The sequence below is a fragment of the Hoplias malabaricus genome, chromosome 7 (genome assembly GCF_029633855.1).
Source record: "Hoplias malabaricus isolate fHopMal1 chromosome 7, fHopMal1.hap1, whole genome shotgun sequence".
NCBI classification, from domain to species: Eukaryota; Metazoa; Chordata; class Actinopteri; order Characiformes; family Erythrinidae; genus Hoplias; species Hoplias malabaricus.
Genome location: NC_089806.1, coordinates 26967395 through 27077416, shown reverse-complemented (window position 1 = coordinate 27077416; position 110022 = coordinate 26967395). Strand labels below are relative to the sequence as shown.

At 39.0% G+C, this 110022-nt stretch overlaps 2 protein-coding genes across 2 annotated transcripts; both read left to right on the top strand.

Moving 5' to 3' along the window:
- The first annotated feature begins 15178 nt into the window (after positions 1–15178).
- Positions 15179–22134, top strand: LOC136702431 (uncharacterized). Its single transcript, XM_066677486.1, has 11 exons — positions 15179–15394; positions 16693–16781; positions 17092–17237; positions 17402–17547; positions 17693–17784; positions 17879–17970; positions 18056–18167; positions 18265–18488; positions 18585–18756; positions 19015–19142; positions 19261–22134. Exons 8-11 carry the CDS (start codon positions 18387–18389, stop codon positions 19576–19578), a joined length of 720 nt encoding a protein of 239 aa, XP_066533583.1. The 5' UTR covers positions 15179–15394; positions 16693–16781; positions 17092–17237; positions 17402–17547; positions 17693–17784; positions 17879–17970; positions 18056–18167; positions 18265–18386; the 3' UTR covers positions 19579–22134.
- Positions 22135–33864: 11730 nt separating this feature from the next.
- Positions 33865–89706, top strand: LOC136702713 (adhesion G protein-coupled receptor F5-like). The gene is made up of 23 exons (XM_066677862.1): positions 33865–33936; positions 34622–34725; positions 35669–35714; positions 40680–40832; positions 41047–41208; positions 41295–41438; positions 42287–42460; positions 43550–43570; positions 45411–45452; positions 50913–50954; positions 54982–55088; positions 55179–55246; positions 55368–55498; positions 55614–55805; positions 79037–79225; positions 81633–81785; positions 83915–84105; positions 84208–84378; positions 84552–85904; positions 86610–86651; positions 86773–86835; positions 87783–87846; positions 88361–89706. The coding sequence occupies exons 1-23, from the start codon at positions 33924–33926 to the stop codon at positions 88429–88431; spliced, it is 3696 nt and encodes a 1231-aa protein (XP_066533959.1). The 5' UTR covers positions 33865–33923; the 3' UTR covers positions 88432–89706.
- Positions 89707–110022: the final 20316 nt, after the last annotated feature.

Genomic DNA, 110022 nt, shown 5'->3' with positions numbered 1-110022 from the left:
GCTTTGTTTATCTCATTGCTCAGATCATTGTTTGAACCTACGAGGTCAAATTAGAGTAGTTGCCATAGGCTCAATTATAGATAAATAAGCACCATTATATGATAACTGATTCTGGACACTGGTGTGAACTTATAGAATAGTTAATGTTGTAGTGAAAACAGTCATTCCACTTACCTTACATGACCTAGAAGTTATAACATGAATGGTATGTGAGAATTTAGATTTTAAAAAAGATAAGCTTATTTATCTCTGATTCTCAGAAACATACCATATGTTTCTTGTAAATTCATCTTTGCATTAATCTTAGAACACATAACATTGTAATAGATGAACCATCTAAATAAAAATTAGCCAACATTTTGACCACCAACATGCATAGAATCTGCTGGACCTTTTTAGGTAGTCTTGCTAATTTTCTATAAATGCTTTAAAAACTGTAGCAACCATCCTGTGACTTATCCACTTATCTCAGAACAACACACATAAACACACCACCACCATATAAATGTTACTACTGCACTGAGGATGATTTATCACCACTGTAGGAGCATTTAGACACACAGGATATACCATGGCCATACCTGACAAAAAAAATGTACATTCAATCTTGAATACAAAGAACTTGAGTCATTTCAGGTGTTGGTAAATAATTTAAAAGTACATGATTATTTCTTGTTTCATACAAGAGACCCCCACAATCTACTCTAAAAATGAAACATCAGCTTTGTTGTTTGTAGCTAGTGGTAGTAAATGACTAAGCTGAAACTAGTGTCCATGTAAGAATGTATCAAATTTATAAAGTGAACAGATATGGTCTGAGGGACTCCTTGTAACCAAGGAAAGTTTAAAAATGTATTCCATGTTTCTAGATGTATGTGTATGATGTGTGTGATTTGTTTCTATACATTTTAACTAATACCGCTGAACAGGAAGTAATGCTTATCTGTTTTGTCAAAATCTCCATTGCAGTAAACTCTTAACTGTAAAGATAAAGAGAAGAGGGTAGAATGTCATGCTACAATGCTGTAAGCTACATTTCACATTCTTATGTATTTTAAACCCTTCGCCCTTAATATGTATGGGAAAGTGGAAACTTTTATGTATATTTAAAGCAGCCTTTCTTTTAATGGGACAATTTCCAGCAAGAATAATGTAGAAAGATTACCTCTTCTTAAGAAAACGATTCTCTGCATTTAACACATCTGTGGTAGTATTCCGTTCTGGGGGGCTAAGTGAACTGAGGACGTTATTTTAAGAATGTTCTGAAATTCCATTCCTTAAGCCACACTCCATCGGAGAATCAATGGAGCAACTACCAATTACAAGCAGAACTGATGAGTATGTTCCTGGTTTAATTAATTGTGGCACTATGGAATAGTTAAATACATGAAAATAGTAGCCCCCCATTTTATTTTTATGTCTAAGGTCACTTTCATTGGATAAACTACTGTTAATGTCTCTTATTATTTAAATGTGTAATATATAGTTTCGCCAGTGCCCCAGTGGCTCTGAGCGGCAAATGAAATCGGTCAGTACTTGGTGTAGCAGTTAGCTGATAACACACAGAGTAGTTCCTATAACCTGCTATTTTCTGTGTTTTGTAGTTAAGCTGGATGATAAATCATATATAAGTGAGAGTCCACAGAAGTAGTGACTCATAAGTACATTGTCTGGTGAAAATTGTGGACTCGTGTCCGAGGGGTTGTGGTATTGGGCTGCAGAACTGTTTCAGGGCTTTAAGTTTAGAGATAGACGCTCAAGCTTAATGTGAAGTCAGACTGAGCCTCATGCTAGGCTATGGAGCACACGTGGTCTTATACCTGTACTAGTCCAGTTAGTCAGCTGGTCAAAAGTCTGTATTAGCTATACAACAATTTTTGGTTTAAAGCTGCACTATATATATATATTCTTATATATGTATGTATATATACAATTCATAAGAGTACTGGGTTGAAAGGGATTAAAAACAAATGAAAATGGTTGTTAAAAACCCTATAAAACTCTAATCAGAGTTCACAATGATACTGGTCTATACCGTAAAATGCATTCTGGTGATTTAGTGATTTCATGTGATGCGTGTAGAAAAAAAACTGTAGAAGTGTAGAGACAGTAATGTAATTGGTTATAATAAGGATTGTTCAAAGAGTACTTTAATATTATTTGGGTTTACAATAAAAGTGTATTGTGTCACGGCTGTTGTAAGGCAATAGACGTTGGCCAGTACTTGGTGTTGCAGTTAGTGGATAACACACAGAGTAGCTCCTGTAACCTGCTATTTTCTGTGTTTTGCAGTGCATAAACAAAATTAATATGTTGCACCGGAGATGAGCTGGCCCATCATTTTCAGGAGTGTAACAATATTTAACCAAAATTAGTAATATTACTCAAGTATAGACATATTGTTGCTCATCATTATATACTTCTACTTTTACTCCTCCAATTGGTGTTGTCCCACTAGCCACCATTACCTCACTTTTCTTTTATAAACAGCAATGTAATTATTGGAAATGTGTTTCAAATGATCTGTATAGGGGGCATGTAAAATCAGGACCTGGTATATTATAGGGGTTGTGGGCTCCTTTTTAAAGCCAAATAAAACATAAAAAAACCATTCTACTCAGAAGTAAGACTCAAATGGTCCTAATGCCTATGGTGGCTATGAAGGTGTTGGTAGGCTGCAGCCAATGTGGCTACTAGAGTGTTTATAGGCAGCTGTTTGTAAAAAAAGTGTTAAAGGTGTCATATATTTTGTAGATTATAGCCCCAGATCCTTTCAAATGAAAGTCATGCTGTTAATCAGGGCACAACTATTTGTTTATCTTGTTCTCTGTTACAACTAATATTTTATACAGAACAAAGACAAAAGACACCGAAGAGACACTTGCAGAGTAGAGTTTCCATTGATAATTGTATTTTACTGTAAGGCAAGCGAGTCACATTCCCACTGACAGGCTTATAAGGAGGCCTATTCAATTTTCACTCAATCAGATTACACTTGATTGTTGAATTATGTTGAATTTTTGATGACAAGTTTTGGATTCACACAGACAGAGATACTGAAGTATGGCAACAAGATCCTAATTACATGGACAAAAGGTAATGTCATGGTCACAGCTTGTGAATGTAATAGACAATATTTGCCTTTTGAAAAGTTTTAATACAATGTTGGATCATTGACGTTACTAATTCCACAATGCAAGTTGAATGATAAATTCTCAATTACATATGCCAATGTTAACTCATGCTGACCCTCAAATTAACATAGAAACCTAGATGCAGTGCTCTTTGTTCAAAGCTGGCAAGCTTTGTACCTATTAAGCAAATGTTTGACATGAGTATTATGAATATAAAGCTGTGCTATAGAAGTTATACAAGAGGTGTTTTCACAGTTGAGCACCTTTGTCAAAAGACATTAGCTTTATCGGGAATTCAAATTGAGTAAAAACTTTAACCATGAACAAGCTGAACAAGCTACATCTGCTTTTTCTCAAACATATTGTTCCACTTTAAAATAAAAATAATAAAAATCCAATATCAAACATGAGCTTAGCCAAGCCTTGCATGGCTTTTCTTTGGCTTATAACAGAGATTTTCAAACTGTGGGGTACCATGGAATTTTTTACCTTTTAATGTATCCACAGTTTAATTCAGTGAGAGAGTGTGACAGTGAGAGAGAGACAGACAGTTTTCTGTTTTCACTGGTTTGTGCACATACAGTAGCTCTGCCTCTTTTAAGATGGAATGGTATGTTTAAGGGGGAAAAAAAACAAAACAAACAAAACTTGTCTGTAAGGTTTACCGTTTGAATTAAAACAGAAACTCATATGTAACACAAATTGTTTAGTTTTGTAGCACTTGGCAGTAATGCTTTTAGCTCAACATTCCACATCAAGTAATATGAAACATCATGAGGTATATTAAATCAGAAGGAATGTTCAGTGTGTTTTTATGTTCAGCCATATGCTCTATGTCTGTGCGCTACAGAGAGGGATGTTTAGGATGAGCTGTCATAGAGCAGGAAACTATCAATTTTACACCCTCCCTTAAGAACATGCAAATGTAAACTATCCTCTATGTTTGCCTTATTTGGAAAGGAGAGAACTATATAGACGAAAGGGTCCGAGCCAGCGGGGAGAGATTTTAGACATGGGAGAGAGAATTGGAGCGCTCAATTGAACACTATCTCTCACGGGATCCTTAAGAACCCGTAAGACACTGTTTTGGTAAATAAAGATGTATTTACACTTTTAACCGTGTCTGCGGAGATTCTTTTCCATCACCTGTCTTCACAACACAGCAAAAGCTAACAGCAATCAAAACGTTTACCCTTATGTATGGAGCAGGAATAGAGCTGTATCCTCATCTTGGTTCATACTTTTCAAAGTTTGGAATTCTCTCCATTAAACTCCTTCTAAAACTCCAGAAAGCACTGTCATGAGCAGAGGGAGAGAGAGAGAAATTTTACAGACTTATTTTTGAGATTGCCAAAAAAATTCTCAGGGGGAATCTAGTTGGCATTTGCTTGGAGCTCACTCAGGCACTCAGGGTGAGCCTAGCAATCACAAATGCCTGAAAAATTATATATATGTAGGAACTGTAGGAACATTGTTTTCCTCCACTGTGTACTAGTACATTGTTACTCCGTTATCACAGGATATGATGTAATATTAACACTCGTGTCAGTTTGCATGTGTTTAATATAACCTTCAGCTATTTTTACTGGTCATTTAGGTAAAAAGGTAGGTAAAAGGATTCAGAATCTTTAGTGAAGAGGGAGTAATTGAAATTGTTTATTTGGACAGGACTAAAATCACTGAGATACTTTAGTAACACATACAATACCATATTTTCACAGGTAAAACGAATCCTGTCCGAATAGGGATTTAGTAGGAAGTGGTGTAATGTTTTTAGTTAGTGGGCTGTTCTCAGAACAGTACTGAATCTAAAACATGTGTCCTCAAATATACATTCAGACAACAGTGCAAAAGCAAGGGCCAGTGTATATTTACATGCTGTTTCATAATTAGGTGGACTGTAGTAGTAGTTATTTTCATCATCATCATTTTCTTTTCCGCTTCTCTATTTCAGGGTTGCGGTAGTAGTTATTTTGGTTATTATTATTCATATCCTTAAGTAAATATGCCAGAGCCACCTTCATAATTTTAGTAATTCAATGAGAAAAGTGACAGCCACGACATGACACAAGGGAAGGGAAGATGGAGTAGAGCTTTGTTGGGCAATGCAAAGACATTCATCCAGGTCTGCACTGGAGAGTCTGACTTTTCAGGCTTTCGATATTCACTGAAGTATATAATGATAAAATGGGGTAGCCTTGGCCTAATGGTTAGAGGACTTGGCATTGTACCAGAAGGCTGCTGGTTCAACCCCCAGGACTGCCCGGAACATCCATGGCCTCTAGTGTGTGTGTGTGTATGTGTGTGTGTGTTCACTGCCATAGATGGGTTAAAGAGCGAAGACGTATTTCTTTGTATTTTGTACAATGACAAATAATTGCACATTATTATGTTATAGAAACAGCCTTTTGGCCTCAGTAGACCATTGGCCATCTGCAGAAATGGAGCATGAGGATTTCACTTCAGAGGTTGAAGCGCTCACATCTTTCTTTCAGATTTTTCAGTCAATCTAACTAAGAAAGCTTGCATCACAGGATCTTGCATTTTGTGTTTCTCACAGTGTTACAGCTTAGGAATGTAGTGTTCTCCATTGTCTCTTTCAGACAAGGTCAGCTTTAAACAGAAAGGTTCAACTGCTTAATACATGTCTATGGTTCTTTTCTTGCAATTGCAGATTAAGCTGATTTAGGTGAGATGCATAAAAATAATTTAGGTAATGTTGCATAAAAATGCACACATGCCATTTCTTTTAAGTTATTTAGGAATTTCAGAAAAGAGAGACCTTTCATTTTTCAACTTCCCCCAAAAAAGTACAGAGTTCATCTTGTAATACTGGGCCTTTACTCATCCAGTACACATTGTTATGCAGCAACAGATCATGATGTACTGCTGACATTCCTCTAGCAGAGGTCTGAGGAGGTGATGCTGCAAACTGGAACTCTTCCAAATAAAATTTACAGGCTTCATCACTGTATCCATGGTGGCTTACATTTTTCTAGTTTGGCACACAGCAAGGATTTGTGAATGATACAATGAAATATTAAACCATTGTTTCAAAGAACTGCTTTAGTTCATAAATTGCTTTGCCAATTGTGTGCCCCTGTAGGGGCAGCAAACAAAGCAGCTCAGCACAGATAAACACAGATAACTGTTCTATGACCGTTGTATCACAAGACATACCAATTACAAGTGACATGATATTAGTTTTCTTCAGATGTGAGAGCAGGGCACAAAAGCAGTCCTCTGTCGATACTTCCACTCTTCTCACTGCAGTATTGCTGAAAACTTTTTTCCACCATATCAGTCATATCAGTCACCCATATCTTATGGGTTCCACGAAACAGAAATAGTTTGTTATTGGGTTTTTCTAGTGTCTTTTTCTCTCTGACTTTGATGGGGAGTTGTCATTAAAATGGCTGACCCATGTTTCAAAGTGCAAAATGTTTGCGACCTTGTAGATGGCTACAGTTTGAGAGAACAAACAAGTTGGCTTAGCATTGAAATGGTCTGGAAAAAAAATTAAATTTGTCCAGGCAAACTGAATTGAACTGTTTATTTTCTTTATTTTCGTTTTTTGGCACTGGCCATGTTTTTGTGCGAGCAGAACACACATATGCTGCGTTCCAAAGGGTTAGCTCGTCAGCCATTGGCTATGCTATTCTGTTTTCTGATGTTGGGTGGCCGGTAACATACGTGCACATGCAAAGATGTTGGCAGTGGGCCAACAGCTTGACATTTTCTGTGAGTAAAGGACATTTCCCCAGCACCTCATGTAAAACTAATCTTATTTGAACAGAACTAATTCTGCTTTGTTACACAACTGCCAAATCTGTCAGCAAGAATACAATGAAGATGACAGAAACATATGAAGAAAATAGATACACAGAACAATGGCAAACAAAAGATTGGAAATAAAGGAAATGGAACACATTTGTGATGTTGCTGAAATTACTTTAAGCAATAGAACCCAAGAGGGAGTGTGTCATCACAAAATTACAGCATGGCTGTGATGCGGCACAAGCAGGCAAAGGCGAGTGCTGTAGTCAATCTCAGCTGTGCTGTTATTTTGCAATAACACACAACCTTGGGTGCTCTATTACTTTTATACAGCACTTTGAGTAATAAATTGTGAAATATAAATGGAGCTCAAAGTAGTGTCAAATATGTTTATGAAATTAGTTATTATAAATTATAGTTCCTCACCAAGTAGCTTGTTGCTATGTCACAGTAATGAACTTCACTGCACTGCACTCACCTCCCAGACTGGATCAGCCACAGCTCATCACTACAAATTTTAGTTTAGTAAGCTTTATGGGCATGAATGTGGTCAGATAAAATATTGCCAAAGCATTTATACAATAAATAAATAAATAAATAAAAATTATTTTAAAATGTTGATAAAATGGCTATCTAAAAGAACACCAGTAAGAATCAATGAATATGTTAAACATTAAATGTAATAAATGTACAGGTGCTGGTCATAAAATTAGAATATCATGAAAAAGCTGATTTATTTCAGTAATTCCATTCAAAAAGTGTATATTTATATTAAAGTGTATAATATACTTTCATATTATACTCATTCATTACACACAGACTTATATATTTCAAGTGTTTATTTCTTTTAATTTGATGATAATAACTAACAACTAATAAAAAACACCAATTCAGTGTCTCAGAAAAGTAGAATATTGTGAAAAGATTCAATATGGAAGACACTTGGTGCCACACTTTAATCAGCTAATTAACTCAAAACACCTGCAAAGGCCTTTAAAAGGTCTCTCAGTCTAGTTCTGTAGGCTACACAATCATGGAGAAGACTTGACTTGACAGTTGTCCAAAGACGACAATTGACACCTTACACAAGCAGGACAAGACAGAAAAGGTCATTGCTAAAGAGGCTGGCTGTTCACAGAGCTCTGTGTCCAGGGACATTAATAGAGAGGTGAAGGGAAGGAAAAGTGTACAAGCAATAGGGAGAACCACACCCTGGAGAGGATTGTGAAACAAAACCTATTCAAAAATGTGGTGGAGATTCACAAAGACTGGACTGCAGTTGGAGTCCATGCTTCAAGAACCACCATGCACAGACATATGCAAAACATTTATTTCAGGTGTTGCATTCCTTGTGTCAAGCCACTCTTGAACAAGTGACAGTTTCAGAAGCGTCTTGCCTGGGCTAAAGACGGAATTGCTGCTGAGTGGTCCAATGTTATGTTCTCTGATAAAAGTAAATTTTGCATTTCCTTTGGAGATCCCAGAGAACCTTGAGGTCCAGTGTAAAGTTTCCACAGTCAGTGATGGTTTGGGGTGACATGTCATCTGCTTTTGTTGGTCCACTGTGGTTTCTGAGGTCCAAGGTCAATGCAGCCATCTACCAGGCATTTTAGAGCACTTCATTCTTCCTGCTGCTGACCAACTTTATGGAGATGCAGATTGCATTTTCCAACAGGACTTGGCACCTACCTGCATACAGTGTCAAAACTACCAGTACCTGGTTTAAGAACCGTGATATCTCTGTTCGTAATTGGCCAGCAAACTCACCTGATCTTAACCCCATAGAAAATCTATTGGATATTGTGAAGAGGAAGATGCAATATGCCACACCTAACAATGCAAAAAGAGCTGAAGGCCACTATCAGAGCAACCTGGGCACTCAAAAAACCTGAGCAGTGCCACAGACTGATCAACTGCTTGCCAAATCGCATTGCTGCAGTAATTCAGCCAAAGAAGCCCCAACTAAGTATTGTGTACTGTACATGCTCATAATTTTCATGTTCATACATTTCATACTTTTTTTTTATTGGTCTTAAGTAATATTCTAATATTCTGAGATACTGAATTTGGGGGTTTTATTAGTTGTCAATTATAATCATCAAATTAAAAGAAATAAACATTTGAAATATATCAGTCTGTGTGTAATGAATGAGTATAATATACAATTTTCACTTTACGAATGGAACTACTGAAGTAAATCAGCTTTTTCTTGATATTCTAATTTTAGGACCAGCACCTGTATGCCATATTGGACTCTTTTGGCCTTTCACAGCATGTTAAAGGGAGTACACATTGTAATGGTGTTATGGATGGGATTGCGCCAGTTAAAGTGAAGGCTATGTCTTGCCAACAAAAAAACAACATGGAGAAATGCTTCTGTTGTTCAAATCCAAAATAGGGAGTGTCACAAGGCAGAATGCAGATGGTGTAAAATGGGTTTTCATATTTACAAAGAAATCTACAAAGATAGGCTACATGAATACAACACGACAATTTGCAAAAAACAACAATCCTATTTCTCGAGCATCATCAACAATAACATTAACAACAGCAAAATTGTCTTTGCCATGGTCGACAGACTTACAAACTCACCCACACCAATGGCCCCTGAATTAGTATCAACTGAGAGATTTAATGAGTTTGTATTCTTTTTTTAACACTAAAATCCAGAATATCAGATGAGCGATTAGTACATCCATATCCAACAATGAATCTTTACCCTCTCCATCACCTCATAAAAACACCTTAGTTAAAATTTCAGTTCTGTTAATAATGAAATTTTATTTGACACAGTCATCTCAAACCATCCACTTGCAGTCTTGACACACTACCAACCAAATTTTTAAAGAGTGTGTATCACACTATAGCACCAGACATACTCCACATTGTAAACACCTCACTCATGTAGGGGGTCTTTCCGAGTTCACTAAAACTGCAGTTGTAAAGTCTCTTCTAAAAAAGAAAAATTTAGAATAATCTCACAGAAGTAACTACAGACCAATTTCTAATTTACCGTTCATTGGCAAAATCATTGAGAAAATAGTTTTCAGGTAAATCACTTGCTTCTTGTCCTTGAATAGCAGTCTAGACAAATTCTAGTCCGGGTTCCGGTCTAATCAAAGCACTGAAAACTGCTCTAATTATGGTAATTAATGACATTCACATAAATACGGAGGCTGGATGGGACACAAATTTCTGCAGTTGAATAAAGCTAAAACAGGGATTATTCTATTTGGGAACAGCAATGAGAGAGACAGATTGGCTGCGTGTCTGGACTTGAGAGCCTTCAAATCTAAAGGACTGGCTCGCAACCTTGGTGTATAACTGGACTCATCTCCGTTTTAGTAGTCATGTTTAAGTTACTAGATCAACATTTTACCACCTTAAGAACATCAGTAAGATTTTCTGACTAAACCAGACCTGGAGAAATGTATCCATGCTTTTATTTCTAGCAGGATTGATTACTGTAATGGACTCTTCACTGGACTTCCAAAAACGACAATTAAACAGCTTCAGCTGATTCAAAATGCAGTTGCCAGAGTTCTCACTAGGAGCAAAAGAACATATCACATCACCCCCATTCTCATGTCCATACACTGGACACCAGTCTGTTAACCAGAATAGATTTTAAGGTGTTATTACTGATATATAAATGTCTTAATGGTGCAGGAACAGCATATTTATCAGATCTGCTACAGAGATATGAGCCGAGCAGAGCTCTGAGATCTTTAGGAACTAGTCAGTTAGTTCTGCCTCAGATAAAAACTAAACAGGGAGAAGCAGCGTTTAGCTACTATGCCGCTTTTAAATGGAACCAGCTAATTATTGCCAGCTGATTATTAGAAGAGCCCCGAATTTATCTATCATTTTTGTCATGCTTTCTTCATTCATTCATTCATTCATCCATTATCTGTAACCGCTTATCCAATTCAGGGTTGTGGTGGGTCCAGAGCCTACCTGGAATCCTCTTTTTATGTATTTCTTTTTATTGCATTATTTTAATCGTTTTATTTGATTCTTTTACTTTTATTCCTGCTTTTTAACAGTTTTTTTTTCTTTTAAGCACTTTGAATTGCTCTTGTATGAAAGGTGCTCTATACATAAACTTGCCTTCTCCATGACTTGGTAGCTAACCCTAGGTGGCCAATTAAGAACAGAGATATCACGGTTCTTAAACCAGGTACTGGTAGCTTTGACACTGTGTGCAGGTGTCCTGTTGGAAAATGAATTATGCATCTCCATAAAGTTGGTCAGCAGCAGGAAGCATGAAGTGCTCTAAAACTTCCTGGTAGACAGCTGCATTGACCTTATACTTCAGAAAACACAATGGACCAACACCAGCAGATGACACTGCACCCCAAACCATCACTAACTGTGGAAACTTTACACTTGACCGCAAACTATGTGGATTCTGTTCCTCTCCTCTTTTCGTCCACACTCTGGGACCTTGATTTCCAAAGGAAACACAAAATTTACTTTCATCAGAGAACATAACTTTGAACCAATCAGCAGCAGTCCAGTCCTTTTTTTCTTTAGCCCAGGCGAAACGCTTCTGACGTTCAAGAATGGCTTGACACAAGGAATGCGACAGCTGAAACCCATATCTTGAATACATCTGTGCGTGGTGGTTCTTGAAGCACTGACTCCAGCTGCCGTCCAGTCTTTGTGAATCTCCCTCACATTTTTGAATGGTGAGGTGCAAATTAAAGCTCTACCATGCAGGGCGAAAGCCTTATATCAACAACACCCAGAAACACCACTGGCTTCTCTGTGATGTAAACACAGTGGTAAACATGCCCCTGTTTCAAACTTTTTGAAACGTGTTGCAGGCCTCAAATTCAAAATGAGTGATAATGGATAACAACATAAAGTTTATCTGTTTGAACATTAAATATATTGTCCTTGTAGTTTATTCAAATGAATATAGGTTGAAAAGGATTTGCAAATCATTGTATTATGTTTTTATTTCTTTTACACAATGTCCCAACTTCATTAGAATTGGGGTTGCTCTAAAGATATACTTGCTCTCTGAATGCCACAACACTGCTTAACAGCATTTGAAAAATGCAGCTGATTTTGATTACATGTTGCTCTTTTAGTGCAAGGGTAATAAATTCAAATTAATTATGGTCCAGTTAGAGAGAATTTTCTCTAGCCAAGGTCCGGAACATAATGTATAAGCTGCACTATTATCTGTGCCATATCCTGTATATTGAAGTAGCCTTGTAATTATAGCATCATTTTATGTAGTTAATAATGGAATTTCAAATCAAATGACCCTTTCAATTACATTTCAATATATTTCAACAAGATTTATAAATATTATAAGTAACATACAGGGCGGCAAGGTGGTGCAGCGGGTTGTGGGTTCCCGTTCCGGGTGACTTTCTGTGAGATGTGTTCTCCCTGTGTCTGTGTGGGTTTCCTCCAGGGGCTCTGGTTTCCTCCCACGGTCCAAAAACACACATTGGCAGGTGGATTTGCTACTCAAAAGTGTCTATTGGTGTGAATGTGTGTCACCCTGTGAAGGACTGGAACCCTCTCCTGGGTGTGTTCCTGCCTTGCACACAGTAATTCCAGGTAGGCTCCAGACCCACTGCGACCCTGAACTGCATAAGCGGTTACAGGCAATGAATGAATGAATAAATAACAAATACTCTGAATAAAATGTCCTTTTCTCCTTTCAAATAAAACAACGATTTTGAAAAAAGAAGAGCAAAGAGAAACTAGACAAGCCTACTTTTACCAAACCGCCATTACAAAAACAGGAAAGCCCAAAATACATACCATTGTCACTGGAAGGTCTGGAGAACTTTTGGTGCTTCATATCAGTGTCTCTGTTAAGTGTCATTTTTATTATGTGATTGTGTTGTACAGAAAATATGGAGGTCAGGACTAACCCAGTAAACAAGGAATGTCCCTGGACGTTCAAAAAAGGTCTAAAAGTAGTCGGTCCGTCAAGGACATATTTTAAACATCAGTGGAAGTCCAAAATTAATTCAAAACAAGCCAGTTGTTTCAGGACCAATTGTCAACGTCAATGGACGTCCGAAATGCGTTGAAAACAAGTCCGTCATTTCGGGACCAATTAATAACATCAATGGACGTCCGAAATGCGTTGAAAACAAGTCCGTTATTTTGGGACTAATTGACAACGTCAATGGACGTCCCAAATGCGTTGAAAACAGGTCAAAGGTTGAAGACAAGTGAAGGAGTAGAGGAGGATTATAGTTAATCCATTCTGTATTAATTCAAGTAATATTACATTATTAACAGTAATGTTTTTGACATTTATTTCAGCAGGTCTGGGTTGCAGTTGCATGCAAGCCACCTTGCTAACAATGCGAATGTTAACCAAATATCAAAAGAAGTGCTGGGCTGGAAAGTAAAATCATACAATACCATTTGCACAGGCCACATTTGTGCTTTTCCAAATATGTGAAAATCATCAGATGAACGGTACTTTTATTTGAAGTTGTGTGTAAAATTTTTATGTATTGTATTACTTTTACTTAGAAAATCAACAATACATATAATTTTATCAGGTGCACCAAAACATTTATATACGACACAATATTTTGTTAGACTGACAATGTTTTTCCCACTCAGGTATCCAACTAACTTGGAGTATGTTCATGTTCCCAAAGGTTTAACTGTGAAATATAAATGTTGTGGGGAACACTTATGCAAGTATGTATTTTATTATATTGTAGAATTAGTAATAATATTTTAAAACTTATAAGCTGTGATCTGATTACTAATGAAAGCATACATGTTTTGAGTCAATACTGTCCATCCTCCAGCACACCTTGCATATGTTACTCAAGCAAAAGCTAGAAAATGTGCCATTTTTCAATGTTGCAGAGATCTGAAGGTTTCGGGAATTTTATCAGGCGAGGAAGTCAACCGATGCATCAACAGCATTGTCACAAAATGCCCAGTGCTGGTAGCAAGTGAACCAACATCATATAAGTATTATTGTATCTCTTATAATTCTGAAAATATTATATATAATATGTATAATATTATTATAATATTTATAATACTATAATATAATACTAGATTTATATTAGTTTTTTACTGTAAGACCAGTATTAATATTCTATCATATTAATATTTAAACTATTATAAAAATATTTAAATATTTTATAACATTTTTCTTCATGATGTATAGGCATTGACTTCAAGAATAAACTTGTTTTTCTATTTGTTTTTCTGTAGGGTGAACCTACAACATTATATCTGATAATTCACCTGAAAGATCAGGACTGGGAAACTGGTGTTTCCAGAGGAAGCCAGAGTGTGGTGAAAGCTGAGTTGAGGTTTGCTGTCATAGTGCAGTAGATGAGGCCTTCTTCACAAACACCTGTATGTATCACAACTTCAAAATTGAATACCCTGCACACCTGAAAACATCATGACATTTCTCCAGAGATGGAGTTGCAGAGTGTGACTCAGGTGATCAACCTCAACCTTTCATGCCTCCAATGAACCAATGCACACAATTTCTGCATAGAAAGTTTACCTTTGCCAAACTCAAAAACACATTGGCCTGTGCATGGACATGTACAGTATAACCTGGTATATGACTGCCAGTACACTATTTTCAAGTTTCATTCTAACAGACGATTTGTACTGAAAACACAAGCAATAATTTTCCTTCCACTGTCATATTTTTATTAATTAAATTTATTGGGTTAAACAGATTTAAAAAAAGGTAAAATTTAATGTATATATTAAAATGTCAGTTTTGCTTATTTCCTCTTCAGGTGGATTTTTATTAATTTAAAAATTGCTATATTTTTGATTTTGCCTTTTTACATAAGTAATTGTTTCGTACACTGTTGATTATGGAAGGTCGCCAATCCACCTACCAATTTTTGGACTGTGGGAGGAAACGCACGTGGACACAGCAACTCCTCACAGACAGTCACCTGGAGCAGGAATCGAACCCATAACCTCAAGGTCCCTGGAGCTGTGTGACTGCGACACTAAGTGCTGTGCCACCGTGCTGCCCATTATAAATATTTGTGTTAATAATTCTGGTACACTTTAGTCACCACAGGGTACAAAATGGTTTGTCACTGGGGTGGTATATATAAAGCTAATGTTAATGATACATTTTAGCCCCATATGGTTCCAAGAAAAAACATGACTACATAAAAGAACACTGAAAAGTACTGTATTGTACCTAAAAGACAGCCCCAGTGACAAGCTTTTGTACTTTGTTCAAATCTGTACACAGTAAAAAATACGGTGTTAAAATTTCAGAGTTAACTTATTTAAACCTAGAGTGAGTATATGTAACACCATGGAGAGTATAGGTGCTCCAATGCTGGAGTTAAAACACAGTGTTAAAAATCTTAAGAAGTGCAGTGAAAATTCTACTCCACAGAGTGATAAATTCGCGCCACATTTCTGTGCGGTCCTGCTTGCTGGCTGACGGATCATTTTGTCCAACATCTTCAAAGTGCTACTGTTTGGTAAGTAACTCATGTTCTAAACCGTAAATAGCGTTTTTTTTCCCAACTTGAGATGATTTTAGAGTTGTATTTATGCTAATTGGGATCATATTTAAGTCTTATGTTGTGGTAGTGTCGCGGTAAATTTTACCGTTAGCCGTTTAGCAGCACAGTTGTTGGACATTTTCTGTAAAAAATGCTTCTGCTTCTATTTTAAACAAAAAAAAGTGTCATACAAATGACATATTATATCTGGTTAGATGCTTCCCATTTTAAATTACTTAAACTGCAGCTATGTACAGTTTAGCGTGTGGTTACACCTTAAACTATGCAACAGATTTCATGTTTGCGCTCTGCTCCACCTTAAATAATGCAGCAATTTAGCTAGATTTTAGCGCTAATCTCCACTTAAATGTAACCCTAGTAGTTGTATTCGAATGCCCTCTCGTACTTTAAAATGCGTGGAAGTTACATCCTGAGTCTCGTTCCACCTTAAATGGTGTAATAGTTTACATTTTATCATTATGTTCCTCCTTAAACGGTGCAGTAAACATATTCGAGTGGCCCCTCACACATTACAACATGGGGACGTTAGATTCTGAACCGCGTTCCACATTAAATGGCACGGCAGTTTACATTTTAGAGTTCAGTTCCACCTTAAATGGTGCCGCAATTAGCTATATTAGCTATCTAGCGTGCTCAAAGTTCCTGTCTGAGCCTCGGTCCACCTTAACGCCATGGGTACATTCTGCTGAATTTATGGTGCACCGTTTACATTTAGACGCATTTTTTCACGTTTATGTGTTGGCCTTTATGCTCATGTTCTCTCCGAGCTATTTGACATAAACAGGCCTCTGAAAACGGTCTATGTAGCAAATGTATTTCCACAAAATTGTGTTTAACGATGTTATTTTATTACGTTTATAACGTTAGATTACTGATTTACAGTTAAACATAAAACCTAACACAAATATGTGTTACTGTGTAAATCTCATATTAAAACGTACACAGCTTTATATAAGGCAGACAGGTTAATTTAATAGGTCTTTTTTTCCCCGCCTTGCGCCCAGTAAATCTGGGTAGACCCCGGACCCACAGCGACCCTGAGCTGGATAAGCGCCTACAGACAATGAATGAATGAATTAATGAAAACACCACCTTAAAGTTCCTTATATGAACATTCATTCATTCATTCATTTATTTATTTATTTATTTATTTATTTTCTAGCATTGTATTAGGCCTATACAGCAATGTCTTTTTTTCAATTGTTTTGACTGTGTTATTGATTTTAAAATTTATATTTTAATTTATTTTACAGAAACAGTATGTTGCTGCGAGTTCAGTTTGAGGGAGAGCAAAAGTATGTTAAGCTCTCTGAGCTAACATTCAGTGCATTCTTGAAAGAAGGTATGTACATTAGCTTGACGTTCCAACTCAAGAAATCATTTAGTTCACAAATGTTTTTTTTTTGTGCCTTATATTTTAAATAATAGGAATATATAGTCAAATTAGGATGGACTGCACCTTCCTTATATTTCATCAGTAATTTGTAAAAGACAATATTTGTGGATCCTAGATTCAGTGATTCAAACTTAACTATAAGTGGGTGGTGTTTAATGATGCCTCAGGCTGGTGAAGTTGTGGCTCTAAATATAAACAATAGAAATGCCAAACTAATTGACCAGACACAATTTCTGCAACTTTGTTTTTTTACCAGTGCTCCTAAAATTCAACATACCAGAAAGAAGACAGCTGGACATGAAGGTATATGACCAATCTAACACAGAAGTTGACTCTGAGGTTTTTGAAGAAATTGCAAAGGAATCACCTGGAACCGTGTCACTCTGTACAGTGAAGAACTTGGTAATCATTCAGACTCTTAGGAGATTAATGCATTATTAAGATGAAAGGTATAGGTTAATAAATCAATACTTAAAATATAGATGGAAAGTATGGTTAGAAATTGTTAAAAATATAGAAAGGTGTGATGTAATATTTCTATTTTTGTATGCTTTCATAACACACAGGCACCTCTCAATCATCATCATCCTCTGTAAGATCTGATGACACAGTCACTCTGAACTTAACAGTGTGTGATCCTCATGAAGAGGCAGTCACTTTTGAAGAAGGCCAGCCTAAAAGGCCTTGCCGAATAAACTGTAAGGCAAAAGCGGTAGGTAGAAGCCTAATCTCAATTACGTTTTATCTGGTGGGTTGTGTTCTTCAGCTAATTATTTTCCAATTTACTTTTTACATTTTTATTTGATTTTAACTTTGATTTTACTATTACTAAAAACACAATATTATTCCAATTACAGCTGATTGAAAAGGTCCTGTCTTCAAAACCTGGTGGTGAACGGATTATTCAAGAGTACGGGAAAAACAAAACTTTGACAGATAAAGATATATTGTTAGTATTTTACAATTAGTAATTATTTTTAGAGCATTGTTTGATGCCAAATTTGTATGATTGTATATTTACTTAATTAATAAACCTTTACTAGGACTTCCCCCCCGAAAAGTGTCAGAGTGATGTATGTAAGGAATAGTTGCACTGTTTCCCAACCTGGAAGACCCATATTCACAACATGGATATGTAAGTAAAAGTTTCATTATGCACATTTTCACTACTTGGAATATTTATATTGAGTATTCATGTATGCTTATGTGTAATTATATAGGAACATTACTACGATCCAGAGAGTGGGTCAGGATATCTGGCATGGCGATTAAAGACCATACAAAGAAAAACTGTAGAGGAAAGAGGTGCCTCAGGAGTCAGATCCCCCAAAGGTAAGTTTACATCTGTTACACTTTACTAATAAAACTGTGATATTATGAGCTGTGAGTTGTGCAGGCTATAGTCTATGAAATTTTCCTCTGTCCTAAGTTGGTGGGCCAGTCCATAGTCGACAACCATTTACCAGTGAGGAATCGCCAAGTGGTGAGGATGTAGATGCAGCCATTGCTGTTTTGAGATACTCTGCCGATGAAGACACTATTCGGGCAAAGATGAAAACTACCTTCATTTATCGCCAAGCATTGGTCAATGATGCAGAAAAATCAACAGATGTCTTTTCGGTCTTCCCACGATTTCTAGACACCCCAGGACTGGTATATAATTTTACAACACTACACCACAAAAATACCCAGTATTGTCTCAATCAGAAAGTATAACTCATTTACATGTCTATGTTTGTTGCACTGAAGATAGAACAAGATTTCAGACTTATGTTTGTTGAGGTTACAGCCAACAAGTTTCTGGAGAGATGGCCAACAACATTTAAAACAAAAGTTATTGAGGGAGCCCATGGCCTTGCACCAACCACAGAGCTCCTGGATTTGATGCGAAATTCTGAGTCAAATGTTGATTTTCAGAATGGTACGAATAGTGAATTATCTTCTTCTACACTTTCAGAAAAAGGTTCAGTGTGGTGGTAATCTCAAATATACATATTCAGTACCTTTGGTTAGGCAAGGTACACTTACACTGCATACCTTTTAATGACCAATAATGTACCGTACGTTTTTTTTTCCTGAAAGTGTATGTGCAAAATATGCATTTGTGTAATTGTGCAAGTTCTCAATTAAAGGTATTGGTGGTATTATGTCAAATTGACATTGGTTTATTGATCTGTAGGCTGGGACAGTGATATGTCTGCTCTCTTGCTGCTGCTACATCTGCTACCACCATCAGCACAAGGCAGAAAGAGGCCGGGAAAAATGTCTGCCTCTCAAGCAGGACATCAGCTCATCAGATTCCAAAAGGTAAGTTTTAAAAGTTGTTTGAAATTTATGTTCCATCAGCTCAACCTCATGAACAGTGGTGATGTGATGCATCATCAGAGATTAGTCACTAAATATTTTTATTAAAAATCTCTTGTAGGTTGGAACCAGTGTGCAGCAGCATCTAGATAGAATCACCCAAAGCAGACAGCCTTATCTTCTTGCCATGGGATCCACAAAGTGCAGCATCCATTCCTACTTCATTGTGATCGACAATCATGCACTTCCATGCAAGGCGACAGGTTCAGTGGGAGCTTTTGACGAACTCTTTAAGGCACATTTTGTCTTTGGTACATCGTACAATTCATGCCTAAACAATGTTTTCACTTTTGTGCAAACAACCATCTACAACATTGACATAGGGGAAACAAAGGAGACTCCTAGGGTTGCAGAATTAAGAGCTAAAATGATGTGTTAGAGAAGAATTGTTGAGGAGAAACCATGAGATGTTTTCAATGTAAAAGTGACCATGAAAGTCCAAACAGCCTCATCAAACACCTTAAGGTAATTCATGGACTCTGTACAGGAAGGACACTATATCTTAAATGTGGTCAAGTGGGATGTTCCCGTTCTTTTGGTAGCTTTTCTGGTTTCAGAAAACATCTTAACAAATGCCATGTAAGCAGTTTATTAGATTGTGTAGAAGATGGTTATTTTTCAAATCCCCAGAGTACCCTCAATACATGTAATGACACACATGTTGAAGTGTCATTTGAAAATGTAGAGTCAGAGCTTTGTTTGCCAGACATTGTAAATAGTTGTGCATCCGTAATTACTGATCTAAAAGCAGCAGGTGTAAGTCAAAGTTTAGTAAATTCAGTTGTGGATTCCATGGAGAATATTGTCCAAGATATCCATCAGCATGCTAAAGAAACTGTCATGAAGCATGTGTTTTGTGATGAAAGACAAACCGAAATGTGCAAGAAGGTTGAGGCATGTTTTGAGGAGTTGGAGAATCCATTCACTATTTTAAGTTCTGAATACAAACGATCAAAATTTTTAGCAGGCAAGTGGGATATTGTAGAACCCGTTGAATGTGTAATTGGTTCAAGATTTGACACAAGACGAAACAAAAAGACTGGATCTTATGATCAGGTAGTAGTTCAAGACAAATTCATGTATGTTCCACTTTTGTCTACTTTGCAGTCAATATTTAAAAGTCAGCATGTTGCGGAAATGTTGCAAAGTACAGGTACCAACAACTCAGGGCTCAGAGATATTTGTGATGGATCTTTTATTAAGAGTCACCCTCTGTTTTCAGTTGAAAAACACACTGTGCAGATTCAGATGTTCTATGATGATTTCGAGGTTGCAAACCCACTGGGATCCAAGCGAGGTATTCACAAATTGGGTGCTATATATTTTACTTTAAGGAATTTTTCTCCAAAATGGAATTCTTGTTTGGCTAATATACACCTGTGTGCCTTATTTCATGTTCAAGATATTAAAAGGTATGGTTTTAGTGGAATTCTTGCTCCTGTTGTTCGAGATATTAAAGTTTTGGAAAGTGAAGGTATTGAGATTCCTTTATATGGTGGTTGTGTTCGTGGCAGTGTATTACAGGTTACGGGCGATAATCTGGGTTTACACAGTTTATTTGGTCTGGTGGAGTCTTTTAGTGCAAGGTACTGCTGTAGGTTTTGTTTAGCAGAAAAAGATGACTTTCAGACAGAATTTTCTGAAGATTCTTCCAAGATAGTGTTGCGCACAAGAGAAATTCACACTTCTCACTGTCAAGAAATGACAAGGAAACCAACTCTTCCTTATGTTTTTGGTGTGAAAAGTTCATGCTTATTAAACTCATTGCAGTATTTTCACACAACTGAGAACTTCTCAGTTGATGTGATGCATGATGTTTTAGAAGGTGTGGCCCAGTTCGAATTGAAGTTACTGTTTGAATATTTGATGGAAAAACATGTAACATCAGGAGAATTACAATTAAGAATACAGAGTTTTAATTACGGATTTATGGAGAGAAACAATAGACCAGCATTTGTGAATGTATCTGTGGGATCTAATGATCTGGGACTGAATGCAGTTCAGTCATGGTGTCTACTGAGAAATGTTCCTCTTATCTTTGGAGATTTGGTAAATTCTGCTGACCAGCACTGGGAACTACTTCTTTTATTACTTCAGATAGTTAACATCATATTCTCTCCCGTTTTATCTCAGGGTCTGTGTGATTTTTTAAAGCATTTGATTGTGGATCACCATAAACTGTTCAAGAAGTTGTTTCCTCAGAAAAAACTTTTACCTAAGCACCATTTTCTTATCCATTATCCCAGCTGCATCCAGAAAATTGGACCTGTACTCCATAGTTGGTGCATGCGGTATGAAGGTAAACATAATTTTTTCAAAAAACAACTCATCTTTTAAAAATATTACCAAACATTGGCAAGAAAGCGTCAGTATCATATGGCATACAGTTGGCAATCTTCAGCAACTTTTAGTTGCTTAGACATTGGTCCAGGTAAAATGGTGTCTTTGAACATGGTAAAAGGAGGTTCTGGAATTGCCATGGCAATGCAGGTGTCCATTAGCTCTCAGGTTATGAAAGTGCGTTGGGCTAAATATCATGGATATGTTTATCGCCCACACTTGGTTATCTGTGGCAAAGTTGAATCTGATATGCCTCTGTTTTATCAGATTGATTCTGTTCTGATTTTACACAGAAGACTGTTGCTGATTACCATGCCTTTAGTTACTGTAGCTTTGCAAGAACATTTCCATGCATATGAAGTGACCAGGCAAAAAAATGATTTAGTTTTCTTTCATGTCGATAATCTGCATTATCATAGGCCTTTTGACATACAAATGTCATATGGACTGAATGACACAGCTCTGTTTGTTGTCCCGTATTGCTTTCTCTGGTGAGCATGTGATTTGTCATTTTGATACTGATCTCAACATTATAGGCAAGGTGAGCATGGGCAGCAGGATTTGTCATGTTTGTTTAATGTTATGACCATTACAATAAATGATGGTACTGTTATCTTGTGTTATTGGTTTTGTTTGATTTTGATATTAATTACATTACATGTAATTTAAGTTATTCATTCATTCATTATCTGTAACCCTTATCCAATTCAGGGTCGCGGGGGTCCAGAGCCTACCTGGAATCATTGGGCGCAAGGCGGGAATACACCCTGGAGGGGGCGCCAGTCCTTCACAGGGCAACACAGACACACACAGTCACTCACACACTCATACCTACGGACACTTTTGAGTCGCCGATCCACCTACCAACGTGTGTTTTTGAACTGGGAGGAATTAAGTTATACAGTATAATGCAATTAATATTTAAGAATTATACTTTAGAGAGGAAGAAATACACTAAATGCAACCACTTTAGTGTTAAATATAATTACATATTTAAGTGACAATATATAACACTTTCAATTTAAATTAACTCCGAACTGTGTAATTATTTTACTCTATGCAGTGTGATTAATTAACAGTGTTAAATATATTTACACATTTGGGTGTTAAAGTTAACTCAATTTTTAGTTGGATTTACTCTTAAAATATGACACTATCCATAGAGTAAATTTAACACTATTTTTGAGTGGGACCAAATGTTATCTGAAATGGAGTTAAATTCAACTCTATAGGTGTTAAATTAACACTTTTACTGTGTACTTCATTTTCTTAGTATGCAATTCTTGTTTCATTTACATGTGTAATTGAATACAGAATATTATTTTTTAAAATATTTTCATTGTGTATATATATATTACATTATATATATATATATATATATATATATATATATATATATATATATATATATATATATATATATATATATTATACATTTATACATGTATGCCATGCCATGTATGAGTCACATATTTTGGGCTAATTACAAAAATTTGCCCATATGTTTATAAATATGGGTGTAATGTTTTTTCCAACCGGGATTGTGAACTGACAGGTACAATTAAATACTAATTGAAGTGTTATATAATGGAAACTATTAAAATAAATAATGGATAAACTATTAGGAACCATTAAGTGCCTGCCGTGTGAACGTAGCCTTAGATTCAATTACAAATTTAACCATCGTTTCACACCACGGTAAAGTTATTTTTCTTTTCGATATTCGGTTTTCCGGCGTCACCTTTTCAAAATAAGGTTATATCTGACACAGGGTTACATATTCTGAATGGTACGGACACAGAGAACAATGCACACTCTTTTTATGGACGCTCCGGTGCATTTGATATATGCTCCTTTTCCTTTCAATAGCTAAACCGTTTTTTAGCTAAACCACAGTTAGAACTTTAACATGCTCTTTATTGAAAATTCAATTTTAAAAAATTCAATAAAAAATAATAATTTAATTTTACAGACAAACCAAAGGGTGTGCATGGTTAGTGTGATTAATGTCTACAATGCACAGCTGTATTTATAGTCATATATAACTTGGTTGAAAAGTTATTAAAAAATAAATTTAAAAATTCTATAAAAAAAAGTTTTCCATCCATCAATCATTTTATTGATAAAATAAATCATGTGCATGATATCAAACACAATGTACACTTTATATATATATATACATATATATATATATATATATATATATATATATATATATATATATATATATATATATATATAAAGGCTTAACATTTAAAAGAACAGATTCCAAAAACAGAATTACACATTTAGAACTTTAACATGCTCTTTATTCTCTTTAAATAAAGCTTTCTGCTTCACTACTTCTCACAGTCTCTGGTATTCTTCACTGTGTCCACAGTCCACACTACCTGACCCCTCCTGGGTGAATCAGATCAGACAGACAGAGTGAGAGACAGACAGAGTGAGACAGACAGACTGACTCGGTGTGTGTGTGTGTGTGTGTGAGAGAGAGAGAGAGAGAGAGAGAGAGAAACCTAAATTCTGAATTTAACGGTTAATGAGAGGTCAGTATGAAAACACACTTGGTGTGCATTGTTCCCCATCACTCCAAGTATCTAACACGGCCAATCTGATGTTTATAAACACAGTGAAAACGAAGCTATTTAAGATTGTCACCTGTTGTTAGCGGCGAAAGGAAAGTACGTATGTAGACAGTCTAGAAACGAATGCATTGCGATGTCAAAAACGGTCTGTTTTTTAGCTATTGAAAGGAAAATGAGCATATATCAAATGCACCGGAGCGTCCATAAAAAGAGTGTGCATTGTTCTCTGTGTCCGTACCATTCAGAATATGTAACCCTGTGTCAGATATAACCTTATTTTGTCAAGGTATTGACGCCGGAAAACCGAATATCGAAAAGAAAACTAACTTTACCATGGTTCATTTCACCTCCTCCACTCACAACCCTACAGTCACACAATTACGTTTTACAAATACTTCCCTCAGACAATCATCACAATAGAATAATTTCTCTATTTTCTCAATGGAATAACTCATAAAATTACATTATAAGGGGGTATTTCCAGGCTGTTCGTTGCTTATACTTTACTCAAAGTCGTATAGCCTATTTAAATGTTAATGTTTCCCAAATCTACTACATGCTTTAACTCGCTTGTTAATTGGATATAGATGTGCTGATAATATAAAATCTCGTTCTTTAAATGTCTTAAACTTTAAACGTGCCTCGCACTCACGTCTAATCTGATGTAACTCTACAACGCGGCTGATGTCTGCCGCTAACTTCTGGGAACTATTGAGAGGCTCCATGACCCGGCATTGCTGTAAAAAACTGTTCCATTTGCGGCTCTGCAGTAAGTCAACTGCAACTACGAGTCATTAGGGACTTTTCGCTTATTGATTTACTGACTGACTCCTAATGTTGAAAAGCACATGCATGCAGGAGGGTGTAATTGCAGCACCAACTGAAGGCGTTTTCTGTGATGCGAGAACGTCCCTTGTGTGACGTCAGTAACTTTGCTGAATAAACGAAGAAATGTTGGGGGTTTCAGTGCCTATCTTACGGATATTAATGCCTGTAAGATTATCAGGGATTAGTTAATAATAATAACAATAAATAAATAAATAAAAATACAGACTTGAATTCATTGATTATTGTGCAAAATATGTATTCTGCATGTAATTCAACTGTGGCAGTTAACACACGTTAATACACTAGTGGCAGTGAGCAGTGCTTGATTTGTAAACATGAGGTAAGGGCACACGGAGACTGGGCTGATCCAGCAAGTGCACATGGAGTGTAAAGGATCCGGTCTGAACTGGGAGAAGAACCACTGTTTGGAGAAGTCCCGCCCCGACCTGAAAAGAAGATTCTGATTGGTTCTGCTGAGGAATTTGACTCTCCTGTTCACATGGTTTTAGGAGAGTGGATTTATTTTAATTAGAGCCTGCTTTTAATAAGTGGCTGAACTCAACTACAACTGCTGTTGAGAACAGTGCCGGATTCAGGTATATAGGTTCCGGAACACATGCACTACAAATCTGAAAGGTGCTGGATCTTGATCCAGCTCAAATCAAGCACTGACGGTGAGCGCGCACACACACACACAACTGGAGTTATAATCATATACATCATTTACAATCAACGTGAAATGACCATTGGGTAACAAGTATAGAAACATAGCTAATTTAGAAAGAGTAATGTCTGCATTTTGTAGTCACTGGCCTGACGTAGTTTCACCTGTTGTCTCCGGCAATGAGAAGTCATTTTCCAACATATCTGCCAAAAAAAGATACGTGGGCGCTCCTGTTATGGGGTTCTTAATTAAGAGAAACTCCTTTCCTTGCCGATGGACTCTATTGGTGGGTGTGGCATGCATGAGTAGGAACTGTTAGTTCAGCCATATTTCACAGAGACAACTTAATGTCGCACTACTACACCATCTGTGTTTTTTTCAGCCATATTTCACATTCCAGTACGTGAACAACATTTGGAACTGTTGAGCAGGTTTCCCCTGACATAAACAGGTTTGTGAACCAGAACAATTTGATCCCAGCTGAAACCAAAGAACAGTAGGTTCTTCAGTGCGAACTGTGGCTGAATAACAGGAAATAAGAAAGGAACTGTTTGTCAGTTTCTGTGTGTTTCTGGGGCTTATTTGGCACAACACCATGCAAGTTGGCCAGAGCCATGCCTCGATGCTGGTTAGTTCACAAACTCAGCAGGACGGCTTGGAACTCGGCAACATTTACACACATTATATCTCAAAGAAAGAGGAGGATTGCTGAATTTGTCTTACTTTGCGTGAGTGTGTGTCTTTGTAGTGGGGAGACATTGTTAGTGTGTTGATAAAACTCCATATAGCTATGCATAGCTATGTTAAGCTTCACGTGTTTTACTCTAACCAGTTAGTTACATTAGATAAGTAAGTAACTGTAATTCCAAGAAACGACAAAATGCTCTTGGTCTTCCTGTTCTTTGGTGGTAGATCATCTAGTCTATTTTTAAATAAAATGAACAAGAAAAGGTCTGAAGCCAGTGTTACATATTATGGACAAAACTTTGTGCTCCTTTTTTCATTTCTGCATTTATTCCCAGTAAACATTTAGCCGTTGATTCAACTTTGAAATAACGTACTTGACTGTCGTCTAATCAACGTTTTCTTAAGGTTGAAAATTAAAGTTGAAAAGACGACTAAAAAAGTCACATTAAAGACGTCCTTTTAAAGCCATTATTTCAAAGCTGAAATCACGTACCTAAATGTCGTTCAATCAGGGTTTTTTTTAAGGTTAAAAATGAAAGTTGAAAAGACGACTAACAAAGTCACATTAAAGACGTCCTTTTAAAGTCGTTATTTCAACATTGAAATCACGTACCTAAATGTCATTCAATAAACACTGAATTAAAGTTGAAAAGACATCCAAACATAAACTTTGAAAAGACGAGTAACAGAGTCACATTACAAATGTACTTTCAAAGTACAGTAGGTTCCATTAAGAATTTAATGGTTCAGACTGGATTTTAATGGTGTCTACATCTAATAGTTTTCATCATGTAACCCATTAAGGCGCCCAAATCTGATTTTTTTTTGTTCTGCTGTTCACACAGTCTTTATGTGACCTATATCTGACATTACGCTCTGAACACATTACGCTCCTGAACTGACCCGCGTGCACAAAGGATGCGGCAGGCACTGACAAGAAAACGGCTGCCTGTTGGCTCCAAACAAAGCACTTTTATTTTTTAAATGAAGGAATGGGGCTGGACAGTTCAGCGCTGTATCACCTCCCTTTTCTTTGTGAGTTCTATGTTAAACACTGAGTATTAGTTAAAGACTGTAAAGAATATTAAAAAGTGAATGGATGTTTCTTTCACTCTAAGCGAAGATTGCCGTGTCTCTCACGAACATGTCGTCTCCAAAGAGAACTAGAGCGCCGACGTTAGTTTAATATTTCCATTATCCATAATTATACAGCTAAATACCGACATGAACAATATAAAACTGATATAGAAACAACTTAAAAAGAAGCTTTTCTCTTGTTTATTTTATTAAAAAAAACCTTTATACAAATGACTATGTGTTTTATCTTCTCATAAATGGTGAGACAGGAACCGGATTAAGGAATTTCACACGTTTGTCATTTGCCAATATATTTCACAAAACGAAAATCCTTTAATCAGTCCGTTTCCCTGTCCTAAACACCTCAAATTAAGACCAAAGTCCTTTGGACCATAGTCCAGAGGTCATTCTCAAAGGCCAGAGTTTCTATTTTAAATAGTCAGATTCAATGTGTTCACACAGCCACAAAAAAGATATCAGTGTCACATGACGAAACAGATCGGATTTGGTCACTTTTACCTGCTGTGTGAACATAGCCTAAAGTTACACAACAGCAAGGAACAGAATTGATTTTGTTATGATGTAGAATAGAATGTAATGCATATTTGAGACTTTTAAAGAGTAAAGAACTCTTTCATTCTGCACCTATAGTCTCAGCACCCTGCATTTTGAATTGTTCCTTTTTAATATATCAAATAATCTTCCCAGGTGTGTTCTTTGCATGAAATGTGCAGGTGTTTGAACATTACTTCACATTTGTTTTGTAATCCTTAGAAATTGGATAGAGCTTCTCTCTACATAATTTGACTTTTTATTATTATTGCTATTTTTTTTTTAGAGAATTATTATTTGTTGTAAAATACATTTATGTGCAAACATATGTGATTTAATGTCCTGGCTGGATGTGATATTTTACTGTACCATATTTAATAGCATATTTCTACACAAAGGCTCCTCCTTCTGCCTAATCCAGTCTCTATATAGGAGTACTGAAACCACCATGATGCTCTAGAAAACTAATTTTACCTGATTTATGAACACCTCTTCACCTCCCTCTAACTTACCAGAAACCATAAGGTATGTTTCATACTGACTACTGTATGAGTTTAAAAAGGAATAATTATAATTTAAAACATTTTTAATGCTATCAACAACAGGAATATGCCTGTAAGTTAGACAATAATATCTAAGATATACCTATGAGGCAAATAACATAATATTTTCATACTAATCCTGAAATAGTGGCAATTTTTAAAGCCTATATGTAACCACATACTCAAGTCAATGTGCTGTAAAAATATTGTATGTCAATGCATAAAGACTAATGACCAAAAATGTGCAATTTCTCTCTCTGACTCTATGCATTTAAATTGGCTGTCTAGAGTTTCCTGCAACTATTTAGAGCCAGCATGAGGCATCTGACCACCAAGTATTTTGGACTTCTCTGCTTTACATAAACAGCAATCTGATTGGTTCTTATTGCTGGATGGTGGGACTTTATCCGTTAACAACAAGCTGATTGGCTCTTTATGCTGAAGGACAGGAATCCATGTTCAGCATTATGAGTAATCCTTTACTGACCCCAGGACAGCAGTGTCTGGAGCCCTGCTCTGTGTGTGTCCCTTATTTGAGTCACAGCGCTCATTATAATGGACAGATCAGATTGGCCAGTAATGCATGCTATTAGTCTTGCAATTTCCTGGAGTGCTAAACCTGAACAGCAATGAAGAGTCACACCATTTAAAACAAACACTCTGTTAAACTATTAAGAGCTGTTTAATTTTTATTTTATCAGTTAAAAGTCCAGATAGGACAGTGTCTGGGTCCGGACATGGACCGTGAGCCGCCTATTCTTGTTCCTGCCAGCTCTGCACTCTTCTTAACTCATCAACAGTGAAGTTGGGGTAAATCTGGCTGAGACCTCTTGCTGCTAGATGTACTGTACTGTAAATTCTATTAAAAAGAGTTGTTTTTTTCAGTATTGTGAGAAGATGCTGAAAAAGGCAGACACCATTCTTTCATTGCAAAATAATCAGGTTTATTACAATGAAAAGAACAGCATTTTAACAAGCCCCAATGGACTGCTTGTTGAGAAAATTACCCAAAGCCTTCTGATATTTAATCCCCCATGCTCCACTTATATAGGTTGGTTAGTGTCAACATATGGTGAACATTATGGCTTTTGTTTACATGATTTCCTGTCCTGGTAAGGAGAGATAACTTGTAAGGACATCCTGTCTTGCTGCTTCCAGGAAAGCTTACCCAGCATTCCATTTTCACAGAGACAAAACTCCTATATAGGTAAATTCAGAACAGTGGGTCATTCCATGTACTGCACACACTTATTTTAACGTCATTTGAATTATACCAAATTATATGCCATTTGAAAATATGTAAGATATAATACGTGTCTACAATCTGGTATATTGTATTTTATTTGGTAATCTAAACTTGCAGCTGGCAGTAATGTGGTACATGAAGACTAGTAGAGTTGCCTAGTTGTTTTTTTAAGTTTTTACATTCTTTGTAACCAAACGTTTGTAGACAGCATAATTCTCTGAGTCTTTAACGTTTGCCACATGAGCACAGTGTGAACATGCTCTCTTTTGTGGAGAAAATAGGAACAAGTGGCAGACCTGCCAAATCTGGTGTTCTCTACTGCATACCAGTTGAGCTCTGCCGTGCTATCCCACTAGTGGACATTGGGCTCATGGAGTGTGTTTCTAATTTTTTTCAAGAAGCCTGCTTACCACTAGACTACCATAGCTCATTTTGTAGGGCTCTGACATTGTTCCTCCTTTTCCTCCTCACACAAAGGGGCAGATACAAGTTCAGATGAGATTTTACCACACTGTCCTGCTCTTTTTGTGTAATGGCCTGCATCCCGGTATCTTCTCCATGCACCTGAGTTTTTTGGGAGACATATAAAATCTTGCTACATCAGGTATGGATGCTGACACAGTGGAGGAGCTGGATTTTCTTTGTGCATCCTGAATCTGTGGCAGATACTGCCTCATGTTACTAGAACTGACAGGGAGTCTAGCAAAATGCAAAAATAGACCTAAATGTAAAACAGTTACTGGTTTCACGGTAAACCATTGTAAAATTCCTGATGGTTAGTGATACTGGTTTTGATTACTGCTGTTTGAAAAACTCACATATGTTATGGTGCCAACCATAGAAACAGGAGAAACATGGCACAATGACAGCAATGGTGAGGTTCACAAACTCACCTACCTATTCTCATTTCACTCCTCAAGGGCCTTTGGCTACCATTCATTCATTCATTATCTGTAACCGCTTATCCAAGTCAGGGTCGTGGTGGGTCCAGAGCCTACCTGGAATCATTGGGCGCAAGGTGGGAATACACCCTGGAGGGGGCGCCAGTCCTTCACAGGGCAACACAGACACACACACACACATTCACACCTACAGACACTTTCAAGTTGCCAATCCACCTGCAACGTGTGTTTTTGGACTGTGGGAGGAAACCGGAGCACCCGGAGGAAACCCACGCGGACACAGGGAGAACACACCAACTCCTCACAGCCTTTGGCTACCAGGGGAGATTAATTCAGGATGGGGAGGTGAGATTGGTCACCACACCAGAGTTTGTGAAGACTCAAAATAAGATATAGTCTCACTAACGCACATTCTCTTCTACAGCCATATATTTGTTTAGAAATGTGCTGGTTCATTTACAGTTTAGTAACAGGTTTAGTCATTTTTTACCCCCCCCCCCCCCCGCAGTAATTGTCTGCGGCCACCACCTGAAAAACCAATCTGTTTTTTGAGTGTTGTCTTACTGTTGGCTCTCTAGTGTGCCTGCAGTCTTAAAACTACAAGTGATACTAAAGTTTCTTAGGGAGATGCCGTAGAAAAAACACTTCTGGTTCCATAAAAAAAACATGTTTACTACTACATTGATATGGGTAAAGTACCTTAAAGTTACGTCATGGATTTTTCAACCCTTTAAAGGGTCTTCACACATCACACATAGTTCATTATTGAACCATGATGAGTACAATGAGTAGTTTGATATCCCTGAAATTTAATTGACTTTGGGTAATACTGTGGTGATTACGTTTTCTCTTTTTTGTGTAGTTGCAATTGTGTTTAACAATTGTGTATTTGTTGAATAGCTGTTGTTTCTATGCATTAGCTTTATGACTGAAACAGGTTGTAAGACTGAAATAAGATTCATTCATTATCTGTAACCGCTTATCCAATTCAGGGTCACGGTGGGTCCAGTGCCCACCCGGAATCATTGGGCGCAAGGCGAGAACACACCCCGGAGGGGGCGCCAGTCCTTCACAGGGCAACACAGACACACACACACACATTCACTCACACAGACACACACACACACACACACACACACACCCCTACGGACACTTTTGAGTCGCCAATCCACCTATCAGCGTGTGTTTTTGGACTGTGGGAGGAAACTGAAGCACATGGAGGAAACCCACGTGGACATGGGGAGAACACACCAACTCCTCACAGACAGTCACCTGGAGCGGGAATCAAACCCACAACCTCCAGGCCCCTGCAGCTGTGTGACTGCGACACTACCTGCTGCGCCACCGTGCCACCCCTAAAATAAGATTTTAGATGTAATTAATGATAACACCAAAGATGCATTTACTCCTAAAGCTTTTGTAAGTCGCTTTGGATAAAAGCGTCTGCCAAATGCATAAATGTATATGTAAATGTAAAGCATACATGGCTACATTAAACTGAACCTTGACATTATTGCACGTCATGTCTTAACTTTAATCATAAGTTGTAAATCATACAGAAAACTGACAATTCACTGTTCAATTATGACAAAGCAACAAATAGCGAGTTAGGATCTAAGATTTTCACTTCTGAGTGCCCAGAGCCTGTCTAATTTTTACTGACATACAATAACTTTTGATCTTACATAACCATTCACATAATGGTGTTACAGATATTTAGCCCCTTAAATCCTCCAAGCCTCATAATTCGAAATGCAGTTTAGTTGTCTTTTATTTGTACTTAGTAATGACAATAAAGTTCTATCTATCTGTAGTATATATACTACATTTCTTTCAGAATTGTGACTATGTAGTTTACTGGCTTTTATGTTCATAAAGAAACCTTAGCCCCATTAATTACAGAGAAAACTTCTTGTATTATTATTACATTACAAAAATATGAAATGAAAGCTAAGACCTGGCAGTGAGTCCTGGTCACATAAACAGTTAATACCACATGGCTGCCACTATGTCATAGAGATTACTGGAAAAGGCATATGTCATTCATAATGGGGAATGCGGAAAAAAAACCTCTTAGCAGCTGAGGAAGATATTCCAGTTAAGTGAGTTTGTCACAATGCACGAATCCAAGTGCCCTGGATCACTGTCAGTGTGGAACTGCGAAGAGAAAGGTGTCCTGGTTTGAGAGTAGGTGAGTAAAAAGGGGTTAGTGAGTCCACAAATGAACTGCCTTTAATAAACTGGCACATAACTCAGCGCCTTATAAGACTGTAGAAGAATAGCATTAGGCTGAGTATATTGAACATTGTTTATTAGTTATGATGATGACAGACATTCTATAGTGAAGGGGGATGCGTGGCTGAGAATTCGAGTCCTCAAAGTGCTGCAGTGATAAACAGGTAGTAGTTGCAGAAAGTGATAGTCATCTTAAGTAGGCTAAGATCATTGGGACAACAGGAAGTGGATTAGTAGCTGACATAGCAGTAAGTGAGGACATAGCTAGGGGTGTAAAAGCAGAGGTTGGGAGATAGATTCGGCCGAAGGTCTCTAGTAAGAGAAAGAGTGAGCTAGGGCTGGGAGCAGCCTAGCTGCAAAGCAGAGAGGCAGGAACAAAAATTCACAGCCGGAAAGAGTGCGAGCCATACAGTAGACACACAGGGTGCTGCTTTTTTGTGAAAGGGAGGGCGTAAGGATGAAGATCCACAGAAGATTCTGAGGAGAGAGAACAAAAATGTATTTGTAGACAGACCGGTGCGGCCGCAAATTGAGGGGTAGGGACGAAGGTCCGCAGCCCGAGAGAGGATCGGCTGTAATGGAAGGGACAGGGTGTAGTGAGACCATAAAGGGGATGGGGTTAGGACAAAGGTTCACATCAAAACAGAGGATGAACTGTAAAGGAATAGACAGAGTGTGGGACAGCTGCAAAGAGAAGAGGATTAGGATGAATTTCCAGGGCAGTACCTGAAAAGAGGATGACTTGGAAAGTCAGAGACTGGGAATAGCACAGCAAGAAAAAGGGGTGGGTGGGATGAAGTTCCAGAGCACCACCTGAAAATAAAGATTTGTGCTATGCTGTGTATCAAAGCAGTATTCTGAGAGGAGAAGGTGCAGAGTCATGTCAGAATGAATGCTTAAATGTGCTGGCTGCTTTCTGTTCCAATATTTTCACATTTTCAATATTTTCAACTAACCTGCTGCTTTCACAGACATGACCTTGGAATGAGAAACTGGGTAACAACTTTTGTATACTCGTGGAAACACAAAAGCAGTGACGACCGAATTCCAAAACTGTATAAGCAGCATGGACAATGAAAGTAAGTACTAAATTACTCCTGCACTGGCAATTTACATATGAGTCTTTTAAATTAAGTGTACCAGGTCACAGCTGGCAAGGATAATAATAATGCTCATGCTAAAAATGAGCCTTTTCCCAAATGCTTGGGACAATTAAACTAGATTTAACTCAAAGCTCAACAGACCATAGTTCCATAGTGTATGCATGAACAAAGTGAACATGAAGTAATGAAATATATAATTACTTATTCATTTCCGTACTCTCTCTCTCTCTCTCTCTCTCTACACCCCTCCCCGCGCCACCCATCCCCCTTGTTCACTCTGCCATATAATATCCGTAACAGGAATATCAAGCTTGTAGCTAGAGGCAACCAACCACCTGTGAGCTATACGTTAAGCATTACCCATTTCTCACAAAAGTCCTCCGCCCGTGATTTAAAAGTTGCTTAGTGCATTAAATCAACAGAGGACACAGCATAGCCTCAGTAGAAGCTGTATTCTTTCTATTACAGCTCTGTGGAATGCTACAATCATTTAGAACCTGGAATTTTAAGGTAGAATACTACATAGTTTTCCTTAAAAAAAATAAAAAATCCACAATTTTAATAATGGCAGAGCACAGTATCTTAACAGGTAAAGTCAGTTAAATATGTAATTAATGTGTGTGTGTGTGTGTGTGTTATGTTTTCTGTATTTTTTTTAAAGGTTCAGAATCAAAATGTTTGCTGATATATGCTTGTGTCATGCTTATGTTCATGCATGAGGTGCACATGCATGAAATCATTAAAACATCAGACTACATATTAGAGGTAAGAGGAAAAGTTAATTTTTACATCTATTCATTCATTCATTCATTCATTCATTATCTATAACCGCTTATCCAATTCAGGGTCGCGGTGGGTCCAGAGCCTACCTGGAATCATTGGGCGCAAGGCAGGAATACACCCTGGAGGGGGCGCCAGTCCTTTACAAGGCATTTTTACATCTAGTGAAAAGTTAAACCACACAGAATTAGAAATAATCATAATGCATTACAAAATTTTAGTAAATTAGAAAAGAGTACTTAAAAAAAGATTAAAATTGCAAATCAAAAAGACATCACATCCTTCTCTTCTATTGCCTGCATTTAAACAGCAGGGAAAATCATTTTAGATGATAGCACCTCATGGAACTGGCTTATAACTCACTCAGTCCATCATTCACTCACTAAAATGCATGCTCATGTACATACTTACTCATACACATTTAGAAGCTGTTCCACATGGAAGTTATATTTAGTGCTTAAAATTAAAGACACTGTGTTTTTCATTTGTTACACAGGTTTTAATTGTGTGATTACATAAACAGCAAAAAAAAAAGAAACCTTGAATGTATAAAGTTCATTACCAAAAGATACATGTTTTTTTATACCCCTTTATGAAAAAGCCACATGATTCATTGTTTTTTATTTTATTTATTTATTTAGTTATTTATTTTTATTTTATTGTTGTTTTTTTTGGGGGGGTGGGGGGTGTCACATCATGACTGTGATTTACTTTGGTACAATGACGTAAAAAATATATCACATTTTCTGTCAGCAACTCCTTTTGCTGTCTCTGTATTAGTCATGCAAAATCTTGTCCTTTAGAATCTTAAACTGTGTTTATTTTGACCAAATAAAATGAGAAATACCTAATCCCAACTCTGGATGTTAGTACACAAAACGGATGGTTATCGAAGTTTTTTTTTTTTTCCTGAATTGTGCTTTTACAGAATAGACATATGGATGGGCATTTTCACCCAAGACACAAGCGAGATGGTAAGAATATAATGTTTTAAAATGACTATTCCTTTTCATATAATATATATAAATATTGGCAAGAATAAAAATTGACAATGCTTTGCTTTTAAGTTTAATCAGTAATCAGATATAGGGATATTATATCATCAGAAGCAAATCTTATAGAGAATGTGAACATGACATCAACCACTGTGAGCAACACAATGCATTTTGGGAAAACAGGACAAGTGGCGGCAAGTGAATAGATAAACATTGCAGTGTTGTGTATGTTATCTATACAGCCTAAAATGCAGTGACACTCTGTGTATTGGTGAAAGGTTGTTGTATTAACTGCCTTAATCTGTCTCACGTCTAGAGTGGAAAATGTATTACAAATGGATTGTATATTTTTTTGTTTTTGTTTCTTTTTTACCCCAGTTCCAGCTTGGAAACAAAACTGTTAATTACTTTTTTTTTCTAAATAACACTCAATTTTGTTATTGTTCAGCTTATCCCAATAGTACAGTGGTTTTCAAACTTTTTGACCAAGTACCACCTATTATGAAATCAAAGACCCCAAGTACCACCTATGATTGTCTTGCCTGAATTTTTTGTATTTTGCATGTTTTACACAAAATTATACTAAAATAATTACTGAAAATTATAGAGTGCATGCAGATAATTAGGTCTAAGCTGTATGTTTTAAATGCAAATATACATTTATGAGAACAAATTTTGGGGAAATAAGCATTTTGAAAGAAATGCAAACATTAAGAGCGATCAAATTTAATATGCACTTTAATAGATTATAAATAAAAACTTGGAGCATCTTAATCATGAAAACAATGAAACATTAAGTAGTTTACACCTGAACATTTTTCAGTTTCTGATTTTCAGTTATTAATTAATTCTTTACTTAAGTAGTATTTTTTCTGTCCATCTGGCGTACCACCACTTGCTGCTTTATGTACCACCAGTGGTACGCAGACCACAGTTTGAGAACCACTGCTATAAGGAATCGTCCTGCGCTTGCTCTTTGCCTGGTACATTGCTTTGTTCTGATACTATGGAGTTTGATCTCTAAATTGGCGTCCACTACCCACAATGCAGTGCTTTATTACATTCTCAATTAAAAGAGTAACAATCATTCCAATTAGTTCCTCAGCATGTAGCTTGCTGCTTTGTCACAGCAACAAACTCTACATTGCACTCACCACCCAGACTGGATCAGCCTCAAGTCACCACCACAGTATCACTAACCTACCAAGTAAACAACCCAGACAGCTAATCAGCTGAAAAAAATACTCCAATGAAACTTCCTTCAGCCCAAGTGAAGTCTTATCTAGCCCAGTGCTCATTTTTCAAGTTTCTGCATTTCCCTTTGTAGTGTACCGTAAGTACTGAGGTAACATGGATTTAACCAGCCATACAATGCATTATACTTACAATATAACATTTATCCATATTGAACCAAGGCTGCATCCCAGTGGGCACGGGTCAGTTGAAAAGACAATGAGACAATGATCAGCTGATGGTTGAAATATGGTGGAATTTGAGTTTATCATGAGTTTTTAGACATCATTTTCCTGCCATCCATGTGACATCTGCACAGTACTTGCCAAGTTAAAGTTCCCAAGTTATTTTTAGGTCATTTTAACCTATTATTTATGTAATTTTAATAACATTTTTAATAACATTTTTTAAAAATAAAACCATACTTTAGTCATGGGGGGCACATTGGCGCAGCAGGTAGTGTCGCAGTCACACAGCTCCATGGACCTGGAGGTTGTGGGTTCGATTCCCGCTCCGGGTGACTGTCTGTGAGGAGTTGGTGTGTTCTCCCCGTGTCCGCATGGGTTTCCTCCGGGTGCTCCGGTTTCCTCCCACAGTCCAAAAACACACGTTGGTAGGTGGATTGACGACTCAAAGTGACCATAGGTGTGAGTGTGTGAGTGAATGTGTGAGTGTGTGTGTTGCCCTGTGAAGGACTGGCACCCCCTCCAGGGTGTGTTCCCGCCTTGCGCCCAATGATTCCAGGTAGGCTCTGGACCCACTGTGAACCTGAATTGGATAAGCGGTTACAGATAATGGATGGATGGATACTTTAGTCATAATTTGTGTTGTGAATTTTATGTTTCACACCAGAAGTCAAGTTTTCATAAGATCATATGTAAACATAAAAAATTTCAAATATAAAGTGGGGCAAAAATTTATTTAGTCAGCCACGGATTGTGCCAGTTCTCCTATGTTGAAAAATGAGAGAGCTCTGTAATTTTCATTATAGGTACACTTAAACTTTAAATTAATTTGTAAAGTAGGGTGGAAAATAAGCATTTGGTCACCCACAAAGAAGCAAGATTTCTGGCTCTCACAGAACTGTAACTACTTCTTTAACTAGCTCTACTGTCCTCCACTCGTTACCTGTGTTAATGCTACCTGTTTGATATTGTTGTCTGTATAAAAGACACCTGTCTATAGCCTCAAACAGTCAGACTCAAGACTCAACTATGGCCAAGACCATATAGCTGTCGAAGAACACCAGGAAGAAAATTGTAGACCTGCACCTGGCTGGGAAGAGTAAATCTACAATAGTCAAGGAGGTTGGTGTGAATAAATCAACTGTGGGAGCAATTGTAAGAAAATGGAAGACATACAAAACCATTGATAATCTCCCTCGAGGTGGGGCCCCATGCAAGATCTCATCCCTTGGGGTCAAAATGATCACGAGAATGGTGAGCAAAAATCCCAGAACTACACAGAGGGACCTGATGAATGACTGGTTGAAAGTTGGGACCAAAGCAACAAAGGCTACCATCAGTAACACACTACACTGAGAGGGACTCAAATCCTGCAGTGTCAGGCATATTCCCCTGCTTAAGCCAGAACATGCCATCATAAAAACTCAACTTGTTTGTCATGTTTGGAGGAAGAAGCATGCTGAGTTGCAGCCCAAGAACACCATACCCACTGTGAAGCATCATGCTCTGGGGCTGTTTTTCTGCAAAGGGGACAGGACAACTGATCCGTGTTAAGGGAAAAATGAACCGGGTCATGTATTGTGAGATTTTAAGCCAGAACCTCCTTCCATCAGTGAGAGCATTGAAGATTGAATGTGGCTCTGTCTCCCAACATGACAATGATCCCAAACACACCGCTCTGGCAATGAAGGAGTGGCTCCGTAAAAAGCATTTCAAGGTCCTGGAGTGGCCTAGCCAGTCTCCAGACCTCAACCCCATAGAAAATTTGTGGAGGTAGTTGAAAGTCTGTGTTGCCCAGCGACAGCCCCAAAACATCACTGCTCTAGAGGAGATCTGCATGGAGGAAAGGCCTAAATACCAGATGCAGTGTGTGCAAACCTGGTGAAGACTTACAGGACACGTTTGGGCTCTGTCATTTCCAACAGAGGTAATATTACAAAGTATTGAGTTGAACTATTTTTATTGACCAAATACTTATTTTCCACCATGCTATACAAATAAACCCTTTAAAAATCCTACAATGTGATTTCCTGGATTTCTTTTCTCATTTTGTCTCTCATAGTTGAAGTGTACCTATGACGGAAATTACAGACCTCTCTCATCTTTCTAAGTAGGAGAACTTGTGCAATCAGTGGCTGACTAAATACTTTTTATTTATTTCTTTTAAGTTTATATATACATACACAGCCATAATCATAGCAAATATGTAAAAGTGCCGTACAAATACAAACATACACAGTGTGAAATTAAAGCAATACACCCTGGAGGGGGCGCCAGTCCTTCACAGGGCAACACAGACACACTCAGGGACACTTTTGAATCGCCAATCCACCTACCAACGTGTGTTTTTGGACTGTGGGAGGAAACCCACGCAGAACACACCAACTCCTCACAGATAGTCACCTGGAGTAGGAATCAAACCCAAAACCTCTAGGCCCCTGGAGCTGTGTGACTGCGACACTACCTGCTGCGCCACTGTGCCGCCCTTAATAAAATACTTAATAACATTAAAACCAGTTTGCAAATGGGGTGGAGAGCCGTCCTGGAGTGCTGTCTATTTAAAACCTACTAAATAAATAAACGTTCTCTTTGTTCCTCACACGCTTACACACAGGGGTGCTGCAAGGGGAGTCATTTCATCTTCTCCACTCACAATCGTACAGTCACTTGCTCACTTACAATTAACAAATACTTCCGCCAGACAAATATCTATACACTAGAATTTTTTCTCGAATTTCCTAAATGAATATATAATGACATTTTGAGAAGGTAATTTCCAAGCTGTTCAAGTCCGGCCTAGTTATCTATTAACATTCCCCAAAACTACTAGTGGGGAAATCCGCTAACATGCTTTAACACACTTGTTAATTGGATATAGATGAGCTGAAAATATAAAATAGCATTCTTTAATCATTTAAAATTATAAATGTGCATCACAGTCGCATCTGTTCTGCTGTAACTCCATGGCGCTGCTGGTGTTTGCCGCTAACTTCTGTGAACTATTGAGAGGCTCCATGATCCGCCATTGCTGTAAAAAACTGGTCCATTGGAGTCAACGAAGTTGATGTCACTCTATACAGCTCTGGGTTCTCAACAAATCAGTGAATTAACTGTTGTATAAAGGTTATTAAAGGGTTGCTCTTCAAAGAGGATAGATTAGATGATAATGAACCTCGATTCGGAGGGAGCTGTAGAATGCTAAAGCAGATTCTGAAGAAGTATATTTCTGCACATTTCAGTTTTGACTGCTGCCTCTGAAGGAAGTATACTATAAAGACAAAGTAGAATAGTACACGATTGCTGCCTCTGTGTGCAAAATGTACTTTGTTAGAATCTGCCTCAAAGGCAGCAGAATTTAATTTTAGATTATTATTACATTCTACAACTTCCTCTAAAGCAGTAGTCATAACCGGAATGTGCATGAAAGTAGTACTTCTGAATATGCCTTAAAGGACTGATCTCTGACTTTTGCAGAAATTGAATTCATTCATCATGAACATAATTTTTTCCATACATTTTTGCCCAGTCATAGCAGGTCAAACAGAGTATGTTGCAGTTGTTGAGTTGACAACAAACTCAGAGATTCCAGTGTATGTTGTCAAAAATTATTTGAGTACATTGAGTATGTTGCCACAAGGCCTCAACATCTCAAAAATCATTGGTTTCAACCTTACAGCAGGTGAGCATCCCTATACCTGTATTTAAGCTATTCTTTAAAAACATTTTAAGATGTTGTCTTTCAAGCTTTCAGTAAATTTCTTTTATATATACATTAACTTATAATGCAAAATATGAATTACTGTATGATATTAAAACTTCACTTACTTATATATATATATATATATATATACAAAAATAATAATAAATAAATAAAATGTGCTTTTCTCTGCTAGTTTGCCAGCCAGTAAAAAATGAAAGTTTTTGCACATGTGAGGATTCATATGTTTGGTCATACAATACCTGTTCATACCATACAAACTGTGGTGGCAAGTTAGGAACATGTAATTGTATTGTTGGTCTTCCAAGTCCTGGGCAGATGTGCATTCCAATAAATGGTAAGAAAAAAATAATATAGAATTACACTTACAGATACTTGAAATAGCATTTCTTGCATTAACATGGCCACCATTTTATTTTAAAGCACTGCCAGTCTTTAACTTCACAATTCAAATTCAGACAAATGCAAGTACCACAGAGATAAACATCATCAAGAGTTTGCTACAAACTTCAAACATCTTACTTGCTGACGAAGTTTTACGTGTCTTAGAGGTTAACATAACGACAGGTAAGTGTTTTCCTTTCCTTTTCTAAAAGGTTTTCTAAAAAGTTTTTTTACTTTTCTGCTTTAATATCCTTCAAAAAAACTGTAGTTCCACTGTGAAACTGTCTCAGATCTCTCTGTACCACTGTCAAATTGTCTCAAATGGTTCTGTGCCCGTGGGTCTTGAGTCAGACACTCTGGAAAAGAGGGTAAATCCTGCTAAATCCTGTATATATACATGTAAATTTAAATGTAAAAATTTTATTTTACTCAGTGTTGGTAATGTCACCATACCATTCGATTGCCCCCAAACTGTGGCTCAAAACCTGTTGCCTGGCCTGTCCAAGTTTTTTTTTTTTTTTTTTTTAAATGTGTTTTAGATCAATTTTAAATTTGTTTAAAAAATACAAGCATGCCATTAATTGAAAACATTGCCTTTTTTTTGTAATTTTGTCAAATACGGAGAGAATTCGTAAATCACAGATTCTTGTTTTTTCTGCATTTTACACAAAATCCCATCTCTGCGTGTTTTGAAAAGCTTGTTATTCTGAACATGTAAATCTGTACATAACTTCCATATAATTTTATTAAGTTTTCTTATCCATAGACAAATCTGGAAGCTCCAAACTGTGTTTATTTCTTTAATAAAGTAGTTCTCATTTACCTGGGTTTTTCTAGAGCAGGTAAATGAGAATGAGAAACACTATGAGAATGTCAGAAAGCAGAGATGCTCTCTGAATGGGGTTGAGATGCCCAGCTGTAAAACCACAGTATTGCTTTGATCTTATAAATTGTATGACAAAAAATAAATTAGGGTCAGGAATAACTGTTCATTTAAAAAAAATTGTAACTGACTTTTGTTTATTTCACAGCATGCCAGTCAAATTCTGCTGGATACCAGTGCATGTGTGAAGATAATTATTTCTGGCCATGTGACACATGTATGAGCTACGGTTACTGTGATGCCATCCGCAATGACACATGTAGATGCATCAAAGGATTTCCAGCAAATGGAACATACTGCCAATCGATCACAGACCTGAACAGTATGTACATATATTTATTAGCTAAAGGTCACTTTTATACTGAGAATAAAGAGAATACTTTGTTAGTACAGGAAAACAACTTTCTTTATTATAAACCCCATACTCTATTTATTGGAAGCAATAAATCCATTTTAATGTGTTGTGGTTTTACATCAATATATAGCAAGAATGTCTAATTTGTGATGTCGTGTTTATGATTGCCAATATGTAGTGCCACCATATGGCCTTTAAGTACTAATAGCATACACAATTGTTCTGTCCTGATGCCCATCACTTCCTAAACCACTGGATCTACCACATTATACAACAACCTGACACAACACCCCACTCATCTACACATACTCATGTTCCTAAAACAGCAAACATATTAGCCAATACACAATGCACTTCTCCAGCTAGTACTCTCCTTACCCATTACCACTGACTAGCTCTTTCAGCTAAATCTGATGACTTTTTCACAGCTAAGTTTTTGACTCCTAAAGCTAAATTACACAAGCCAGGATGTGGCTGATTTAGCTACAAATCCCCTAAAACCTATCCCTACTGGCCTTATATGATCCTGCCACCTGTGATCTCCAAACTAAGCCACCAACTCTGTGTGCTTCTGCTAGTTCCTTTCAAAACCTTCATTTATTGAATAAAGTTGAAAATGTGGATGTTTATGGCAAAGTGCAAGGGGTGAAATGTCTGGCCACAATGTGGTTAAAGGAATACACTGTGGGACCTGCAGTTTTATTTACCTACATCCACTAGCAAGTTCCAGACTTTTACTTCATTCGATGGAACACACCCTGCAGGAGGTGTCAGTCCAGCACAGGGTGACACACATTCACTCACACTGTCCTACATATGGGCATTTATGTGTAGCCAATTGACTTACCAACCTGTTTTTTCTCACTGTGGGAGGAAACACCCCTTGGAGCAAGGCTCCAACCCACAACCCTGAACCCCTGGAGTTGTACGACAGTGACGCTACCTGTTGCTCCATTGTGCTGCCCATTAACTTGAAATTATATTTTGTAATTAATGTAATTAATATAAAATTAATCTGAAATTGTTAATTCAAATCTTTTGTTCTTCTCCTATCAGGCAACATTCAGACTTGCCCAGGTAACCGATTTAACATGTAAAACACCAACATATTCTCTTATTTTTAATACCACTATTGCCATTATTTTTCCTATTGATTCTGTTCCCCTTTCTCCTGAGGAATAAGACACACTGCCAAATTCTGCACTCTGAGCCCCTTAAAGTGCTAGCCACTGTGAAATTTAGGATGAATTTTTATTTCTTCTCACTGGTACAGTAATGAATTATGCACTATGAAGCAGACTGGCCGTCAGCTGGAGAGATTCTGAAGGGAGACTAAGCTGCACCTAGCTGCCTACAGAGATGCTTTACATGCTGCCAAATCATCTTATTTGTCCAGACTTATTAACAGTGCTAATACAAACAAACACTGTGCCACTAATGACTCTTCCTTTTACATTTTGACGTTCCATTCTCCAGGTGATAACTTATCCTCCTGTTCTCTTTCTGCTTTTCATACTGTCATACTGAAATCTAAAGCTACAACCTGTTCACTAGACCCTCTCCTTAACTAAAGCCTGTCACTCTGCCCTGGTCCCTCATCTCACAACTCTTATTAATCAATCACCCTGTACGGGTCAGGTTCCATCTACATACAAAATCACTGCTGTCACTCTACTCAAAAATCCTGGTTTGGATCCTCTGGCTCTAAATACATTCTGGCATATCTCTAATCCTTCTTTTCTGGGCAAAATCTTTGAACATAATGTTGCCAATCAACTTCAAAACTATCTTGAAAATCACAATGTCCTTGAACCTTTCCAGTCTGGATTCCGTCCCTTCCACAGCACTGAAACAGCCATTAATAGAAATATTGAATTATGTTCTTTTAGCTGTGGATTCTGTCTCTCTCTGTATCCTTTAACTAGATCTAAGTGCAGCTTTTTTGTTTTTTCTTTTTCTTATGAAATTTAAAATTATGAGACATTTGCTTAGTCATAATAGTGTGCCTTACCACTGGGTCACATGACATTTTTTAATTTTACTTTAAAATAATTTAGGAAGTGAAAGTACTAATTGATTTTTTTGTTCTCCCTCTATGTGAAGGGAGAGTCTCTCCCGGATGTCCGAACTCGTCACCCTATCTGTAAGGGAGAGTTCAGACACCCGCCAAAGAAAACTCGTTTCAGCCGCTTGTACCCGCTCTCTCATTCTTTTAGTCATTACCCAAAGCTCATAACCTTCAGTGAGGGTTGGGACGTATATTGAATGGTAAATCTAGAGCCTTGTTTCTCGGCTCAGCTCTCTCTTCACCACAGTGGAGAGGTGCACAGTCTGCATTAATGCATATGCTGCACCAATCTGCCAAGAGCTGGAGGTCCCAGCTTGATGAATCCAACAGGACCACATTATCTGCAAAAAAGCAGACATGGGATCCTGAGACCACCAAATTGGACACCTTCTGCCACTTGGCTAGACCGAAAAATTCTAGCCAAAAAGTTATGAACCCCAACTGGAAACCGTCTATCTCTAATCTTCCTTTTCTGGCCAAAATCTTTGAACATAATTATGCCAGTCATCTTCAAAATTATCTTGAAACTCACAATCTCTTTGAACCTTTCCAGTCTGGATTCCGTCCCTTCCACAGCACTGAAACAACCATTAATAGAAATATTGAATTATGTGCTTTTAGCTGTGGATTCTGTCTCTCTCTGTATCCTTTAACTAGATCTATGTGCAGCGTTTTTTTTTTTTTTTTCTTTTTTTTTTTTTTATATGAAATTTAAAACTATGAGACATTTGCTTAGTCATAATAGTGTGCCTTACCACTGGGTCACATGGCATTTTTTAATTTTACTTTATAATAATTTTGGAAGTGAAAATACTAATTGTTTTTTTCTCCCCAACCCTGCCTCCACAGCCACCCCATCTACACCTCCTTCCACTCCTGCCACTCCACTTAGTATGTAATTTTTTTTAAATAAATATGGTTTTGATTTACTTATATAGAAATGTATATATATGGTTGTAATTTCCTTATTTAGAACATTTGTTCATCTAACCATCGATGCACCAAAAATGTCTGTGCTTTCCAAAGGCATGGATAATATACATGGAGCTCAAAATATTAACAATTTTTTCTTATTTTTTTTAATTAACAAGGAATAATCATATTCATATACTCCTTTAACAATTGTAATGAAAGATGCTGCTGTTACTTGAGTTAATTTAATGAGTGTGGAGTTTCTTCTACATTTTCCCTGGTGTTGAGATTTGCATTTATTGCCTAAAACTATTCATACATGTTTCCAGTGAAACCATTTTTTTCATTATTCATTATTATGAATAAGTTATTTTGTATGTTTCCCTTAAGTATTATGAAACATAGACATGGGTTTAGAGCAGGCACCTGGCTAAGCAAAATGATGTAGATTTTTATTTAGACTGACATTTATACAAATATATATCTATATTTCCATTCATCCATCCATTGTCTACCGCATATCCGTGTCCAAGTCACGGGGGTAGCAGTCAGAGTAAAAGAAACGTAGACCTCCCTCTCCCTAGCCACTTCTTCCAGCTCTTCCGGGGATATACCAAGGTATTCCTAGGCCAGTTGAGATATATAATCTCTCCAGCATGTTCAGGGTCTTCCCTAGGGTCTCCTCCCAGTTGGACATGCCTGAAACACCTCACCAGGGATGCATCCAGGATCAACTGGATCCTCTCTATGTGAAGGGAGAGTCATTCTTTCAGTCATTACCCAAAGCTCATATCCTTCAGTGAGGGTTGGGACGTAGAATGAACGGTAAATCCAGAGCCTTGCTTCTCGGCTCAGCTCTCTCTTCACCACAGTGGAGAGGTGCACAGTCTGCATTAATGCATATGCTGCACCAATCTGCCTGATAACCTTTTACTCTATCTTTCCCTAACTCGTGAACAAGACCCCGAGATACTTGAACTCCTCCACTTGAGACAGGATCTTTCTTCCAACCTGGAGAGAGCACTCCACTTTTTTCCAACACAGTACCATGGTCTCAGAATTGGAGGTGCTGATTCTTGTCCCTGCCACTTCACACTCAGCTGCAAACGGGTAAGGCAAGAGCTGGAGGTCCCAGCTTGATGAATCCAACAGGACCACATTATCTGCAAAAAAGCAGACATGGGATCCTGAGACCACCAAACAGGACACCTTCTGCCACTTGGCTACACTGAAAAATTCTAGCTGAAAAGTTATGAATCCCAACTGGAAACCGTCAATCTCTAATCTTCCTTTTCGGGCCAAAATCTTTGAACATAATTATGCCAGTCATCTTCAAAATTACCTTGAAACTCACAATCTCTTTGAACCTTTCCAGTCTGGATTCTGTCCCTTCCACAGCACTGAAACAGCCTTAATAGAAATATTGAATTATGTTCTTTTAGCTGTGGATTCTGTCTCTCTCTGTATCCTTTAACTAGATCTAAGTGCAGTTTTTTTTGTTTTTTCTTTTTTATGAAATTTAAAACTATGAGACGTTTGCTTAGTCATAATAGTGTGCCTTACCACTGGGTCACATGACATTTTTTTAATTTTACTTTATAATAATTTTGGAAGTGAAAATACTAATTGTTTTTTTCTCCCCACCCCTGCCTCCACAGCCACCCCATCTACACCTCCTTCCACTCCTGCCAATCCACTTAGTATGTAATTTATTTAGTTTTTTATAAATATGGTTGTAATTTACTTATATAGAAATGTATATATATGGCTGTAATTTTCTAATTTAGAAATGTATATATATATATATATATATATATATATATATATATATACATATACATATATATATATATATATATATATATATATATATATATATATATTGTTGTTATTTCCTTATTTAGAACATTTGTTCATTTAAAATTGCTAACCATCGATGCACCAAAAATGTCTGTGGTTTCCAAAGGCATGGATAATATACATGGAGCTCAAAATATTAACAAATTTTTCTTATTTTATTTAATTAACAAGGAATAATCATATTCATATACTTCTTTAACAATTGTAATGAAAGATGCTGCTGTTACTTGAGTTAATTTAATGAGTGTGGAGTTTCTTCTACATTTTCCCTGGTGTTGAGATTTGCATTTATTGCCTAAAACTCTTCATCCATGTTTCCAGTGAAACCATTTTTTTCATTATTATGAATAAGTTATTTTGTATGTTTCCCTTAAGTATTATGAAATATAGACATGGGTTTAGAGCAAACAACTGGCTAAGCAAAATGATGTAGATTTTTTATTTAGGTTGACATTTATACAAATATATATCCATATTTCCATTCATCCATCCATTGTCTACCGCATATCCGTGTCCAAGTCACGGGGGTAGCAGTCAGAGTAAAGAAACACAGACCTCCCTCTCCCTAGCCACTTCTTCCAGCTCTTCCGGGGATATACCAAGGTATTCCTAGGCCAGTCGAGATATATAATCTCTCCAGCATGTTCAGGGTCTTCCCTGGAGTCTCCTCCCAGTTGGACATGCCTGAAACACCTCACCAGAGGTGCATCCAGGATGCATCTGGACCAGATGCCCAAACCACCTCAACTGGATCCTCTCTATGTGAAGGGAGAGTCTCTCTCGGATGTCCGAACTCGTCACCCTATCTATAAGGGAGAGTTCAGACACCCGCCAAAGAAAACTCATTTCAGATGCTTGTACTTGCCCTCTCATTCTTTCAGTCATTACCCAAAGCTCATAACCTTAAGTGAGGGTTGGGACGTAGATTGAACCGTAAATCGAGAGCTTTGCTTTTCTGCTCAGCTCTCTCTTCACCACAATGGATCGGTGCTGTCACAGTAGAAGGAGGATGAGGAGGTGGACGTACACGCAAAACCAAAACTAAGGCAAACACCCAACAAAAGAAAACAAACAGGAGCAGGCAGGCAAGAAAACAAACAAGAACTTAGGGAACATAACTAGAACAGGAACATAACTGTGATCTGGTGGTAATGTGTAAGACAGCAGACAAAGAAACATATCTACACACACACAAGAACCAACAAGGGAACACTGAAACAAAGGGACTATATATATACACAGATCACTGATAAGAAACACCTGGGGACAATAATGAGAGGGCAGGACTACAAAGGAGACTCAGACAAGAGGGAGGAGCTAAGGCGGGACTAGGGCAGAGACAGGAAGAATAAACAGAGCCATGTGCTAAATGAGCTCTTGGCTAGGAAAACAAACACAGGACGTGACAGATGCCCCCTCCAAAACGCGCAAGTCCCTTGACATTGGCCAGGACACTGGATGGGAATGAGGACTGGATGGGAGACAGGACAGGTGACAGGACTGAGGCTTGAGACAGGACGGGTGACTGAACTTGAGACAAGGCAGGTGACTGGACTGAGGCTGGGTGCTGGGACTGGACACCAGGCAGGACAGAGGGTTGAAGCAGGGACTGGACTGGAGACTGGACAGAGGGTTGAAAAGGGGACTGAGCTGGAGACTGGACAGAGGGTTGAAACAGGGACTGGACTAGAGACTGGGCAGAGGGTTGAAACGGAGACTGGACTAGAGACTGGACAGAGGGTTGAAACAGGGACTGGACTGGAGACTGGACAGAGGGTTGAAACAGGGACTGGACTGGAGACTGGACAGAGGGATGAAACAGGGACTGGACTGGATTATTAACAGGGGACTGGACAGAACTTGGCTGGGGAACTGGGACTAGGACATTTATGGGGACAGACACAAACACAGTGACAGGGACAGGAACAGAGACAAAGGCAGACACAGGTACAAGGACTAGGACAGAAGCAGGAACCAGGACAGGGACAGACACGGAACCAAAATAACAGGAGGACCCAGGACTGGTAAGAGTCTGTGGGGAAGCCTGAGGTACCAGCCTGGGCACAGTTCTGGGGATCGGCCCGATGTTCTTGGGGCCAGCCCACAGTTACGGGTTCAGAAGCGGCCGGGGCCACAGTCAGGGGTGCAGAAGGGGCCGGGGCCCCAGTCACGGGTGCAGAAGCGGCCGCGGCCACAGTCACGGGTGCAGAAGCTGCCGGGGCCACAGTCACGGGTCGCCGGCACAGGAACAGAATCGGCGGGGGACGCCGCCGGCACAGGAACAGAAGCGCTGGGGGATGCCGCCAAAGAAAACTCATTTCAGCTGCTTGTACTCGCTCTCTCATTCTTTCAATCATTACCTAAAGCTCATAACCTTCAGTGAGGGTTGGGACGTAGAATGAACGGTAAATCCAGAGCCTTGCTTCTCGGCTCAGCTCCCTCTTCACCACAGTGGAGAGGTGCACAGTCTGCATTAATGCATATGCTGCACCAATCTGCCCGATAACCTTTCACTCTATCTTTCCCTAACTCATGAACAAGACCCCGAGATACTTGAACTCCTCCACTTGAGACAGGATCTTTCTTCCAACCTGGAGAGAGCACTCCACTTTTTTCCAACACAGTACCATGGTCTCAGAATTGGAGGTGCTGATTCTTGTCCCTGCCACTTCACACTCAGCTGCAAACGGGTAAGGCAAGAGCTGGAGGTCCCAGCTTGATGAATCCAACAGGACCACATTATCTGCAAAAAAGCAGACATGGGATCCTGAGACCACCAAACTGGACACCTTCTGCCACTTGGCTACACCGAAAAATTCTAGCCGAAAAGTTATGAATCCCAACTGGAAACCGTCTATGTCTAATCTTCCTTTTCGGGCCAAAATCTTTGAACATAATTATGCCAGTCATCTTCAAAATTATCTTGAAACTCACAATCTCTTTGAACCTTTCCAGTCTGGATTCTGTCCCTTCCACAGCACTGAAACAGCCTTAATAGAAATATTGAATTATGTTCTTTTAGCTGTGGATTCTGTCTCTCTCTGTACCCTTTAACTAGATCTAAGTGCAGTGTTTTTTGTTTTTTCTTTTTTTTATGAAATTTAAAACTATGAGACGTTTGCTTAGTCATAATAGTGTGCCTTACCACTGGGTCACATGACATTTTTTAATTTTACTTTATAATAATTTTGGAAGTGAAAATACTAATTGTTTTTTTCTCCCCACCCCTGCCTCCACAGCCACCCCATCTACACCTCCTTCCACTCCTGCCAATCCACTTAGTATGTAATTTATTTAGTTTTTTATAAATATGGTTGTAACTTTCTTATTTAGAAATGTATGTTTATATATATATGTGTGTGTGTGCAACACTACCTGCTTCTTTTCAGTAGAACATCAGTTTCATTTGTTTTTTCTTTTTATCATGAAATTTAAAACTATGAGAAGTTTGCTTAGTCATAATAGTGTGCATTACCACTGGGTCACATCATATTTTTTAAATGTTATGTTATAATAATTTGGGAAGAGAAAATGCTAATTATTTTGTTTTGTTCTCCCTCCCCACCCCTGCCTCCACAGCCACGCCTCCTAAACCTCCCACCAATCCTACCACTCCACATGGTATGTAATTTTTTTTATATATATAAATATGGTTGTAATTTTCTTATTTAGAACATTTTTTTTTAATTGCTAACCAATATTGCACTAAAAATATCTGTGGTTTCCAAAGGCAGGGATAACAGAAATGGAGCTCAAAATCTTAACAAATTTTTCTTATTTTCTTTAATTAGTAAAGTAATGATTGTATTTATATACTTCTTTAATATTTATATTGAAAGATGCTGCTGTTATTTGAGCTAAATTTTAATTAGTGTGGAGTTTCTTCTACATTTTTCCTGGTTTTGAGATTTACATTAATTGGCTAAAACTCTTCATGTTTCCAGTGAAATAACTCTTTTACAATTATGAATAAGTAATTTTGTATGTTTCCCTTAAATATTATGAATTATAGACATGGGTTTAGAGCAAACACCTGGCTAAACAAAATTATGTAGGTATTCATTTGGTTGACATATATACAAATATATATCTATACTTCCATTTATCCATCCATTGTCTACCGCATATCCGTGTCCAAGTCATGGGGAAGCAGTCAGAATAAAGAAACCCAAACCTCCCCTTCCCTAGCCACTTCTTCCAGCCCCTCCGGGGGGATACCAAGGCATTCCTAGGCCAGTCGAGATATATAATCTCTCCAGCGTGTTCAGGGTTATTCATGGGGTCTCCTCCCAGTTGGACATGCCTGAAACACTTCACCAGGGATGCGTCCAGGATCCATCTGGACCAGATGCCCAAACCACCTGAACTGGATCCTCTCTATGTAAAGAGAGAGTCTCTCACAGATGTCCGAACTCCTCACCCTATCTATAAGGGAGAGTTCAGACACCCGCCGGAGAAAACTCATTTCAGCTGCTTGTACTCGCTTTCACGTTTCTTCATTCATTACCCAAAGGTCATAACCTTATGTGAGGGTTGGGACATATTGAATGAACGGTAAATCCAGAGCCTTGCTTCTTGGCTCGGCTCTCTCCTCACCACAGTGGACAGGTGCACAGTCTGCATTAATGCAGACGCTGTACCAATCTGCCTGATAACCTTTCACTATATCTTTCCCTTACTCGTGAACAAGACCCCAAGATACTTGAACTCCTCCACTTGAGGCAGGATCTCCCTTCCAACCTGGAGAGAGCACTCCACTTTTTTTCCACTAGAACATATGAGAAGTCTGATGACACTACTTTGAAGTCGGTTATTAAAATGCAGCCTGGAGTATCCTGATGCCATGTGTATTTATGGACACCCTTATGCTTGAACATGGTGTTTGTTACGGATAAACTCCAGAGTGAAAGAGCATCAAGCCCTTCTTGAGAAGTTTGGTCCCAGAATCCATGCTGTGTACACATCTCAACTTCATACACCAGCTCAGGCTCCTTTTCCACCAGAGAGGTTTCATTCCATGTTCCAAGAGCCAGTTTCAGTAACTGAGGATCAGAATGCCCTTGGCTGCCATATGATCCACACTGCATCGGACCTTGATTACTATCACCCCCACAGGTGGGTGACCCATTGGAGAGTGGACCCATGTTACTCTTTCGGTTCAAGACTGGCCGGGTCCCATGAGTGAAAGTCCAGCCACTCACAGAGAAGCCCTTTCCCTGGGCGTGGCTCCAGGGTGGGGCCCCAGTAATCCTTCTCCAGGCAAGGGAAATTCTTTGCTCTTCTGTTGATACATATCCTCATTACCAAAATAATTAAATATTCACCTGTAGCTTCTATTAGATATCTGAAATTTGATCTAAACATTTTCACGTCTTACAAACCATGAAAAATATTCTGTCACTTCCTAAATATGCTAAATAACCTGAAATCTGTAATTTTTAATGCACTAGAATATTTATTTAGCAGACAAAATATTTTCAGTGTTTTCACTGACTTTTTTGGACATTCTTGCTTTTTACAAGTGCACCAGACATTTTAAATAGGAGGAAGATCTGGACTGTATGCAGGTCAATAAAGTATACAAACTCTATGTCTATGAATCAACACTGTAGTAGCTCATGCAGAATGAGGCCTGGCATTGTCCTGCTAAAACAGATGTGAAGTGCCTGTGAATAGCATCATCTGGATGGTAGCACATGTGTCTCCAAAATACCAATATCACACATATCCAGAATATTCAAATCAATGGTACTTTCACATATATGCAGATCATCCATCCTTTGGGCACTAATGCACCCACCATGCCATCACACATGCTGGCTTTTGCAGTTTTAGTTCGTAGCAGTCTTGGCCCAGTTTTCCAAAACCATCTTACTCATCATCTTAAATGGGAGAGGGTGTTCAGTGTAATGCTCACTCTACCACTTAAGAATCTTATTTGTACTAACTAAGATACTTTAGGGAAACCCAAGCCTGGTTTTGTGATTTGCATGTAAAATTGGACGTCTGTTTTTCCCCAAAACAAGCTGGAATGTGGATTCATCTGACAAAAGGACATCTGACTGGGCCAAAAGAACTCACCAGCGTTTCTGTGCAAAATTAATGTATGGGATCCTTTTTGAATAAGACAATTTTATGTTGCATTTTCTGATACTGCAGCAGACTGTGTTAGTGAAAATTATTCCCAAATTAATCCCAAGCCCATGTTTCTATGTTTATCAGAAGTGAAACGTTGGTTTCTCAAACAAAACTGCTTGAGTGCTCGATGGCCACACACATCAGCAGCTGTTTCTGCCAATGGTCTTTACACCTCAACATTTCCCCTGACTCCCTGAACGTTCCCACCTATAGAATAACGCTTCAGAGCAATGTGAAATTTCAATCAACTTTTCACTTTTGTACTGCCTGTCCCAACTGTTGTTTCTGATTGAACTTATTTATATATTTACAAAACACAAAAGTTGGTCAGTGAAAACTTTGGACAAATTTTCTTTTTACATTTGCCTTATATAAAGATTCAAGAGAATAAATGCAGCACAGATTACATTTTTCATGGATTTTACAATATTTTCCAAACTTGGAAATGGGGTTTGTAGATCTATTCACTGTGGATTCTTCGCCATTGGCATTTTATAGTCCATTATCCATCCATTATCTGTAACCGCTTATCCAATTTAGGGTCGCGGGGGGTCCAGAGCCTACCTGGAATCATTGGGCGCAAGGCAGGAATACACCCTGGAAGGGGTGCCAGTCCTTCACAGGGCAACACAGACACACACACACATTCACACCTACTTTCAAGTTGCCAATCCACCTGCAACGTGTGTTTTTGGACTGTGGGAGAAAACCGGAGCACCCGGAGGAAACCCACGCGGACACGGGGAGAACACACCAACTCCTCACAGACAGTCACCCGGAGCGGGAATCGAACCCACAACCTCCAGGCCCCTGGAGCTGTGTGACTGCGACACTACCTGCTGCGCCACCGTGCCGCCCCCGCATTTTATAGTTCCTTACCAAAACAATAAAATAATGCACCAAGAAGTTGTTGTTGGAACCAAGTGAAACACATATCGGATCAAAAGGATATGTTTTTGATGAAAACTGTATGATTTACAGTGTTGGGAGGGTTCCTGCCAAAGTTTCACTACAAAATACAAAATACCTTCCCTAAAATGTAATTTGTAACGTATTCCCCTAGATTACTTATTGTGAGTAATATATTATGAATACATTTATTTAAGAGCACTATTTAAGGTGGAAAGTTGATCGGGCATTTTTCACCATATAAGATGGAAAGAATATCAGTGAGTCAATTTGTCAGTAAATGTATTTTGTAGGCCTACCTGGTCAGAACATGTTAGGTTTATTATAGCAATATGTATTATCATTCACTCTGGCATGGTGGGGTCCTCAAAAATAGTTATTCTTCATCATTAATAATCATCAAGATATGATTATAACATACAAGAAAAACAGAAGAATGTGCTGTAGGTATTGCATATGCAGCAAATAATGTTTTTGTTTTCCCCCAGTATATAACTTTGTTCCCAGTGTATTGGACATATAACACCCTGTTATGTGAATGATTCTTAAATGGGTCTTTTCTTTAATTTAATAATTAAATATTGTTTTCTGTTTTATTTAGAAATCACTACTACTATATCAATGACAATAAATCAAGTGTTTGACAGCTCTCTCACAAACAAAATCAGTCAAACATATAAATCTCTCACAACGATCATTGAGAGCTCAGTAAGTGTGGCATATATACGTTTTTTCTCTTTTCTTTTCCAGGAAGTTTAAAAATTCCAGAATGTTTCTAATCAAAGTGTTTTTTTTCAGGTTGAAAGTGCTTACAAACAATATCTTACTTCATACAAAGCTGGTTCTGTTAATGTGATTCGATACAGGTATGTACTGTACCTGTTTACACAAACAAGCCATTTTTAAATAATCTCCATGCTTGATTTGGATCAAATATATAGCTTTGTACAGGTATGATGTTGATTATATTTTCTGCTTTTTTAACAGGCCTGGCAGTGTGATATCAGATTTTTCAATTGTAACAACAAGTAATATAATTTCATTTAATGCAGCAAATAGTCAGTTGATTTCTGTTCTTGATGCACAAGGAATTAAGGTGAATTCATTTGCTCAAACTGGTAAGGTGATATTTTAGTTTCTAGTTCCACATCAGTTTGAAATTAAGTAATTTATTATCACAGATTTACATGTATACCACAATGCTAACTTGGACTCTATGGCTTTTATTTTTAGAGGAAAATGGCTTGTATGATGCAAACAGCTACATTTACCCTGGAAATAACTTCACTTTGAATTGTACTCCTCCTGATTCAAATTACTTGGACATATCCTGGAGTATGAATGATAATTCTGTCAGTGCAAAAAATCAAATAAGTTCTGACAAAAAAATCCTCATTGTAACAAATGCCAATAATGAAGATAATGGTAAGTCATGAATATATTATAATACAGTTTATTTGCAAGTTTGGAAGATGATGCAGAAAACACACTTCATTTAATGTACAGTTACCGCTCAATTCCTCAATTTAACATATTGGAAAAAATAACACTTAAAATGTGTGGCCTAAGTTACAGTATAATTTACATTTTCTTTCAATATAACAAAAAAGTAAATACAAACTGCTTACTGAAAATAGTTTTTTTAATGCATTCATATTTAAGTTTGCATGAAATTAATGTAGCACTCTGTAGCAGTTCTAAAAATATGGATGTATAATTTTAAACTCATGTCAATGACTCACGTCCAGATTCCAGTTTGCTGAAAATGCTAACACTTCTATGACAAATGCTTTGTAGCTGATGGTGATCCAACAAAACTAGGCTTGATTTTGCACCTTGTATAGGACGTAATAAGCTAGTTATGGACATAATCTTTGCACCCTGGGCTTTCTATCACAAAATGCGCAACTTTTCTCAGAAAACCTTTGCAATTACAAATGCTTCAGTATTCAAATGTTTATTCCGCAAGGATAGGACAAAATTATTGGCACCTTTTAAAAATTGTAAGGCATAACTGGATTTCAATCATCTGTTGCTTCTTTTATTATAATTTAAAAGGGAACCATGTGATGTTCTGCTAACACAGGTCACAATAGAGAACCAGCATCTCAGAATCAAACAAATATTTATTGTTCATCCATACCCATCCTTTCAGTCACACCACCACTCCCATCATTTAAGCAGCTCAGAGCTCAGTGAAAAAGTGAAAGGTTAGACTGAGCCAAACATTTTGAGAGAGATAAGTCTCAAAATACTTGACAGATACATGTCTGTTAATTCACAAATTAAACCCAATCACAGATAGGAATATAGGAAAACAGGGGGAAAATTTGTAGATATGTGTTGAGCAGATACATTGTGTGGAGGCAGAATGTTGTCACTCTCTGTCAAATTCAAGGCAGATTAGCAACAGTGCAAATGACCGCTCTTTATTGGTGTGTAGGAGTAAAAGCAGATATTCTCCATCAGCCAGGAGAGTAGAAAAAGCAGGCTCCCCCAGATGTGGAGCAAATGACAATTGAATCAGGAATTTAATTGCCAATTAGAACCAACAGATAGTGAAAGGAGGCCTATCCTATCAGCTTTATGAGACTGCAGTTAGCTTGTCATTTGACAGCTTCTTATTTTTCCCATCCACTTTAAATGATACGGAGTTACATTCTGTTTTAACACTAAGAAGCCCCATCACATTTCTGGTTGGGTGAATGCCAGCATGCTTGGCTGCCACAGCTCCTAAGGATTTTTGTTTGTTGTTTTATGTGTTTATTTTAAACATTGGATGAGCAATGAAATCATGGTAAACTTTGAGATGCTGCTGTGGATTACACTTTCTGCTATGTTATGCAAATCTTATTCTTCTGGCAAGGGAGGTGATCTCATGTTGGTTTACTGTGAAAATATAAAACTAACAACCCTCATGTTGCCTAATTAGTCCTCCTTTTAACTGCTGGCTGTTAAGCTCTGTGGACTTATACCTATTTTCATTGCTGTTCTGTACAGACCTTCAAAATCATCACCCAAAACTTTTATTTCTGAACTGTGAATAGTTTTAACAACTCCATCCATCCATCCATTATCTGTAACCGCTTATCCAATTTAGGGTCGCAGGGGGTCCAGAGCCTACCTGGAATCATTGGGCGCAAGGCAGGAATACACCCTGGAGGGGACGCCAGTCCTTCACAGGGCAACACAGACACATTCACTCACACCTACGGACACTTTCAAGTCGCCAATCCACCTGCAACGTGTGTTTTTGGACTGTGGGAGGAAACCGGAGCACCCGGAGGAAACCCACGCGGACACGGGGAGAACACACCAACTCCTCACAGACAGTCACCCGGAGCGGGAATCGAACCCACAACCTCCAGGCCCCTGGAGCTGTGTGACTGCGACACTACCTGCTGCACCACCATGCCGCCCCAGTTTTAACAACTCTCAGTGCAATATTTTCTAATTTCATTTCAGTGGGCGATTTTAATGTTTATTTTGACAATAATGATAAAATGTTTGCTAAAGATACAGTGTTAGATAGATTTGGCCTAACACACTATGTGAATTTTGCTACACACTTCAAGGGTCATACACTTGACTTAGTTTGCTGTTCTGGCATCACACCAAATAATATCACTTTTGTTGAGCTACCCATTTCAGACTATAAATTATAGTCTAGACTCGAAAGTGGCCGTAGGTGTGAATGTGTGTGTGTCTGTGCTGCCCTGTGAAGGACTGGCGTCCCCTCCAGGGTGTATTCCCGCCTTGCGCCCGATGATTCCAGGTAGGCTCTGGACCCCCGCAACCCTAAATTGGATAAGCGGTTACAGATAATGGATGGATGGATGGAATTATAGTCTATAAAAACTATAAATTCAATGCCAGTTTACATCATGGTAAATCAAAGTTTCACTGTATTATTTATTATCGTAATATCAGACATGATAATCTACAGGATCTTATTAATTTATTTAATTAATATCCCTTTTTTTTGCTCCTAGTTCTTCACCTTCTGAGCTTATCGACTATTACAATGATAGTCTGTTTTCTGCACTATACATATTAGCACCCGTAAAAACATGGACTGACACATTTTTTCATACTGCTCCTTGGTATAAATTTGGTATACTCTTGGTTAGCATGTGCACATCCCTCACACCTAGACAGTGATGTATCTGTAGGCACACATTGTTTAAACAAGCAGATTTCCCATTTCCCTTTAAATTGTTCAGAGAGTTCTACAGCCTACTGAATATTTAAATTATTCCTCTTGGCAATATCTTCTGACATTTTAGTATTCGTTTTTCTGTTATGCTGATGATACCCAGCTTCATGTATCTGAAAAACCAGCCTTTGTTCTCCCTCCTAGTGCTCTCATTGTGTCACGCCCTCGTCTCGTTTGTTTTCCTGATCTCAGCACATGGCTTTGTTTTGTTGTCGTTCACTCCCCGCCTTTGTTCCGCCTTCTTGTTCGTCACTCTCGTTATCCGTTTCAGGTGTTTCTTGTTTGTTGTTGTATTTAAGTCCCCTTCCCTCACTTCCTGTTGTCGTTCATTTGTTCTTCGGATTGTATTGTTCTTGGTAATGTTTCGTTCAGTTGTTCTTTGTATTGCTCTTCGTACAGTTTGTTCCTGATTCTCGTTCTCAGTCTCGTTCTTTCCCAGCTTAGTGTTTGCCCTCTAGTTCGTTAATGTTTGTTTTGTTAATTTCCTGTTAAATAAAGTCTGTGTTATTAGCGTGTGCGTCCGCATCTGTCAGTCCGCACCCCACAAGCCTAACAGAATGAACGACATACTTCAGGACGCAGCTAGCACAAAGACTTTGTTTGACAGGGCGGTGGAGTGGAGTAGCCGGCTCCAGCTCATGCCTGGCGCAGTTCCTTATCCTCTACCAGAGGAGTCGACTCGTGATTTGAGCAATTGCGCCAGCGCGAGTCGAAGGAGTCGGCGAAAGAAGCGGGCTGGAGTCTTCCCCTCGCTGGAGGATTACCCCCTTAGGTCCAGGGAAATTTTTTTTGGGAGGTTAAGGGTAGGGGCTGTTAGCCTCCAACCTCAGGACTACGGAGGTGAGGCTAACAGTGGCGCACCTCTAGGGGATCTCATGAGTGCGCCCATCAGACCCCCTAAACCCTTAACTGCTCCAGTGCGGGATGTCACCGCAGGGCCCCCTGCCTCCGTGGACGTCGCTGCAGGGCCCCCTGCCTCCGTGGACGTCGCTGCAGGGCCTCCTGTTTCCAGGAACATCGTCGCAAGGCCCCTAGCTCCCAAGCACCTCTCTGCACTCCCTCCTGACCTCCAGGAGAAGCTTGCAAGCCTCTTGGCAAGTCTGGAGGTCTCCATCAAGGCGGCCACCCCAGCCGCTCCTGTCCTCGTGAAAGCGGCGCCTCCAGCCGCTCCTGTCCTCGTGAAAGCGGCGCCTCCAGCCGCTCCTGTCCTCGTGAAAGCGGCGCCTCCAGCCGCTCCTGTCCTCGTGAAAGCGGCGCCTCCAGCCACTCCTGTCCCCGTGAATGAGGCGCCCACCGCTCCTGTCCTTGTGAAAGCGGCGCCTCCAGCCGCCCCTGTCCTCGTGAAAGCGGCGCCTCCAGCCGCACATGCCCCAGAGAAAGTGGCTTCCACAGCTGTTCCTGTCCTCGTGAACGCGACTTCCACAGCCGCTCCTGTCCCCGTGAAGGCGGCTCCCCCAGCCGCTCCAGTCCCCGTGAAGGCGGCTCCCCCAGCCGCTCCAGTCCCCGTGAAGGCGGCTCCCCCAGCCGCTCCAGTCCCCGTGAAGGCGGCTTCCTCAGCCGCACATGCCCCAGAGAAGGCGGCTTCCTCAGCCGCACATGCCGCAGAGAAGGTGGCTCCCTCAGCCACACATGCCCCAGAGAAGGCGGCTCCCTCAGCCGCACATGCCCCATAGAAGGCGGCTCCCTCAGCCGCACATGCCCCAGAGAAGGCGGCTCCCTCAGCCGCACATGCCCCAGAGAAGGCGGCTCCCTCAGCCGCACATGCCCCAGAGAAGGCGGCTCCCTCAGCCGCACATGCCCCAGAGAAGGCGGCTCCCTCAGCCGCACATGCCCCAGAGAAGGCGGCTCCCTCAGCCGCACATGCCCCAGAGAAGGCGGCTCCCTCAGCCGCACATGCCCCAGAGAAGGCGGCTCCCTCAGCCGCACATGCCCCAGAGAAGGCGGCTCCCTCATCCGCACATGCCCCAGAGAAGGCGGCTCCCTCAGCCGCACATGCCCCAGAGAAGGCGGCTCCCTCAGCCGCACATGCCCCAGAGAAGGTGGCTCCCTCAGCCGCACATGTCCCAGAGAAGGTGGCTCCCTCAGCCACACATGCCCCTGTGACTGTGGCTACGGCCGTTTCTGCTCCCGTGACTGTGGCTTCGGCCGTTTCGGCATCTGTGACGGTGGCACAGGCCGCTCTAGGCAGATCCCCAGATCTGTGCCCAGGCTGGTTCCTCAAACTTCCCCTCAGACATTTGCCAGTCCTAGGCACCCCCATGTTATCTTGGTTCCCCTGTCTGTCCCTGTCTCTCTCCTTGTCCCTGTACCTGTGTCTGATTTTGTTTCGATTCCTGTCCCTGTCACGGTGTTCGTGTCTGTCCCTTTAAACGTCATGGTCCCTGTTCCCCTGCCTAGTCCTGTCCAGTCCCCTGTTAGTCCTGTCCAGGCCCCTTTTCAACCCTCTGTCCGGTCTTTTGTCCAGTCCCAGCACCCAGCCTCTGTCCAGTCACATACCCCTGTCCAGTCTAATGTTTCTGGTTCTGTCCTGTCCCCAGTTATGTCCCCTGTTTCATCACCAGTCTTTGCTCTTGTCCGTTCCCAGCACCCAGGCCCAGTCCAGTTACTTGTCTTGTCTCAAGTCCCATCTCCTGTCCAGTCTCATGTCTCTGCTCCTGTGCTGCATCAGTCCCTGTTTCAACCCTCTGTCCTGCCTCTAGCTCAGTCCCAGTACCTGACTTCAGTCCCGTCGTCTGTCCTGTCTCCTGCTGAAGAATTAAATGTTCTTTTTGGACCGTTCCCTAAAGTAATTAAAATTTAAAAGATCTCCAAAAGATCCAAAATACACCCCCTCTCCTGAGGGAGGCGTGCTCGTTCCGGAAGCGTTACAAAGACCAGTCGAGTGAAGTTCAAAGCAAACCAAAGTATTTATTTTAATACTGGATCCAGGAGAACTAATACATAAGAAACGCAACCTAGTGCCCTTCCACGCAGAGTTCTGACCTTCCCATCTGACTCCAAAGTTTTTATACCCCAAATGACGAATACCCTGCTGGCAAGGCGTTTCTGGCTGATTAACATATATTAATATGCATAATTAGACGTTAGTACTCAGGTTCCTCGCGTGCAGGTTTCCCATGCACCTATGACCCCAAAACACTCATCCTGCCCTTCTGACTCTGTAGGTTTTATTACCCACATTCCTTTTCTGTCACCAAGATCCAGAGGGGTCACTAATGGACTTAAGGTCATTGATGGACTTAAGGTCACTGAGATGCTCTAACGTTCAACTGTCCTAACTAACACTTGGAATTTATACTACAAGCCTAAGTGCAGATCTGTTAAAGATCTAAGAAATTAGAAAGGTGTAAACACTGAGTCAGCATGTCAGTTAGTGTGCAGATTCTAAACTGTTTAAATGCATGTCTAGATACTGGTTAGTCATTCATATGAGTACATATAAGATACAAGATTTCACACAATTATAATTGCTTAATTTTAACTAATCATTTAAGGATATTTATCCACTAACACAAAGTAATAAAATTATTTTTCACAACAATTCCCCCTTTTGACCTGTCCAACTGACAGGTCAATACATTTAGATAAATGGTAAGCAATTAATGTTAAATTGGTCTGCCTAGGTCACCCCCGGCTTGGCGAGTGACTTAGGTAGAGCGTGATGGCAGATTGTGGTGGTTCGCTTCCTGCTTCCTTGCCGTTCAGACGCTTTGCTGCTTAGCTCTGCTATCTTCTATTTCTTTCCTTTTATTTTTTCAAAACCGACTTGTTTTTCCTGTGATAGAGTATCTGAGCTTTTAAATATACACAAATCAGCAGCACTACGAAGCCAAAACTGGATATTTTCTGCTTTTGATACTTTTTAAAGTAGTGTGATTGCTCTAGGAACCAGGACTGTTCCAACAACCAGGATATTTCATCAGGCTACAGTAGAAGAAACTTGTGAAATGCCTCTTCATTTTGTTCAACACATGTGCTGTCAGAATTGCTACGGACTTCTACAGAGAATGTCAGCTTTGGAAAGGGATTTTCGGAACCTGTTATCAGAGTTTAAGGACTGGCATGTCGGACCTGCGCGAGGAGTAACAGTGAGTGGGAGTACGGGCAGCAGATAGTGGGCTGAGGACCTAACAGAGCAGCGGACAGTGGAGGGACACAGATCTAGACCAGAGGATCGAGTAAATGGCAACACTGCTGTGAGTACAACTAGAGACGGGCAATGGGTGCAGATTGAAGCTAGACCCAAGCGCCGTGCTTTGTATAGCTCTGTAGTCTCGTCCTCTACTCCTGGTACCACAGCTGGTCCAGGGATTTCAGCTGCTAAACCTAACACTGCTGCTGAGAGAGCACAGCACAGACCCAAACCAGAAAACCGGTCTTATTCACTGCAGCTGAAAAACAGGTTTGAACCACTGCATGCCCTTCGTGAGAATCACAAACGCAGTGAACACAGCACAGAAAGTGTCAGAAGTGTCAGTCAGTCTCAAAACTCTAACAAACCTACTGCAGACACCCTGATCTTTGGAGATGACACTGTTAATGGGGTAACAAACCCAAAACTCATAGTGAGATGCGAGCCAAACATCACCGTGCCTGAACTTACTGCAAAGTTTCCAGCTGTACTGGCTGAGTACACCAATGTGAAGAGGATTATTGTACACGTTGGAAAGAATGACACTATCAAGCAGGAGTCTGAAGTTCTAAAAAGAGACTTTAATGACCTCATTAACACACTCAGTAGGTTCAACATACAATTTTTCATCAGTGGACCTCTACCTGCAGGAGGCACCAATATGTTCTCAAGGTTACTGGGATTAAACACCTGGCTACAGAACAGCTGCAGGTCAAATGGACTGAACTTCATTGACAATTTTAACTTGTTTTTTGGGAAGAGAGAACTTTTTAGGAGAGACGGACTGCACACAAACAAGAGGGGTGTTAAACTTCTGACAGACAATCTCATTTTCTCAGTGTGCAATCTATCTACTTCTCTTGGGGGTGGCGCATCAGCATCAACATCCAGGAACTCTCCTGTACAAGCTGATGACACCATGTCACAGCCGGAACATCCTCTCTCCACTGAGGACGACCTGAGGGAGCATCAGACACTGGACATGAGTGGCAATGACCAACTCTATCAGCTGCCAGAGACACCAAAACCCCAAGAGGAATCCTCCTTGTCCTCTATCTCCCCCCCCACATCACCCCACCTGAACCTCCCAGCAGCCATGGAGAAGCTGGTTTCGGCTGGGACAAGGCTGTCACTTTCCCTGTCAGCCAGCCCTCAGGTGCAAAGAAGAACCACCCCAGCTTCTACTCCACCATCATCTACTGCCACTTCTCCACTGCAGTCCCCCAGACTGTCCCCTAAGAATAATCACACTCCATCACCACCTAGAGCACCTCAACGGAAAAGACAAGCTCCTCAACCCCCGGAAAGGCAGCTTCGCTCACGGCCCCATCGCCAGCAGGAGCTTCACACAGCTTCGTCAGCTGATAAGGGCAAAGAAAAGTGATGTTTTTCGGGTCCTGGCTGCTGCAGTGATGATGTCAGCAGTACATGTTTTCAAAACAAGCTTGGACCTTTGATGCCTGTAATCTCTCCCATTCCAGTACTTATCAGAGAGAGAAAGAACAGAGAGTTCAGGTCAGATTCTGTGAATGTAGCCAATCTACAGCAAATAAAATGTGAAACAGAGATTCTGTGGCAAAGTGCACAAGTTACTAAGTTAGCTCTTCTAAATATCAGATCTCTCACAAACAAATCACACTTAATTAATGATTTTATTACAGCACATGGGCTTGATTTTATACTTTTAACTGAGACTTGGCTAAATGAATGTAGTGCTGCAACTGTTTTATTGGAGTCGGCTCCTCCAGATTTTCATTTTTTAAATGCATCTCGTGCCAGCAGAAAAGGTGGAGGTCTAGCTGCTTTGTTCCATGGTTCTTTTCAGTGCAAGCAGTTATCATTTGGAGACTTCACAACATTTGAGAATCTCTGTGTAGTTTTGAAAGGGACACCACAGATATTACTAGTAACTGTCTACAGGCCTCCGAAGTACAGCGCTAATTTTATTGATGAATTTACAGAGATGCTGTCCTTTATTTCTACAGACTTTGACCATTTTGTTATTGCTGGTGACTTTAACATACATATCGACAATCCCAAGGACTGTTTTGCCAAGGAACTACTTGCCATATTGGACTCTTTTGGTCTTTCACAGCATGTTACAGGGAGTACTCATTGTCATGGTCACACGCTGGATATTGTTATCTCAAAGAGTCTCAACATATCAGTGACTGTGAAGGACGTCGCACTGTCAGATCACTACTGTGTGTTCTTTGATATGTGGGCCTCACCAGTCATCAGAGATAGAAGAGTTTGTGTCAAGAAAAGGATTATAAAGGACTGCACAGCTACACTTTTCATGAGTAAATTGTGCACTACACCATGTGAACGATCCAACTCTGTTGATGATTTGCTGAATAGTTTTAATACAAAAATTGTCAGTGTAATGGATGAGATTGCGCCAGTTAAAATGAAGGCCTTGTCTTGCAAACAGAAAGCACCATGGAGAAATGCTTCTGTTGTTCAAATCCAAAAGAGGGAGTGTCGCAAGGCAGAACGCAGATGGCGTAAAACAAGTCTTCATATTCACAAAGAAATCTACAAAGATAGGCTACGTCAATACAACGCGACAATATGCAAAACACGACAATCCTATTTCTCTAGCATCATCAACAATAACACTAACAACAGCAAAATCCTCTTCACCGTGGTCGACAGACTTACTAACTCACCCACACCAATGGCCCCTGAATTAGTATCAACTGAGAGATGTAATGAGTTTGCATTCTTTTTTAACACTAAAATCCAGAATATCAGACAAGCGATTAGTACATCTATATCCAACAATGAGTCTGTACCCTCTCCATCACCTCATAAAAACTCCTTAGTTAAAATGTCAGAGTTCAGTACTGTTGATAGTAATATTTTAACTGACACAGTTAATCATCTCAAATCATCCACTTGCAGTCTTGACACACTACCAACCAATTTTTTAAAGAGTGTGTTTCACACTATAGCACCAGACATACTCCACATTGTAAACACCTCACTCATGTCGGGGGTTTTTCCGAGCTCACTAAAAACTGCAGTTGTAAAGCCTCTTCTAAAAAAGAAAAATTTAGAATCTTCTCTGATAAGTAACTACAGGCCAATTTCTAATCTACCGTTCATGGGCAAAATCATTGAGAAAATAGTTTTCAGGCAAATCACTAGTTTCTTGTCCATAAACAGTAGCCTAGACAAATTCCAGTCCGGGTTCCGGTCTAATCACAGCACTGAGACTGCTCTAATCAAGGTAATTAATGACATCCGCTTAAATACAGAGGCTGGAAAGGTATCTCTTCTATTACTTCTTGACCTTAGTGCTGCCTTTGATACCATTGACCATAAGATTCTTATAGATAGACTCGCAAACTGGGTTGGACTCTCAGGAACAGTCCTGAAGTGGTTCATTTCTTACCTGGAAGGCAGGAACTACTTTGTAGAAATAGAAAATAATATTTCAGAGAACATGCCAGTAACCTGTGGTGTCCCCCAGGGCTCTATTCTTGGTCCACTTTTATTTAATTTATATATGCTTCCTCTTGGCCAGATTCTACAGAACTATGGGCTGTCCTATCACAGCTATGCAGATGATACTCAGATTTACATGGCCCTGTCCCCAAACGACTCTGGCCCAGTTGACTTATTAAGCAAGTGCCTTGAACACATCACAAACTGGATGGGACACAATTTTCTGCAGCTGAATAAAGATAAAACTGAGATTATACTATTTGGGAATAGCACTGAGAGACAAAGATTGGCTACGTATCTGGACTCGAGAGCCCTCAAATCTAAAGAACTGGCTCGCAACCTTGGTGTATCAATGGACTCAGATCTCAGTTTTAGTAGTCATATTAAAGCGGTTACTAGATCAGCATTTTACCATCTTAAGAACATCAGTAAGATTAGAGATTTTCTGACTAAACCAGACCTGGAGAAACTTATCCATGCTTTTATTTCTAGCAGGATTGATTACTGTAATGGTCTCTTAGCTGGACTTCCAAAAAAGACCATTAAACAGCTTCAGCTGATTCAAAATGCAGCTGCCAGAGTTCTCACTCGGAGCAAAAGAAGAGATCATATCACCCCCATCCTCAAATCCTTACACTGGATACCAGTCTGTTATAGAATAGACTTTAAGGTGTTATTACTGGTTTATAAATGTCTCAATGGGGTAGGACCAGCGTATTTATCAGATCTGCTACAGAGATATGAGCCGAGCAGAGATCTCAGATCTTTAGGAACTAGTCAGTTAGTCCTGCCTCGGGTCAAAACTAAACATGGAGAGGCAGCATTTAGCTACTATGCCACTTTTAAATGGAACCAGCTGTCTGAGAATATTAGAAGTGCCCCAACGTTAGACACATTTAAATCAAGACTGAAAACACTCCTGTTTGAGCAGGCTTACAGCTCAGTTTAAAATATTCTGCACTTTTCTGTAACGGCATTTTATTTCTTTTATTTCTTTTCATTTATTGTCATTTTAAATTGTTTTAATCATTTTAATCATTTTACTCTTTTTATGTAATTGTCTTATTGGAATTTATGATTTTACTCTGGCTTTTAATGTAATTTCTTTTTCTGTAAAGCACTTTGAATTGCTTCTGTATGAAAGGTGCTCTATAAATAAACTTGCCTTGCCTTGCCTTGCCTTGGTAGCGGGCAATTACACCACTCCTGTTAGGAGTGGACACCTCTGTCCTACCACTCACTCTCTGGACTAAGAGATTACAATGAGCCCTATATGTGTATGTGTTAAAGTGTATTCTTCATCCGTTGGTAGGGATCTGCGCTGGGGGCAAGGATAGACTTTCCTTGTCGTGCCCCTGCCTCAGGGGATTATTCTGCCCCTATGTTGGTTGAGGCTGCTTGATCAGCCTCTTCTGAAGTGTTGTTTTCCTTCAGTGAATGTTTGATGTTAGGTGTCGGTGCGGCTCTGCACTGTGTGAGGTGGTACCACTATAAGCCTTTACCCTTCAGCCGGACTGCACAACTGGTTCTCTCTGTCACCTGGTAGGGTCCTGTCCAGCGAGGTTCGTACCACTTCCGCTTGATAACCTTCAGGAGGACCCAAGGTGAGACTGTCACTTCTGGATCCTTCTCCTCTGTTTCTTCTCCTTCTCTCCTTTCCTGCACCTGTATAGAGAAATCTTTACAAACAGCTTTTAGTTCTCATATAGCTGTCGGTACTCTGCTTGAGGTAGTTTCTGGGGGGACGCAAGCGCGTTGGAGGGGCCTTGAAAAGGTATACCCCTCCCTAATTCAAAAGGAGTGAACCCTGTATTTCTGTTCACTTAACTATGGACACTAATTAAAACAATTGGAAGGGCATCAAGCCAATTCATGCCCGTGGCCAGTTTGATTTTTGCTAATTTGATTTTCAAATTTTGATTCATCCTCTCCACCTGACCTTGTGAGGCAGGATGATACACACAACCATAGCTATGGCGCAGCCCCAACGACTGCTCCACCCACTGCAGTGTTTTACTCGTGTAATGACTCCCGTTATCTGAAAAAATATAAAATAAAAAAATTTTCCTAGGAAACTCATGGTTCGAAATCCAACAATTAATCAGAAACTTACAGACTCATTTTACATCTTCCCTCAGAGTGGGGAGTGCCTCTACCCACCCCGAGAATCTATCTACAACGACCAGGAGATATCTATATCTCCTAATGGGGTCAATCATATCTGTGTAATCCATTTTAATCTCATGTCCATGAAAATCTGGCAATGGAAACCTTCCTGGAGCTAGTTTAAATGCTTTTTGTTATGTTCTGAGTGTTACAAATCTGACATTTAGTGATGTAATCAACCAGTAATGCTGACATGTATGGGTGCCACCATTGTTTTAGATTTTCCAGTGTTTTGTTGTTTTCCTATATGTGCCACTTCTAATGCTGAAATTACTGCTAGCAGTTCTGCGTTCTGCGCCGATGGGTTTTGTTTCACTTCGTCTGCAATAACTGTCTGAAACTCTTGTGTTTCCCCCTTCGCTTCCTGAACTACTGCGTATCCTGCTCTGACTTCACCTGTATCTGCCCTGTACCCACACTCATCCGTCCATAAATTCCATGACCCTGGAATGGGTGTGGCTTGTAAGTCTGGTCTTACTTTTCCTTGCCTTTCCACCTGTTCCTCGCACTCATGTGGTGGACCTTCCAACATCCCATCCGCCATATTAACTCCTTCGTGTGTGTAGGTGATGTTGGGTGCAGTCAATGCTTTGTGAATGCGTCTCTGTCTCAATGGAGTGAGTGTGAACATCTGTGAGTTTATGTACGCTACTACTCCATGTGTGGTTAGAATGCGCAATGGATATCCTGCTACCAAATGTGCTGTTTTCTGAACTAATTTAGTCAGTCCTGCTACATGTCTTGTACACTTTGATTGTCTCCTCTCTATAAGGTCCAATGGGACACTTGAATACATTAGTACTGCTCTACCTTCCCCCTTTTTCTGAAACAGTACACCATTTATCACAGTGTCTGTTTCAGAAACATCCATGTAAAAAGGTAATTAATAGTCAGGTCTGGCCAAGTCAACTGCAACGGATAAGGCTTGTTTAACGTCTATAAACACCTGTTCAGACTCCACCGTCCAATTCAGCTTACCAGACAAATTTGTCATCCCTATAGATTTCACCATGTCCCTAAAAGGTTATGTTCGTCCGACAAAGTCAGAAATGTATTGTCTGCTGTAACCAGTCAGTTCTAAAAATGCTAACATGTCTTACACAGTCTCTAGTTTTTAGTTTATATTGGGCAATCCAAATTGGTTGTGTAATATTCATCCAAGGCGACCAGTGATGGAACAAGGCAATGAGTCGTGGTGACCGGTCCGTCTGTCCAGTCACTAAAGCCCAAGAAATGTCTATCGACTCATCCTGTTGAGGTCTCATCAGGTACATACCGTCAGTGTACCCCACCACTGCCACAGTTTTGTGTCCGTCCAACCACATAAGTGTGATTCCATCTGGTTGGCATAAAATAGTCTCTACCACAAATGTTCAAGGGTGCTTGTGGTGCAATTAAAAATGAATGTGACACAGTCTGTGTACCAGTACTTACTGGCAAATGTCTTGTTTTTTGCAGTGATGTAGATTTCCCCGAAAAGCCCCTTTCTTGCACAGTGTGTTCGCTCATCAGATGTGCAGGTAATACTTTATTGATGGCTGACCATGTGGCTCCCGTGTCTACCAGAAAAACGATTTCGGAGGCCCCCACAGTTAATGACAGCATGGCTTCTGCCCTGGCCCTGCTGTCCTGGTGCTCCTCTTGGCCCCGTCAATGTCCACCCCACGGCTCCATGCTGTATTGGCCAGCAGGAAGATGTGATGGCTCCGGTTTTGGTGCCGCCTGTTGGTGTGGTGCCTCACATTGTGCTACCCAGTGGTCCAAAGCTCCACATCTTAGGCACGCCCCGGTCTGGTGGTGGACCCTGCCCCTCCACCTACCATTACCACGCCCCCTGCCCCCAGAGTAGGGCTGATATGGGAAATATTTAGTTGTTTCATAATTATATGGTGGGTTTTGTGGTGGCCCAGATTGAGTAGGCATGTATGTGTTTTTGTTCATAAATATTTGTGGTGATTGCATATGTGGCAGTGCAGTCATAGGCATCATGGTGTCAGACTTTGTTTGCTTTTTATTATCATTTACAGATTTCCTGGCTTCTGCTAGTTGAACAGTTAGTAGGTCTCTTTGTAACTTAAGTGTCTCCTTGTCTTTATTATCTAATTTTTCCTTATGATTGTTCATATAGAAAAGATCATAGTCAGGTTCAGTAAATGTCTCAGCCTTTTTCTCTATTTCAGCTGCTTCCATGGAAGTAGTTGATCTTTTAATAATATTTCTAAAATCCCCAAGTGCTACAGTCATGCCACCTGTCAGACTGTCCAGCTTTCTAATCCAGGCAGCCGCTCCACTACATAAAGGCAGAAGCTGATCGACCAAAGTCTGTGCATCAGTTAATGATAATGGTACATATTTATATGTTCCTGTACTAGTGGCCACTAATGGAAACATAAAGTCAACGTTAGCGTCAGTCTTATATCTGTCAGGCGGGTGTCGAGGTCCGGTGCTACGTCTCAAAATGTCCGTTTTGTCTGAAGTGTGCGTGTCGCATTCTAAAGTCTGTTTTGTTAAGTCCAACTGTCTCTGTTCTTCTATTATTAGTTTTTCCATGGCACGCAATGTTTTGTTCAAATCAGAAATCCGTCTACCACCACGACGTCCATTCGCACTGTCCTCATCATCTGCTATAAGTCCCTCATTTTGGTCAAAGTCATCCATTGTGACATGGCCCTCTAAATCTGCTTTAATCCTGATGTTTTGTTAATTTTTATGTGGCATCGAGTTCTTAAATGATGTTGTTAGTGTTTGTTTATCGACAAGGCGCAGATTATCCTGTTCTACTTGCTTTCCCGTGTCATCTATAATGTCATAACGGTCGGTATTAATATCCGTATGTGTATTTAAAATTGACTCATGTGGCTTTCCCAATTGGAATGGGTCGTCTGTGTGTGCGTTTGTTTGTTTGTCACTTTGAGCTGGCTGCTCACAAGCAAAATCCCGGCCTCTTGTGTCTGTCTGTACGCTCACTTTGCCAGAATCAACACTGAAAACAGGGAGGATATTATCAACTGGTGGGACATTATCAACTGGTGTGACGTGACCTATGTTATATGGGGGAGGCGGAGCTGTAGGAGCTGTAGGCTCCTCCCCCTTGTGGTTCGTATAGGCGATTTCCACTTCCGGCATCTCGGCAGTGAGTGATAGAGCGTCCGAAGGTGACTGACCTGGTGTCTTCAATAGCACGAGCTGCGGAATGAGACTGAGGAACGCCATTTTAAAATTTTGAAGCTCCGCAATGTCCGTTTTGGCTATATTTAAACTTGCGTTTGCCTTAGGTCTTTGGAAAAGGCTAGCCTTACTAACCTCTGCTTCAGCCTGACATAATATTTCCTCCAACTCTCTTTTTAACTGATTAAAGAAGTTTTCTCTCCTGTGTGTATTTTTCTTTCAGTCTTAATCCCTCAGTAATAATTTCAATTTGTTGTACAAACGGTTTCCATTCCCAATTCCCCACGCCGTAAATGGCGTTTAATTCATTATGTAAGTCTCTAGTAGTAGCCATAATGTCTGTAAGAAGCTGATTAAAAAATTTGACCTTACCTGAATTGGTCTTCGTTCTAGTTCACCCTTTAATTGCAAATCAATTATCACCGCTAGGTTTCATTGCAATTCAGAGTGAATTAAAACAGTTTCCCAACACCCACGCAAATCGCCCACGCAGCCGCCGCTGCTCTCAGCACAGTCCGCCTTAGTTTATATAAAAGAAAAAGTCCAAAGTTTTAGAGTCAAGTTTAGAAACTCAGCCAATAAAAGCAGAACCTCCTCAACCCTGTGAAGAATTTCACAGGTTGATATAAAACATAAGTTCGTCTTCAAACACAGTATTGAATTTAAAAGCAAGTCAAGCCTAATTTACATGAAGTATGAAACCGACCCACGGACCGAAAAAGCTTACAAGTCAGAAGCAAATAACACGCCAATATCTGAAATAAAATTTCTACTCAACAAAAAAAAAACTAGGAAGACAGGACAGTGAGCTCACAACACAGAATTAAACAAAAGACTATTTTTAAGGTACGAAAACAAATTTCCAGACACACTTAACAGTGAACAAGCCACAGTGCAATCACAAGATATATTCTATCAAGCAAAACAAAATTTATAAACTACTGAATTTAGCAAGCAAGTTACAAAATATGTTATGATGAACGAAAAATTGAAACCGTGGCAGAAAATAAAATTTTTTTTTAGACTTATTACCATAGTTAAAAAATACAAACTAAACCGGAAAAATAATATTCTTAGGACAATAAGCAGTAAACAAAATACAAAATATATATATTTTATCCACTACCAGCCTAAATTAACAATATCAAAGAAACCATATTCAAAATTAGAACAAGTGTTCAATTAACAATTTTCCCTTTAATTCCCATGTTTAAACCTTACAATTACCCCAATGTATCCTATTAATAACTCAGCTTTACACCTTGCTCACCTTTCTCCTACTCTCAACCTCTAAAAACGTCTTTCTGGAGCTCATTGTCTATATTTTGTTAATGTATAGTCTCCAAGAAAGCTCATTTAATTTACTTTATATATTTTGTTTTAAAACGTCTTCCGTTCAGGCTCATTGTCATAGATAAACAAACCCCTCATTTTATTGAGGTTCATATTCTTTAAATAACTGTCCTTGAACGAAGCTCATAATTTATACCATTACAAATTTCTTTCCCTATTAATTTCTAAATCTCTCTTTATGACATTTTCCGTTCTCATTAAGCACACTCTCTCACTGACACTCTAAAAACAGAGATGTCCTTTCCCCCCTTTTCTCTAAACACACTCACATAAAATTTATGGCTCTTTACAGCACATGGAGGGTTCTTCACACCCACACTCAAAAGCAACCGGAGAAGAAAAGGGGGTTGATCAGTCCCCCACTTTCTCCATTTTCTCCCAAAAAAATTCTTTCAGCTGACACACACACACACACATACACAGCAAGACACTCCTCTATCGCCCTCTAGCGAGCAAAAACATACACGACAGTCACATAACAGCCCCAAAAAATAACACAGCCTCTTAGAACATAGAACACACGAATACACAATCAGGTTGCATTAAAATACACTACAAACTGTGGCGGGAACAACTTCCGCTCTTTTATTTAAATTATTTCACCGCATATGAATATACTTCTGAGGAGATGAACTCTCACGGCCTACCCCTAGACCAGGCAATTAACACGAAACCTCGTCAGGTTCCGAGCTGAGGACGCCACCACTCTGTCTCAGATGGGAACCAATCATCCATCTATACCATTTTAAATTCCATTATAAAAAACCATAATGGGCACAACTTCCATCGAAACCATAATAAATTCCATGATGGGCACAACTTCCATCTAAACCATTATAAATACCATAACCAAGCAACCCCAAATGTATAAACCAATAAAAAATTATAAAAATAAATTATAAAAAATTAAAATAAATTGATTTGCTCATTACCTCACTCCAGACCGCCTTCAGACCTCCGCACCACTCTGATTTAGAAATTCCAATATGCAGAATTTGAATAAAACAGGGTCTGCTCACCCACCTCAATAAATTGCGGCCGCGAGTGGAAAGGAGTCCGAAGTCGGTCTTGTTCTCACACTTCCGCACGTCCGGGGTCACCAATTGAAGAATTAAATGTTCTTTTTGGACCGTTCCCTAAAGTAATTAAAATTTAAAAGATCTCCAAAAGATCCAAAATACACCCCCTCTCCTGAGGGAGGCGTGCTCGTTCCGGAAGCGTTACAAAGACCAGTCGAGTGAAGTTCAAAGCAAACCAAAGTATTTATTTTAATACTGGATCCAGGAGAACTAATACATAAGAAACGCAACCTAGTGCCCTTCCACGCAGAGTTCTGACCTTCCCATCTGACTCCAAAGTTTTTATACCCCAAATGACGAATACTCTGCTGGCAAGGCGTTTAAATCTAAACTGTTTAAATGCATGTCTAGATACTGGTTAATCATTCATATGAGTACATATAAGATACAAGATTTCACACAATTATAATTGCTTAATTTTAACTAATCATTTAAGGATATTTATCCACTAACACAAAGTAATAAAATTATTTTTCACAACACTGTCCAGTCCTTTTTCCCTTCCAGTGTCTTGTCCAATGTTAAGCACCCCGTTCAGTCTAGTCCTTTCCAGTCGCCGTATCTGCCCAGTGTTCAGTCACCTGTCTTGTCTCCGTTCCAGTCTCTTGTTCAGTCTCCTGTCACCCCCCTTCGTCAGTCTACTGTCCAGGCCCCAGTTTCCAGTTCTGTCAAGTTCCCAGCTCCATTTCCTGTGCCTGTTCCCGTCCTGTCCTGAGTCCTGTCTCCCACGGTTCCTTGTCTTAGTCTGTCTTGTTTTCCGTGCTCCCTCCTGCACCAGTTTCTGGGGGGTCTAGGTTACGCGCCCCGGGAGTTGCGTGTTCAGGAGGGGGCATCTGTCACGCCCTCATCTCGTTTGTTTTCCTGATCTCAGCACATGGCTTTGTTTTGTTGTCGTTCACGCCCCGCCTTTGTTCCGCCTTCTTGTTCGTCACTCTCGTTATCCGTTTCAGGTGTTTCTCGTTTGTTGTATTTAAGTCCCCTTCCCTCACTTCCTGTTGTCGTTCATTTGTTCTTCGGATTGTATTGTTCTTGGTAATGTTTCGTTCAGCTGTTCTTTGTATTGTATTGCTCTTTGTACTGTTTGTTCCCGATTCTCATTCTCAGTCTTGTTCTTTCCCCGCTTAGTGTTTGCCCTCTAGTTCGTTAATGTTTGTTTTGTTAATTTCCTGTTAAATAAAGTCTGTGTTATTAACGTGTGCGTCCGCATCCGTCAGTCCGCACCCCACAAGCCTAACACATTGCCTGTCTTCACGATGTACATATATGCATGACTAACAATTCTATAGTGATAAAAGAGAGGTACTCCTTGTTAGGTCTAAATTAACACTTTCAAAAAATAGTATATGTTCTTTTTCTATTGCTGAAAGTACTATACATGTTTCTGCACGGGTTAAGAGCCTTGGTGTTATTCTGTATTGAACACTTTATTTCTTTAGTCATATAAGTTCTGTTTCATGTATTGCTTATTTTACTTTTAAAACATTAATAGACTTTGGTCTGTTTAATTTCAACATTCAAGTTTTAGTCAGTGCACTGGGTACAGCTTCAGATCTCTGCAGATTGACCGAGTTGACCGAGGATGTTACACCTTGGTTGATTCAGCTACACTGGCTCCCTGTGTCACAGGATCAATTTAAATTATTAATATTATTACTGATATTTAAAGCACTTAATAATCTTAGTCCAGCATACCTTTCAGATCTCATGCAGATCTATATTCCATACCATTCTTTGCACTCTTCATCTGTAGATTTTTTGGCCCTACCAGCCATCAGTTTTAGAATAGTGGATGCCAGAGTTTTCTTCTATGCTGCAACCAACCTTTGGAACACATTGCCCTCTGATATCTGTGCACTAGAATTGCTTACAGAATTTAAAACTGCTCTTAAAACATACATTATAAAGTCTTACTCATTGTAATTTGATTTGCTGACTACATTGCTGTTTTACGCTTTTCTGACACGTTTCTGATATTAATTATGTTTACTTTTATTTACTGTATATTACTGACTCCATAAGGTGACCTTGAGTGTCATGAAAGGCACCAATAAATAAAATATATTATTAATATTAAAAAGACATATAAATAACAGACTGTGTAAACATCCTGGATGAAAAGGCAAAACTTAGGGAGCAATGATACAAGTTTTAGTGCACCATTAAAGAAGAAGCTATCTTCAGCCATATGTTTGCTCTCATAGTCCACCAGTTCGCCACACAGAAGCAGGAGTTAGCAGGCATTTACCTGACATTTAGTGCCAGTGAATGCAGGCTTTCCCAGTCTGTTCTCCTTATCAGCCAGCACACCACACATCATCTGGGGGAAGGGGCAGAGAGCCTGGGAGCATAGCCCATGAATTTTGCATCAAAGAGGGGAATGGCAAGTTCAGGGTCATAATGGAGGCTTTAGAACTTATTGTTCATATATCAGAAAAGCCAGTCCAGTGGTGATTCTAGTTTGGCTGGTCACATTCTCCTTAAAGTTTTGCACTGTAAATTGCATAAATGAAGCTTTGATGGTCATTATACTTTTCTCTCTTGAGGTAGCTAAATAAATGTGGGAAAGGCCAGGGTGGGACTAATGCGCATGTGTTGCCATCTTGTCTGTGAATAAAGGGGCTAAGGACTGCTTTCTCCACTCAGGGTGCTGTTACTGCACTTTATAGAAATTAGAGTTCTGCTGCTTTATGAATGTTTCAAATGTCTGATATTTCATCTTTTAAATTTACCTGTGGGTAACAGGTAGTGGCAATGTGAAATCGTACTTGCAATTACGTTACATGGACAATAGTTTTGTACCTGTGTGCACCACACTAAGCATGAAGAGAAGAATTAAAAGCAAATAATTCAAAGTTTGCGACAGCCAAATTTACAGATAAAGCTTGAACAAGCTCTGTCTCAGAGACCTGTACCTGTACCATTTAGAAATTTATAGCCCATGACACTACAGCTGACCGATGTGGTGGAAAATTATGACAGAAACAAGAAAGCTGAGTCTTTGAGTCGGCATCAAATAAAACAGCAATTTATTAACCTGGGAGAGGGTGCTGCGCGCAACGCTGTTTTTGACCTCTCTACTGATTAACGTCTTTTATACCTGGAAAGCCCTTTCAAGTTCACCATCTGTTCACTCTTTTACATTTCAATCATCTTTGAATGTATCCTGTTCCCAAAACTCATGAGTTTTCCCACCATTTGTTTTCCACTCTCGCCTGTATTTCTAACACCTTTCCAGACGTGCCCTGTGCATCCCCCTCTACCCCTTTGGTCTCAGTTATCTCCCTTCTGTGGTCTGGAGACAAAGGGAGTTGATTGAAGGGAAGGTGTTGATATGTAATTTGAAACACACACACACACATAAGTCTGCTGTCTCACACAGAGAATTAGGAATAAAACAATTTTGGTTTATGCAAGCATGCGTGGTCATTGCTGATTAAAAATATATCTATTGATTATGAATCATTTCTATAAACAAATTTCCACCACACTGACCAGAATGGATGGTAGAGAACATCTTATGGAAAATTTCATTTAAGAATTATATCTTGGCTAAAAGAATCTCAGACAAACTCAAAACAAATTTCAGCTGACCTGCAAACACAGGGTACAGCAATGTCAGCTTGCAGTGCATTTGGAAATTTTCCAAAATGATTTGGAATGCAATGTAAGGCCAAGTGTATGAAAGCACATGTGCCTTTCAAGAGGAATGTTTCAGAATCATCTAGAAATTTTTTAAGACAAAGCGAGTGTTCTGAAGTGGCCAGCAATGAGTCCAGAACTAATCTAATCTGAGGGACCTGCAGCAGTTGTCACAAGGTAGAGGGGACCCTAATTCCAGTAGAGATATGTGAGAAAGTCATTCATGGTTATAGGAAGCAATTGCTTTCAGTTATATTATCCAGTGTGTGTGGTATGAAACACGAAATTGGAGGTGAAAATAATTGTTTCCAGTTAATTTCTGGAATGCTGTGTGGAAAGATATCAGACTTTACTTTTTCCCTTAGGTTATTGTCTTGTAAACATTTATTTATTCATTGTCATTGTCTGTAACCGCTTATCCAGTTCAGGGTTACGGTGAGTCTGAAGCCTACCTCGATTCACTTTGCACATGGCAGGATGTCTTGTAAAAATGTGAATAATAAATAATTTATGGACCTGTACAGCTGTTCACGTCTATATCAAAAGAGATGTACATGATTTGTATAATAGTAATCCTTATATATTTTAATGAAACATGATTATTGACACAGGGTTATAGAAAGGCTCATAGTTTTCATACGCAAAGACTTGGGTGTGTATTTCCTCACTCCTGCTACACACTTCTTTTGAAACACAATACTAAATTGGCAAAGTTAAACAAGAAACCATGATTCAATTCATAATTGTGTTACAATCCATATATTAATCTGCTTTTCCCTAAAAGTGCTTTTGTAGAAATTGGCATTTCAGTCCACTAAACAGCAGAATTGTATCAACATGATGTACAGGACATTTTATTTACATATGCGTTCTATTACATACAAATACTTAAAATTACCAATCAAAGCTTAGGATTTAGGAAATCAACATGTTATGCTACATTGTGGGATTGTTTTGCTGTAAAATCTTTTGATGAGGGATGGCTGTATTAATGTGATTATTCAGATTTGTCATGCTTAAAATGAATCAAGTTAAATCAAAAGAGAAGCAATGTATCTTAACCAATTTCAGAGAGATGTCAAAAAATACTATATGGGTAAAATTAATAAAATTAATTAGAATTATTAGACAATTACCAAGCAAATTTAAATCAATTGTCTAAGATCTTATTTTGCATGCTTCAACACCACTTATACAATATACTTTTTATATAAGAAATGTCTGCTTAATCATCATCATCATCATCATTATTATAAATAATAAAAATATATAATATTAACTGATGCAGTTTAGCACTTAATTTCCCTCAGAAAGACATAGTAAAACAATTTGGAAAAATTCAAATTTAGAATTACGTGAAATATATATAGGCATATATCTGACATAATAAAACGTGATTTGTGTCTGATCTTGGTGATTTCTAACATCTTTTATAATAATCTCTTCACAGGTGTGTACTCATGCACATTGAAAAGAAACACAATTCCCTACATAATCTTTCAAAATATTGTAATTCAACCTTTGCCCAGTGTCAATGTGAATTTCTCAAAAACATTGATGTGTGGATCGCCAGTTAAACTTGTGTGTTGTGCTGACAGCAGCTATAATGTTCAGTGGAGCTTGAACACTGCAGCTGGGGGTGAGGCACAAACAAGTAATACACACAAACATCAGACACACATTCTGAATGTGCTTTGAAAAGATAAACTGTGACAATTTAGAAACAGCAATGCAATAAATTCTCTAGTTTACATGTTTTCAAAAAATGTTCTTATTAACATAACACTTTCCATGGTGAATAAATAATTTTATAGGAACATTGTAACAATAAAGAATGAAACTGTAATATTAAGTAATTATTTTGGAATCTGGAAAGTTCTAATAAGTACATTTCTGTAACTGCCACATCCTGTTCAGGGTCATGGTGGGTCCCGAACCTACACAGAATCATTGGGCACAAGTCAGGAATTCATCCTGGACAAGGAATGAGTCCATCGCAGGCCAGCACACACTCACACATTCACATCTATGGACACTTTTAAAAAGCCAGGAAACTTATCTTGAGGCAGGATTTGAAGCCACAACCTCACAACTCAGGAGCTGCAGCACAGTGACACTATTTTGGAACCACTTGCCACACCTAAATAATAATAATAACAACAACAACAACAACAACAACAATAATAATAATAGGTTTTATTATTATTATTATTATTATTACTATTGTTGTTGTTTTTTGGCAATGCATTAATTAATTAAACTAAAGGCAGTTATGGGGCCACTATAGGTAGTGTTGTTGCCACACATTTTCAGGGTCTCAAGGTCAGTGGCAGGGATTGGTGCAGGAAAACTACACAGTAAATCATTAGTGTTATGTCACTAATGATCACTATTAGTATAAATCACTATTAGTGTTAAATTAACACTGTTAGTATAATAATTTAAGTTAACACTAATAGTGTTGATTTAACACTGGTGAATTTAGTGTGGTGTATGGAGCTAAATCAATGAAATAAGTATTTGAATGTAAATTTTGAATATTTTAAATATATTTGCCTGAATATTTTATATTTGAATTATATTTGTATGGAATTTGAAAAACTTTCTAAAAAAAGTTTGAGGTATTTCATAAGTTTGAAATATTCACATAATTCATAAAACAATTCAGATTGTAAAAACTGAGAGTAAAAAAAAGAAGTTGACCTCTGGCCTAGATTCGTATCAGAATTTTTTATTCTTGAATTTATGGATCCATACTTTTTTATCTGGATTTTTTAATGTGAAATGTTCAAATCTGAACCTTAAAACGTGTCAAGTTCAACAAATGCCATACAAAAATAATTAAAATATAAATTATTCAGACAAATATAATTCAAATATTCAATATTCACATTCAAATTCTTATTTCATTGATTTAGCTCCATGAGCCAAGAGAGGAAACAGAAGGAAAAAGTGAGGAACACTGGACAGAGTGTAACATAAACCTAAATAACAGTACAGAGACAGGGACAGAAAATCAGACTAAGGAACTAAATTAGGAGTAATGACAGAAAACTAACAATAGCAATAACAAAATTAACTAAATGCTAGAACTAAACTAGAACTAAACATTGTTGTAGGTTACTGATAGTGGAGGTTTTTGAAAGGTGAAGATTATTGAAAATGCTGTTGTCACCGTTCTTGTGTGGACGAGGAAAACAGATATTTCTTGTGACACTCACGTCACACAGCATGCCTGTCTCTGGCTGAAATGCAAATAGTTTATCATACCATATAGGGTGTCTTGGATAAATAATTTACTACACGGTACATATGCAGCTGGCACTAGATTTCAGATTCCCACATCAGACAAAAACGTTAATGATTTTGTATTAAAAATATATAATGCAGTATTATGATCTAGATTCAGTAATTTTATGACTTGTATATTGTACAAGGAGACAAACAACTTTAAAAATAACTAGATAAACAGAAAAGGAACAAAACCTGAACATGACCAAGACCATGAGACACAGAAACAGTTACCAAAACTCACAAGAGGCCAACAAACTCTAACAGTAGGGACAAGCCTTATATACAGTAGACAAAATGAGAACAAATGAGAGTTACATGAGGGAAAGGGGGCTAGTATATGAACACCAGGCTGAGTAGAAAGGCCAAAGAACCCAAGGAAAGCATGACCAGGCAAGGGAACAGGACAAAGACACAGAAGAGGACACTTATGTCCTATGAGGACATTAATGCGTTCTCCTTTTATCTTTATGATTTCCTCTGGGTGCTCAATTATCCTCTCACAGTTCAAAACCTACATTGGCAGGTGGACTGAGAATGATTGAGAATGTGTAAGCAACTGAATGAGTATGGGATGGCCTGTGATGTACTGGTGCCAGATTTATTTTTTTTAATCACTATAAAATTGTGAAATATGTCTAAAAAATGCATACACTTTGTCAACATATTTCTTACACAATTAATTTACTTTAAAAATATTTCCAGAGTTCTGTATTTACAATAAATTAAGTTAATAACCATTCCCTCCCCCCCAGGCCAGCAGACAGGCTGCACCACCTATATATACAGTTATAGCACTGGAGACTGTCAAAGCAGCGATAAGACTCAAAATTTCACATGCCAAGTTCACACAAACAATGGAAAACTTTACAGTTCACACAATGTCACAATAACTTTGACTTCAAAAAGTAAGTTGTCTTATTTCTCCTTCTTTATATATGACATTTCCCCCTGAACTGTAGCAAATGGTAATCAAAATGGTAATAATCTCTAGTTTTAGCCGAACAGAGACATAGCCAGTACTGTTAGTGGGTGTAGTGAGGGTGTGTGGAGCATAACCTACAGCAGGGTAAACTAGAAATCAATTTTCATGCTGGCAAACAGGACTAACTAAATCATTTTGCTGGCCACAACCTTAAATTCTTTACTTGACCAAACAGTCACAACACAACAGCACTTACAAAGCAAACAAAAAGACAGGAATATTGTTAAACAACACCACAACTACTTTTAAGATTTGTTTTAAAAATAGTTGCTGCTTTTCAATGTTTTTAGACTAATTTTAGGAAATGTTGTGTGCTAGCACACAACAACTAGTGCTAGCACAGAGATCACTAGTAAATTTTGACAGATAAAGTCTCCTTTCGGAAAGGACAATTTAATACTGTTGAGTTGGAGAGGTTGGAGAGAATTTCAGATGCTCTACACAAACACATTCAGACACAATCTTTCAGCTGTGGAAGATAAATTTAATGTATATTACCTCTAATATTGTGGTGGCTTTTTTGCTTTGTTAAAATAATATATGTGATCCTCTGAGCCACAGCATATATTGCTAGTATGGACCATGTCCGTAGAGGCTGAAACGGGGAGGTGAACTCAGAAGTCTTTTGGGGAAGAGTTCAGGGCGGCTTATGAATGCGTATGAAACCGGATCCCCCTGTTGGATAAATGAATATGAGAAAAGGGTGGAGGCGGGAGCAAATTTAAAACAGGAGGCTCAGTGGGCTTGATAAAGGCAGAACACGGCTCCGAATATGGGGATCAGCAGGAATGACCCAGCGCGGAGGAACGAGCTAACGTTGTGAAGCAGTCGGATCGAGATCCATCTCCTGAACTAAATGAGGCGAGTTTGTCTGACGCGGAAATCACGTGAATTTGCTGGGTATATATAGGGCTGAGAGAAGTAGTTCGGGCGTGGTCCTACTCCCAAAATTCACTACTCACAAATTGCTCATGACTGTCTCTAGCCTATGCTCACACCAAGTAAGCAACTGAAACTGTGTTTTCTTTCCATGGATTTCTCCAAAAAACGGGATTGCCTTCCCTCCATTTTAAAAAAGCGAAATTTTATTGGGGCATAATAGATTTTCAGTTATGAATAAATTCCTTAATTTAGTAATACATATTTCAATTGCACCTCTTGCTGCTTCATGTACCACCAGTGGTACTCGTACCACAGTTTGAGAACCACTGGTTTATATGAATCACACTAATGTTATATCACTACACAACACATACCAAGATCTAGCCAGGTTAAACTACAATCAACACATACAAAACACCACAAAATAAAATACACAATACAATATGTATTAAGCATCAAACAACACAATTTAAAGGCTTATTTACTCCTTTGCTTTCAGGACCACAGAGCCAAATAGTTAGTCCCAGCAGATTCCAAGTGATCATAATTCTTTCTTCATTAAAAGGTTTCAGCCACATTTTCAGTTAATACATTTATTCATTATCTTCATTCATTCATTCATTAACTGATTATCTAGTTCAGGGTTGTTATGTGTTCTGAGCATACATGGAATCACTAGGCGCAAGGTGGGAACAAACCCTGGAGGGGGCACAGGTTCTTCACAGGGCAACAGACACCCATATATTCACTCACACACTCACATATGGACACTTATGTACCAATGTGTACCGACCATTGGAGGAAACCAGAACACCCAGAAGAAACCCAAATGGGGAGAACATACCAAACTCCTCATAGACAGTCACGCGAAGCGAGGCCCGAACCTACAATCCTGGGACCCTGGAGCTGTGTCACAGAGACCCTACCTAATTACATGTCCCAGCCAGCCTGGGAAAAGCTGAGGATTCTCACGGAAGAGACATATATAATCCCCGATAACTCCCCCGATTTCACTCATAACCCATTTTGTCTGAATAACTCCTAATAATGGGTGTATGTCCAAAACAGTATTTAATAATTGTCTGAATAATTTAACAAGTACCCTACACATTGTTTAGGGTGTTTGTATTTGGCTACTTGTTGGCTAATCATCCTCCCCTCAACCCACAGGGTTTGACTGCTACAATGATCGATTTGGAGGAGGAAGTATAGATCAAACACAGAAAGGTGACTGTGATGCAGATAGCACTGGAAATGTGATAGCAAAATGTATAATTGACTCAACTAACCGAGGAAACTGGGTGATTGAGAAAGATGACTGTATCCTGCGTGCCCTCCAGAATCTGGCGAATATAGCTCAGGTAACATAGCTTTTATCTCAGATTGCTTATATCCATGAAAACTAGCTTTTGTGCAGATGAATTGTTTTGATTCCTACAGTAAATAATTGTGTTTTTTTTTAGCATTTACTTCCTGCAGATATTCCACAGTTTGTTTCTGAATTAAAAAATGTCACCACAACAAATGCTGATAAGATAACAGGGTCTCCTATAAACACGCTCACTACTGTGAACATAATGAGCAAAACTGCCATGGTATCACAGTCATTGAAGATTAATGAGACAATAATGAATGTATGTAACATTTTTTATCTGGCTTTATAGCTAATTTTATTTCTTTATATTTGCTTTTTCTTTGCATTAGACTATAATTAAATTGTTTGCAAATGTATCATAATTAATTATAAATATCTGTTGCAATATTAATATATATATATATATATATATATATATATGTCCATTTCTAGAATTTCCTACAAGTAGTGGATGTTGTGGCATCCACAAGTGCTCAGAATACCTGGATTCTGTTGAATAATGGCACCACAACTCAGAACACAAGCTCTGAATTTCTGAATTCTACTGAGTTTATGGGGCGAACACTAACAGATGATAACTTTCAGATAACAACAAATAGTACTCAACTAAGAAGAACTATAACTAATGCCCCATTGTTTGGAACATTTGGCATAAATTCAGCTACGGAAATTGCTATCCCACAGTTAAATGGACAGACTTCCATCACCATCATAGTTTTTTCATCTCTGGACAATGTTTTGCCTGTTCGGAATGAAACCTACAATGGCACTAAAAACATCACCAAAATCAATGCAGATGTGGCTTCAGTCGTTCTGAACAGTACAGTTATCAACATCTCTCTTAAATTTGATATTAGAAACAAGTCACTGAGAAACCCACAGTGCGTCTTCTGGAACTTCAAACTTTTGAATGGAGCTGGAGGATGGGACTCAACTGGATGTGAAGTCAAGCCATTAAACGGAACTGAACAGGTTTCATGCGAATGTAATCACACAACTTCATTCTCAATCCTGATGTCACCATTTGTTGTGGATAGCCTTATTTTAAGTTTCATAACGTATATTGGTGTTGGTATTTCAATGATCTGCTTAATTTTGGCCCTCATCATTGAAGGCATAGTTTGGAGGGCATTGACAAGGAATGAAACATCCTTCATGCGCCATGTCTCCATAGTCAACATTGCTCTCTCCCTCCTGATTGCGGATATATGCTTCATCATTGCAGCAAATATTGTTAATTATGGAGAGCCAACACCAGTGGGCCCCTGCAGTGCAGCAACATTTTTCATGCACTTCTTTTACCTTGCTCTTTTCTTTTGGATGTTGTTCTCAGCACTCCTGCTATTTTACCGCACTGTGATGGTGTTTTCTAGAACATCTAAATGCACAATGGTGACCGTAGCCTTCACTCTAGGCTATGGGGCGCCGTTAATTATAGCCGTCATCACTGTGGCAGTAACAGCTGGAGGTGGAGGATATGTCCCGAAACGGAATGCCTGTTGGCTAAACTGGGACCAAACAAAGGCCCTCCTGGCTTTTGTGATTCCTGCTCTGACTATTGTAGCTATAAACTTCCTGATATTGATTGTGGTGTTATTTAAGATGGTCAGGAGGGGAGTTGGTGCCACCACTCAGCCAGATGAGAAACATGCCATAGTGGTCATTGCCAGATGTGTGGTCATTCTCACACCCCTCTTTGGCTTGACTTGGGCATTTGGGATTGGAACCCTTATATCGCCTGCTTTAGGGATTCAAATAGTGTTTTCAGTCCTCAATTCACTACAGGTAATAATGATATGTTTATATATATTATATTTTGTAAATGTCTGCTACTAATTGTACCATACTCTCATATTGCAGTATACCACAACTTTGTCTAGTGCTAATAAGGTTTAAAGTTTTCTCAAAATAAAGGCTAGTATACAACAAAAGCATCTTAGTTCAGTATCTCTAAAATGTTTGAAGATGCTTAATTATTTCAGTTCTATACTAAATTTATTATGGCTTTGTGTGAGTTTTGACTCATTTTAAAAGCTTGAGCATTTTAAAACTCTTCCTTCTTTATGAATTTTAACCTTCAACAACATAATGACCAAATTCAAGTGTTAACTGCTTTTTTCTCCTTTAAATTTATAAAAAGTTACTTAGCCATAAATGCTTTAGCCAAATCGGTTTACCAAATCTTCAAAATAGTGACTATAGCGGTGAAGGAAATACTGTACATGGCTTAAGGCTTCATTTTCGTCAGTTCATCATTACATTTTTAACAAACCTGAAGAGAAGGTTATTAAAAAACAAAAGCCACAAGTAATGGGGATACCATATTTCCTTAGCTGTGGTATATTCTATTTTTCAATTTTGAACATATACTGTACCTTAAACTCAATAAAATGTCATCAAAATGTATAGATTTTTACATGATTATTAATAATTATTACTTGTAAAATACACTGTTTGGTAATTCACATTATCTCCTGTATCTCTTTAAAGGGTTTCTTTATATTTGTATTTGGAGTTCTGTTTGACAGTAAGGTACATGTTCTATTACAATTTTTGATTTCTTCATTTTCATGTGTAGATCTGATTTTCAAACTACAATATACTATTTTTATGTTGATATTATTATTTATTTAATTTTGTTTTATGATAACAGATTCGTGAGGAACTGGCAGGAAAGTTCAGAAAAGATGTCCGTAGTAGGTCTGGCCAAACCAAGGTAAATCTATTACATTTACGGCACGGTGGCGCAGCAGGTAGTGTTGCTGTCACACAGCTCCAGGGACCTGGAGGTTGTGGGTTCGATTCCCGCTGTCCCCGTGTCCGTGTGGGTTTCCTCCGGGTGCTCCAGTTTCCTCCCAGAGTCCAAAAACACATGTTGGTAGGTGGATTGGCGACTCAAAAGTGTCCGAGTGTGTGAGTGTGTCTGTGTTGCCCTGTGAAGGACTGGTGCCCCCTCCAGGGTGTATTCCCGCCTTGTGCCCAATGATTCCAGGTAGGCTCTGGACCCACCACGACCCTGAACTGGATAAGCGGTTACAGATAATGAATAAATTAATAAAAAATGTAAATATGTAAATATGCAAGGCCCCAGAATAGGGATGATCCATCTCCAGCCAGGGAGGCAGTGAGCTTCTCCACACTTAAGGCCAAAGAGCAGCACCTGTTACTCTCCCAAGTTAAGAGAGTTTCACCCTGGTTCCTCTGCTCAGTCTTAGGTTCAGGCTGCTAGATGCTGCACCTCTGAATAGTTGGTATTTTGGGTGAACATCTCGTAGCTTGCTTTCCAGCCTCTTTGTTTTGGCTTCTCTAAAATCTTCTTTTGATATAGGAAAAAAGGGTGGAATGAGGATGGGAGGGATGAAGGAATGTTTTATTAATTCTTTTCTCATGATTAATTTGTTAGAAAAATCTGTTAATTTTATAGTGTTTTACATTTTTCTCTCAAACTTTGAGCCTGTCATTGTTTTCGCTAAAAGATATTTGTGTTCTTAATTAAGTTTGCACTTGTATTAGTTGTCACATATCCAGTTGTTAACTCATTCTGTTAACATTGGTTTCCCATTTGGGAATATCTGTGTTCAAATCCACCTCAGGCTGCACTTTCACATTACAAAACAAACTTTGCATTCAACTGTCTTACTATTAATTCCTTCTTAATTACAGAGCACTAGTGCAGGCAATTCATCTTCTACTGGGACTGGCTTCAGAGAAAGATTTCGGCGCAGAAGTAAGTAACGAGCTGACAGGCAAAATCAATCATTTATATTCACCAACAAGATAAATAATTATTCTTGGTGAACTTATGTAATGACTCCATTTAATTTTAATAGTTAAAATATTATCTAACATTCTGATCATAATGAATATGATGTCACAGGAGGATAAAACATAAACATGCGAATTTCCATATAATATTAATTACACAGTAGACTGAATGTTCAACTTAGGGTTGAGACAATTAAAATACAACCTTATATTATTGCTTATTTTCTTAATTATTTATAGCTTATTTATTTATTTATTTTTGTGATTCTACATGTGAAGAAGTGTTTATTTGTAGCATTGATTATCTTAATCTGGGGAATGAATGTGTTACTCTGACATGAATTGTAATTTATTCAACCTACTTCTGTTAACCACCTCTACAGCCAATCTTAGGCTCTGTTAGGTATTGGTTTGCATGCAATCTGAGCAGTATTGGTCACCCTGATATTGCACCTAACATGCTTTTCTGTTTGCAGGAGGCTACCAAACATCAGACAGCAGTGGATTCTTATCTTCAAGCAATTCAGATACATTTCTCAACACTTAGTACAACACACAGCTTTATCAATCCTTTTTTTGCATGCACTGTAGAATACACAAATACGTTTATGGGTTTCTTACACCTTTATACAGGGATATGTTAGAGATATATTTAACATATGAAGCAGCACGGTGGCGTAGCAGGTAGTGTCGCAGTCACACAGCTCCAGGGACCTGGAAGTCTGTGAGGAGTTTGGTGTGTCTGTGAGAAGTTAGCCCTGCAAAGAATTGTGCAGGGCTAACTTCAGTGAGCATGCAGTGCTGTGCAAATACATTAGGCCCCTAAAATTATCAAATCAAATCAAATTTATTTGTATAGCGCTTTTCACAACTGATGTTGTCACAAAGCAGCTTCACAGAATTCCAGTAAGGGAAAGATTTGACATGAAATGTAAAAAAAAATGTAAAAACCCTCAAGTGAGCAAGCCAGGGGCGACAGTGGCAAGGGAAAACTCCCCCAGCTGAGGAAGAAACTTTGGGAGGAATCAAGGCTCACAAGGGGTGACCCATCCTCCTCTGGTTATCATTGTTTAAAATAATGTGTCTTGTAAATAAGAGTGGTGATAACAATTATATATTATTATGAATACAAAATATGATATTCTTTTCTAAAATTGTGTGTTATGAGTCAGTGCGAAGATCAGTGTAAAGTTTGTTTGCATTTGATTTTCTTGATTGTATGAATTGGTGAAATACATAGCACACTTTATTTAGCATAATGTATAATAACCTCAAATAAAACTACACAGCCACAATGAAAGTGGTTAACACACAGAATATCACACTGTAATATGTAATTTGTTTTTATATTTAGTTGAGTATATAATTTCTTACTGCTCATATAATAGTTCTTTAAATCTGATTTTCTCAGGTGCCTAAAAATTTTTCACAGTACTATGTATCTCGGCATAATCCTTCTAATGCCTCGCTATACCTTCCCACAAGGGAGCAAAAAAATATACATAGAACGAATCTAAAAAGTGCCGATTTGAATGAATGCACTTAAATAAAAATGATATCATTTTTATGAACATTTGTTTTCTTTTGCTTTTCTGTGGAGATTTTTTAAGGTTTTATGTCTGAGCGCTATTAGGCAGTCATTTGGAATTAATGGGCGGAGATTATGCTAATGAAATGTTAACTGAAAAGAAACCTGCACGCCCACCCAATTTGCAAACTTTTGGTATTCACTACCATACGCACATCCTACTAAAAATCTGGTGTTTATGCAGAGTTCATGAATCTGGCGGAAAGTTTTCAGGAATGTCCACTTCTTTGTACATTACGCATAGTTTGCTTGTGTTTTTTTATGAAGGTTTCATGAATGAGGCCCAATAATAATAATAATTAGAGAGAGATTGTGTCACGCTTATTACTGCCTGCAAAACGTGGCTAGCGTCGCCTCAGCTCTTCAGCGCGATTCTGTGCTTTGTGTTTTTTAGCTAATATAAATATTTTTGCTCTGGGAGAGGAGCAAAATAGAGGGGAGCAGTGCTTGCATCGCATCGTTGGATTGCCTTTGCAGCTGTGGAACAGTTCAATGCTGCCTTAAAATCTTAGATGGGTTCAACTCGAGTTTAAGACTCGGACTCGAGTTGCACTTAAGTCGCTTAAACACTGAATTTAGACTCGACTTGTGACTCAGACTCATGATTTGGGACTCGTGAACAATTTTTGTGTGATGTAATTTATTTTTATTGCTATAAATTTTTTTTAAGTGGATGTCTTTATTGTTAGTGACCAGCATTCAGTTCCCTCCCTGCCCGTCCATGCGCCCAGACACAGATAACAGCACTGACCAGCGACACTGTAGCAGATCCTTTTAAATTTGCTTATACAATATACTTATCTTTATTAATATAAGTTTACATTTTGCTGGATTTTTATTTATAGTAGTCCATGGTCTATATTTGTATAATTATTTGTAATTATCTGATTAATTCAGCTGACTGCTGTTTATTATACTGTTTAAACTAAGCACAGTTACAGCTAAGCACAACCAATCGAATTAAAGGTACTCTATTTTATATTCGCTTGCCTTTTTTTAATTAAAAATAAACATCCCGTTTAACAATAATATATTGTCCACTCGCAGTGACGTAGCCCAAACTAGTCCAAGCCCCCCTCAGCCAAGTGTTAATTTCCCGTGTGAGAGTTTAAGCGCGAATTCACTCTCGTTTATCCCGCGGTTCCCACTCACGCGAGACACGCGGCAAACGCAGCTTTCTTTTCGTTTCCACCAGATTTACTGCACCAAACCCTTCACAAATGGAAATAAAATAACAATGCATGTCTTTCAACAATAAGAAACTTGAGACTCGAGTTGGTCTCGTGATGAGAGACTTGTACTTGCCCCTCCAAGACTAGAGACTTGATTCGGACTTGCAAAAATGACTGGTGAACATCTCTGCTTAAAATTCAGTCAGATTAAGATATTTTACTAGGCTGCATAATAAGTTGTGTAAGAATTGGGATAGCCTATGTGTCGGGAACGCACACACTATGAAGTAAAATGCTCTTTAGTTAGACAGCTCACTAGGTTTTGGGACAGACCCCTTGTCTTGACGTATCAGATTGTGTTTATATTGCATTAGAGTTTGTTACTTAAATATTTCCAAACAGAGATTTTATTGTTTTGAAATTGTATTTGTTGATTAATTTAGAAAGATTAAATTAAAAAGTGCTCCATTTCTTTCTTATTTTTATAATAAGAGAGCAAATCTCATACTGAATTAACAACATATAATCATTACATTAACCGTTTTTTTTTTTTTTTTTGTGATAATTTGGAATTACTTGAGGACACATTTGTACCTGAAATATTGATATTAAAAGAACTTGTAATGTTTGCTTCAGTGTCAATGTCTGAACCATATTTTGTATAGTTTGGTATAATTCATAAAACAGGGTCTTAAAAATTTGCAAACCTGGAGAACAAATGAAATCTACAATATTTGTGCAAAATGACAAGAATGTTGTATTTTATGTGACAAGATCAGCAAAGAGACCTCAGTGTGACCCCAGTATTATTCAAAATGTAACTGGAAATGCAATCAAGAAATAATGCAGACACCAGAATTGCTGCATTATTTAAAGTGGAAATGGAAACGTGCAGAAGAAGATGGAGAATAAGGGACATCATCTTAACATGTCAGAGAACATAGAAGACTATGACTAAAGCATGAGAAACGACCACATAAAACATGCAAATACAAAGTCTTGGCATATTTTGTTACATATACAGTACCAGTCAAATGTTTGACAGATAGACAGTTGAGGTTTTTAATGCAGGATTAAAAAGGATTAAAAGAAATTTTAAGATCATTTGTCGTTTTATTGATTTGAACACCTTTTGCACTAATTATTGGAACATAAAATTTGTTTTGTAAACTCATTGAACCATGACCTACATGCACAGGTCAATCCAAATATGAGAAAGGGTTAAAGTGGCCAATTGCAAGTTTTTCTCCTCTTTGCATCTTCTCTGAAGAGTGGCAACACGGGAGCCTCAAACAACTCTCAAATGACCTGAAAACAAAAATTGTTCAACATCATCATTTAGAAAAAGGATACAAAAATCCATCTGTTTCCACTGTGAGGAACATAGTGAGGAAATTGAAGACACAGGCACATTTCTAATTAAGGCCCACAGTGCCAGGCCAAGAAAAATCTCAGATGAGCAGAGGTGAAGGATGGTGAGAAAAGTCATAATCAACCCACACACCAGCACTGTCCTAGAAAATCATCTTGCTGCAAATGGTGTTACTGTGCATCGTTCAACTATTCAGCACACTTTGCACAAGGAGAAACTGTAGGGGAGAGTAATGCAGAAGAAGCCTTTTCTGCACACACACACCATAAACAGAGTCCCTCAAGGTATGCTAAAGCACATTTGGACAAGCCAACTTCAATTTGGAATAAGGTGCTGTGGACTGATGAAACTAAAATTGAGTTATCTGGACATAACAAGGGGTGGTATGCATGACAGAAAAAGAAATTTACCCACAGTAAATTTTGGTGGCAGTTCCATCATGGCTGTGGGGCTGTGTGGCCAGTCCAGGTACTGGGAATCTTGTTAAAGTTGAGGGTCGAATGCATTCCAGTCAATATCAGCAGATTCTTGAGAACAACGTTTAAGAATCACTAACACATTTGAAGTTGTGCCGGGGCTGGATACTTCAACAACACAACATAAAACAAAAAATCTACTAAGGCATTCATGCAGAGGAACAAGTGCAACGTTCTGGAATGGGCATCTTAGTCCCCAGACATGAATATTATTGAAAATCTGTGGTGTGATTTAAAGTGGGCTGTCCATGCTCGGAAACCATCAAACCTGACTGAACTGGAGATGATTTGTAAAGTAGAATGGTCCAAAATACCTTCCACCAGAATCTAGACTCTCATTGGAAGCTATAGGAAGCATTTAGAGGCTGATATTTCTGTGAAAGGGGGATCTACTAAATATTGATGTAATTTTTCTGTTGATTCAGATTCAGAAATACTTTATTGACTCCAAAGGGAAACTGCTGTTGTTACAGTTGCAACCGTTTATGTAAAGAATAAATACTCTAATAATAATTAAACATTTTTAAAAAAGAGAAAAAAGAAACAAAACAAAAGAGAAATTTGCAATATGTACAAATTTACATTCTTAAAAATACCGTAAAGTGACATTGGCTGTGATAATAAATATAAAATATTGTATAGATTATTGCACCTCTGAATTATTGCACACATTAAGAAAAATGAATCACATTATTATTGTTATTGTACTTATGACCAGTATAATGTGGCATTTAGTATTGCACGGATGAACCATAGTGTCACACTTTGAGGGAGGAGTTATAGAGTTTGATGGCCACAGGTAGGACCTCCTGTGGTGCTTAGGTGCAATGAGTCTTGCACTGAATGTGGTTCTGTGTTTTATCACTGTGTCATAGAGTGGGTGGAAGCCATTGTCCATAATGGCCTGTAGCTTAGATAGCATCCTCCTCTCTGACACTGCCATCAGCGAGTCCAACTCCACACCCACAACATCACCGACCTTACGGATCAGTTTGTTAAGTCTGCTGGCGTCTACTACCCTCAGCCTGCTGCCCCAGCATGCAACAGCATATAGGATAGCACTCGACACCACAGACTCATAGAAGGTCATGAGCATGGTCTGGCAGATGTTGAAGGATCTCAGGCACCTCAGAAAATAAAGATGACTTTGGCCCTACCTCTCAAGGGCATCAGTGTTCTTAGTCCAGTCCAGTTTATTGTCAGTGTGCACTCCCAAGTATCTGTAGTCCTCCACAGTGTCCACACGGACCCCCGTGATGGACGCAGGGGACACCAGTGCCTTGTCTCTCCTCAGGTCCACCACCAGTTCCTTTGTCTTTGTCACACTGAGCTGCAGATGGTTCAGCTTGCACCATGCAACAAAGTCTTTCACCATACCCAATTTTATGCACCTGCCTAATTTTGTTTAAACTATTTGTGGTGAAGGTTTCGATGTGATTATCTCAATCCCACTCCACAAACTGGTTTAGCTTAATCATAGATAGACATCAGACTGGGAAGGCCAATTAGAGCCCAGGAAGACACCAGAGTCAGTGTAAAGTTAGGATGGTTTACTGAATAACGGCAGCTCATCCACACAACTATTATTGTTTCTTTGATACAGTCTCACACCCTCTTAGGCTGACTCAGAATGTTTACAGGAGAGTATGTCAACAGGTGACTTAATATGAACATGTCTATTGATATGGCAGGTGGAATATGGGAGGCAGATATGAGGTAGCTGAAGTAGCTGATTTGAGGATATTCTGATATGGTCTACAGAAACAAATAAAGAGAAAAGAGACTGTTCATAACTACCACATTAATACACACAATTCATTAACTAAATCCCATGCTAACCAAATACATTCCATGAACTCGTAAAACACTCATGTCTAACATGAAAATATACTGCAGGCTAAACATAACTGGTTCCTGGTGAACCTTACTTCACTCGACTTAACAATGTTATTCCTTTCACAAGTTAACGATTACTACATAACAACATAACGACTAACTCACATAATGTCAGGCACGCATATCAGTGATAATAACAAGGTTCAGTCAGATGTTAGTGCTGCCGTGCTCTTTTCCTCTAACGTGCTCGTTCTCTCGCGTCTTCGCGCTCTCTCTTTGCCTCGTGCTCTCTCTCTCTCTCTGTCTCTCTGCGAGCTGCGGTCCGGCAACTAATTCTTGCATACATTCTGTAAATCCTATAAACTTAATTTCACTTAAAATATCACTGTGTTCATATTTAACTGAAATTGCTGATCCGAACAACCAATAATTTATAAAGGAAAATCATGATAGATTCAACAATTTACAAATAATAGACTAATAGACTTCGACTTTCCAAATATATACAATGTAATTTTAAACAAGTGTATTTATTTTTTTCATGAAATTGATATATCAATTAAACCAAAAATATGTATTCATGAATGTAGCTGCATTGTACAAATTGCACACTGTGAGACACAGATTGGGATGTATTCATTCGTGAATAGTAAAAAATATTTGTGACTTGTGTTTTATTTGTGGATTAACATTTAAGCATTTGTCAATTATTTTGAGACTAATCTCCCTCCATAATTGGGGCGTCAACTTTTTCTTCAGATCATAATAGGAAACCAGTACAGCGCAGCAAGGGTGAGCGATATAATATCGTTTACAATAACACCGGTATGACCCTTTTAATTCGATAAGACTTTTTCCATATTGTGTGATATTGTGACATAAGCGCGTGAACGTGATTTGAACTCAAGCTACATCTGGGGGATATATCACAAATATCCATATATTCCATGGTATTTTTTACACGATTTTGAATATATTCATTATATAGAGTATGCTGAGGATGCTCTATATTCCACCTGAGTACATTTAAAACCATGCCCAAATGTCCCATTCAGCTTGTGAATTTCTCTCTCACGCGCACACCCACCTACACATGGGCGTGCACGCACACAAACAGACGCACACACCTCGTTGTCCTGCCATTGTGTGTGTATGCCGCTTGAGCAGTTCTCAGCACATTTACTTCGCGCACTCAGGTCTACTTCTCTGATAACTGTGAGTATGTCAACAATGGACAAAAATAAAACCAGTGGTGAAGCTTTAATTCCAAAAAAGAGCACTGTTAAGACCATGACTTGTTTGAATCCAGCTCCACATATCAATGACTTTGTTTACAATTATAACAAACTATAAAAATAGTTTATCTTGTCAATTGCTGACCGCGTGTGCATAATCATTGAAAGTCTGTTTATACAAAGCTACAAAGTTAAGTTTGTGAGCATTTCTAAAATCAAGCAGCTTAACATTTTATCAAGCAAGTAATCTATGAAAAAGGAACAGGGCACCGCTGGGAACTAGATATTTATATAATAACTTACATTTCTAGGTTTTTAAGGATCAGACTGATAAAACGGTGCTGTAACAAATTCACAGCCTTGTTTATTTTGAGTAACCCCTCGCTCTGGTGTTCTGGCTTAAATAATCCAGAGAGTTTGTCAGTTTTCTTGTAGAGTTGTGTAGAAGATGTAGAAGATTTTGTGCAGATGTGCACAAAAATATGTGCAGATGTAATTTACTTGTCAGAAGTCAGTAATGGTGAGATGTGTCCGGCAAATATTAATTTGAATGAACGATTTATTGTTCATGTTTTAATTTTTTTTAATTTTTTTGTTCATGTTTTAATTAATTCAAATGAATGAATTAGTAATTTGTGCGAACAAAGTAACTAATTAATTCACTTGGTAGCTCCCTGGTACTAATGACTGCAGTCACTGCTCATGAAGTAAAATTACTTTAATTAGTCTATAAATACAAAAGATATCAGTTCAGTGTTTATTGTACTGTGTACATATAAATTATGAAGTGAGTGTACAAAAAGAGAAGGGGATAAGCTGTGCATAGAAGTTTACCAGAAAGTTTACCGTAATCGGGTCCCCAGGGACAAACCTCTAATGACTGCTGCTCTCTTCTGCTTCTTTGACTTAAGCACATTCTAGTGTGAGCTGTTCTCACTTCGGTTAAGCTTGCAGCCTTTTGAGAAAACACAGATTTTTGTGCTTGGATACTAGTGACTGAGCAGTAATACCCAATGCATGTGAAACCTGAAAGCAAACCCATCGAAAAAAGGAAAACTAACCACATTAAGCAGTTTATAAAAAAACATTTCTAATAAATAATTCATAAATCCAACAGATATCAGTTCAGTGTTTACCATACTATTTTAATTAATAAATGTTGTTGTGATGTGACTCTTTAGTGTTTAGGTGTAGGAAACTTAAATCTTCAATGCTAGATAACAGGAATGTTGCATAGGAAGAGAGTGAGCTGGGCCCTGTGTGAAGCTAAAAAAATATATGTATGTAAATATGCAATTATTTCTTATTGTACAATGGCATCTGTTTTCTACATTTAAAAAATCTGTGGCTGTGAACACATGCACATGCAAACACAAGTGCACTAGCGGCTTTTAAAGAAACACCCAAAGTGGTGGGCAGCCATCCCTTGTGTCTGGGTAGCAGTACTGGGGTCGATGCCTTGCTCAAGGGCCCCTCAGATGTGGTTTGAGGGAGGATTATCTAATGTATTGCTTTATGTAGTACCTCAGTTTAATTGATGGTGGTGAGTAGTGGCAAAGGGTCAGAGGATGGCAGCAATAGATGGGAAAATTGATTAGTAGTGGCCCTGAAAGTCAAATACTACATACAGGGTGGCAGGATGGCAGGTATACCATGATGGTGCCTCTCCAGTGGCATGGAGTTAATTGAGAAATGGAAGTGCGATCTAAAGGGAAACGCTGCTGAGGAGCTCGCGCATGGTGGCAAAGTAGTTCCACAGAAGCACCTGAAAAGATGAGCATGAGCCTAGCATGAGCTAGAGAGTGTGAGCAGCACTGCAGCAGAGTGGTTGGGCAAAGGAAGAAAAAAAAAAAACTGATCTCAAATATAAAACATGTAACTTGCAAACAAAATATCTAGCTCTGACATTTGTGCTTCATGACTTTTGTGCATGAGCTCTCAGTTCTGTGGGTTTTTTGCGACTGATCCCTGAATTTGCAAGCAGTTTTGACACAAAACTCTAGCATGGGTGGGTTTTTTCAGAGTTTCTTTGCCATTGCCTATTATAGTTTATCAATTGTATTATTATTATTATTATTATTATTATTATTATTATTATTATTATTATGTTATAACAATAACAATAATAATAAGTTTAAACAATAATTAATTATTGTTAATGATGATAAATTTTTTATTAATAATTCACATTTCCTCAGAAAACTTTGCAGTAAAATTTGATACAAATTTATTAAATTTGTATTCTTTAAAGGGGCAAGAACTCTCTTGTCTGTCATCCCTTTTCTCTGACCTCCTGTAACAAAATACACATATGACATTTGTTAAAAATAGATTAACTCTGATCTTCAAAATAAAAATTGGGCATTTAATTTATGGAGTGAATTTTGTGATTAATTTAAGCTCTCACCGGTGTGTCACACACTTTCATACATTTGATTAAACAGTGAGGCAGCTGATAAATGTCACGCCTTCGTCCTGTCAGTCTGTTGTCCCGGCCATGTGCTTTATTTGCACATGGCTCTGTTTTGTTTATGTTCAAGTCTCCGCCTTTGTTTCGCCTCCTCGTCCGTGTCATGTGTTACCCGTCCTCGTTATCTGTCCAGGTGTGTCTCATTTGTGTGAGTATTTAAGCCCTATTGTGTCACGTCCTGTTTGTCGTACATTTCTCATTTCTCTTTTCTCATGTCTAGTCGGTCGTGTTTTCGAGTCTGTCCGTCTGTCTCCACAGTTTCTCCGTGTTTGTTTCCCTAGTCGTTGTTTCGTGTCTCTCTTGTTACTTCGTTTACTCTTTAGTCTGTCAGTCCCGTTTGCCCTGTTTAGCTCCCCTTGTTTAGTGTAGCCTGCTTGGCTCCCTGTTTGTTTTCGTTTTGTTAAAGTCTCTTTGTTTTGTTATTATTCTTCTTTATTAAATATACTGTGCTTTAGCGAATGCGTCCGCCTCCCTCAATCCGCCCCTCGTTCCTGACAATAAAACCACAGTATTACTTCAAAATTAGGTGCACAGCGGCAGCCTAATAATTTCACAAATGAAAAACGTGTTCACACTAATCATTAAATCAAAACAACAGTGAAATGACACTCATCGCTCACATTCATGGCTTAACTTAGGAACAGGTCCTAGTTAGGAATTAATCAGAGGGGAGGAAGGTAGAAACCAGTTGTGAGGCCAGAGTTGCTTACACAGACCAATCTTATCACTGAAGCACTGAAGGTTTGTGCTTAACTTATTGGTGTGCGATTTTCCTGCACAGAAATCATAACTTCTGATCAAGATTAGGTTCAGAGCTCCATGTTGGGCGCCATTAAATAAATGTAGTAAAGTAATTATGCCCCACGTTGCGGCGGCAAAATACTACATAGCAAAGTCAGTGATAATTAATTTTTATTTGATTAATAGATAATTATTTAAGTAATTGTGTTAAGCTCCATGTTTGGGAGCCATTAAGTAATATGTAGTATCTTTACCTTTCTAATTTTAGCTTGGATATGTAGGTCATCATGTTGTACAGCAGAATTAGCTAGAATTAATTATTATTAATGAATTATGCTCATTGACCCGTTGTAGGTCCTTCACTCCGAAATTGAATCTGAACTAAAAGTAATAATTCCGTAAAGTTGCACAAACAAACAAATAACCAAGGATTGGTTTTATCACACAACTGGTTTATTAAATGTAATATCGTATAATGAATATTGATTATACATTCATATAATAAAATGGATTACAGTGGTACATGAGGGAGCATGGAGATTAATATATGAGGGTATTTCTCTATGATAATTTCCCTAAATTCTAAAAAGGCTATAGCTTATCCCAGCAAAGCACTCAGCACCAACCATGTGATCTTACATATTCCTGGAGATGGACTGGAGATAGCTGGGAGTATGTCAATGACGTGCAGTGAGAGACATGTCCATGCATGTCTTTCCTGGGCCTTTTGCTCAGAAGATCATTCTGAGGGAGCATGTGGCCTTCTTTTTCATTGCTGATCCTGAAGGTCTTGTCACCACTTTGAGGGTCAGAGGTCTGAGGTCTCCTTCATGCTCTGGTCGTGGCATTTAGCTTTGCTGGAATTAAACTGTAGCTTTTCTTAAACTATAGTTTTCTACTAGAAATAAATTAAAACTTCTGGTTGGAAGTTCTGGGTTTGCTCTCTCTGGAGCCTGCTTGAGGAGCCCAAGACTGTTTAAAAGAGAGCCATAAGACAGTCTGGAAAGCTTCTGAAGAAGCCTGAAGAGAGCTGAAGAGCTGAACTCATAAGAGCTGAACTCTGAACTGAGAGGTGTAGAGAGAGCCGGGGCTCTCCCTTAACTCTAAATGAGTCCAACTGACTGAGCTGACTGAAAAAAAAACTTGCGTCACCATCTCTTTTTGTTCTGCTGTTCTTGTTCCGCTCTCTTCTGTTCTTCTCTCCCTACATTTTCTTTCTGTTCTTCTCTTGTTGTGAGTTCTTAGTTCTGAGCCTTTCTATTCTGAGTGAGTTTTTCCCACCACTGGGTTTTAAGCAGATTTTAGGAAACCCGCCTTGAAGGCCTGATTGGTCCTCAGGGATTGAGGATTGGAGCATCGCTTGCTCCTGATTGGATGTTTCTTGAACCCAATTTATGACACTTGACAAGACAAAGAATTCTGAATCATACTTTTACAATATAAATTATTATATGCTAACACAAAGTAATATAATTTAGACAAAACCATGTTTTACATAATTCTTAACCAAATAACACACAGAGTATGTGGCTTCCGTCTACATAAGTTCAAATAAAAAGGTGATTTTAAACACGTATATTAATTCCATTTGTTTTGTTTGTCTAAATTGAATTAATTTCACACAGTTGTATGCATATGTGACGTGTTTACCATGTAAGAACTTCAGGATGTTTGAATGTTTTGAATGACTGAATGAATTTCCACACACATAATTGCATAATTGTGTATCATATGTTCTCATGGGGGAGATATATAGATACATACATGCAGATCACCCACAATATTAAGACCACCACCCTTCCTCTACAGTCATGGCCCATTCTCTCAGCTCCACTAATCAGACATGAGAACTTTGTAGTTCTAAAATTATAGACTGTAGACTATCTCTTGCTCTGCATACCTTAACTACATTTCATCATGTGCTGCAATGGTCAGGACCCCCAAAGAGCAGGTATGATTTGAGTAGTAGATCATTCTCAGTGATGGTGGTGTGTTGGTGTTGTAGGCAAGGCAAGGCAAGGCACGTTTATTTATAGAGCACCTTTCATACAGAAGCAATTCAAAGTGCTTTACAGAAAAATAAACCATTTTTAGATTAGATTAGATTCAACTTTATTGTCATTGTGCAGATTACAAGTACAGGGCCAATGAAATGTAGTTAGCATCTAACCAGAAGTGCAATATATAACATTATTTACATAATTTACATAAAGTGCAGTTGTGATTATTTACATAAAGTGCAGTTGTGATATGACATTGTGATTATGGAAGTTAAAGTAACCATATATACATATTGAAATATAAAACATGAAAACAAAGTAACATTGTGTAGGTGATGCATTAAGTACTAAGGGATAAATTAAATACAACTTTACAGAAGGTGCAATGTAATGATTGTGCAATGTTTGTTTAAAGTACCTGAATATTGTTCATCCGGATAACAGCCTCAGGAAAAAAACTGTTACGAACCCTGTTAGTGTGGGAACGGAGGCTCCTGTAATGTTTGCCAGATGGTAAAAGGCTGAAAAGTCCATGATTTGGGTGGGTGACATCCTTGACGATGTTTTTTGTCCTGCCCAGGCAGCGTTTATGGTAGATAATTTGGTGCCTATGATGCGCTGTGCTGTATTTACCACCCGCTGGAGAGCTTTGCGGTCTGCAGCACAGCAACTGCCGTACCATACAGAGATGCAGTTGGTAAGTATGCTCTAGATGGTACAGCGGTAAAAGTTCACTAGTATCCTGGGAGACAAGTGAGCTTTCTTCAGACTCCGAAGAAAATAGGGGTGCTGCTGCGCCTTTTTGATGAGGACGGAGGAGTTCAAGGACCAGGTGAGATGATTGGAAATGTGGGGACCAAGGAACTTGAAACTGGGCACCTGATCCACTGCAGTTCCGTTGATGTAAATGGGGGTATGAGCTTGGTTCGTAGTCCGTCTGAAATCCATGATGATCTCTTTTGTTTTGAGCGTGTTTAGTACCAGGTTATTGTTGTGGCACCACAAGGACAGATGCTGTACTTCATCCCGGTAGGCTGTTTCATTTTTATCTGTAATCAAGCCTACCACCGTGGTGTCATCTGCAAATTTGACTATGGTGTTTGAACCATAGGCAGGTACACAGTCATGGTTGAAGAGAGAGTACAGAATCGTGCTCAGAACACAACCTTGTGGAATGCCAGTGTTCAAGGTGATGGTTGATGAATGAAGGCTGCCTAATCTAACAGATTGGGGTCTATTAGACAGGAAGTCTAAAATCCAGTGGCAGAGTGATGTGCTGATACCCAGTTGGAGCAGTTTGGATATCAGCATAGACGGAATCACTGTGTTGAATGCAGAACTAAAATCGATGAACAGCATTCTCACATGAGTTCTGACAGTCCAGTTGGGTTAGTGCAGTGTGTAGTGCTGTTGAGATAGCGTCCTTGGTGGATCTGTTGCTAAACTGGTGTGGGTCCAGCGTAGCAGGCAGGCAGGATTTCAAGTGGGAAAGAACTAGTCTTTCAAAGCACTTGGAAATTATTGGGGTGAGTGCAACAGGTCGAAAGTCATTTAACTCTGAGGCAGTAGAGTGCTTAGGCACAGGCACAATGGTGGCAGACTTAAAGATGGATGGTACAGCTGCCTGGGCAAGCGAAACATTAAAAATGCGAGTGAAGACACCTGCAAGTTCCACAGCACAAGCTCTTAGCACACGGCCAGGTACACCATCAGGGCCAGCTGCTTTTTGTGCATTCACTCTGCTCAGCATGCGACTGACGTCCGAAGTGCAAAGTACAAGTGGGTTGTCGTCTGGTGGAGGATCGTTTATTGAAGATATCTTGTTGCCCTGGTCGAACCAAGCGTATAAGTTCTTCAGCTCATCAGGGAGTGAAGCACTGTTGGTAGATGGAACAGAGTTGGCTGGTTTATAGTCAGTCAGGGTGTGAATTCCCTGCCACATACGCTAAGGGTCAGAGGAGGTAAAGTGCTCCTCAATCCGGCGTTTGTAGCAGTGCTTGGCTATAGCTATTCCTCTCCTCAGGTTAGCTCTGGCCAAGCTGTATGCTTCCCTGTCTCCTGATCTGAAGGCAACATCTCTGGCTTTGAGCAGAGTGCGAACCTCTCTGTTCATCCAGGGCTTCTGATTAGGGAATGTTATTATTGTCTTTTGTGATGTCACTCTGTCCACACAGTTGTTGATGTGTTTCAGGACAGAGTTAGTGTAGGTGTCCAAGTGGATGTGTGAGCCTGTGGTGGCTCGGGCAGCATACTCACTCCAGTCGGTGTGCTGGAACTGTTGCTGAAGGAAGGAGTCAGCCCCATCCATCCAGATCTTTACAGTTCTGGTTGAAGGCTTAATCCTCTGCATTACTGGAGTGTATTTGGGAAGCAGGAACAAAGAAAGATGATCGGAAAGTCCAAGATGGGGGAGGGGTGTTGTTTTGTTTGCATTTGCCACGTTTGTATAAACTTTGTCCAAAGTTTTTTGTCCCCTTGTGGTGCAGGAGACATTCTGAAAAAATTTTGGTAGTCCAGATTTTAAATCAGAGTGGTTGAAATCTCCTGATACAATAAAAGCTCTGTCTGGGTGTGTATTTTGCAATTTGGTGATAGAAGACACTCCATAGCCGAGTTAGCATTAGCGTCAGGAGGCACGTAGACTACGGCTGAAACAATACAGCTGAACTCAAGGGGCAGGTAGAACGGTCTGCATTTAATGATCAGGAACTCCAGGTCTGCAGAGCAGTGGGTTTCCACAACAGAGTCCGTGCACCATGCTTTGTTTACGTTGATACAGTTTCCTCCGCGCGGGTCTTGCCCGTAGTCACGCTTGAACAGCGTTCGTTCCTCCATTTCCACCACGCTGTCCGCCACATTGTCCCTTAGCCACGTTTCCATGAAGAACATTAAATTACAGTCCCTGAGCCAGCTATGTGTGAGGGTCCAGATTTTTAATCCATCCAGCTTACCCGGCAGCAAGCAAACATTCGCAAGAAAAACGCTAGGTAATGCTGGCCGATGTGGGTTTAGCCTTAGCTTAGCACGTAAGCCACCATGCTTACATCGTCTTTGTTTACGCTGGCGTCGCCGGCGTCGGGTCCTTCCGGTCAGCAAGATTGACTCTCTTGGTCCCATTGTTCGGGTCATCTCTGGTGGAAGCTGGTTGAACTAATGCGTGAATCCGGTGTTTGTGCAGTGAATGTTAATTTCCAAAAGTGTCTGTCTGTCGTAGCTGTAGTTCGCAAGAGTTATTTACGCAAGAAAACTGGAGATAGCTAAGTAAATAAGTATAATATTACTAAAACTGGTAAGACGCTGAGCCTTGTAGTGTGATCGCGACGCCATCTTGGTCTTAAACTTTTTAAAGCAATTAAACTAAAAGCCAGAATAAAATCATAAATGTCCAATAAGACAACTACATAAAAAGAATAAAATGATTAAAACAATTTAAAATGACAATAAATTAAAAGAAATAAAAGAAATAAAATGTCTTTACAGAAAAGTGCAGAATATTTTAAACTGAGCTGTAAGCCTGCTCAAACATGAGTCTTGATTTAAAAGTGTCTAAAGTTGGGGCTCTTCTAATATTCTCAGTCAGCTGGTTCCATTTAAAAGCGGCATAGTAGCTAAACGCTGCCTCTCCATGTTTAATTTTGTTCAGTTAGTCCTGAGGCAGGACTAACTTACTAGTTCCTAATGATCTGAGAGCTCTGCTCGGCTCATATCTCTGTAGCAGATCTGATAAATACGCAGGTCCTACCCCATTTAGACATTTATAGACCAGTAATAACACCTTAAAATCTATTCTGTAACAGACTGGTATCCAGTGTAAGGATTTGAGGATGGGGTTGATGAAAACTTCTTTTGCTCCTAGTAAGAACTCTGGCAGCTGCATTTTGAATCAGCTGAAGCTGTTTAATGGTCTTTTTTGGAAGTCCAGCTAAGAGACCTTTACACTAATCAATCCTGCTAGAAATTAAGGAATGGATAAGTTTCTCCAGGTCTGGTTTAGTCAGAAAATCTCCAATCTTACTAATGTTCTAAAGATGATAAAATGCTGACCTAGTAACCGCTTTAATGAGTTTAATGATTAATACACCAAGGTTGCAAGCCAGTTCTTTAGATTTATGGGCCCTTGAGTCCAGATACGTAGCCAATCTTTGTCTCTCAGTGCTATTCCCAAATAGTATAATCTCAGTTTTATCTTTATTCAGCTGCAGAAAATTGTGTCCCATCCAGTTTGTGATGTGTTCAAGGCACTTGCTTAATGAGTCAACTGGGCCAGAGTTGTTTGGGGACAGGGCCATGTAAATCTGTGTATCATCTGCATAGCTGTGATAGGACAGCCAATAGTCTTGTAGAATCTGGCCAAGAGGAAGCATATATAAATTAAATTAAAGTGGACCAAGAATAGAGCCCTGGGGGACACCACAGGTTACTGGCATGTTCTCTGAAATATTATTTTCTATTTCTACAAAGTAGTTCCTGACTTCCAGGTAAGAAACGAACCACTTCAGGACTGTTCCTGAGAGTCCAACCCAGTTTGTGAGTTTCTATAAGAATATTATGGTCAATGGTATCAAAGGCAGCACTAAGGTCGAGAAGTAATAGAAGAGATACCTTTCCAGTGCTGTGATTAGACCGGAACCGGGACTGTAATTTGTCTAGGCTACTGTTAATGGACAAAAAACTAGTGATTTGCCTGAAAACTATTTTCTCGATGATTTTGCCAATGAACGATAAATTAGAAATTGCCCTGTAGTTACTTATCAGAGATGATTCTAAAATTTTCTTTTTTAGAAGAGGCTTTACAACTGCAGTTTTTAGTGAGCTCGGAAAACCCCCCGACATGAGTGAGGTGTTTACAATGTGGAGTATGTCTGGTGCTATAGTGTGAAACACACTCTTTAAAAAATTGGTTGGTAGTGTGCCAAGACTACAAGTGGATGATTTGAGATGATTAACTGTGTCGATTAAAATTTTATTATCAACAGTACTGAACTCTGACATTTTAACTAAGGCGTTTTTATGAGGTGATAGAGAGGGTACAGACTCATTGTTGGATATAGATGTACTAATCGCTTGTCTGATATTCTGGATTTTAATGTTAAAAAGAATGCAAACTCATTACATCTCTCAGTTGATACTAATTCAGGTGCCACTGGTGTGGGTGAGTTAATAACTCTGTCGACCACGGTGAAGAGGATTTTGCTGTTGTTAGTGTTATTGTTGATGATGCTAGAGAAATAGGATTGTCGTGTTTTGCATATTGTCGCGTTGTATTCACATAGCTTATCTTTGTAGATTTTTTTGTGAATATGAAGACTTGTTTTACGCCATCTGAGCTTTGCCTTGCGACACTCCCTCTTTTGGATTTGAACAACAGAAGCATTTCTCCGTGGTGCTTTCTGTTTGCAAGACATAGCCTTAATTTTAACTGCCGCAATCTCATCCATAACACTGACAATTTTTGTATTAAAACTATTCAGCAGATCATCAACAGAGTTGGATTGTTCACATGGTGTAGTGCACATTTTACTTTTGAAAAGTGTAGCTGTGCAGTCCTTTATAATCCTTTTCTTGACACAAACTCTTCTGTCTCTGATGACTGGTGAGGCCCACATATCAAAGAACACAGTAGTGATCTGACAACGCGACGTCCTTCACAGTCACTGATATGTTGAGACTCTTTGAGATAACAATGTCCAGTGTGTGACCATGACAATGTGTACTCCCTGTAACATGCTGTGAAACGCCAAAAGAGTCCAATATGGCGTGCAGTTCCTTGGCAAAATAGTCCTTGGGATTGTCGATATGTATGTTAAAGTCACCAGCAATAACAAAATTGTCAAAGTCAGTAGAAATAAAAGACAGCATCTCTGTAAATTCATCAATAAAATTAGCACTGTACTTCGGAGGCCTGTAGACAGTTACTAGTAATATCTGTGGTGTCCCTTTCAGAACTACACCGAGATTCTCAAATGTTGTGAAGACACAATATCAGTGAAATGATAACTGCTTGCACTGAAAAGAACCATGGAACAGTGCAGCTAGACCTCCACCTTTTCTACTGGCATGAGACACATTTTAAAAATGAAAATCTGGAGGAGCCGACTCCAGTAAAACAGTTGCAGCACTACATTCATTTAGCCAAGTCTCAGTTAAAAGTGTAAAATCAAGCCCATTTGCTGTAATAAAATCATTAAGTGTGATAAGTGTTCTTTCTCTCTCTGATAAGTACGAGAATGGGAGAGATTACAGGCACCAAAGGTCCAAGCTTGTTTTGAAAACATGTACTGCTGACATCATCACTGCAGCAGCCAGGACCCGAAAAGCATCACATTTCCTCGCCCTTATCAGCTGACGAAGCTGTGTGAAGCTCCTGCTGGCAATGGGGCTGTGAGCGAAGCTGCCTTTCCGGGTGTCGAGGAGCTTGTCTCTTCCATTGAGGTGCTCTAGGTGGTGATGGAGCGTGATTTTTCTTAGGGGACAGTCTGGGTGACTGCAGTGGGGAAGTGGCAGTAGATAAGGGTGGAGTAGAAGCTGGGGTGGTTCTTCTTTGCACCTGAGGGCTGGCTGACAGGGAAAGTGACAGCTTTGTCCCAGCCAAAATCAGCTTCTCCATGGCTGCTGGGAGGTTCAGGTGGGGTGATGTGGAGGGTGGAATAGAGGACATGGAGGATTCCTCTAGGGGTTTTGGTGTCTCTGGCAGCTGATAGAGTTGGTCATTGCCACTCATGTCCAGTGTCTGCTGCTGCCTCAGGTCATCCTCAGTGGAGAGAGGATATTCTGGCTGTGACATGGTGCCATCAGCTTGTACAGGAGAGTTCCTGGATGTTGATGCTGATGCACCACCACTAAGAGAAGTAGATAGATTGCACACTGAGAAAATGAGATTGTTTGTCAGAAGTTTAACACCCCTCTTGTTCGTGTGCAGTCCATCTGTCCTAAAGTTAAAGTTGTTGATGAAGTTCAGTCCATTTGACCTGTGTTACGGAGAGCTGGGCGGACTGACAGAGGCGGATGCACACGCTAATAACACAGACTTTATTTTACAAGAAATTAACAAAACAAACACAAACAAACTCAAGGGCAAACACAAAGCGAGGGAAGAACAAGACTAGGAACGAGAACCAGAAACAACATGAGTAGGGATATTAACAAATCGATCAACTGGAAACACAACAAGAACAACATGGATAGAAAAAGTACAAATGAACGACAAAAGGAAGTGAGGGAAGGGGACTTAAATACAAAACGCAGACGAGACGCACCTGAGACAAATAACGAGGGTGACGTAAAAGAGGTGGAGAAGAAGGCAGAGACAAAAACAATACCATGTGCTGAGAAAACAGACCAGACGGGACGAGGGCGTGACAACCTGCAGCTGTTCTGTAGCCAGGTGTTTAATCCCAGTAACCTTAAGAACACATTGGTGCCTCTGCTTAGGTAGAGGTCCACTGATGAAAAAGTGTATGTTGAACTTACTGAGTGTGTTAAGGAGGTCATTAAAGTCTCTTTTTAAAACTTCAGACAGCTTGACAGTGTCATTCTTTCCAACGTGTACAATAATCCTCTTCACATTCGTGTACTCAGCCAGTACAGCTGGAAGCTTTGCAGTAAGTTCAGGGACGGTGATGTTTGGCTCGCATCTCACTATGAGTTTTGGGTTTGTTACCCCATTAACAGTGTCATCTCCAAAGATCAGGGTGTCTGCAGTAGGTTTGTTAGGGTTTTGTGACCGGCTGACACTTCTGGCACTTTCTGTGCTGTGTTCACTACGTTTGTGATTCTCACGAAGGGCATGCAGTGGTTCAAATCTGTTATTCAGCTGAAGTGAATAAGACCGGTATTCTGGTCTGGGTCTGTGCTGTGCTCTCTCAGCAGCAGTGTTAGGTTTAGCAGCTGAATTTCCTGGACCAGCTGTGGTACCAGAAGTAGAAGACAAGACTACAGAGCTATACAAAGCATGGCACTTGGGTCTAGCTTCAATCTGTACCCATTGTCCGTCTATAGCTGTACTCACGGCTGTGTTGCCATTCACTCGATCCTCTTATCTGGATCTGTGTCCCTCCACTGTCCGCTGCTCTGTTAGGTCCTCAACCCGCTATCTGCTGCCCGTACTCCCACTCACAGTTACTCCTCGCACAGCTCCGACATGCCAGTCCTTAAAATCTGATAGCAGGTTCCGAAAACCCCTTTCCAAAGCTGACATTCTCTGTAGAAGTCCGTAACAATTCTGACAGCACATGTGTTGAACAAAATGATGAGGCATTTCACAAGTTTATTCTACTGTAGCCTGATGAAAAATGTCCTGGTTGTTAGAACAGTCCTGGTTCCTAGAGCAATCGCACTACTTTAAAAAGTATCAAAAGCAGAAGATATCCAGTTTTAGCTTCGTAGTGCTGCTGACTTGTGTATATTAAAAAGCTCAGATACTCTATCACAGAAAAACAAGTAGGTTTCGAAAAATAAAAGGAAAGAAATAGAAGATAGCAGAGCTAAGCAGCAAAGCGTCTGAGCGGTAAGGAAGCAGGAAGTAGAATTTTTTTTATTAATTATTGTACTGATATGAGGGGATCTGACACCTCAGCGCTGCTTGAATTTTTATTCCATTGTTATTTCAGCAAGATATTGCCAGACCAAATGCTTTATGTGCTACAAAAACTGGCTCCACAGACACAGAGCATGTGTGTTTAACTAGCTTCTGTCCCAATTTTTTGGGGTGTATTGCAGGCATCCATTTATAAATGTGTTTATATGAACAATATTACCACGGGCAGCATGGTGGCAAGACATGTAGTGTGGCTACATACAAAACTCTGGAGCTGTCGGTTTGAGCTCTGCCTCAGGTGACTTTCTGTAAGGACTTTTCTGTGTGTCCTCCCTAAGTCTGTGTAGATTTCCCCCACATGCTCTAGTTTCCTTCCAGTGTCCAAAAACATGCTTGTATGTGAACTGAATATTAGACATTGTCCCTAGGTTTGAATGTGTGTAGTGAATTGGCTTTGTATGCAAAAGAATTTTTCAGCATTTTGAAGCATATGTTATTGGAGTTCTGTCCACTGTAACTAATAAGATCGAAACTGTCAGATCGAAAAGGACTTAGTTATCTGCCTAATGAAAAATAATAAAACTTTAAAAGATTAATGTTTGTTCAGTGAATTAAATTAATTATTTTTTGACATGGCGATATATTCAAAATGACTCTGAAAAAAACACTATGACCACTAAGAAGCAGTCCAACCCAACGGACTGATACTAGT

Coding starts and splice junctions, on each gene's coding strand:
- LOC136702431 (XM_066677486.1), top strand. CDS start 18,387: ATGAAAACTACCTTCATTTATCGCCAAGCATTGGTCAATGATGCAGAA. Junction 18,489..18,584: donor TTCTAGACACCCCAGGACTG/GTATATAATTTT, acceptor GTTGCACTGAAG/ATAGAACAAGATTTCAGACT. Junction 18,757..19,014: donor AAATGTTGATTTTCAGAATG/GTACGAATAGTG, acceptor ATTGATCTGTAG/GCTGGGACAGTGATATGTCT.
- LOC136702713 (XM_066677862.1), top strand. Junction 84,379..84,551: donor TTAATGAGACAATAATGAAT/GTATGTAACATT, acceptor GTCCATTTCTAG/AATTTCCTACAAGTAGTGGA. Junction 87,847..88,360: donor AGAAAGATTTCGGCGCAGAA/GTAAGTAACGAG, acceptor TTCTGTTTGCAG/GAGGCTACCAAACATCAGAC.